This window comes from Eutrigla gurnardus (assembly GCF_963514095.1).
Source record: "Eutrigla gurnardus genome assembly, chromosome: 13".
In the NCBI taxonomy this organism is placed as follows: domain Eukaryota; kingdom Metazoa; phylum Chordata; class Actinopteri; order Perciformes; family Triglidae; genus Eutrigla; species Eutrigla gurnardus.
Window position 1 is genome coordinate 13,203,552 of NC_139936.1, and position 143,551 is coordinate 13,347,102.

The 143,551-nt window shown below is 42.9% G+C and overlaps 7 protein-coding genes and 1 long non-coding RNA gene across 16 annotated transcripts in view; 3 read left to right on the forward strand and 5 right to left on the reverse strand.

The window, feature by feature from the left end:
* Positions 1–5,287: 5,287 nt before the first annotated feature.
* Positions 5,288–10,192, forward strand: LOC311022912 (homeobox protein orthopedia B-like; the record flags this gene model as incomplete). 2 transcript variants are annotated; one of them, XM_084024522.1, is made up of 3 exons in its annotated part: positions 5,288–5,399; positions 5,763–6,157; positions 8,787–10,192. In XM_084024522.1, the coding sequence occupies 3 exons, from the start codon at positions 5,363–5,365 to the stop codon at positions 9,282–9,284; spliced, it is 930 nt and encodes a 309-aa protein (XP_083880648.1). In that variant the 3' UTR covers positions 9,285–10,192. The 2 variants fall into 2 exon arrangements, with proteins under 2 accessions (XP_083880648.1, XP_083880647.1); XM_084024521.1 differs by having other exon boundaries at positions 5,363–5,438.
* Positions 10,193–20,752: 10,560 nt separating this feature from the next.
* On the forward strand, positions 20,753–27,719 carry LOC311023089 (corticotropin-releasing factor-binding protein-like). The gene is made up of 7 exons (XM_084024756.1): positions 20,753–20,861; positions 20,959–21,046; positions 21,617–21,774; positions 22,651–22,861; positions 24,033–24,187; positions 26,621–26,741; positions 27,265–27,719. The coding sequence occupies exons 1-7, from the start codon at positions 20,781–20,783 to the stop codon at positions 27,417–27,419; spliced, it is 969 nt and encodes a 322-aa protein (XP_083880882.1). The 5' UTR covers positions 20,753–20,780; the 3' UTR covers positions 27,420–27,719.
* A 7,760-nt stretch (positions 27,720–35,479) lies between these two features.
* Positions 35,480–40,533, reverse strand: LOC311023360 (creatine kinase S-type, mitochondrial-like). 2 transcript variants are annotated; one of them, XM_084025147.1, is made up of 10 exons: positions 40,395–40,533; positions 38,919–39,094; positions 38,500–38,698; positions 38,319–38,414; positions 37,993–38,214; positions 37,808–37,893; positions 37,079–37,202; positions 36,683–36,817; positions 36,452–36,577; positions 35,481–35,725 (listed from the first exon to the last, which is right to left on the reverse strand). In XM_084025147.1, exons 2-10 carry the CDS (start codon positions 39,068–39,070, stop codon positions 35,609–35,611), a joined length of 1,257 nt encoding a protein of 418 aa, XP_083881273.1. In that variant the 5' UTR covers positions 39,071–39,094; positions 40,395–40,533; the 3' UTR covers positions 35,481–35,608. The 2 variants fall into 2 exon arrangements, with proteins under 2 accessions (XP_083881274.1, XP_083881273.1); XM_084025148.1 differs by lacking the exon at positions 40,395–40,533 and having other exon boundaries at positions 35,480–35,725; positions 38,919–39,091.
* A 1,528-nt stretch (positions 40,534–42,061) lies between these two features.
* LOC311023472 (ras-specific guanine nucleotide-releasing factor 2) lies at positions 42,062–85,955 on the reverse strand. 5 transcript variants are annotated; one of them, XM_084025319.1, is made up of 29 exons: positions 85,442–85,955; positions 67,043–67,149; positions 65,093–65,240; positions 61,810–61,899; positions 61,551–61,687; positions 61,273–61,389; positions 61,054–61,133; positions 59,046–59,239; positions 58,795–58,904; positions 58,536–58,654; positions 57,690–57,850; positions 57,518–57,584; positions 56,928–57,064; positions 56,337–56,419; positions 55,709–55,912; positions 54,244–54,336; positions 52,363–52,811; positions 50,782–50,907; positions 50,042–50,131; positions 48,738–48,844; positions 47,493–47,605; positions 47,073–47,160; positions 46,421–46,524; positions 46,019–46,103; positions 45,711–45,908; positions 45,231–45,310; positions 45,005–45,122; positions 44,844–44,912; positions 42,062–44,181 (listed from the first exon to the last, which is right to left on the reverse strand). In XM_084025319.1, exons 1-29 carry the CDS (start codon positions 85,715–85,717, stop codon positions 44,089–44,091), a joined length of 3,843 nt encoding a protein of 1,280 aa, XP_083881445.1. In that variant the 5' UTR covers positions 85,718–85,955; the 3' UTR covers positions 42,062–44,088. The 5 variants fall into 5 exon arrangements, with proteins under 5 accessions (XP_083881445.1, XP_083881444.1, XP_083881443.1 ...); XM_084025318.1 differs by having other exon boundaries at positions 47,073–47,133; positions 55,709–55,957; positions 85,442–85,951; XM_084025317.1 differs by having other exon boundaries at positions 55,709–55,957; positions 85,442–85,951.
* A 960-nt stretch (positions 85,956–86,915) lies between these two features.
* msh3 (mutS homolog 3 (E. coli)) lies at positions 86,916–120,763 on the reverse strand. Of its 2 annotated transcripts, none has more exons than XM_084025642.1 (24): positions 120,527–120,763; positions 120,312–120,426; positions 119,739–120,025; positions 119,270–119,470; positions 119,023–119,139; positions 118,813–118,930; positions 118,562–118,701; positions 118,232–118,398; positions 114,237–114,346; positions 113,963–114,077; positions 113,693–113,777; positions 111,986–112,095; positions 110,413–110,545; positions 108,542–108,729; positions 107,679–107,847; positions 107,411–107,475; positions 106,593–106,709; positions 106,238–106,345; positions 105,132–105,246; positions 104,708–104,865; positions 96,794–96,980; positions 89,149–89,281; positions 88,638–88,806; positions 86,916–87,218 (listed from the first exon to the last, which is right to left on the reverse strand). In XM_084025642.1, the coding sequence occupies exons 1-24, from the start codon at positions 120,665–120,667 to the stop codon at positions 87,137–87,139; spliced, it is 3,330 nt and encodes a 1,109-aa protein (XP_083881768.1). In that variant the 5' UTR covers positions 120,668–120,763; the 3' UTR covers positions 86,916–87,136. The 2 variants fall into 2 exon arrangements, with proteins under 2 accessions (XP_083881768.1, XP_083881767.1); XM_084025641.1 differs by having other exon boundaries at positions 119,739–120,043.
* Positions 120,764–122,733: 1,970 nt separating this feature from the next.
* Positions 122,734–124,815, forward strand: LOC311023228 (uncharacterized protein). The gene is made up of 3 exons (XM_084024931.1): positions 122,734–122,888; positions 123,446–123,550; positions 123,785–124,815. Exons 1-3 carry the CDS (start codon positions 122,843–122,845, stop codon positions 123,937–123,939), a joined length of 306 nt encoding a protein of 101 aa, XP_083881057.1. The 5' UTR covers positions 122,734–122,842; the 3' UTR covers positions 123,940–124,815.
* A 970-nt stretch (positions 124,816–125,785) lies between these two features.
* LOC311023663 (uncharacterized protein) lies at positions 125,786–132,640 on the reverse strand. Of its 2 annotated transcripts, XM_084025644.1 has the most exons (11): positions 132,396–132,640; positions 132,181–132,295; positions 131,598–131,902; positions 131,130–131,330; positions 130,702–130,818; positions 130,491–130,608; positions 130,234–130,373; positions 129,661–129,827; positions 126,243–126,282; positions 126,015–126,110; positions 125,786–125,925 (listed from the first exon to the last, which is right to left on the reverse strand). In XM_084025644.1, exons 1-10 carry the CDS (start codon positions 132,534–132,536, stop codon positions 126,060–126,062), a joined length of 1,395 nt encoding a protein of 464 aa, XP_083881770.1. In that variant the 5' UTR covers positions 132,537–132,640; the 3' UTR covers positions 125,786–125,925; positions 126,015–126,059. The 2 variants fall into 2 exon arrangements, with proteins under 2 accessions (XP_083881770.1, XP_083881769.1); XM_084025643.1 differs by lacking the exon at positions 126,243–126,282.
* A 10,612-nt stretch (positions 132,641–143,252) lies between these two features.
* The window catches only part of LOC311022923, a 476-nt gene continuing 177 nt past the window's right edge, over positions 143,253–143,551 (reverse strand). Inside the window, exon 2 of the long non-coding RNA XR_014598154.1 lies at positions 143,253–143,537. This is a non-coding gene — a long non-coding RNA (uncharacterized lncRNA). The remainder of the gene's footprint in view (positions 143,538–143,551) is intronic.

Consider the following 143,551-nt stretch of genomic DNA (forward strand, 5'->3'; position numbering starts at 1 on the left):
TTCTTTCTTTCTCTCCACAGTATGTATATCTGCATATATATATATATATACAGTATATGCATGCGTGCCTATATATGTCTAAGAATAAGCGAGTCACCCACTTGAAGTATCAGGTAGATCAAGTTCGGCGAGTAAGACTGAGCAAGGTCAAAGAGACTGATCCCATTTATTCTTTAATTTGCTGAGGCATTAAATTGCATGACGTGGCTTTGCTGCAGTTTGATAATTACCAGCACATGTTTCTAATTTCAAGCTACTCAGAGACACTACTGACCCAAGTCCTCCCCTTTTATTTAGTATTTTAGGAGCACGAGTGTGTGCAGGAGCTCTGTTAGTGTGAGAATATGTGCATGTCTGTTTGCTGCAAGAGTATCACGGCTTATTCTCACCACCTAGAATTATCACATCGCCAATGATGTGATGTTTCACTTAATCCACATTCTCACAAAGCACCGTTGGTTCTCTCATAATGAATTCCACATTACATCAGATCATTGGTTAGGTCTCGTTATGCCGCCATCACCTCCCTCTGACCGTTTTTGTGGTGAAATGAATCAAACGGCGTTGTTTTCAGGACGCAGTGTGGAAAAGGGTCTCGTTCAGTGTGTCTAAGGCTCGCTGGCACCTGTAATGTAAGGCCCTCATTACCTTCAATGATGCATTACAGCTTCCTAATGATGGAGCCACAGTAATGGACCTAACTAATGACCGGACTTAAGAAAGAACATATTCTAATAGCTGGAGCAGAACTGGAGGGAATGTCAAGGTGTCGGGGAGGAGAAGGAATGAGATCTATGGACAGCTATAGGAAGCCTAAATGACTGAGGTCAGACTGTAAATACAATACATTACAGGCTTTACACTTAAATACTCCAACCCTTTTTTTTTTGCTTCTCTTTTAAATGTGAATACGTTAAGATAAGTATTTATTAATGGAAATTAAATTAACAGAAAAGCACACTGAGACAGCACTGCTTTATACTGCTGCTTGTATGAGGAAAAATGAGAAGACACAGCACTCATGATCGGGTGGATTCAAGCTTTTATCAGAATTGTATTGCAAACCTTGGTGGAGACTCTCAGACGATAAGCTGTCAAAACAGATTTCAAAGGAGATATGTTTCACTGTTGGCCTAAAGGCCTGCGTTTCCAAAATGTCCAGTTTGCAGACCGAGAGGAAAACAACTTTGATTTCCAATCGATCACTGCACATTTCAAGGAATTTGGTCATTTTATAGAAATCCTATTAATTAAAAATGTATTAATTTTAAAAATTGGGATTTTGGCATCATCTAATAGGTCCAGCTCCTTTTGAGTTTCAGTGATGCGTTAATTTGCTATCTATGATTTAGGTTTACGTCCTGATTGTACATGCCACCAGCATCGGCAGCTCCACTGGTCTTTTGTTGTTGGGACTTTCAATGGCCGTGTGTGATGTTTAGGGCTGCCACCTTTTAGTCAATTAGCTGACTAATCAGACGTTTAAGTCTCTTAATTTCCACAGAATAGTCAATATTTATGGACTCTTTGTGGAGAACAAGCTATTATTAGTCATTAAATCATCACAACAGCACACATATGGCCCAGGTTTTATTATGTGCTAGGTATTAATAGGCCCATCTGCATTCATCAGCAGAGGGAACCATTGTTCTGGTTAGTTTAGATAAGTGTATTATATGAGGCTGTGTGAGGCAGTGAACTTACAGTTGTGTCTTTTGGGGGCTTAACAAGAACACAAATTTCTAAAATGCTGAGTAGATTTCCACCCGATGCAACATCATTGGAGATGTGATCATGAATGCACATTTCCTTCAGATAATGAGTTGAATCCTTCCACCTTTTTAATGTTTTTGTATACTATATATTTTGACTGGCATGAGGTGCTGCCACTGTTTTACCTTTCCCTTCAACCCGGGATGGTTCACACAGACTGCTTCCCTGAACACCAGCATCGTGCCAGCTATTAACAGCAGAAGTAATGAGACATTTTTAAATCTGCTGCAGACTCTCGACACCACAGTGTTAACGCAAGGCTGCTTAATGACACCGATTGTGAGTTTCATTGCTATTTTAATAACCCCCCAACCACCACCAAGCACACACACACACACGCGCGCACGCACATACACGCGCGCTCACGCACGCACGCCCTCACGCCGCCGCCACCACACCGCGCTCTCCGTGACACACGCCTCTTCTTCCTCATTAAGGAAATCGCCCTTCTTCGCTGATTATTTTATTTGAAGGCGTGATTACCGCGCTGTCCACCAGATCACGCAGTAACGGAGACCAGGCGGAGGGCAGAGGGCCTAATTGGGGCATGAGATGCGCAGGGTGGTGCGGCCGGGCTGGGTGGCCGACGAGGGGAGCCTCTAATGGCTTTGCCTGGCTGTGGCTCCCCGTCCTCGCCTCGCCCCTGCTGCATCCCTCCGGCAAGGATGCGACGCGTTTATTAGCCCGGCTTCTTATTCCTCCGACTGTCACCGAAGCACCTGCACCAAACTACAGTGTGATTTGCTCGAGAGCCATTTCTGCAGATGGGAAATCGATTTTCCTTTAAGATTTCTATAACTGAGTGAATTCAGATGCGTGCGAGGTGATGCGATGTGTTCGAGCATAAGCAGCGAGCGGGCGGCTCGCCTGTTTGGTTGCTGCTGCACTTTGGTTGCGGTGTAAAGGATCTTCTTCCTGCATCACGCCTTCTGCCGCTTGTTTTGGTTTTAACCTGTTCTGCAAAAGGCCCGTGTGAGCAACGGATTTAACGCAGTTTGACTGTTAAAAAAAAAACACACGGTGGAGAGGGTGGACACGGAATTCTTGATCTTTGAAATTGCTCTACAAAATTGCATTTGTTTTTGGTGCGCTTCCATTAAAAGTGTCTCCTCGCGTGTAAACAGCCGTTCCGCACTCAGATGCGCCGCATTAACCCTGGGAGGATTGTATGCGAGTGTGTTTTTACTGGGGGAAGATTGATGCGGTCCAGTTAGGGAGGCTGAGTGAGACATAGACCCATTTCAAGTGGGTTCCTCTTATTACAGCAATAAGTTCCAGTCTGAGGATCGGACAGCTGAGGGGATATCTGCTCTCCGGGTTGTTCTCACTGCAACACACCACAATATCAATATTTATTATCACGTAGGTCTTCGGCCAAGTCGTCAACAATAACTGCAACCGTTTGGCTTTTACGCGTATCTTATGTAAACAGGTCGTCCATAATAATGATCTTGAATTGGGCATTGTCCTTTTAAAGGCGTAAAACGTTAAATATTGTCTAGTAATATTATTGTTGTTAAATTAATTGTTGTATGGTAATTATCTTGTTTTCTATTCTCTGTGTGAATAACAGAAAACAACAAAGAACAATTACTTACGCAACACAATTTGAATAATACTAATAATAGCAATAATATTTTAAATTAGACTCGGATAAATAAATTATAAATTGAATAATTGATCTCAAAATAATCCTGAATTAGAATTTAATGGATGCAGTTATTTTTTTTAACATTCACTTAATTTGTAATCCACATAATGTAACAGTATGCCATTATTTATTATTTTATTGATTACTGCAAGAGCTAGGATTTTAGCAAAATGAAAATTATCTCTGAACATAATGAGTTAATTTCGACAATTGGCATATATATATATATATATATATATATATATATATATATATATATATATATATATATATATATATATATATATATATATATATATATATATATATATACACACACACACACACACACACACACACACACACACACACACACACACACACACACACATTACAGTTGTCTTCTTCATGCTTTACACTAATTGGAAATCAAACGGCTTCCAAAGCATACAGACCGTCTCTCCTGGCTCAAGCCCTTCCCAAACGCAGGGTTGGCCTTACACCTGCCCTCTCTCCTGGTCTACACGTCTGAATCAAACGAATCGAGCCTCTGCTGCTGCTGATTGCTTCTCTTGAACCCTCAGGAGCTGGTCACAGCTTTCCTCGTGTCAGTGGACCATGCACCAGCCCATTTCCTTAAGTTTTCACGCTGTGCCACATCGGCTACTTCCTTGCGTCCTGGCAGATTGCGGTCGAGGAGCATAAAAGATGAGTTGCCTATGTAGTGCAGGAGGAGAGAGGGGAGTACTCGCTCGGACGCCTCTTTTGTGCGGCTGCAAAGAACCCCATTTAGTCCCAGGCGGTGGTCTATTCACAAGGCTCACCCTGACATCTGCCAAAAGCCCTCTCTATACCAGCACTGTCTGGAGAAGTACGAGCCGAGCGCAGATCAATGGCTGTCCTGTTAATTGTATAATAGACCTACTTATGGACCACTGCTAAAGGGGCACAATCGTTTAGGGTCTACCACGTCTGATTTTGTTTGAACCAAACAGGCCTAAATACCTTTAATTGCGCCCGCGTTGATGAAAAGTCGATGCGAGTTAAAGCGGCCGATCACTAACAGAGCTTAAATCCATCTGTACTCGTTTATTTATTTATTTCCTCGATTTGTCTCCACAAATCACCTGCCATGGGGGAATGGGAGCGATATTCGTTTTGTTGTGATCCAAGGACGGGGGGTAGGGGGGGGGGTTAGGGGTCTGAGGTGCTGGAAGGAGGCCTGTTGGCTTTCCATCCCTTACTTCCCCCCTTTTATGAATACACTGATCTGTACAGGAATTGCAATTGTTCCCTGTCAATATAAAACATAATCAGCTTGAAGTTTTTTTTTGTCGGTCCATTTGGGATCTGCCATTCTGGAGTCTGTAAGCAGCTAATTGATACAATCCTGTGATTATTTAATGGCGATACAGTTTCTGGTTCAAATAATCGTAAAATCGCCAAAATAAAACAGGCCCCTGTATGAGCTCCACTCCCGTATTTTAGATGTATAGCCTACACCTCTACAAACAGGAGTCCTGTCATGGCACACACTGTATGAGATTAAACAAACCCATTAAGATGTTTAATGTGGAATAATTTGAGCATGAAAAGATAATAAATCAGACGACGGAATGGCACAGGATTGAATTGAATTGTAGTGTTTCGTGCGCGTCTGGGTCTGTGCGCACGCGCTCTTGCGTGCGTGCGTATGGGTGTTCAAAAAAAGAGGAGGGGGGGGAGTCACGTCGCTGACATTTCCAAGCTCTCGCTCTGATTGGCTCTTATTTGAGGAAGCTCACGGGTTCTTTCAACTAATAAGCGCCTCCCCATCGCTCTAAAGGACATTATAATGCAAGGGACCTCCTTTTTTAAGCACAACCCGAATTTTCGTTCATTTAGACGATATATACTTTTTAAATTGCCCCAAAGTTGTGGGATTTTTTTGGACTGCCTTTCACCCTGGAGCGGTACGCAATGCTCTCTCACGCCGACCTCCTGGATGCTCGGCTCGGTGAGTTATCATCACTAAACTCCGGCCCTAAACTCCAGTGTAAGATTCCAACTTCTTATTTGACCTTATGAAGTGATAGATAGACTGTTTAGTTAATTGTTTTAACAGCTAAGTGGTTTATCGTTGGTTGAAGCAGTTCTTTACTGTAATGTATGGGATGAGGGATGTTCTGACAGCAAAAATTACGGTGCAAAATTACGACCCAAGCTACATTGACTTCATTTTGTTATAGTCTTTGAATGAATAGACATCTGCTGTGTATATTATAGAGAAGCAAAGGTTTTATCATGTTACTCATTTAAAGATTCTGCGCTGCAGATGTGCCATGTTTTACCTAAAAGCCTCTCTCCATCATCCTCTTAGGGATGAAGGATGCTGCGGAGTTACTCGGACACCGAGAGGCTCTCAAGTGTCGGCTGGGTGGTGGGGTGCCCGACCAGGGGCATCCGGGAGACATGGCCCCTGGTTCGGACTCTGTAGAGGGAACCACTCTGCTGCCGGGGGAAGACATCTCCAGCGTGGGATCCAACTCCGCCGGCATGCCTGTGAACGGCAAGGAGCAGGAGAAGCAGCAGCAGCAACCGCAGCAGAGCTCTAGCCAATCCTCCAGCCAGCAGAAACAGAAGCGGCACAGGACGCGCTTCACCCCGGCGCAGCTCAACGAGCTGGAGCGCAGCTTCGCCAAGACCCACTACCCTGACATCTTCATGAGGGAGGAACTGGCGCTGAGGATCGGCCTCACCGAGTCCAGAGTTCAGGTAATGTGGTTCAGCGATGTGGATTTTACAGGATGCAAAACATTGGCGTGATATACAGGGCGCGGCTTTGGTTCGACATTTGATCGTGTAGGGGGGGATTTCCAGCGCGATATTAAAAAAATCGTCCATTTAAATCATGCTGTGAGCAAAATGGGCTAAATTCACGAGAGAGGATTCGGGACCAATGCTCCATCCTTGCGTTTGTAGACGCATAGTTTGGCCACTTCTGGCATTTGTCTTTACCATCATGTATTTTGTTATTTGTCACTGGTTCTAATGTGGCCATTAAGTGGCCATAAAAGCATTACGGGGTGCAAAGGCTTGAAATATCAAAGTGGATTCATGCCAATGGTGTTGACTTAACAGCAACGTCTTCTATTGTCAGAACCACACGTATTTGATTTTCTTATATTAGGTTTATTTCGGCGACAACACCGCGACTACTCACGTGAATAAGCACCGTGTATGTGAAGGGTTCCGATAGTCCAATAACTGTCAAATATATTCTTGTTAGATCATATGATTCCGATATGCTATGTTTTGTTCGGGTTTTAACGTGATGGGAAGCAGTATTTAATTCTAAGAAGTCGCGTCCCATTTAATTTACTCTGTCTGTAATGTGGCTCTGTCCAAGGTGCTGAAACAATACTCACTTGCGGGTAACGAAGAATACGACGATCATAATTTCAAACGTATCCAGGTGGGTTTTAGAAATTGTAGTTCAACGCCACATGTGTTTACTGTCCCCGGAAATGTTTAAACTAGAGGGTGTGTAAAAGTTCTTCATCTTTGCATTTGCTTAATTTTCGTTTCTGTTTCTGTGGACCTGCAAAAGTTGTATAAAATACCATGGTGTTAAAGCTTTGGTAATTGTTTTTCTATCTTTCTATCTTAACATGACAAAATGTTAAGTAAATATTTTAGACATATTGAGTCATTTTTTTCACAAAATATGAAACAAGAATTATTAGGGTGGGGGTGTGTGGCACCTATGTGTTTAATTTGACTGATTTATGATTTATAATTTTAGTCAATACATTTTATTTGGGGGAATTGTACCACGTTTAAAACAATTTAATATGGACATGGCACGCAGTGCTTATTATTTATTTATTTATTTATTTGAACAAGTATGCAGGATCATATCAGGCTCTAATAAACCAAACACATTATCAACCAATTTCAGTCTTATTTATAACAGTCAACGGGTTATTAACCAGCGATGTGAAATTCATGCAAATGATCCCACTGAAAGCAATAAAACCAGTATCATCATTAGTCACCTTAATAATCAATTCCTTATTCTAGGCGGTGCAGCATCCTAACCGCTCGGTGCCGGTCGGCTCCTGCTCGCTGTTGGTAAACATTAGTGCAGGTCTTGCGAGGTGGAGTCTTCGGTGGGCGTGTTGGCCCCGCGTGCCTGCTGCCTCCGCAGCCTCTCCTTTTCTAAAACGCTCTATCAGCGACGTCTTAATAGGACTCAAGAATATATTGTACTTTTTTTTAATGGAATGAGAAATTGCATTTTCTTTCCCCCGAGTGTAATGGGTTTGGGCGACGTTTCACGGATGACTGAGCAGAATGAGAGCGAGATTTCACTTTTAATACGGAGGCATCGACTCACGGCCTCGCGCGCGCATTAATCACAACCCGAAGATGGTGAAATCTTTATAAAGCCCCAACAGGGACGCGCGTGCGTTTTATTTTTTTATTTTTTTATTATTATTTTCCCTTCATACGTGTGTCGGTGTGTTTGTGTTTATTTTCACATGGAATGTGTACATTTATAACGCACATTTGTATTACTCCGTGCCATATTTAGGGTGATTTTCCGTTAATCTGCTTTTAAATAAGATGTTAGAAAGATAAATTGTTCGGCCCACTGCTGCGGAACACCAGTAATAGAAGCCCTTATGACGGCTGCGTTTGTGAGCTATTTCATTTACAATTAAATTCACGACCCTAGCATTTGGAATGTTTAATTTCCGCCAAACGGAGGATATTATGTTGCAGCAGCCGAATTGTTGGTATTTACAATAGCTTAATTTTAAAAAGAATATATAGGCTATACTAGTGCAATTTATCCTACTGAAATTAGACAGATTCCACTGATACTCCTTCAAAGTCCCGTCTATTAGGCATTGGATATTTTTTATTGGAGCTTTAGGCAAATTGCAGAATGTCTCCATGTATGTCTTCATGTTCCCGAGCTCAGTACACGCAGTTAGAGGGTCAGATTCAGACCAGGCCCCACAGATGGTAAAGAATTTGTGTTGTCAAGGATACTAGCAGGGTGGATTTCACCGGGGGATGGAGGACGCTGATCCAACCACATCGGCCGCTCTGTCCCTGCTATGGGATACAATTATATTGGCCTGATCATTTTTGTTGTGTTGATAATATAAATTCCCGCTTGTCCTATTAGAACCCCAAATATAGTCTGTATGTTCGAAAACTACCATTTACACACTGATCTCATGAGATCATCGTGCGTAAATGGTATTTCCTTCCCATGCCTTCACAAACCCGCGGGCTATTGTAAGGGCATGTTTCCAACAGATATAGCTCCAGACATATGCTCCTCACTGTGTCCTTCGGACCACTCACGGTCGTGTCTCTTTGCCCGCAGGTTTGGTTTCAGAATAGACGCGCCAAATGGAAGAAAAGGAAGAAGACCACCAATGTTTTCCGCTCCCCGGGGACGCTGCTCCCAACACCGGGCCTGCCACAGTTCTCTGCCGCGGCCGCCATGGAGAACAGCCTGTGCTCCTTCCACGCCAACGACACTCGCTGGGCTACGGGGATGCCGGGAGTCTCCCAGCTTCAGCTCCCGCCGTCCCTGGGTCGTCAGCCGGGCATGCAGTCCCTGTCACAGTGCAGCCTGGGCCCCGGGCCGCCACAAAACTCCATGGGTCTCTCCAACGGCCTTTCCTCTAACGGCTCCGGTCTGCAGTCCCACCTCTACCAGTCGCACTTCCCGGGAATGTCGGCCTCTCTCTCCGGCCCGAACGTAACGGGCTCCCCGCAGCTGTGTACTTCCCCGGACAGTGACATGTGGAGAGGGACAAGCATCGCATCGCTGCGACGCAAAGCGCTGGAGCACACAGTGTCCATGAGTTTCACTTAGTGACTTTTCAAAAACACCCAACCGCACTCCTCTCCTCTTACCCCCCCTCCCCCTCCCCGCACCCCCTGACCCACCCCTGTGGCTCCTTTTTGTTTGTATTCCCGCTATTAGATCAAAACGAGAGAACGAGCGAGCTAATCAGGCCAGAAATGTGAGAAAATGGAGACTGTATGTGAACTCATCTATAATAGACATAATGTCAAAAAGAGAAGGACAGCACTGATGGACAAATGGAAGGAAAAAAATATCTTGGGTTTGGGTTATTTATCTTAATTCAAAAGGATTTTTATCAACTATCGATGATAAATACTATTGTAATGATCTCTAGACTATAGGCCCTAATTACTGAGAGCCAAACAATCGTCGTATTTGCGTTTTCATTGAGTGTGTCTTTACGCGCACACGTTATTGTGTTCAGGTGAAGTTGTGTTATGTCAAACGGTTATTTATAAGAGTGGGTAAACATTTTGGTAACAGCCTACCACACACGCACCACACTGTAGGTTGGGCCTATTGAACTGGGGGTCTCTGGGCATGCAATGTGCATGTGGATTTAAACGCTTGGATAATTTAAGGAGAAAATGATGCCCACTCAGATTGAAGAGGTTCTTCTTTTAGGCGATCTCGGTCTCGTCTGCATGAGATGAGAGCATACATCTAAAGAGTTTGAAAAAAAAAGAACAATAAAATAAACAAAAAAACGTTGAACTTTCAGTAGGCCTACGCTGTTTTTAGGATGTTTTGTGTAGATAAAACATTCTTGCTATGTACCCGCTGGTCTTTTTTGTGACATGTTTTAACTTATTGTATGTGCTATTACTTGACACATTTCTTAAATGTTTGATCAGATGCACCACATTGACGGGTTTGTACCAATTTAAAATGAACAAACGAATAAAAAATAATTTTCAAGAATGTCAAAACAAGAATGATTCATGTCTCCATTAAGTTTAACCACATATACCGACCACTTTTTACAACTTCCTGTAGGCACTTTATAGCCTATGTGTGATTTCCGTACTGATCTGTCCTTCTGGTAGTTTATTGATGGTTTATTTGGATTATAGCCACAAACAATTGTAGTTTTTACCAAGCTTTTAGTGTATGCTACTGTAAGGACAGCGGGCAAAATATTCCAAGATGTAATTTTGTTGCACAAACTTCTATTGTTCGTGCTCGTTGCTCGGTGACTAGTGTTCGAGGTGACAGGGTTTAAGGCTTTATGAAAGGTGACTGGTCCCAGTGTGGCAGACAGGAGCGGTAAAGATGCTGGGAATGTGACGGTCATTGCTTTTAACCATGACGGTCATCCCCACCGAGCAGCCTGGATGGACTGTAACTAAAGGAACCACAGTCCTGTGTGTGTGTGTGTGTGTGTGTGTGTGTGTGTGTGTGTGTGTGTGTGTGTGTGTGTGTGTGTGTGTGTGTGTGTGTGTGTGTGTGTGTGTCAAGTTTCTATAGCTTTGGAGAAGTTGGCTGCTGTGATCCTCACAAAGTAGATATGACACGATTGATTAGTTGCTGCAAAAACTAAACTTGTTATAATATCCAACTGGAGTTATTATAGAAATGCCAGAAGAGATGAAAATACAAACCTGCACAGTTCTCATGGGAATGTTAGAGAAACATTATGGCGACTGGATTCCACTATATTCCAGCCTATTAATAATCCTATTAATAGGCTACACTTCTCAGGCTGTATGTGGGTCACACTGCAGCCTGATACCTGCAGGTTACTATACATTGCAGTAGGAGCCACAGGGAAGCAACGGTGCCATTTAACATGAAAGACTTTCTAAATCACTACACTTTGGTGTCATTAAAATGGTTTAATAAGGGAACGTTTCACAATTTTATTCCCACGATTTTAAGTGTAGGTAGGCCTATTGACTTCATAGCTATAATAAAAAGGTAGAGCCAGTCCTCCGAATTGTGCAAGACTGTTTGCAGCACAGCTGTTTATAGAGGGAGCCGTCCACCCCTACCAAAGTGATGAGCGCAAATCCAATAAGCAAAATATCAATTACATTCATAACTAATTAAACTTTTTGATCAGAGCCATTTTATAGCAAATAAATTAAATCAAATGCAGAACATATTTTTGCATTTTCACATAACTGGACCTAGCAGCACACTAGGACATAAACATTTACTAAAGTACAAATATCAATTATATGTTCTTAAAGGGATGGGCAAACATAATCCGATACATCCATGAATCTAAAATGACACTGTTATACTGAAGTTTTTAAACTAAGGCGTTTTCCATTCATTCTTAGTAGGCGTAGCTTGTCTAGTCTTTACTATAGATTCATGTCATCACAAAAACACAGATTAAGCAGTTCAGCTTTTACACCTTTTGATCATTTGACATGTATTTAAACTTCGTCATTACTCGCCCATCAGTTGTGTAATAAGAGAAGCTCACCTTGCCGCGTTACTTTGATTTTCAAATCATCCTGATGTGAGACGTAATGTCTACAAACTTAGCTCCGAGAGAAGTAAATAACATTTTTTTCCATTATGAAAGTGAGCAGACCTCACTGTCTGTGTCAAAGATTATAAGTGTCAACTTGAGCCTGAAATCACAGCAGCTCAAATTAATCAGCGTGTTAACCTCATCTCGTTGTCAGCTCTGAGGCCAATTTACGGTCACGGGATGGTAATTGATGAGATATGGCATTACCATAAGCAGTCCCACTGCCTGTAAACTTATAATTGGAGTTTCTGTAACAATGCAGGGGGGGTTAAACAAAGGATTAATCATAATTAACAAAAGTATATTACTTTTCCCATATTAAACAGTTGGTTCCCACCTTTTCTATTAACATAAATTTGTTTGCAGTAATTTACTGAATTATTGAAAATACCAACCCAAGTCAAGACCTTGAGGAAAAGATTTATTCCTTTCTGGGATGCGTTTGTGTGTGTGTGTGTGTGTGTGTGTGTGTGTGTGTGTGTGTGTGTGTGTGTGTTAAATCCTGTTTCAGTTATACGCAACTACCATGAATGAAAGAGACTGACGTTCGCTAACATACAGTAAAAAACAAATTGTACATTATTTCCAAGCTATTTGCGAGTGTATTATGCAGCAGGACCCATGATCACACTGTGATTACATTTACAGACTGATATGATAAACAGGCCACGTGTGTTATTTAAATAGACTGGAAGAAAGACTAATTACTGAAAATGAGGAAGGATCACCTTAATATAGAAATCATATTTTGCTAGGTTTAATTTATAGCAGTGAAAGAGGAAAAAAATGTATACTCCTGGATGTTGAACCCTTTATTTATTTACGGGAAATGATCTTTCAGAAGCATAGAGGAAAAAATATTATTATTATTATTATTATTAATATTATTAAAAATAAAAATATTTTATAAATATAAAATATCTGTATTTTTCCCAGAATTAATGCAGGTGACCAAGCTACCCATATAGGCATGTAATTAAACAACATTGTGTGACAACAGTTGCTCAACCGTTACAACCAAAGCCAACCTCGCTCCAGGCTGGAGCTGCAGCCCGGGTGTGTGTTGTTCTGGTAAATCTAGCTCTATGTGTGGCTCAGCCCACCAGATCCAGCCCTGTGCTGACTACTGTGTCCTGGGCTGCAGTAACAGATGTGAAATCACATTACCCAAACGCTGCAATTAGTCTCACTCGCTCGCGGGTTAATGAGTTTGTGGAAATGTGCGACCCATTCCTCATTAGGTAATTTCTCATGCACTGATGAGAGAGGGAGAGAGATGTGAGTATAGTATAGCGGGTATATGTAAATGGCTCATAGTGTGCTACACCACATAGGCCTACTGTAAAGGAGACTGCAGCCGAGGTGGGTGGGTGGGGGGTGGATGGGGGGGGGACACTGCTTACAAAAAAAATCCACCGTTTACATTGTCGTGTCTTCTGCATTTGCATCCAGCAGTTCAATAACAGGTGCTTTGTTAAGCGGCTTCCTTCGCCTGCTGGGGTTACATGAGTCTGTCTCATTATGGACTGGCTACACTTATTTCCTCGCTGCGAGGCCACAGACTCTGCTGGTGAATAGACAGCCCAGGGCAAAGCTCTGTCAGGACACAATGGATGACAACAAAAGAACTAATTAGCAATCAATTACCGACGTGTTTCTGTCCTGCACCTTTTATCTGGTTAGAGTGTAGAGGAGGTAACCACTCAACATGTCCCGTTCATACACACATCCACCACCTGCTGCCTGCGTGTGTGTGTGTGTGTGTGTGTGTGTGTGTGTGTGTGGTAGCCCAGTGATATGTGGTTGAAGGCAAGAAAATGTCCCTCCTTGTGTGAGATGAAGGGGGAAAAATCTTCAAATTTATCCAATTTCGACCTTTAGAGGAGGTTGCTTTTCACTACATCTGCGTCGAAGAGTGTAGAAGATAGTTGTTCATTAGCCTCATCTGTGACAAATCAGTCTTTTGCAGTTTCTCGCTGCTTCTGCTCTTTGTTGCGATTACTTGTAGCTGATCCGAGTTGAGACACCAGAGGACATTTCTTGCATTAAAATAATTTTCAATCTTTAGCTCTTCATGGAAAATACCAAGATGGATAAAGTAGTTTTAGTGTTAGCGCCTAATTTGGGCATGTGGCCTGATCATTTCAGCTTCTCCCTCTCCGCCGCTGCGTATCACACATACACACACGTGCACGTGCGCGCACGCAGAGTGACATCTGGGGGGAAAGTGTGCTGCGAGGAGGCTGCGAGTGCCTCTCATGATAACAACTCTGCATCTCAACAACCCGCATCCATCATCATCAACACTAACATCTGCTCTGAGCCTCAGCCTTAAATCTCTTTCTACCCCTCCCAAGCCCTTACCTCCCTCTCCTCTTCACCCCCTACTCCCTGCTTTTTCTTCTTCCGCTTCTCTTCTATCCATATTTTTACCCACAGGAAGCCACCGTGGCTGCCTTTTTTTTTTTAACCACTCTGCTCAAATCTGCTCTGACGCTACACATTATATCTGCAATATAATGTGTAGATGTGTTTTTTTTTTTCGTATTTCAAGCACCCTTAAAATCAATATTTAATGATGATGTTATCAGTGCTTTTACGTGTAATTTAGCCAGAGTGTCAGTATGAATGAGACACTGTCAGCTTTATGGCGTCAGGCATTTATTTTCTGTTAATGGGTGCTCCTGGTGGTATACAAACCAAAACCCAGTGGACATCTGATGGATTTGTCTGTTACATTCCTGTTCACGCATGCATTCACAGCCATGCATGCATGTGTGCAATACACACACACACACTCACACAAGGCATAGGAGTTGATCCTCTAAACATTTTTGAAAAGTATAAAATGTTGCAAATGAATGCTACACTTTGAGGTGACATTTCTTCCTTCATTGTACCAGGATAAGACAACCAATGAGCCGCTGAATGTGACTGCGTTGTCTCCCCTTGGTTTGTTCTCATAATGCAATCAATCAAAGCAACTGTTTGTTTTCAAACAGACTGCGGCGCCACAAATTTTTTTTTTGACATTTTCCGAAGCCACGACAATTACTTCACCTCTCCAGCTCTGGGAGCCAACATTGTTGAGAGGCAATAATCATGATAGTTTTCTCAGTCATTTTTCTCCCAATAACAAGCCATTTTTAATCCAATTAGGAGTGCTAACGTGAGAGGCATAATACCACGGCCCCTGGGACAGATGAGAGAATATGCAGGACATTTATCCCGACAGTCAATATTGGATTTCTCACTAAGCAGCTGTGCCTGCTCTCTCTGACATTCTCCACCTCTGCACAGTGATCCGTCCTGATTAAACAGGCTTTTCTACTTTATCAACATTCATTACATGACCTGGTCATGCATGGCCACGGAAACCAGGAGTATAGCGAAGTTAGATGCTTCACGTTGGGGTTTTCCAATTGCACTTCTTCCTTGAATTCAAACTGTTGGGTAAGGCGATACATGACATGGCTCTTTTTTGGACCTTTATATGTTTTTTTTATATCAGCAGATGTGTGGTGGTATTCCCCAAAAAGTTTCCTCACCTAGACTGACAGGCCAGATGTCTTTTTACATGTCGAACCTGAATCTAAAGTTCTGTAACACAAAACCGCTTGGCTACAATATCCAACAGTTGTTTCCTGATTTGAACCCCTTCATTATAACTGAAATTTCTTTTCAAATGTCTTGTTTTATTCAGTTGAATCACCTCTGCTGAGATACAGAAAACCTGATTTAGTGTGCAACAAGACAAGAAACCAACAAAGAGCTGTCAATACATTCGATGCCAGCAGCAGCTAAACACTGCCACCTTGTGGTGGCTGTTGAGACGATCACAATGCTGCTTTTCATTCATTCATACATTTATTTATTTATTTTTTAAAAGACAAGACAGATGGTCAATAGATTTTTATATCGTCTCGGTATCATTTAATGAAAAATGTCTGTTAACTCTACGGAGAATTGTGCAATTATTGCTCCATTAAAACAAAGCTAATAAAATGCAGAAAAATGCATGAAAAAGAAGGTTGCTGTTCATAGCTGATTGCAGTCGATCCATTTATACAGTGCACTGAATCATTGTCATTGAGTGCATTGATTATGTGAACTAATCAATGTGTATTAGGCTGGATAAAACTGGCCAGACCACAGTGGAGGCGGGATGATGAAGGAACACATTTACTGAGTGTCAAAGGCCCACCCACCTGCCCTGAGCAGACATGTTTCAAAGTTTGAATGAACTTCAACCAGGGAACTTCAAACCGCATGTTTATATATCCTAATCGCATGTATAAGATCAATCAGAAACAGATTTGGCTGGCAATCTAGGACGTTTGACCAACCAATCCACTAGGAGAGTACTAACTCATCCACAAGGATGTAGGAGTCAGGGAGCAAAATGCTCAAGGGCTCAGTCAAACTGAGAATTAGCAATTGACTCTTTTTGCAAAAACAAGAAGAGTTTTGTCTAAAAAGTCAACCGTGAATATGTCTCCTACAGTGATTCTCTTTCTTTTGGCACAGGTGCAGCCGTCCTAGCCAGCACATGCTACAGGAAGCTACTGGCATGGATAAAAGCATCAGACAGGAGCCTCCAAATGCAAAGAGGCAATTGATGCTCTGCTGTTTTTGTACCGGTAATTGGAAATGGTCACCGCCTGCAGCTGGAAGAATAATTTCCAAGACATAAGCTGAAAGGCCACTGTCTGACATATAAGGAGCCTCCTGAGACGTTGTACAAGGAAGTGGAAGTGGGCCTAACTCATTAACCCAGCAGGTACCCTATTATACATTTTACCGATGCAGGTTTGTTCTCACTGAAATAATCTCTCTTGTTTTCTCCTGACCCCAGTGCAAAAAAAAAACAACCACAACAACAACAAAACTGTGCCAGTCTGATATGAATTGTTTGCTTGATAGAACAAGTCATCTTACAAGAGAGGATGTTCAATAGCATCGCTTCATAGTTTCAATTAATTTCAACTTTGTCTTGATCAGGCTTGAGTGACTTAGTAATGAGTGAGTTATGAGGACAAAACACATAATGATACATTCTAGTTGGATATACACATATATATGCAATGTGGTGATTTTTTTTTTATTTTTTTTTGTTGGCCAACCAACCGAACAAGATTGGTGTTTGTTTTTCAAAGCAATGATTTTACTCCCTCGGCCCTTTAGTTAAATTAGGGGCCACTACACTCTGATTGTGTCTGATTGTTTTTCCTTGAGTTAAGAGGTCCCTCGCTGCTTCAGAACAAATATCCCACAGTGCAGTGTGTAATTATACCATTATGCAGAATTATTCTCATCGTCTACCTGCACCACCAATCATCACGGTACAATATGTAAGTGTATTTGTTGCGTTAACTTTCCAAAGAGAACAAACAGATGATCCAGTGGCTCTTTTTAGTACGTACTTTACCTATAATCACTATACACTAAGATTATCGATGCATTGTTTTTTATGGTATCATTGTTTGTCCAATGACCTTGCCAATAATTACCTGATGTTGAAAAGTGTTACCAATATAATTTAAATATATGAATAAGTGAATAACCAAGATTATTTTTTACGGAGTTTTATTTTTTTAGATCACTATTAGGTCACCTTGATTTACAGTATCTTAATGACTGACCTGTAAATGCTTCGTTATGATTCATCCAGACTACAACATTCATTCGATAGAAGACTTAGATAGAAGGTTTTAAAGCAAACCAAACAAACAGGCCAGCATCAAGATGGGAGTCGCCAGGCCTCCCCCGAAGAACTCCGTTGGAAGGTAATTAAAAGAAGAGTGTGTTATCCATCGCTCCTCATTAATGCACTCTGAATTAACCACTTTCAGGGGAGAGGAATGGGGAGGAGGAGACAAGGGAGAAAATCCATGCAGGCTTTAAAGTAATCTCTCTCTGTCAGGTCGGTTTAGATGGGGAGGGTCGGCTCATTATGGCCTCCGCAGGAGATGAATGGGTCAGTCAGGCACTAGAGCCGAGCAGGGCCGCTGTGTTGACAGACAGATCCCCCAAGAAGTGTGTGCGTGTGCATGTGTGAGTGTGTAAGGCAGGCAACACACAATGAACAACTAGGCAAAAACACTTAGCCGTATGTGTTATCTTTGCCAGGGAGCAGGTGTGCAGAAGGAGGTGGCATGCTGGGATACGGGGAAGGGGTAAGATGCTAATGTCTGGAGTCAGCGATCATTGTGATTTAACTTTGACCACATGGAGGGTCAACTGTCACATCTGGCCAGACGAGGCAGCCATCACAGACACTCCAAAGGGCGCTCCAAAATCACTTCACTTAAAATGTCACGAGCTGCTTCTGTCCGTCTCAGATGAAGCGAATTAGCTGCATTTTACGGAAATGTGTAGTTTCTTGATCCTCACTTGCAGGTGCAATGAAAGATGTAAACCTTTCCCAACATTTTCCAGCAGATGGTGTTGCAGTCTTTTGTGCCGATGAGCTAGAGGCAGCTGTCACATGAATTTATTTTTATGTTGTGGTCGTGGAGCTTTTTTTTTTAATTAACTATGGTATTATAATAAATCATGTCTGAATTTCATGTTCCATTTTTTAGCAGAATCAGAGCAGGAACTTTGGCCAGCTTTGCTCAAACTAAACGCTGGTTCTAGAAGCTGATTTCATATTGTATGTGTTATTTTGTTGATGATTAAATCTGCCTCTCTTACTTTGTTTAAATCCTGATTTCTGCAATGTGGACATAAATGAGAAAAGTGCTCGGAGAGTTCCTCTCTTGGTAACGCAGCATGATAAAGGGGTTGATTATATTATATTAGATTAGATGATCAACTCTGTGAACAGACTAGCATAATGCGAATTGACATATCTGTTCATCATTCAGAACACTATATAATGGTATAATGAGACTGTGGGGTAACTTGTTCATTAAAATCCATTGATTCATTTAGTAAATTGGATTTAAACAATTGCAGTATGTTTCACAGCACCGCATCACACACATCGCAGCGTTTGTGTGAAATTGCCAAGGGACATGCAACACACACACACACAGATACACACACCGGCTAGCATTTTGCTAACATTTTCCCTTTCCTCTGCTGTCATTCACATTAGCAAAGCACACTTTAGCAGCGAGTCCCTGGCTAATAGGTCTAGACATCTTCTCAACACAAGGACTTTGTCAGACAACTAATTATCATCACTGACCCCTGGCTTTTAAATGAGAGTAATACACCTTGAATAGGTCATCAGCATTGGAAGACAACAGGCGAGGGGACTGTTAGACCAAATGTTATTCATTATCTTCATTATTGTTTGGGGGGGGGTTTTTTCCTGGCATCACAGACCTTCATCATGTCGAGAAAATGTCAGCTATCGTCAGCTTAAGAGTTTCACACAGAGTCTCTCTTTATGTCAGACGCACGAGAGAAAGTGCAGGCTGAAGTAGGAGTGCTGGCGGGGTGATCGTCTTCTCTTACACTGGGCTGCATCCGAGTGTGACCTTTCACAGAAGCAGCGTGGACGCAAAGGATTAGTCTCATCTAAATGAATTTGCTATGTCACCGCAGAAATACATTACATCGCAGCTTCTCTCTCTCCGACTCTGTATGCTCTTGTTGTGTGAGCAGATGTAATTAATGCTGTCCTTTTGAATACAGCTGTTTGTTTGGTTCATTGGGGGGATCTTTTAGCAGTTATGGAATATAATGTCAGTAAGTATGTTTTATCTAGTTTATTGTCAACTGAATATAAGATTTGTGAGCCGTTTATATATTAGAGTGAGTCCTTTTCTCATGGACCGTAGTTTCCGACGCTCTTGGGAGAAGTTTCAGTTGGTTGCAAACTCCAACTTCACAGCTAGATGCCACGACACACTACACCTTTAATGCTTTGGCTGTCTGTTTGGGTCTCACATACAGAAAAGTGGAGCATCACTGGTATTAACTCAATAAGTGGCCATATTGTGACTATCTCTCCATGTGGACATGTATGGCGAGTCTATGGGAGTCTATGGTGGGAAAGAAACACGTGCCTGCCAAAATAATGCATGCCAGAAGTATATCATCAAATGTAAAAGGACTGTCATGGCATTAAGCAAAACTATGATCTAGTCTGATTATATGATTGTTTTCGTTAGTACCCTTATTGAATATAAAGAAAGAAATACTCTCCGAAGTCACTCAAACTAGCCGCTCTCAACTCTTGGTTTCGAAAGAGATCAGAAAAACGTTTCCATGATTCCCCTGTTATAATGATGGAGAGACGAAGAAGGCCACAAGTCATTGATGTTGGAACAGGAAGAGAGATAACAGGCAAAATGAGGAACAGCTCCAGTTGTTTCAATGGAGACAGATTGAGTGGAGTTGAGCAAAACTACACTATGATACATATTGGATATTAATATTGACTGAGGCGATTCAGTCCAGCATCAGTGCTATTAGAGAAGTGTTTCCTCCCAAAGCCCCAACTTCTCTGACCTTTAAAACCACCACTGCACTATGATCCCTCACTGGCTTCCCACTCGCAAAAACACTACGATGTGTCGCAAACATCCATCCCTTACATGATAAGAACAGGGGAAATTCATGTTTTAACAATATTAACATGCGTATGCAAATTAATCATTTAATTACATTGTGTTTTTTTATATCCATTCTTCCACAGAGCTCGTGTAAATGAGCCAATTAGGTTCAAATGTTTAAAATACTTAGCCTAAAAACATATTTATAAGATGTGAAGTATTTTACACTGTATGTTTTAAACTTCATTATTGTGTCGTGTTCGTTTAAAGTGCAATTAAACAGCCATACTAAGCACTCATGCAATTTGACAGGTTTGCATTCTGTCTTTTGATGGATTTCACACATGATTAAAAGGACTCTAAAAGTCCTCCCGACTCAGTGTTTCCCGGTGACCCAGCGGTGTAGGCCTGCCTGTCTGCGCCTGTGCTGCTATAAAAGCCGCCAGCTCTCACACAGCGCCATTATTTCCCCCCCGCGCTTCACTTTACCAACAGACGCACTTCAGCATGTCGGTGGCTCTGCGCGCACAGCTCTTCCTCTTCCTCATCTCCCTCTCAACGAGGACGGGGCTCAGTCGCTACATTGAGGTAATGCTTTTGGTTGTTAATCAATCATTCTTGAAAGTTTCTGCGACAACCTAATCTTTTATATTTCTGTTATGTTTTCCCTTTTTTTTCCATTCAGGACAACGAACCAGCAAATGGATTATATTCTCTGCTCAGTTTGGACCAGAAAAGAGAATCCGAGGATTTTATTTTCCGCCGACCTCTCAGTAAGTGCTGCAATCAACAATGGCTTTATTCAGTAGCTGCTTATGCTTAGCGACTTGGCGAACAACAAGTGAACCCTTTACATAATTAAAAGTATTTTAAGTGACGAATTTAAACGATTTGGAGCAGGTATGCGCAGTTCTGATGTCCAGACAGGGAGACATTTTAATACTCCATCCATCAATCAGTCAATTAATCACTTAATCAATCAACCCCTACATCTGTATTGTACATAATAATACACCTGCTGTAATATAGGGCATCCATTGATGCATATAGCAAAATGTCAGGAATGAACAGAGTGCCAATATTTTATGAAAGTCCAATTATAATTTTGGCACAAACTCCCCAGAGCCACATGAGCTCTGTTTGAGCAGTAAAGGCAACTCCGATAAACATGGGCAAACACTTGGAGACTTGTTGTGTTTGAGCATAGAGCAGATTACCCAATCAAACTGTGAGGTCATGACCCTTTTTGGAAGATCACACTAAATCCTTGATGTTTATGGTGGTCAACAGCCCAGTGAAAGTGTGTGAATCCCCTCTTAGTAATGTGTGTGTGTGGTTTGTAGGATGTTTGGACATGCTGGCCACTGATGGCTATTTCACCTTCGTGGCGTCTCAACCACAGCTGGCCTGTGCCGCTTTCATCATCGCTGAGCCCAGTGAGGTCATCAGCCTGGAGCTGTCTGACGTCAAAATTGACTGCAGCGCCGGGGACTTCATCAAGGTTGGCTCCACCCACCCGAAAAACAACACCCACACATGCCCCGACCCCTTCGTAGGTGGAAGACAGGAAGTTCGGGGCTTTTCAACTCTGAATCCCATTTCATCTTCTCCCGTGTGATTAAGATGGTGGCAAACAGGGTTAAGGCGGCGTTTAAGGGCCAAACACCCCACTGGATCCTCTATGCATTGGTCACATTACTCAGAGCGAAGTGTGGGAAGGCTTTAGTTGTGCAGCCAAGCCTGCCAGTTACATTGCGGTTTCATTTCATGGGCCAAAGTGGTAAAATGCATGACAGGGATACATTTGATCTCACCGACTGGGGTGACAGGCTGGGTGGACACGCACGGATCAGAACTTTTTAGCAGGAGAACGATGCTCAACAACCAAATGGCACACATCTCATCTCACACCGATGGCACAGCTTTCAGGAGCGATCTGGGTTCAGTATTTTGTCCGAGGACTGGAGGAACCGGGTTCAAACTCCCGATCTTCCAATTAGTGGATGACCCGCTCCTTCCTCTGAGCCAGAGTAAAACTGATGTACTCAATTCTCATATTTCAAGCCAACAGCAAAATGTTCAAACTTGAGCTGCACTTTTGCATCTACTTCCCTTATGTCATTCCATTTAGCTTCACACCCGCTACAAATTCCTATTCTAGCTTTTAAGATAATGATTATTCTCAATTATTACTCCCTGCTGTATGCAAAGGGCTAGTGGAGTGGTACTGGAAGAAGTAATCTACATGGATACATCTTTGGCTCCCAAAACATTACTAATGCTTTCCCCTCAAGTAATTTAAAGAATATGTTGCCAAGTGAATACATGGTGAGGGAAATCATGAATTAATAAAGGGAAGAACCTTTTTCCTTCGCAGATGTTTGACGGCTGGGTCCTGAAGGGAGAGAAGTTCCCCAGCAGGCAGGACCACCAACTCCCTCTACACCAGCGATACACCGACTACTGCTCCTCCACAGCACCAGCAGCCACCAGCCGCTCCTCTCAGAACGTCGCCATGATCTTCTTTCGCATTCACAGCCCCGATAGTGGCTTCACCCTCGCTGTCAGAAAGCTACACAACCCCTTCCGTGAGTCCCGCTGCAACATCACTTGAGTGCAAAGAAATTGTCTAAAAGCAAAATAAACAGAAACAACATCCACAAAAGCTAAATTGTAAGAAAATAATAATAAGAAATGTAATAAGCTTCAAGGCTAATCTAAATCAGATTTGCATTGTTTATTTTGTATATGTGTGTGTGTTAAATGGAGGGCTAGACAGGTGACTTGTGTGCATTCATGTGTGCTCTACCTGGACATTTGCGCCTGGTCGAACATTAATCAAGGCCCAGAGCGACAGGAAGAGATTGAATGAGACGCATGCACCTGTTTTCCAGCTGCTTGACAAACACGGTGTTAGCACTGTGTCAAGCAACATAACAATCACACTGTGGCTGTAAGACAAAGGCAGACAACGGGAGAGCACCGACACACGAAAAAAGGACGTTTGAATGAATTATCGGCAGGGAAACAGAAATCTTGTTTTCATATATTGGCCATCAACTGCAGCTGTCCAGAATCCTGGTCCTTAATTGAATCGGATCCCAAGTCTCTGCTGTGTCACAAGCTGTACAGCAAACAATGAGATATTATACATATAATATATAGATTAACCAACAAGTAATCTCCCTTGACACATGTCGAGTAAATAACAAATATTTCACAAAAGCAGATTTTATTTATATTCACTCTGCTCCTTTATGTGTGAGAGACAGTTACAAACCTTAAAATGTAAAAAAAGAAAAGAAAAAAAAAACTCACATACATAACAACTAAGAGAACCACAAATCTCCTCTTCAAATCTTGCAGAACAAATATCACTCAATAATATCCATGTGAACATTCTCCCCTCAGTTTTGATTGGCACGGCTCCTTCACCACAAAAATGTTTCTAAATGAGCAACACCCCTGCAGGAGTAAACTATTCCGACTCCTGCTGGTGTCTGTCTAGTCTACCATACTGCTATCAATTCAAATTTCATTATTTTCTTATCTTTGTCATCAGAACTGTAATTAGATTTCTATGCTCAGCCCTAATTGTGTCCCCTCCCCGCAGTCAGCCTCGATCATGTCCAATTTGTGACATGAGGTGTCAGTAATGAGTTTCTCTCTTTGTGTGTGTGTGTGTGTGTGTGTGTGTGTGTGTGTGTGTGTGTGTGTGTGTGTGTGTGTGTGTGTGTGTGTGTGTGTGTGTGTATAAAGCCTGTAACATCATGTCTCAGAGTCCAGAGGGCAGCTTCACCATGGTGATGCCGCACCAGCGCCGAAACTGCAGCTTCTCCATCATCTACCCTGTGGAGATCCGACTGACAGATCTGAGCCTGGGGCAGGCCAAGAGCAATGAGCTCAGCCCAAAGGTAAGATACACAAGAATGAACACGAACAACACCCCCTCCCCCCCTTTCTATTAAAGAAACCTCTCATTGAAGAAGTACTCTCAATTTATGAAATATATGTTTAATCTGTATACTGGCCACACTAATCATGTGAACTGACATAATCTTCTTTCCATTTAGCAAACTTCACCAACAAAGTAAATCAGGCTCCAGTCAAATTGAATTCCATTTACGAAAAGCTTTGGACACATTACATTTAGCTCCCCGACAAAAGCCCCAGATCAGAGGCAACTCTGCGTTGGCTTGAGACTCGCAAATTGGTGCCAGAGCGATGTGTGAACAATACATCGCAGATGCTTTCCAGATATTTGGCACGCTAAATATCTGGACCTGCTGAGATATGAGATGAGAGCACGAGGGTTGAGGGGAAACCTGGAGGAATGGCCACCTGTAACAATAGGAACTTTACTGTATGTGTTGCCTGTGTAACGCAGACCAAAGCTGACTGATTTCCACATGGGAAATAATAAGTCACTTGTTGCTTTGGTGAACGCAACGACTTACAGACTCCCAATCACTAGATAGCAAGTTGTGTGGTGTGAACAGTAAAGCGATCAGAGGGGAAACACCTGCTCCAGAAGCCTGATTCCAGACCTGCGAATGGCTGCACACATCTCATCTTAGCAGAAATGATTAGAAGTTGGATGTCATCTTCCAATAAATCTGCCTTCCTAATATAATCATGGAAATTGCAATGGAAAAGCAAGCATGTACGACATCAATGAGTTGGTTGCAGGTTTTTGTCAACTGAAATTATACAAAATGGCAGTCTGATTGTTGGGCTCAAGATCCAGGAATATCTGGATCATCACATTATTATCACATTTGTGGAATACTATATTTACTTAATTTATCATTTTAAATACTTTCATGAAAAACCAAAGTAGGGTTAAGTGATGTTAATACATTTTAAATACTGTATTTTTTCTCAAAAGGTTTTGGAATGAATCTCATTTGCTTTTTTGCTGTTTAGTTTAGCCAAAAGACTGGAAAGAGAGGAAAAACAGCGAGCCTGGATCTGTCCAAATGAAACAAAACCTGTCTTCTGGCTCCAGCTATATATTAATACAACCGTACAGACATGAGAGCATGGGTATCATAACTGAAATATTGGCAGAGAACTTCTAAAGTAGACTTCTAAAGGCCAAGTTTCTGGATAGTTTTGATTAAAAATAACCCATATGTTCATTTTGGCAAATAGTGTTTGGCAGTTGTGCTATAACAGGTGAAACAAAGTTTAATTAGACTTACGTGGCAAAAGTTCTAATTCGGCAAAGTGAAAACACCTGTGTGAGTGCACAGTGGCTGATGTAGGAGCTTCAATCAGCTGCTCTCTCGGGCAAAACCGAGGACAGTCTGTAACTGAATGTTCGATAGAGATGTTGGACAGCTACCGTTTATATAATGTAATTTATTTAAATTGCAGAAAAGAAAAATGCTTGAGTCAAACGTTAACGGGGTCACTCGTGCCATGTCTGTAGCTCCCCCCTGCTTTACGCAACTTTATTGTAGCTCTTTTATAAGCTAGAAATATTCACTTCATGGTTCAAATCCGGTTACAGGAACTTTCAATAATAAACACCAAGATGTTACAGCAGGACTGAAACGGTGGAAACCATGTTGATATAAGACTAAACAAAAGGAAGCCTGAAGATGTTGGCAGTTGATCTGACACTGGCTGCCAGACTTTTGACATTAAACTGCAAGTTCTGCATTTTGCTGGGCCAAATACAATAGCCTGACATTTCCATTCCGATGTTGAGGAACATTGTGAGCATCACAATTTCTAAGGTGATTTGTAATAACAGTTTTAAATGCAAACCACATGTATTTTATGTGAAAAAGTTTGTGCTGAATGAGGAGCGGGGATAGAAAGAATGATGGGCCTAGGATAGAAACTTGAGGTACCCCTTTATTGCCTTACAACTGTCCCATGCCATGCTTCAGAAACACCTTGAGGAATTTCTTCAAATTTGGCTCAAATTTCCAGCTGGAATCAAGGATGAACTGATCAGAATTTGGTGGTCAAAGGTCTCTGTGACCTCACAAAACACGTTTTTTGGCCGTAGCTCAAGAATTACTATGCTAATTATGACAATTTCATACAAATGTCAAATAGGATAAAATGATGACATTTTTGGAAAGGCATGTATGTAAACTGCACCTTGATTGGCTGGCCGGTGTACATAAACTACTTTAACTACTAGGATGTGCTCGTAGGCACAAGATACAACCAAAACTGGAATCTGCTCATCACGGCATTGCTCCCTGGCACCACAAGTGGTCAAAACTCCACAGTGTACCTTTAATAAGGCACTTTGATTTGATAAGTGAAAGGCTTGCTTTAGCTGCACCTCAACACTACAACATTTTGTGGTTTATTTCTTTTTACAGAGGCAGATGTGGGCAGGCTGTTCGGGGTCAGGTGACTATGTGGAGCTGCTCGGGGGAAATGGAGTGGACACCTCTATGATGTTCCCCATAGCTGACCTCTGTTTCTCCCTTACTGGGCTCGGTGAGTCCAAGCCCCTTCTGTTTCCCTCCAGTGTGAAGAAATAATACACTGTGCTAAGCTATGCTATGCTATGCTATGCTATGCTATGCTAGGCCTGAACTCACACATTTTTTTAATTTTAAACTAATATCGTTTCTCTGAAAATTACCCCATTTTTTATAAAACACAGTTAGACACATTTTCCATGTGGTTGTACAAAAATATTAAAACTAAATTCCAGCTGCACATTATGATCATTGTAACAGAAGCAGGTTACTCTCATGGTGAGGTCAGTTCATAATGTGCTTCCATTATGGTGAAATATTTGCAGTGCAAATTGTATTTTTATTTTTTCAGAGAAATATACACCAATACTATATTATAATATATTTTTTATTTACTATGATCTGGGTTGAGGTGCACCTCACCCGCCGAACAAAGACACATACTTGTCATAACCAGGCTAAGAAAGGCTGACTAGAGAACAAGAATGATCTGCATGTGGTCCAGTGTCAAGTATCTGTTCTTCTCTCTGGATTTTCAGCCCAGATGAAGATCGGTTGTGATAACTCGGTGGTGAGGCTGGTGTCCAGTGGCAACTATATCAACCGCGTTTCTTTCCAGTACCGACTACTGGAACAACGTGAGCTGCCCAAGACCCGAGAGAATGCTCTGGATAACTTCTGCTCAGTGGAATGAAATCACACTCATACTGTACGCACACACACACACACACACACACACACATAGTTATCCATCTCTCTGTAAATACAACAGCTTGACTAATGCCGTCAATGCATTTTTTTGTATTGTTTTTTGCCAAATATTTTAGTTTGTGTCCTAATTATTTTCGCTTTGATCATAAGAATTGAATCGAATTTATGGAGGATGGTGGATGTCATTGTTTTCTTTCTTGCCGTTTGACATATCAGTTTCTGTATTCTTTGCAAGGTTTTACATCCCACTGTCTCTTATATTTATAATGCCTTGACAATTAAAAAAATAAATATCACTTGCATGATAAAGCAAAGATGTTTAAGGTTCTGCTTTTGTGAGTCACTCTTTTTTTATTGGTCTTCCTGCACTTCATTATAGAACAGCATGCTCACTTGGTGTGTGTTTTACTACAATGCTTCTGCAGGATGCACCCATTTGAGGGAATGTTCTGTGGTCTAAGACTAAATACGATACGTGGTGATGTGCTTGTGTGGCACTAGGTTTTTAACAGATGTATCAAGCAGAAGATTTTTTTTCGAGCAAAAATTTATCAAATTTATGAGTTTGATTGAGAAACAACTGATCCACTGTGTTGTTATGGTCAGGGCAATTGATGAGGGAGCAGGCATTTTCAAGTCAGTCAGGAGATTTTCAATCTTGCCTATTTTTAGCTATGCTGATGACACCACATTGGTCCAGACTGACATTAGTAGTTTTAATTATATATCATAATCTGCTTAGAAATAGTGTTAGGAAGTTAAACAGGTCATAGTTCCCTCTCTAATATCAATTTTATATTGCTGTGAAAACTATCTCCTGCAAATAACTTTATATATTCAAGCTTCCCACCAAAAACAACATTTTAAGTGTTTCCATTAAAACACATCATGATAACGTTGTAATTTGCCTTCGCCCAACACATATTTGTACTGTTTTGAGCTTGGATAAATAACCTCTGTTGATGTAACCCGTTGGCTCCGTTAAAACCAGGACTTTGCTGGGTACAGACCCCATCCTGTCGCCAGTGTATCTTGCTTATATGTGTGTGTGTGTGTGTGTGTGTGTGTGTGTGTGTGTGTGTGTGTGTGTGTGTGTGTGTGTATGTATATATATGTGTGTGTGTATACATATATATATATATATATATATAAATTAATAAAATATTTCCTTGCCAATCCGTATTAAGCAATGACGCATGCATTTCTCTTGGTTTTTGTAATCCAATCTGTTCCCGAGACAAACACTGAAATAGCTCCCATAGTGGTTGATCCTTGCTCAAAATAATTAAGAAGGCTTAATACTGAGAGCACAGAATAATACACCAGAATGTTCTAAAACTGAGTAAACACAGGTTTGCTTGTGACCCCTCTCCATCGAACGCTAATCTCTTACATACTGTACAGCTGTGGATCCTCAGTCAGAATGCGCAGCTCTTAATGGGATTATCCCACAAGCTTCAGCGCTCTCATTCCCCTCGACTTCCTTCTAACTGGCTCACTTTTGATCTTCTCCTTACGTGGAATTAATCTCAAACCTGCTCAACCACGATGATTCAATTAACAGCGGATGTCTCTTTTTTTTTCGCTCGATGTGTTGCAATTTTCAGTCTTCATTACAGAAGTGAACACACATTTTGGATGCCATCGAAACGGATAACGTCTGATTATTTGTTCCTAGCATTTGGTCCAGTGGTGTTGAATATTCAGTAATTTATTTATAGTGGCCTGTCATGGTGGATGGGAAATTAGTTTGTCACTTGCAGGGCCAAAGAGGGTCATAAGTCCTTGTGGACGTGACCCATTACAGCAAGAGACATGTTTGTCTTGAATAACATTGAAGTAACCGGATGAGGAAATTATGTTTATTTAAGATATTATTCACGCTGGACTGGTTAGTGAAAACACGACGAAGAGAATATCTGGAGTCACATAGTCACATATGACATATTTTAAAAAGCTTTTATGCATAATTTGTTCCGCCTTAGTAAATACCCTTCATAAGTGTAAAAACACTACAAGTACATGTTTTGCATTTAATTTTTTTAAATTATCAGCAAAATGTTAAGAATCAAAGTTAGAAAAAATAATCATTAAGCATGATCTATTACTCATGCTTTCACACATGCTTTCTTTTACTTTATTAAATACTCATATTTGCATGCTTGTTTTAGTTAGTTCTAAATATTTTTGGGGACATTTTAAGTCATTCTTATAGACAGAAGCTATGACAGAAAATGAGGTAGAAAGAGTTGCAAGCAAATTGGATTTTGTGGCGTGGATCTTAACCTCAAAGCCACAGGGGCACCAAATATTTTGAATCTGCAGAGTAACTAGTAACTATAGCTGTCAAAAATTGTAGTGGATTAAAACAGTCCAATATTTGTAATTTGTCATGTCATCTTGTGTACTACAAAAAAAACCTGTAGTTTTACTTGTACTTAAGTACTTTAGCTACTTGGCGTTCAAAGATGCTCATGCTCGATCCTCGATCTTCCAGCTGTGACTTCTTTTACTGAGGAACCTGTTCAGTGAGTATTCCTGCTGTTTGTCTCTTATGGGCTGACCAATAGCAAGTCAGCGACTGGCATGACACTCTTGCTTATTCAGCCATCTTTAATCTGTCCCAGTATGTTGGCCCCACCAAAATCATTGCACTTCCCCTGTGTATTATATTCAGCTGGTAGGATTGTAGTTTCCTCGGTGATGCCCTCAACACCCGTTTCTTGAATGTCGACGCCAGCTTGTGATTGATTCCACATTTGATGTGTTTTCTGTATATGAAGTGCTGGAATTTGTGGTGACCAAACTCAATGGCGAGCTATCCTTTTTAATTTAGGGCGTAGCGGACTTGTCCCTTGGTCAGTGCTATCAAAGCATATAAGACTGCGTCACCATTGTGCATCAACTGATGTGTAACTGTCTGCTTGACATTATCACATCTGAGTGATGTTTTTGTCCTATTCACAAGAGTAGCTTTGATGATGGTCACTGCTTCTTCATGCCTTTCGTTCTAGTGCCTGTTAATCCCATGTGACTACAGAGACTCATTCAGTCCAAAGTGTTTGGAAACATTGAGGAGGGCATATCAGGATTTGGGAACACTCAAGCAACAAGAAGTTGAACCTGGAGCAAATTGAAGAGGACTTTGTGTTGCACAAGACTGGTGTTCAGAGAGGTGATTTGGCCCTAAGGGGCCAGTCCTCTAAATGCTGACGTTACACCATCCACTGTTGCCCTTTCCAAATGAACAGACTTGACCACGTTTTCGCTGCATGGTGAAGTCTTTGCCCCCACACTCAATTGAGAAGGATCTATCTGCAGTCTAGAAGAGACCCCCCTGAGAAAACTTCCTGTACCAGGAACCACACCATGAGTAGTTTTTGTGCCAAAACCTTTCTGGTTTCTTCTTGTCGGGTTCCATCGAGGAAGGCGGTTGTATAATTGATAATCAGCCTGATTGAAAACTACTGTTACTTTTCAAAATGAAATACATTTCCACATCTGACTAACGTCTTCACTTTTATAAGTAACTAACTCACCTTTTCTTGAATAAAAATAATTTAAAGTATAAGTACTTTTAATTGAATATAGTTGTAGACTTTCCAAACCCGAGTGGCATAAATAGTGTGACTCCAGATGTTGTTATTGTGTAAACTCTGGATAGTATTTTCATAGTTTTGGGGGGAGCTGATAGTGTTTATGATAACATTTTACACACCAACATAATCTAACAATATAATCAGTCTGTTATGAATGCTGATATTTTAATGTGATGGTACCTTTTAAGGTAACTCATCATCAAATGAAATAATGAAATGAAAATGAAACAGATACACTTTTATTTTCTATAATCCAACATATATTACATAAATTCACCATCAGTCCACTAATAAATATTGTAAGCATTTACAAGCATAAATGAGCATTCATGAGTAAAAACACACTCATGGGTCTATTGCTCATATATTAGCTACCCGTTTCGATGTGACCTCTGTGGCTCTTTATGCCTATTTAGAGAGCATTAACTCAATCTCCTTCACAAGTTCACATCAGCAAATGACCCCAGAGGAAACAAATTACAACAAATTACACACGGTGCATTGTTCAGACACTATACAGTATGTGATTTATGTGACATATCATACTCCGTTATGACTTACAGTCTTTAAAAAATGTGGTTGTACTGTACTGCATGTGTTCAGAGTAATTTGGGGATTTCTTAGCAGTTATATAACAATAATAAACAGTTTGTCATGGTAATCAATTTAATAGTGCTCAGTTCATTGACATGACTCATAGAGCTAAATTTACAGACACTCAGTGCCAAGATCCTAATGAGCCATAGCTCCTTTTATTAAAATGACAGACAGCGCTTTTGACAGACAATATATTCTTAATTAGCAGTACGAAATAATTAGAGGTATGGGAGTTTATTTAAAATGTGTTTTTTTTTAATGTAGGATTATAGATGGATTTTCAAACAGTTATGGATGACAGGAAACAATATCAACCACAAACATCTGTGAATAACTTCCTCTTGTGAACTGTGATGAATGCAGTTTAAACAGAGGAGATATGTGTATTGCATTATGGTTAAACCAAATTTTATATACATTTTTCGTCTTTTGCCTTTTATTTTGCAGACCACATTACCTCAGGAGTGACTGAACAACAGCATGTAAGTTCATTTATTATTTATATATATTATTTGTTTATTATGTGTAATAAACCGCTTTCTATAGAGATCAGAGCTGATAATCAACAGTTTGATTTTGATTTGGTCTTTCAGAAGTGCACACCTGGTAAGTTGGTAAATTTTTTGACAATGACTTCACTTTCAATAGTGTCCTATAATTATATACTTGTAATATAATTACCCCTAAAATTGGTCTGCACCTTTTATTTTTACTTGAGTAATAGCTGTTACAGTTATTACATTTGTCTGATATAATGTAAAATACAATGCATAGGTTCCTAAAAAAAATGTGATCATTAAAACCATTAAAACCAGTAGGGAAGGAAGTATTCTGATCCGTACATGAGCGTACTACTGTGAGTGTAGTCAAATTCCTGCATTGAAAGTGTACTTAAGTAGAAGTATGTAAGTATAATTAGGAAAATGTACTGTAAGGTATGAAAAGTAAAAGTAGAAGAAAAATGGAGATGGAGATTCCCTGAACTGATATTAGACGAAAACATGTGAGAACTGATGCACATCTACATTTTACAAGGTATCACAAGATACACATTTTACTTCAATCAATCCTACAATCTCACCATACAAGTTTTTGTGCCACCCTTTGATTTCTCCTCTACTGCCCTCTACTGCCTGGTTTCATTAACTACACACATGGTGATGTATTTTCCAAACAAAACGTTGTTTCCTCTTAAATGCCGCTATATAGAAATAAACAAACAACTTAGTTGTGCCTCTTGGTTAGTTTTTTATTTTTTTAGAGTTTTTTTTAAAGAGCAAAGTCATAAAAAATAAAATGCAGCAAAGCTGTTCAAAGTTCAAATAAATCAATATTTATTTTGTAAAACCAGTTTATATTCAGTACATTTCGTTCTAAATATACACTGTTTAATGTGGAAGTGGCTAAGAAATAAGAGGAAAATATACCAACATTAAAATTAAAGACAAACAGTGCAAAAAGCAAATTCTTCTCCACCAGGATTCTAAATATCAAAAGCTTCCTTTGGGGCTCCAAATGTTTTTTTGAAAGATCACCAGTGCCTCAAAGCTTGTTGGATTACCAGGATGCTTCTTCCACTATTGAACACCACAGCAGATTTTTAAAGCATGAAAATGTGAAGACATTAAGCTTCAAACGAGGAGTGAAACGATGGCTAGAGGCGCTAGAAGGAGAGGGACAAAGACTCCAACGTGTTTCACTCCATTACACAGGTCTTCAGCACAGCATCTGACACCCACAGAATCTACGTTATTGCATGTGTCCCTTCTCATGCATTCTTTGGTGATCATATTTTCAGCAACTGCGGCAGAGAAAGTACAGTTCCAGTAAATAAAGTTATGTACAGACTATGCAAATTCCACCATATAGAATAACAATATCAAATGTGGTAAATTCAACTTACCAATGGTGGTGCCACAGCGATCATAATGTTGAGGACAGTGCCATACCTGAGTGCAGGTGCCGGGGTTTGCACTCCAGCAGGTAAAACACTTTAACCCGCACGCTGCAGGAATGAAAAATGTTCACAATGGTTAAAAAAACACAGCAACATTTCTGCATTCATTTCTGTGCTTATTGCTCATTCTGCTCTTACCTCCTGTCAGCATTATACAGATGATGGCGAAAGATACCAACAGCCTCATTTTGTGTTGATGAAATAGGAAAGTCCCCAAGATCTAAAACATGTGTCAGAGCTGTGATATCAAATGAACACTATCAGCTTCTTTGCTGTTTTATAGTGTAACAAAAAAATATATAATTATGTTTGGGCATTTCGTGTAAGGGGAGTGTCCGCCAGTCATGCATTAATGTTCATTTATTTGTACATGTTGATGGCTCGCAACAGTCCCAACAATTCATCATGGATTCATTTTTTCAAAAGAATTCCAGTGTTAGTTTCAACACAAGATACGCAAACTCTTACTATTTGTCCCGTATGTGTGCAAAGCATTCAACAGAAACACTTGAGCCATCTGTGGTGAAGCCGAGACTGAAGCTACCACACCTAGGGATGTCAATGTGTAACTAATCAATGTTTACACTAGAAGAATACTCCTAGAATAGCTCGAGAAATAGCCTCAACTTTTACGCTGATGATACATTTGATTGTTCACTATCTCTCTGTTCAGAAAACCCATTTATATCATACATACACACACAGTTTCTGAGCTCTTTAGTGTAGATCTCTAATAGCATTAATAGATCTACGTCATTAATCTGCTGGAAGAGCGAATCAGAAAGTCTCTCTGAGCGAGAGGATTTAAAAGGGCCATACACTCAAATAATTAAAACACTAATATCTGGTGGCAGGATGCCTTTATTTATAAAGTATAAGCCCCCACTTCGTATTGCCTAAGCATGTAAATGAGATGAAATGACTGTAGTGTTAACCAGCCACCTCTGTCTAGCCTGTCTGGTGTCAGTTGGTAATGAGCTTGGGCTTTTACCCACGGATTAAAGGCCTTGTATAGGAGGCAGCTGAGGTCTCGTTGCCAGGTGACACCTCCTGCCGAGGAGTAATCCATCTTTTGGGCAAATTTCAAATTCCTTTTTTTTTTATTTGTATTTATATTTCATAGAAGAATATAAAAAAATACTTGCTGCAGTAACAGTGGCGATAGTCTTAATAGTGAGTCAGGACAAGCAGGACAAGCAGGTGTCGAGCTTGCAAAGGCTGGGACATTATTGTCCAATATAGCAACATCTTATTAAGTTTGGCAGCCGGCCATGTCTTAATAACAAAATCTCCGTCTGAGGGAGAGAAGGATAGCATAGCAGTGGAAGGTGTAGTTTCTGATCGACCAGGAATGAGCTCTGAAATTATGATAGCAGAGACATTCTAATCTAGTAACAGTTTGTTTTCCACTTCTGAGTAAACAAATATGACTTGGCTGGAATTAATAGACATTAAGTGGTTGAAGAAGTATTCAGATCTTCTACCCAAGTAGAAGTAAAACCGTACTTAAGAAGTATGAAAAGTAGCCTACTGGTTCTGCATAAAAAAAGCCCCTGTGTGACAAATATGAGCTTGAAGTAATGGTGTGGTGGTTTCCTTTTACACTGATCTGTAGGCTTTAGCTTCTGTTTTTATCTCCTTAGTTTCCACTGCCATTTTGAGATCCTGGATATATCCATATAAAGCATATTATAGACCCTTCTGTGTTGATATCCCCAGAATTAGATGTGCAGTTATTGACAGTGTGCGCTCCATGGGCAGCTTGACAGAGTAGCAGCGGGGGGCTACTCTGTCAAGCTCCATGGGCAGCTTGACAGAGTAGCAGCGGGGGGCAATTGTAAACCACCTGCCAATAATACAACATATATTTACACAATATTTGTGTACATGTAATTCATTTATTTAGCATGTTAGTCAGTACAGTGCTATACATGCCATGAATATCTTGTAAGACCAACAGTTCGACGACCAGCGGTTGGAGCGCCTGCTCTATTCCAGGATTCCCAGCTGAGGTGAGGTTCACTTCCGGAACTGAGGGAGGGGGGAGGGGATCTTGATGTCCTGCCCCCTCTCCAGCCTCTTCTCACATTCAATTAGATAGTTTACGCCGTCAACCACTAGCTGTACCAGCTCCACCTGTGGATCAATGGTAACTAGTGTCAGAAATGACATGACGATCATGTGTAAAGCTGTAACACAGGTTCAGTTAACATTTGTATTTTTATCAGTGCAAAAATATTTACTATGGTCCTGATATTTAGCTAACTAAGTGGTTCTTCGTTTGTGTCACCGAGGCTGCAGGATTTAGTTTAATTTTGAAGAGAGAAGGACTTCATAAACTGGAATAAAGTGAGTATATTTCACTTATAGTTAACAATATTAGAAACATCCACAAAATACAGCACATTCACGAGGGACACGTCTTGTTTTCTTTGTTGTTTTTCTACATCAAGTCAGGAAAGTCAGGAAAGAACTAGGTTTTTTTTTTTTTTTTTACCCTATTTCATTGCATTGCTGCGCCCCCACGTTTAGCCTTTCAGGCAGGACTTCCTCTGCTTGAATGCAATTGGCAGCGTCTAACCACAGCCATAACCCTGACCTTACCTATCTATACCTTAATAGGCTTTGATTGGTGGTGCTGGTTGGAGGCCGTCAGCACAGCCTGTGAGGAAGTGCAGCAGGAAAGGCTCAGTTCTTTTAACCTCAACTGGCACATCCTTGCCTGGATTACAGATTAAAGAACAGCAGTGGGTACGCTTATTCACAGCCCAACACCTGTTGAGATGTCTGCTGTCCTCTGTCTGACTCTCTCCATGCCTGCTGCTCATTTCTACTTTTACTCCAGCCGCAGCCTTCCTTTACCTCCGACTTGCCCAGACGGTCGAGGTTGGAGATGTCCACGGTGTCTCCCGTAGCGGCTGTGTCGACACCTCCTGTGCCTCTCTTCTGTAGCCTCAGGTTATCCAGGATCTTCTTGAAGCGAGGGTCCTAGATCATAAACATCACACAAGCCAAATGATTGGATTTTCTACTACAATATAAGAGGAAAATACATGTTGTTTAATTTGAACTCGTGTGTGTTTCCTGCATTACCCTGCTTAGGATGGGCAGGCGGATATGAACACCAGCCCTCAGCCCAGTGCCCAGGTTAGAGGGGCAGGTGAGGATGTAGCCCAGACGATCATTCCACATGAACTCCCAGCCTCGTTCCTGAATTAGATGCTCCACCTAAACGTTGAAGAAAAGACTATTAATAGTTTTACTTTTTTTTTTAAATATATTTGCAACAGACTGGAGATTAAATACTCTTCGGACGAAGCAAATAAGGCCCTGCTTCTTGATTTCTTGATTCTAAAATGCAATGCTTTGTTACCGTGCACTAAGATCAACTGTCTGGATCATCTATATTTATTTTGGAAGGAAGGACTGAAACTGAAAGAGTTTTAAAAATCCCCCCTGGGCCATGGTTGCGTAAGAAGACATGCACACCTGTTTAAGACCTCTGCAGAACCTTTCAAACACTCTCTTCATATTCCCTCCTTTCTCCATGGATATGACCCTTGTGTGGTCCTCCTCGTTGATCCAGATTAAGAAGTTCTTCTCGATGTTGTGCCTGAGACAATCAGGAAGACAGAATTAAACTCTATTAGAAACCAGGGTTTTGATACCCCTCCTAGTACTGAAGGCACAGGTGATGAGGTGGGGGTCGGAGCAACACTACTTAATCAAACAGTAAATCATCCTGAAGTTGGAGTTTGGGGGGAGGAAAGAGATTATTTTAATTTGTAGAGGAGAGAGAATTCTGATCAGTGCAGAACGGCTGTTTGAAATGCATGTAAATGATTAATTTGAGTATGAAATAAAATAATGGTTTTGGCGTGGCGGAGCTGTTTTGCAATGTTACTTGATGTAGTAAGCACTACATGAAAAAAACACATTGAGTCATAGCAGAGAGTCAGTCTGAATCTAATAGTTGTTTTCTCACATTAATGGGGGCACAGTGTTTCTACATAATCTGTTCTTACATATTTTGACAGAAAAACAGTGTAGTGTCTAATTCTACTGTTTAATCCACATCTCTCCAGTCAGAATAGTCCTTTACTCTGTTGTATATCTCTTTAGAAACTATGTTTCTAGGCAAAGTATGCATTGAGTACAGCTAAGCTACAAAAACAGCAGCATCCTATTTCTTCTAGACTAAGTTTCTCCTAGTCTTACCAGATCCCACGAGCATCAGGCCAATCTCTGGCCATCCCAGCTGCCATGAGCAGAGGTGACACAGGTTTATCAAACAGTAAGTGATCCTGATTGGCCAGAAAGGGGACAGAGAGGAGATGAGATGGCAATGGTCATCAAAAAGAAAGCACAGAACCTTGTCTCTGTATTTGTGATTGTGCACTAACATCAATAAGCTGTTGCTGCTCTCTGTCAGACATGTCATTCAGGCTGTAGTAGCGACCGTTCAGGTCTCCCTTCAGGCCAGACAGAGCTGTCACGACCACGCGCTCCACCTCGCGGCGCTCAGAGCGCGAGCATGCAGGGGGAAGACTCAGTCCACGGATGCTACGTCCGGTACGGACTCGACTTGAGAGCACGTAGCGCTCATCAAACATGCCAGAGGTGATCTGATCGGGAGAAAGTATTTGATCACTATATGAAGGAATGGAAGCAGGAAATTATGTAACAAGACCGTGTGATGCAGGAAATAAAAGAGGAATGCAGGTGTAACCTTGGAGGCATCCAGGTCGGTGGGGTGCTTCATGGTGCGAGGGTCGTAGCCATTGTGTCTGTCCTTGATGACAGGGTCAAAGAGCTCTGCAAACACCTGATGGGAAAAAGCAAACAGTCAGTTTCCCCCTCATTTTCAGCATTCTAGATACAGCAACTCACTGCAAACACGGAACTCCAACCTCATAGCTCTCCTCATCTCCAGCCACCATGCCCACAGTCTTAATGAAGGGGTGTCCAGGGTTGTCCACCCCGGTCTGGATGCATTGGTCCAGGGTCCAGTCATTGGGGGTTGTCTTGTCCCTCAGGCGCCCATAAATGGTTGGGGTCAGGGCGGCTGCCATGCAGTTGTTGTGCTTCCTCAGGTCAGGGAAATCAGCGCTAGAAAGTTGTGAACAACTAAGTTAGTGTTTGGAAAAAGAAGCTTCACTACTGGTGTAGCTGTTTTCATAGATTAGTCCCTTTGTTGCTTAAATTATCCAATCACGATACACTAATATTAATTATTGAGTTTGCTAATTGAGGTAAAGGGAGGGGAAAAGAGTAAGAGTGTGTGTATATGTATATACTGTATATATATGACGCACACTCAATCATGTACCTGGGTGGATAGAGCCTCCTCTTCTCAGCAGCAGCAGCAGCAGCAGCGTTGTCACTGAGAAGGTATCCAGTTGCTAGTGTGCCAGCTCCCATGCTGGCCAAAATCACTGCCGTGTTACGGCCAGACATCATACGGGTGAAGGAGTTCGCCATGGTTTGTGTGATCTTAGTTATTACCTGGTGAAAGGTCAGAGGTCAAAGCTGACTTTCCGTCCATCAAAAGTTGTCACTTTTGTATTTAAATGACTACTGACAGGTCTGCAGCACTTAAAATGTATTCTACTGTGTGTGTGTGTGTGTGTGTGTGTGTGTGTGTGTGTGTGTGTGTGTGTGTGTGTGTTTGCTCTGTGACCACAGTAAGATGGTACCTATTGATACCTTTCCACTGTCACAGTTCAACAGTCATCTTAAGTTTACGTAAAGATGTATTAACACACATCTTCGCAGGTAACTGCATTAAGCCATCAAAAGCTTAGGTAACAGATACTGCTGCAGTATGCATGACGAGATTATTCTAGAAGTAGACAGAAGCCTTCTGATTGGTCGCCTTGGGTGAGCCACCAGCTCAGGTGATTAAATGATTTCTGATTGGATACTGAGAGAGATACCGCCGTAAAATGTCATGTAACACCTGTCAGTAGATACAGTATCATACACAATCATCACATTTTTATTACAGAACTATGAGACGCTGCTGTATCGTTGCACATGACCCACAATAAAATCCAGTTTGTATCTATGAGTACCTCAGAAATAATACAGACACGTGTAATACAGTAGGAGTTGCAGTATAGGATGTGTCACATTAAGGTCAGGAGGAGGGGTGAACGAGTCAGAAAGAGAGTGGAAAAGGTAGGATTAGAGGGATTCTCATCCGAGACTATAGAAGATTAAATGAAGAGGGAAAGTAATGACGAGAGACACCTGTACCCTTTGACCTTTCTGAACTGGGTAAAGAACTGTTAAATGTAAGATGCACTTTAAGTCATAGACATGGGAGACACTGCTGGAGATTTGAGCAACGGACGAATTAAAGGGAACCAGTTGTTAACAGGAGATTGTCCCTGTTCATATCGGACGGATTAAGAGGCCCCAATGCAAGAGGCTGCTATATAGTCTTTACAGTGTGCTGTAAGTCTTCAAAAGGCAGAGACAGCTGATGAAAATTAGAAGATTAGAGAAGAGCTCTCTTTAAATATGCATTCCTGTTGTTAACCTATATTATAGAGGATTAAAAACATTCAAAATAGGATAAATCATAATGAGCTCTTTCTGCATACTCACACAACAATAGAATATTTTCAGAGGAACACCCTCGTTTGATCAAAAACACGGGGGAATAGTGTCTGAAAGGCAGCCTAACTAGCTGCTGTTAACAATGACTAGCCTTACTTATCTTCAAGGGAAGTATGTCTGCATAAGGAGGCAGGAAACACAGAGAAAGAGCTGTGAGAGAGAGAGAGAATCCATCACTCACCTGAAGTTTCTGGGAATAGTCGAGGCAGCGAGGGGCCCGTGTGTTTCCTGCAGCTCAGCCAGGAGAAGCGTTATCTGCAGAGTGAGAGCAGACTCAAGAACAGAGATGGGATCAGAGAGATGGGGACACTGGCTCAGGATTAGCCTCTCACTGGGCAGCAGACAGAAAATCCTCTTTCTACTGTCAGTCAGCATGTCTGCCTGCCTCTTCACACGTGCACTCGCACCGGCGTGCACACGCACACACACACTCACATTCATGCATGTATTCATACAGCATGAAAACTAACTCAACTATAGGAAATATCATGTACTCTTTCTACAAACGACACTAATTAAAGACCTTAAATTATTTGCTCCTTTACACACAGAACAGAACTGTAAGTCTTAGCTTTAGTGTCACATATAGTTATTCCTACCATGAATCAGTAAACTAGTAGTATAGTAAATGAGGACCATTTACTATACTTGGTGTCTTAAATTGAGCAAGAAGATAACTGTGCGTGTGTTTGTGTGTGTGTGTGTGTGTGTGTGTGTGTGTGTGTGTGTGTGTGTGTGTGTGTGTGTGTGTGTGTGTGTGTGTGTTTGTGTGTGTTCAAGAGCTCTGTGACACTTCAGCTAGAGGTTTAACTTAATGTATTAATGTTTTGTATTACTAAGTTTAAAGTCCACTTTCAGACATGGAGGGTGTGGACAAGGGAAAGGTTTTATTTTTTTATATTCAGCCATCACTTCCTCTTTCTACTACTTTATACATTGACCAAATATTTTCTCCTCATCAGGTCATCCCAGGAATATCCTTGTTTGATTTCCCCCATCAGGCATTTGATGACGTCTTTGACCCTGTTATTGAGGATAGACAATAATCATAAAAACTAATATATAATGTCATGAAAAAACTCACAAATAGGAATCAGCCAAAACCCAAAGTTAAATTCAACTGTCACAGTTTTCATGCAGGGAGAGGTCACAGACGGGAAGGCAGCCAGCAATGCAAAGCTAGTATTCTGTCGACTGACTTTTTTGTGAATTTTAGACATACTATATACTATGACTTTTTTTATTTTATTATTTGATTAAGGGTTTTTATGACTGTTTTGGACTCGCAACACTCAAGACTTTGCTTGACATACGATCCGAGGGATTTTTCTTTCATTTTCGACATACTATACTATGTGCACGTGCTTGTATGTGTGTTTTTGTGTGTGGAAGTAGTCAGACAACTAATGTGGTTGGGTACATTATATTAGTTTGTTTGTTCTATCATGTTGAAAAAAGTCATAAAATAGGTCATAAAAAAAGTCATACTATAGTATGTTGAAAAAGGTTCTAGTAGGCTATAGCATGTCCAAAAATAGATAAAATAGAATGAACACAACTATCTAGATTGTATCATTACAGTAAAAAATAAATAAAAAAGAAGTCATGTTTGAGTCCGGTTTTATGTCTTCTCTCAAATCTCAGCATCAAGAGGTTGGTTTAACTTTGCTTAAAGTATTTATTTGTCCCATATATTTTTTATAATTTAGGCCCATGCCAGAGTTTGTTGAAACCCTTATTACATTGATAAAATGATTAGCATTTAGCAGAGGAAGCAGGAGCAACGTAATATCATTTAAATGATCGCACAGTCCAAAGAAAAAGCACAAACACTTAAGGCATGTTGAATTTATTTCTCCTGCATCTACAAGTGAAAAATGCAAACAATTACACAAACAAAACAATGAAATGATATTACAATACAATCGTAGCATCCTGTATTCCCAAACCTAACAGACGCAGTGCAAAGGACGAGTTTTTCCAAAAGCAAAGCCTTGAAAACCTTTCCTCTAATCAATCTGAAAGAAGGTTAATGTTTAATTAAGTTTTCTTTGAGGCCTGCAGAACTTCCAACACTGCTACACCGTAACAGGCTGTTTTGCAGATGACATAGCCGAAAAGACTTGAGCTAGGGACAAATGTGCCAGATTTGAGGAACAAAATATTGTTTCTTTTAACGGGGCCTTCTGACAGCTATAAAGACAATATTAATATAGAAAAGCAGAGAGAGAACTTACAGGGAACGTCCAGTCAGACATGCACAACATGCAGCGGTTGTGTGCATGCAGGACAACTATGTTCAAATGCTACATTTTCTTTTTTTTTTTTACCTTCAAAATACATTTTTTTGTTGTTTCTTTTAGAATAAAGTTGAACATATTTCTAGCTAGAGCCTCGGATGCAAAACTACAGTTCAACATTAAAGCAAGACAGACAAAAAAACTAAAAAAACAACAAAAAAACCTAACAAGAAATCAATATTCACAGCATTAAATTCCAACTACTTCTTCATCAATCATACGATATGTGTGGAGTCACGTACAAAAATAACATAAATACAGTATCTGATGAAATAAATAGCATGGTAAATAACAATCATACTGACACTCAAGCGAAGCTACATCGCAGAGAGTGCAAAAACTGTCCCAGCCTACATCCAAGGGTTACACACCGGGACCTGACTACACATGTCGGTATCGGACGATTTGTAAAAGCTCAACAAATCAAACGAACACACCAACACTGCGAAAGCTTTGGGTTAGTGGAGGTTATAGCAATGTTTAAACACTAGAGGGAGATATTTGCTGCAATGACATTACTTTGTTTACACTAACATGCTACTGTTTAGTCTACATAACCTATTTTCTGGAGAGGAAATACAATTAACAATAAATGAGTTATTGAATGAGTGAAACTATAACCCCATTTTTAAAGGAAACGTTTCCAAGCAGGATTTATGTAAAACTTTATGCTTGTAAATTAGCAACTGTGGGGAAATGTACCTATACTTGTGGAAGGCACTGATTTTTTTAAAATTTTGTATCATTCATGTGGACATTTTTTTTATATATATATATAGAAATAGCTCTCCATTCTCATGGGAAGTCTTTTCAGCATGAGCTGACTAATGGCAAATATAAAATTCATTGTTTCATCAATGGAAATCATTTAATTTGAAGTCTTGGAGGCATTTTTGACATACCTAGCCCATTGAGGATGCATAGTGGCTTAGAGGGTCACCCCGGTAAGAGCGAAGCATGCTAAGCTGAGGGTCAGGGGTCAGGTTGAAGGCCATTTACAATTACATCCCAAGCAGAAATCATGCAAGTTTAATGCAGATGACCATCATGACAGAAAGCATTTTTTGGGACATGGCACGTAAATGCACAGGCAACAGAACACAGACAACACGCAGAGACACGAGCTCAGACATCTCTCTGTCACACAATCTGTATATGCTACATCTCCATTACATCCAATGTATTTCATCCATTCACTCCATGCTCTAAGCCTTTCTTGCACTGTTAGGCTCTCTGAGAGAGCGTGATGTCATGTGCTCCACGCTCTCGTCATTTCCTCAAAACCCTCACACGATGCCACCGAAACTTGTTCTCCTCAAAAACAATCAATCCAACACCTTAGAAAATCTCAGACTTTCCTCTTGTCATGCTCCCTCAGCCTCTAGCAAAAGCTTGTTCAACTGCCCTCACACTCTAAAGATATCCTTCACTTCAATCAGTATCGCTCTTTGTTTCCACGTCGCTCTCCAAAACTCCCTGATTTCCTCTTGATTGATGAGATTACGTGGGCGTATTGCCCTTGGGGAGGGAGGGTCAAGGTTCGGCAGGCTCCCACTGGCCACAAACTGCTGCAACTCAGGCAGGAAGCCTGGGCTCAATCTTCAGCGAGAGATCATAGAGCGTATCTTCATCCATGATGAGAGTCTTATCCAGAAGGTACTGGGTCACCTGGACAGAAAACATAAACAACAGGGGGGGGGATATTGTAAGTTTCAGCACCAGCAGTGTACAGCAACTGTATTTTATTTTCAATTAAACGCTGAGATGTTTAACATTTTGGCAACTAGATGGTCTTGAGGCTACATAGGCAAGGAAGCCAGATAGCTTTGCAAATGTGCTGCTTAACTCCAATTAAATTTAGATCTCATAGATGGCTTCATCTGAACTACTTTCCACGGTTCTCTGATTGGTCCAGCTAATCGCTGCAAGCGTTACACTGATACTCAGTGGATGTTTGAAAGATGAATATCTTGAAGCAGAAACAGGATCGGTGATTCAAGATGGATTCTGCAGGGCCGTGTTTTAAGGTCAGAAACATGTATTTTCCAGATTACCATATATCAAAGGTATTTTAATAATCCATCACAACAGCTGCTGATACCAGGACTTCCATAAATCATAATTCTTACAATACTTTGTATCATAATTGCTTAAATTTTATTTGAAAGTATTACTGTGTTTGTTGTTGTTTTAAAGCATTTTCTAGCTGTGGTTTCTAACAGTTGTATATAAATACAGTTTATAATCTATTATGTTTTTAATGTACTGTACATTCCATGATGTTCAGTGCTGCTCGTCAGAAATAAAAGGCGTATTCACAGAAAACGTACCTTGGCTTGATGCTCTATTCTGTACGGAGTCTGCTGAAACTGTCGGATCTCTCTGATGATGTGCGATATCTAAAGAAAATGTGGAATGTAGTTGATGATTAAAGTAAAAAATATACATGCCAGGGTGATTTAAATAATTTTGGACATATGTATGTGCCTACCATCCTCATTTTGGAGAAGTTGACAAGACCTTCCTCAGTAAAATTGGGCGTTCCCTCCTCGATAAAGGCCAGATCTGTTAGATACATTCCCAGGTATGGTACACTTGGAGGGTTGCAGCTGGAGGAAGAAAGAGTTAAGGAATAATATGCATTGAAAAATAGATAAAAGCACATTTTAATTGTCTTATTTGTTATATGTATCATGTTATCATCGACAAAGTCTCACTTTTTCAGGGTCTCCCTCAGATTTTTAAACCTTCCCTCAGAGGACACGGTCTTCTGCAGTTTGTCCATGAGGGCTTTAGTCTGCAAGACCACAAATCAGCATTTAAAATCATTACAAAAAGACTATTATGAACAATGTAGGACAAACAACACAGTCGCATTAGCCCAAGGTCCACTTACTCTTAATAAAACATAACCATAATGAAATGGCAAAATCAAATTTGCTTTGGTCCTGTATAGTCAGCATGGCTTAGCTGAGAGACAGACAGGCTGTAATTGATTTAGTGTTCATCAGAAATGGACAGAGAGTAGATACTAAACATTACAGGTAAATGCCTCTCTGCATCGTCTTTGAATTCTCTAATGAAATCAAGTCTACCTACATTTGAAGACATTACAGAGACCAAAGAACATTCTCCTGATCGTCTATGCTTAGGTAAACTTAATATTCACAGAGAGGATTGATGGGCAATTATTCCACCTGTTTGCTGACTTTAGCCCAGGTCTTCTTCAAACGGTAGATGGCACTGCGATTGAGCGCCGATGTGATCTCCAGCACGCCGTTGTAGTTGTTGAGACAGCGGCAGATGTCAGCCACAGCAATCCACTTCTCTATGGAGTTGGCCCTCGAGCCCACATCGGTGTGGGTCATAATCTGTGATGCTACCAGGTTGCTCATCTGGAAAAGGGAAGAAAGAAAAAAAAGAGAATGTGTTAAGGACGTGTTTTGGATATTTACAGAAGGGTAAGGAAAAAAAGAAGTAGTGATAAGATACTGAAAGAGCTTACATCATTGAAGTGTTGAGTAGTTTTCATGATGTATGGTGTCCTCTCTGTCTTATCAACCTTCATCCAGCCCTGCCCCAGGAACTCTCTTAAAGAGTGGGGACAGACACATGAGTCCAAATGCGATGTCACAAACTAACAGGAAGCCCAGTAATATCAATAGATAGAAGTTACATCAGGTAAAGCAGGTGTTACAGATGTGTTGCTGATCTGAGGGGAAACCCTTCCTCATACTAGCAGTTTACCACATTGTGATGTCGATATCTTATCGATCAATGTAAAATCATTTGTCCATATAAAGTTAAACTAAAGTTGCTCTCATAATAAGCAGTATCCGTAAAGGTGATTTTGTTTGGTTTGGCCTGATGGCAGATCACAGTGTGTGAGAACTATGAGAGGACTGACTCATAAGGGATGCTCCTGAAGACGATGTGATCCAGAAGAGTGATCTGCTCGGCCAGCTCCATCGCTGGGAGAGACTCAAAACACTCTGCCTTCGGACAGTCCGCCTAAACACACACACACACACACACACACAGTCAGAAACTAACAAATATTCACACCATAACACAGATAACAAGCAGATATGAATATCTAATAAAGAGACGAGCTATGATGGATGTGCGTTATGACAGTTGACGGTTCCCTGGAGACTGTCACGGTCAGGATCGGGTGTGTGTGTGTGTGTGTGTGTGTGTGTGTGTGTGTGTGATTCCCACTCTTTATTAAGTTTAGATAATTAACCAGGGGCATTCATAACTCCTGATTATTTGGTATTTGGGGGGGGGGGGGGGGGTGCATATTAATGTGTAAGTACTGAAGTTCACTGGCTTCATAGAAGCGGGTCATCCCATAGAGAACCAGATAATATCCAAATTAAAAACTGCATCAATCCGCCAGTCTGCAATTACAAGAGGTTTACATTATGCAGTAGAATTTCTTTTCTCCGCAGTCTGCTGCTGCTTCATTTACCCAACAGAATAATATCATTATATTGTATTATCCTAAAAATCCTAAAAAGATCTTCGCTGTAAAAAAATAAATACGTTTTTCTCACCATCTGTAAGATGTCCTCTATCCTCAGCTGGGCATCGTCCTGCTCGTCTTGAGAAAGGGCACTAGGTGACAGAGTAGAATAAAATAGACTAAAACAGAATAAAGAAAAAAACAGAACAGAATACAACAGAACAAAAAAATAACAGGAACATAACAGAATACAACAGATTAGAATAGAACAAAACAAAATAGACCGAAACAGAACAGAACAAAATAGAAAAAAATAGATTAAATAGAGCAGAATAGAATAAATAAACAAAATAATAGAATAGAATAAGAAGAAGCTTTCATGTTAACCAAATATTAAATGGAAGACACTTTGATGGCAGACAACAAACTCAACTTTTAAGTGTTGCGTTCAAGTGTGTGTGTGTGCATATCTGTGTGTGTGTGTGTGCATATCTGTGTGTGTGTTTGATACCTTAGTATGTTGGCGGTGGCTTTTCTCTCCTGAGGGAGGAGGTCTGGATCTCTGAGCACCTCCTCCAGGAGACAGATCACCGACATCTTCAGTTCCCCGTTCATTTCAAAGTCCTGAACACAAACACAAATTAACCTCTATATTTGAAACCAACTCCACCACTGCATAAGTCGGACCCTAACAGTGACCTAAACCTAATTCTGATTTAAAATCTAAATAAACCATACTTAACTAAAAAAGTGAAGTGTTCTCTCTAAGTGCGAACACTTTCTAAGTGTTCTTCACAAAATCTTCTATCATGGCATTATTTCATTTTAGACCATAATATTGATATTTCTAGTGACAAGAGATTCCTTATGCATCTTACATAATATATGTTAAATGGGGTCTTTACAATGAATTGATGGTGATTATATATATTGTATATCTGTGTTGCATTATGCACATTGCTTTTAGTTTTCATAATAGTTTGGGTTGGCTGACACCAGGCAGTGAAGTGGATGTATAACGTACACTCTGGAAAGCTAATTAACATACCTGATGTTCCAAGGTAAAGTACACTCAGAGGTATTTAAAGCTACCACAACAGTATAAAGAGTGGCATAATATCTGGCGGTTGAAACATGAATGTAGTCTCATATTATATCATCATATGACCAATCATCAATCACTCATGAGCCCCCTTCGTCCTTCCAGCCTTTACATCTCCTTTTCCTCCTCTTTTTCCCTTTTCACTGCCACCTCAATTCAACTCTTGTTCAAAGGTCACTTTTAACAAGCTCTTTGTTCTTTGGCCTCCCAAAGAGAAATGTGAGTGGGTGTACAGTATGTATGTCTTGCTTTGTCTCTACTAATAAGCTGATGAAAGCCGGCCTGTCATCGCAGCAGTTTGTGTTACTGAAGAAAAATACATAAAAGAGATCGATGCAGTTAGACCTCTAAGCGGGCGGTCAGGCAATTACAGTGATATTCACTTCATTAGAGGCAACGCTGGCTGTTTAGCAGAAGAGGAGGTGGACCGTGGCGAGTTGAACTGGTCGTCCAATTGACACGCAGCAAGAGGATTCAGCCAGTGTTTGTGTGTGTGTGTGGCTGTTTACGCACTCAAGTGAAAGCAGAGGAGCAGAGAGAGAACGCATTGGACACCTTTAATGAGACCACAGACTTGATAAGCCCAGCATAAACAGGAAACCACACACACACACACACACACACACACACACGCACACACGCATGCAGACGGACCTGTGAGTGTTTGGAAACCCAGTGGCGCAGCACGTTGAGAACTCGGTTAGTTGCAGCCCGGCGGATGATGAACTCTTTATCACAAGTTCTTTCAGAGTTAGTAAACACTAGATTTAAGAAAAAACAAAAAGACACAGAGAGAATATGTTATTGCTATTTGATCATCAAAAGGTTTTAATGATGACCTGAGGTTTAACAGTATTTACCGACAAATATAAATATATGTCAGCGGTTGGAAAGTATTGAAATTGAAAAGTAAGAGTAATGCTTCATTAAAAGTATTTAAAACTTTTACAGAAGTAATCTTTGTGTGTTGAGCAAGTAAAAGACTGGATGTGCCAAAACTTCCTACAACTAAATGAGGACAAAACTGAGATAATTGTTTTTGGTGCTAAAAAAGAAAGGTTTAAAGTAATTCAACACCTTCACTCTCTGTCCCTGAAAAACCTCAAACAAAGCCAGAAATCTTGGGGTTATTATGGATTCTGATTTACATTTCGACAGTCACGTTAAATCAGTAACAAAATCAGCCTACTATCACCTAAAAAATGTAGCAAGACTTAGAGGGCTCATGTCAGCTCAAGACTTAGAAAAACTTGTACATGCCTTTATTACTAGTAGGCTAGACTACTGTAATGGTCTCCTTGCAAGTCTTCCGAAAAAAACTGTCAGGCAGCTACAGCTTGTTCAGAACGCTGCTGCTAGAGTTCTTACAAAGACCAAAAAATGTGAGCACATTACACCAATTCTTAAATCCTTACATTGGCTCCCTGTATGTCAGAGGATTGATTTCAAAATCCTCCTGCTCACATATAAATCACTACATGGTCTAGGACCGAAGTATATCACTGATATGCTCCCACTACATAAGCCTTCTAGACCACTAAGATCTTCTGAGACCAATCTGTTAGTGATTCCCAGAGTAAACAACAATCACGGGAGAGCATCATTTAGTCACTATGCAACAAATGGCTGGAATAAACTTCCTGAAGATGTAAGACTTGCCCCAACTCTGACCACTTTTAAAACTAGACTGAAAACTGTTATGTTCACCATAGCTTTCTGCTAAATCTTTTGAATGTCTGCACTGTTTTTAATTATTGCAAATATGTTTTTATTCTCCTTTCTTTCTGTAATGCATTTTTAATTTTTTTTATTATTTTCTTTTAATTCTTCTATTTTTTTTCTTCTCACTTTGTTTTATGATGTGAAGCACTTTGAGTCTGCCTTGTGTATGAAATGTGCTATACAAATAAAGTTGCCTTGCCTTGCCTTGCCTTGTGTGTGTGTGTGTGTGTGTGTACCTGGTGGTGAACCATGTCCTGCTGCTGCCGTGGCAATTGCAAAGGCTGAAGCAGGAGAGACTGGGCAGCGTGAGTTTTCCCCTGACTGGACTGCAGACACACAAACTCATCATCAAAGGCAACGATACTGTGATACGTTTTGCTGCTGTCACCATGAGCAGTCGTTTTACTATAAAAAGTAAATTTATTATATATAACCAAATAGATGGTAGTTGCTTGGGAACCTACAGCTGAAAGATTCACACGTACGTATTTATATTCACAATAAATACATACAAGACAAACCATTCAAAGTTTGTCTTACTATTCATAGTGATGACCTTTAAAAAAACAGAATACAGAAAACACAATCTGCACATTACAGTCTCTGTGTCAGCAGTATTACAAGTTAAGTTAGCTAATTTGTTTATACATCATCATCATCATCATCATCATCACTCAGTCACACTGGAACATTAATGCCATGGTCTGACTGAATGTGAACGATGTGTTATGCTGCTGTATTAAAGATGTCAGCCTCCAGGGTTAGGGACCTTTTGCCTTGCTCTGTCAGTGGGCACAGCACTGCCCACTGTGAGGGCCTCTAGCTGTGACACTATGGACTAGTTATGAGTCATAAAACACACACACACACACACACACACACACACACACACACACACACACACACACACACACACACACACACACACACACACACACACACGCACACACACACACACACACACACAGACTGTTACCTCCAGGCTGCCTGTAGCGGAGGTGTCGAGGTGTTGAAGGGGAGCGACTCGGAGATATGTCTCCTGCTTCGCTGCTCTGAGGAGACTCTGGGATGATTTTCTCCAGTGACACCGACTCCAGCACAGCTAGACGGGAGTAAAGGAGAAGGGGACAAGAATAATGATGATGATGATGATTATGATCATAGCGGTGGCCAGAACTTTTTGAGGAGAACTTTATTACACTTTAGTTCACAGCCATGTATAGATTACTCAGTATAGACAGTGGATAACATCAAGACTTGCGTTTGTTCCCCCACACAGTTTGTGTAAGTCAATGCTACGCCGGTGATATTAACTGGTCTTCATGTACATGTATGAACAGTGGGTTTAGATCTGGTGTGAATGCCAAGACAAACTTTCACATCAAACCATCCAGTGACCCCGTGTTCCCTGTCATATATTATGTTTCTACATTCATTTGTACCGGTTTTCCCTGTCACTCTTACCAGGAGTTCTACTCTAGATGTTACTACTGTGCTTATGCATTCTGGTGTTTTGCTTTGGAAATAGCACCGTTTCTTTCGAACAGATGAGCAACACGGAGAGATTGACTGCGACGGGTTTCACCTGATGACTCTTCAACATATGCTCGGATGTGCTGCCAATTCTTCAGCAACAGAAAAAGCACCAAGACAGAGGAGTAAGCTCAGCATACGACAAGAAAGATATGCAAATATCTGCATGTGTATATATATATGCAACAAAATAAAGGTTTAACAGCTAACAAAACTGAGAGACAGTGTGCAGAGGAGGTGAGAATAGCTTGATGGTACGATCGCTCACGGCTGTTTGTCTCCTACTGAGCGGTTAGCAGCTGCCACACACACACACACACACACACACACACACACACACACACACACACACACACACACACACACATGTTGAGGGTCTAACTGCAGCTTGTCCTTGCAGTGCTGCTTCAGATGCAGAGACACTAACTCTCTCTAGCCTGATTGGCCCGTTTGACACCACTGTTAGTGGTCAGCTGACTCAAGACAAATTAAAGGTAATAATGATGTCCAGGCGCCTCTTACAGGGAACCCTTCACACTGTGCAATGACCTCCAGCTCTTTTTCAGTACACCAATAATGCTTTAGTGTAAACTGTTTATCGACATTCAGTCACAGATAACGTACAGCCTAATAAGCCAAGCACAGTGTAGAAGCACAGAATGAGACTTTAAATCATCTGCTCCACAATTCAGCCGTTACAGCTTTTTTATCATCCACTATTATTGTGAGATTAAAAAGAACAATAATCCCCTTTTGACATGATTTATTGCAGGACACCACTAAACCCTCTATCAGAACCACTGTCACTGTGGAAGCATGAAACGTAAAACAGTTAACGGTGCCTCACCTCTAACCATATCCTATCACGTCATTGATGATGGGTGAGGTGAGAGGTCAAACAAACTTCAAAGGATCAACTGCGTATGTATTGGAATTAATATGAATAAATAATAAATACATTCAGCCCTGATGTTCTATATAGAATACGTGTTTGCATTGTATTTGTGTGGAAACTAGAACACACCTCTGCGGATGCTCCGTCTCAGTTTGCCACAGAAAGGGTCGACCTTGGGCACCTCCTCCCCTTCTGCACTCGGGCAGGGACTCTGGTCTGGGGACAAGGGAATGGGAGGGACTTGGTCCTGCGGTGGCTTGGAGTTGCTGGGTGGAGGGGAGGTGGTCGGAGTTGGGGTTGGAGGAGTGTGGGCTGACGTGGGGCTACTGGCAGCAGACCCGGTAGTGTTAAGGTTGACGCTGGAGTTTGACAGAGGACTGGTTAGCTCGAGACCTCCGACCCTGGCAGTGACGGGAGAGTGGAGGGAAAGCTTTCGCGTGCGGACCGGGGAGGAGGTGCGGGACGGGATGGACAGAGGAGGAGGAGAAGAGAACTTGCGGCAGAGACGAGGAGATTTGTCGTTGCTGTGCTCGCCACTTCTGTTGTTCTGGTTGGTGGCAAAGAACAGCTCCAAGGACCTGAAAGGGGGGGAAGAAAAATCGTGAGCAAAATGTTTTGTCTCATTGAAACATTTCAGATTTAAGACACACTGGGGACCTCGAGGTTTGTTACATTTGTGAAATTAGTTATCTAGAGTGACTTATTAAGAATGGGCTTTGCAGTCTGAAGATATAAGTGACACAATTGTTATTGTGTTGTGTCTGTACTCCAGCAGACTGGGTTGGTAAAACAATGTCTTTAATTTAGGGGTGTTTACATCCACATCAGATGAAAGCATTAGGAAACTTGGTATACATGGTTCCCCAGTTTTAATGAACAGGAGGTACCCTGAACAAGTTAACGTGAATTTAAATTTGCTCGTATTGTAATCTTTAATGATTTAACAGATGAACATAGTGGAACATTTAGCAGCTCACAAGATATTACAATAGATTTGAGATTTCCCTCAGTTGGTGGAGACCAACAGAGCTAAAAAGAGAGTGAATATTGCATTTTTATTCATCAAGTGATCATTACAGGACTGCTTATGTTGCTCTATGTCTTCTGGATGTGGAAAACTGTTTGGCATGTTTGCCATATTAACTTTATATGGTGGTTTTACCCTCTATTCTGGTCTTCAGCAGGCGATTGAGTTCAAACTACCCTAAAACTGTTCAGTAAACGTGTATGTGAAAAAACCTTTAAAGGTTAAAACATTATTGATTTAAGTAGTTTGATTATTTTCCTAAAGCAGGAACGTCATAGAATAGAATAACAAAAAAAAATCATCATTGCAGACTACATTTGAAACAATGAAACGTTTTATTCTCCAGGCAATGAAAGTGCAAAAGCTTTAATCAACAAGCATTTCATGATGACATTAACACCACTCAGTCGTGAGTACAGAGCTGCATCAAGGGAGGAGTAATCATGCACGAATAAACACATCCATCATTTATTCACACAAGCCAGTTTTTCAGGAGGAAATCGAGGAAGAAACTGCATCCCAGATCGTAGAGTAGGGGGAGGGAATGGACAGGAGATAAAGGAAGGAACGATTCATGACAAGCGGAGAGGAGCACTACTGAAGGACTTTGAAGCAAGCAGTGGAAGATGCTCACGAGAAGAATATAGAGGAGGAGAGACACAAAAGGGAGTGATGTGAATGCAGAGGAAAGAAACAGCCTTGAGGAAGTGATGCTCCAGTGAGAGAACATGCTCCAGAAAGAATTTCCCTCCTTGCATTCTCGCCTATGTATCATCAACCTAAAATGTTTCAAACTGGTGATATTAAAACTGCTGTGCATCGAACCATTCGCTTAAAGAGAAAGATAGCCGGTAAATAAAGAAATAAAGGGGAAAGTCATGCATCAGTGAAGTGTCAGCCCAAGACCAGAGGAGAGGAAGGACAGGCGGGTAACGTTGGAAAGAGACAGTCAGGTGGAGGACAGAGAGAGGAGAGTCAGTTACTTGGACTGATCCATGGCTATCTTCTTGATCTTCAGACTGTAGTCGGGACAGATGGATGAGATGGACAGACGGTCAAATGAGTGGTACTGCGCCCTGTAGTTAGAAGGGAAATGAAGACACAAGAAGGACAGATGACTAAATGGATGAGGGTGGTGGTTGGACTGAAACATGAAAATGCAAAAAGCACAAGATGTGACAAAGCTTGAAGGTGGTTTGAGGGAAGATGACGGAGGGATCATGGGTGAAAAGGTGTGTTTGAGGAGGATGAGGGGCAGCGGAAAAGTCCATTGAAAACCGATCCAGAGAGCTGTGTTAAAATCTGTGTTCATGCATTAATGTGTTTATGTATGTGTCCAAAACAGGAGGGGCCTCTAGCAGAAAGGGGCGAAAATGAAACGGGGAATAGAGAAAACATTTAAATCAACCAAATGGGGACTTTGACTTGAAAAGCCCCTTTAAAGGTTCATTCTAATCATTTCGGATTCTAATCAAAATTGGAAATTGTAGAGCTCCAATCTTTGCCAACAAATGCTCAAAAGAAAAAGAAAGAATTATTAATGATGAAATGTAAAAGATATAATACACAAAATTTGTAAAAGCCATGAAATGCAACTACATACATATATAAAAGTCTACAGCCATGCTCGCCGCTCTTGAGGCTGTGCTAAGGCAGACAGTATGCATGTTTAGCAGGCATACAGTTTCCTGTTTCTATCTTGGTTCAGTATGTGAACACGTTTGATATTTAGCTTTAAATGCAAATTACAGCTGACGGGAATGCATTTGTTTTTTTGGGTATTTGGTCAACGTAGAGCCAGCATGGCTTAAAAGCACAAAATGAAATTAAAACTGAATATTTAACAACCCATTAGAACACAAAACATCATGTTCATAATCATCCTATTGTACTGGCTCTCTGGTGAATGTAGGAGACAATAAAGTGGAAGGTTTGACTAGAAGACTAGACAGGGACCGCATCCATTACATAGTTAAGCATATCCTGTTGCTGCCATGTTTAACCAATAGCCTTCCTGCACACCTCTGGACTCTGGATGAGTCTTCCTTGTTCTCCTCCAGTGAAGGCAGCCACAGCACACAGTGTGTTAGCCTTTACATTCACACCTGCCCTTGGAGCAGAAGAAGAGAGAGAGAGCCTGTATAAAGTCGGGAGAGGAAGAAGTATATTCCTATGGTCTGTGCCAAAACCTTTGTTGTCTGGTTTGTATTTCAACCAGCAGGTATTCAACCTTTTGGACAAACAGTCCAAACCACATTGACCCACATCTGAATGCATCATGCCAATAAAACACTCTTGTAAGACTTGTGTAATGCAAATCCACATTCTTGCATATTTCACACATTCATACAAACAAAATACAGACAGACACACAAACACAAGTTCTGTCTGAATCAATGCCTCTCCAGTGTTTGCGAAAGCATATTTTGTGTGTTTGCGTTGTATGACCTGATAGGTATGGAGGAGAAGGGCTTCTTGTAGATGTCGGCCAGTTTGTCCATGACCACCGTTGCCGTGGTGAAAATCCTGTACGTGTGCAGGAAAGTGTTGAGGAAGTCTATGGAGAGGAAGCGCAGGTCGGTCAGCCTCTCGAGCAGCCGCTCCACGCTGGCGTAGCGGATCTGGGGGACCTTGCAGGAGTTGAGCGTCTTGCTGAAGCAAATGTCAACATCATCTTTATGGAGACGCACATCGGATCTGATGGATACACACGTACGCACATACACACACACAAGCGTGGGTGACTGCTGGACTGATAAACAAGGAAAAGGTTATGAAAGTAGCTGAGCAAAAACAGCCAAGTAAAAAAGAGAGAAATGAATAAAGAAAATCCAACATATTCCAAAGAGGGAGGCTAGAAATAATAGTGGATACCAAAGAATACTTTTGAGCAGAAATAAATGTAAAAGAAATAATAATAAAAAAAAAAGCATAATACATAACAAACAGCCTAACAATTTACGGTACATCGACACATCAACTGTAACATTTTCACCTATGCCTACATCATATATTTTACAACACTGGCATTAGGAGATGGGATTTCCTCCTCACACACACACATGTACATACTTACTTGATCATATGAGGCACAGTGACTTTAGAGTTCTCCTCAAATACACTGGTCATCAAGCCATTACAGCGGATGTTATCTATACACTACAGAGACAGAGACAACAGGAAGATCAGCAATGAGAGAATAAAGAGAAGGAATGATGGGAAAGTGAGAATACATTCGATGACGGGATGATGGGTGGAGTCTGTAACACCACTAAACATGTCAGAGAGCGAACTGCTGGAGGTTCATTTCAACAAATCTTCCTTGCACTCCTTTGTTTATCTGGGCACTCCCATCGAATTAAAACAAATGCAAGAGAAATGCTTCAAAAGTCTGGCTGACAAGGAATTGAAGAAACCATGAGCCATTTAAAACCGTCAATGTAACTTTTTCTCTGTGTGATAGGAACGAGGTCTGACATGCTTCTGTGGTGCTGCTGTGTACCGAGGCAGTGAGGCGAGCTCGCCCCTGGGGAACTGCACCCGTGTCTGTGTTTACTTCTCACTAAGCCTTCTCAATGCCCAGCGGAGACACGCCGGCGTTATATGGAGGTTCTTGTTGGTGGTTCCTGTGTTTGTCTGGCTGTGTGCTTGTTTCTTGACTTCTTACCTGGCTAATATCGCTGGTCCACGCTGCCTTCTCCTGCCGCGACGGTGACAGTAGCACCACAGTGAAGGAAGGTGCGTCTGACGGCTCAACCACAAGCTTAAAGTCCAGCTGGCCAAACACCTGACCGCCAGCTTTAGCTGTGTGATAGAGGGAAAAGAAAGAGCTTCTCTTAATAATGAGGATAATAAAAAAAAAGCTTGTGCTTGTACACACACACATGAACACACAGAGGGTTAATTGCAGTAAGTCGACCTGCTATCTGCATTGTACGTGCCCCTGAGGCTTTAAGTGTAAAGATGTGTGTGTGTTGAAGTGTGTATATGTGTGTGGGTTTTTCATCAGACTCCCTATTTGCAAAATGAATCCTCAGGCCAAAATAATAATAATAATAATAAAGGACAAAGATCATCAATGTCAAAAGATTAAAGCCCGACATTTAAAGGGGTGATCGTCTGATATTTAAAGGAAGTCATTTCTGGACACTTAGAATCTGACACTGAATTAACCTCCGGGGGCCTAAATGAGGCAATAAGAGCTGCTTGTTTGTCGACTGACGCAGACACAGCACTTCACAGATGTGGTAAACTTACACTCCTCGTCGCTGGCATCTGGTTCCTCTATGAGAGTGCAATCGATGAGGGACAAAACTCCGCCTTGCTGCGGAGTCGAAATCAAGAGTTGAATCGCACAATTTTTTTTTTATTTTGTTAAAAAGTTGCGATCGTTAACAAAATGCATTTCCACCCTGAAATCTACTCTCACCTTAAGAAGGTGCAGTTTCCCCCCTGAGCTGCGTGTACAGACGAGGAAGTGTTTGGTGAAGAGGAAGCACTGCCGTTCCCCTTCCTTCTTCAGAGAGAGGGAGCCCAGGCGGACCTTACTTAGCTTCCCTCGCTCCACAGACGGCAGCTGGATCAGAGAGCCTGGGGAGCAGGAGGGGAGCAGGATTACATTACATTTCATTAAGCTGACACTAAGCTGAGGGTTGTGTTTGCTAAGCAGCTGCGGTGGCACAAATACACATGTGTAAAAAGCAACATTTCTGACCTACTCCTTTCGGTACACATGCATTTCCTGTGTTTTGCTGGAGACGGAAGATGGAAAAACGCAGGAGGAGATCATTAAAAAAGGGTGGATTCGGTGGCATAAACTGCATCTCTGCTTGAAGCAATAACATGGTGTCAGCACACCACGCTTAAGTGACAAGTGAAGAGGTCAGATACGATGGCTTATTAGGGTTTGCACACTGTGGCAATCAGCATACGTCTTACTGCTGCAGATATGGTTCTTTCCCAAGAGCACATCATCATGCAGGTCTCGGACCAGTGCCTTTACTGGAGCGTCTCTCTAACCACTTGTTGCACTGAGGAATGCCTTTGAGACGTTAGAATAGCCAATTTGTAGAATCACATGTTCACTGGGCAAACTGACATAGAGGCAGATCTCCCCCAGTAGAAAGTATTACAGTAGCTTATGCCATGACTTGGCGACTGAGCTCCACTATGCTCTCAGATCACAGGCTGACAAGCAGGAGGTGTCTTACTGTCAGAAAAACCCACAGAGCTTTGCTTGGCTGGTGAGAAGCGCTGAGAGATGATGAAGACTAACCCTGCCTGACGAAGGTCTGGCTGGTATCCAGGAGGATGTCACAGCCCTCCACTATCATCCTCTCTATGGCCAGGTTCTTCCGGATGTTCTCTGTGTCGCTTACCTCGTCATGCATTACTCTGACACACACACACACACACACACACACACACACACACACACACACACACACACACACACACACGCCAGTTAGTTCAGTGTTTAAATATCAAAATGTATCAGGAAGAATGACGATTCTGAAAATTCTCCAGACACATACCTGGACAGTTCCTCTAATTTGGACTTGGCGAATTCAAGACTCTTACGTTCCACGTGCTCATGAGGCGTGTGTGCCAGTAACTCATGCAAGGTTATAATGTAGCGAGGAATCTTGTAGGAGAAAACGGAAATGCGAAAGGGAAAAAAGGTTGTTAAACACATGGATGAATTAACATAATGATCGTCGATGTTTGTATTTACGTTACAATATGTCTGTGAGAAATTGTGCGTGAGCTGGAGGCCAGGATCTACCTGGAACATGGGATACGTGAGGAAGGTCTCGAGCATCCTCCCCTCACAGGCAGCGTTGGACTCGTACTGTTTCAGCAGCTTGTCAAAGTCTCTGTTCTGCTTACAGTTGGCCAAAACCTGCAGGCTGTACTGATGGTTACGCACAAACTCCTGATAGATGTTCAGCATGGGCAGCAGGATGTCAAAAAGGTCAGCTAGAAACAAAAACACACACCTACTGTATATACAGTATACTATGTAAGCCAACGTGACGAAATGCAGTTTTCAAGAATGTGCCACCATCAGTTGGTTCCAGTGTGAACATTCGGTTTCTCTGGCAACCATTACTGGAACAATTCCATCGCAGACATGGTTCATTTGAGCCTTTTGCCAGGTTTTTGTGAACGTGCAAATTGACAAGGGTCTTTATGTATTCAATAAATGGCCTTTTTCTGTTTTATCATAGCTTGTTGTGAGGGAATGGTTGAGTGGATGGGAGTGAATGGTTCTTTCGGAATCCTGTTCACGCACTTGGTATTTCGGTATGGTTTTTCATTATAATTATTATGGGTGTTTGGGAATTGTCCAGCTTTCCAGAGACCCATGATTATGTTTGAGTTTTGTTTGTGTGTGTGTGTGTGTGTGTGTGTGTGTGGGAGGGGGGGTTGCCTCACTCTACCTGGCTTGCCTGATAACATCTTTCTGCCTCTCTCTCTACTGGTCTGCAGGGGGAGTTGTTTGGGGTTAGCTTGGCAGCTAATGGGCTGCTGATTGGAGGAAGAATAAAAGGAGTTCCTCCACTGTGGCTCGGGCTCTCGTCTGCTGCTCGGGCCTTCAGTCATGGAGGGCAGGCTGCAGCTCCTTACTCTCCTCTCCCCGCACCTCGACTTTTACACTGCATTACACTGCTGACCTGCACCACACTTATGATTTGACCTACACATGGCATCTTTTGTTGACGTTTATTTAATAAATTATCAATGCTTAAAACGTAATATCGGTGTGGCCTCCCAATGCCATTAAGCTGTTTAATTTTTCTGCTATCCAAACTAGCTGTCTGTTGCTAACAACATTCTAAGCCCTTAGGGCCTGTGTTCATATTTTTTCCAGTTTTTTGTTCAATTGCTGAGAACAACATATTCTCCACCTATGACACTGACCTTCCTGTCATTAAAGGTCTAAATGGCACACATATAAGTCTTTATCGTATATGACAAATTTCAGACTTATTGTATTCTGTATCACACACTGGAATATACCTCCTTACAGTCATGAAGAAATAGCCATGTTATTCATTTAAAAAACTCTTCTACCTCTTCTCTCATTTAAATCCAGCATTCACCATATGTTGGCAGAATTGGTTTCAGGTTCTCGTGCATTCTCTTTGATGTTAAAGCTTTATTGTCAGACACCTTCTTTTTGTTCTTTTCTCTTGGAAAATAGATATTGATCTCAATCAGACCACCTGATAAGATGTCAAATATATATAAATAATATTTTGGAGGCTAAGAATCTTTTTTGAATATTCTATGAAAAATTGATTTGATGTAAAACAAACTCTTGAAAAAATCCCCCAAATCTATATTTACCATGAGCCTGAACCATGGTCTCAGATAACGGTGTTTGAGCATTCAAACCTATTCTTTTTGAATTTATCACAAGTAATTTGCTGTTGTGTCGTTCAGCAGTCTGTCGCCTAAGTGACGCTTATCTGTCGGAGGAGGCTTCTGTTTTAGGAGGTGACTTTGTGGGATGCCTTCTGGTTTGGGTGGTCATTGTCTGTCAAGACAATGAGTGTGCTTGTTGCAGACCGAGATAGGGGAATGAGCGTGTGTGTGTGTGTGTGTGTGTGTGTGTGTGTGTGTGTGAATGCCTAAATGAATGCGGCAATAAGACGTCAAGGCTGATGTTTGAATGAGATAAAGTGGATAACTGAAAACCTGTCCTTGATGTCACTGACGAGCTGCAGAGTGTTTGCATACAGTGTGTTGTTGTGTGTGTTTGTGTGTGAGGCTAAGTAACAGCTTACCCAGCACCAGAGTTGGCCAGTTGGCTAGCCTCGCTTTCAGGCCTTGATGGAAAATCTCATGTAGGAACATGATGGTCTCACTGAAGACACAGTCAAACAAATTTCTCTTTTTGGTTTTCATTTTTAAATCCTCTGTTACTCTCTCTGCTTGCGCCGCCAGCAAAATTAACACTTTTGTGATACAGTTCACAAACAGAGATGGACAGAAACTCTCCGCACCTATTGAGGAAGATGCTGCTGACATCGTCGTGGCTGATGGGGGGTTTCTTGGAGCTGGCAGCCATCCTCAGGGGCCTGAGGAAACAGTTGACCAGGATGTAGAGCTGGTGGACGTACCTGCCGTCACACACACAGGGACAAACAGAAGAACATATATGTATATGTCATACAGTGTGTATCCTCTAATAATGTCTGGGGTTATATATATATATATTATATATATATATATATATATATATATATATATATATATATATATACACGTAGTATTTCCATACTCTGTTTCTGCCTCCACCATGTTGAAGACGATCTGGTTCCTCTTCCTCATGCTCTCGGCGTGAGGAGAGCAGATGTAGTCCTGAACGATGATCTTCCACTTCCTCCGACAGAGCCAGCCCCGCATGAAACTCTGCACCTGAAGAAGTAAAAACGAGGTAGCTTGGACACAGTTGTACATATGGAGCGTATACAAAATGCACACACAACACTTGCAAGAAAAGAGAAAAATGAAAACCCATGTAGAAAATATGTTTTTACCTTTTTGATCTTTTTGATATCTGGGTCTTCATTTTCATGGTTGACATGGTAAGGCCGCATTCGCTCCTTAGTTTTGTTCAGAGCTATAATCTTTTAAGAAAAATTCAATCATAAACAATATGAGCATGATGTGGGTGTAAATAGATGCACAAAAGATGTATTAAAATACAGTAAAATCACATGAAATTGAAACAATGGCCTTCTGAGGTATAATAGTAAGTGAAAGCATTATATTTCTAAAGGGATTAAGAGAAATTTGGTTGAATGTCGTACATGTGTTAGTCATCAATGGGTGCTTGGTGAACAGTTGGTGTGTTTGCACCAGATAGGCATCACACTTCCTCATCTTTGTCGATTTGGTGTCTCCATTCAGAAAGAGAGACGGAGAACGGGGAGGGCTGCTATCAGCTGGTGACAGCCAGCAAATTAAGGCTTTGATATGCTTGATTATCTGCATTATATTTTCCAGCACAAAACAATGAATGGAAATCCTAATATCAAGGCCTTTTAATAACCTAATGTATCTATTCATGACAGTTTTTTGTATCATAGTTACAGCCATGAAATACTCTTTTCAAACCCAAGTGTCAGATTAGCCTTCAGACATCGCTGCAGGTGAGAAAAGTCAGCTGCCTACCACAAAGTAAATGTCATCCTCAACTATAGAGACTGGGGCCCATTGGTGCATTGGATTTACTATTATAGTACTCTTCTATAATACTATTCCTCATCTGACTTCTAGGTTTGTAAACCTGGAAGTACATGATACAGATCAAAAAGGCGAAAAAGGCAGATGCCAAACTCAAAATGTTATTAAGCTGTGGGTGAAAAAATCTCATTTCACACACAGTAGTAAACCTTAATAGTAGACAGCACCACTTCTCTTTAAATAACAGTGATGACTAACTTCGAACATAGCTGCTAAAAGATTTTTCTCTGCATTGCTGTCTTCTGTGAAGAAGTTAACCCAGCAGACGCCATCTCTGTGCCATCTCTGTGCTATATTCATTCCACCTATTTGTTTTTACCTTCAGGCCTCTTGACAACATCCGTTTATCACAGATGGAGAAACGCATGAAAGATGAAAGCAAAGCCATTTGCAGCCACACACTTTCATCCTCGCGAATGTTCTTATTCACCAGCGCTGTCATGCAAATGGCAGCAGAGAGGAGCCGGTCTGCCAACTGTTGACAGTTACAGTGGCTAGTTGGTTTAATTATTCATGAGCTCAGAGCAACACACACATAAACAAACAAACAGGAGTGTGCTTTAATGAGACGGATCACCAACTGCATACTGGCTCTCAAAGTGTAATCCCTTTTTTCATGAGGAGCCCAATTACACAAGCAGATGTTCCCTAATATAAAATGTGTGTGGTTAGCATTTTCATTATCAACGGGGCTCGCCGTATCACGGCAATGAGATATAATCAGTGTGTAGCGAGGAGAAGCGTCCACACGTGTTGCTCTAAGGGGGGATTACAACTAAAAGCAGCGGAACGAGCGAAACCATTCAAAAACGGTGTTATTTCTTCCCAAAGACAGAGCCTCAAAGAGAAAAACATTTATACGAGCCTTTATTGACACAGATGATCCAAGACAGAATTGGAAATAGCAGTGGAGCTGTGATTAATGGAGATGTTAGCCAATGAGCAAACAGCTTCCCCTGGGGGCCAACTGCTGCTCAGACCAGCATTCAATTTCAATCAAGCACCTGTACATTGAGAATAACTCTGCAGTGCCTTCTGGCCATCTATGTGGCACATTAGAGAAAACATGGACACGGGGATTGCTTCTCATCTGGGACAGAAATGATCTGGCGAATCAAAGCAAAGCAGCTACATGGTTTGAATGATTTCCTAGTTCCGTATAACAAACTATCCATTCAGTTGATACCATGTAATTAGTAGCATAACTTATCATATCAAGTAAAACATACAGTGAAACTGTCAATAAGTCGGTGTTTAAGGCAACATACTGTGTTTCACTGTTTTGCATTAAAACAAACTGAGTGAATGTGCGACAAAGGCATCAAATAACTGACAGTGATGTCAGAGTCCGAAGAAAGCTCCCTTATTGTTTACTTCAGAAACGATTAGAGCTATTGATCTAATTACCGTAAACCAATAATTACCTGCTGTCGTCTGTGTGTGTCAGAGGGAATTGTAATTAGTTCTGATTAACAACGTCGTAGCGGCCAGTTGTTTTGTGTGTGTGTGTGTGTGTGTGTGTGTGTGTGTGTGTGTGTGTGTGTGTGTGTGTGTGTGAGAGCACAAACATTTATCGTGCTGTGACGGCAGAACAAAAAGGTGTTGCGTTCGATAAGCGTAGCAGTTTGGCAGCTGTTTGTGAGGAAGCTGATGGGCTGTCTTTATTGAGCGGTGGGCTTCTCCTCCTACGCTCGGAGGTGAATCAGTACTGTTAACACCCGCCCCTGCTGCCATAAACACAGCTGTGAGAAGAAACACCACACACACACTGCATATATATCACAGTTCAGCCATGACATTATGACCACCTGCCTAATACTGAGTAGGTCCCCTTTTCCCAGGGAATGGTCTCCACTAGACCTCTGAAGGTGTGCTGTGGTATCTGCCAGTAGCCGATCCTGTAAGCGAGGTGAGGTCTATGTGGATCGGACTTGTTTGTCCACCACATCCCACATATGCTCAATTGGATTGAGATCTGGAGAATTTTGAGGTTTTTTGCGGGGTGGCAGGGCCCATTATCCTGCTGAAAGAGGCCACTGCCATCAAGGAATACTGTTTCCATGAAGGGGTGCGGTCAACAACAACGTCCACATGAATGGCAGGACCCAAGCTTTTCTTGCAAAACATTGCCCAAAGCATCACACTGCCTCCGTCGGCTTGCCTTCTTCCCATAGTGCATCCTGGTGGCGGTAGCTGGTAGGTCCTGACCACTGCAGACTGGGAACATCCCACGAGAGCTGCAGTTTTGGAGATGCTCTGACGGAATCATCTAGACATCACAAATTAGCCCTTGTCAAAGTCACTAAAATCCTTACGCTTGGCCATTTCTTCCTGCTTCCAACACATCGTCTTTGAGGACAAAATGTGCACTTGCTGCCTAATATACACCAGCCACTGCTAGGTGCCATTGCAACGAGATAATCAATGTTATTCACTTCAACTGTCAGTGTTCATAATGTAATGGCTGATCGGTATATAAAGTGAATGTTTGTTCTCCACCAGGCACCTTTGACTTTTAATTGATTGCAGTGACATTAATGACATATTATCAATTTTTATGATAGCGTGTTGTACCTCTGCTTTGAGCCTCTCGATTTCCGTGCCCTGATCTTCCAGCTGGGTTCGCAGCTGATTGGCGGCCACCTTCTCCGTCTCCACGATCTGTATGAGGTGGATGTATTTCTGCATCAGCACCTCCCGTTCAATGATGATGTCGGAGTAACTGAAAATAAAGAGAAGACCACAAATGAGGCACAAATAAAATCATTTGTATTTCTTGTTTCTGTCCACCATTGTGTGATTTGGCAATAACAAATACACTTGCTTTTAGATAGTGTGAATGCTGGGGGGAGGCTATAAAAAACATAAAGCCTTGTAAACCTGCTTTCTAAACCAGCTTCTCACTGTGAGCAGTTTGGTTATTTTACAAATATTTCCGTCCTCACCGATTTGCCAGATTGGAAAAGGTGATGTCACATATTTCAGTGCACACATCTGTGTTTATCAATGTTTGAATAAAAATCTGATGCCAGTTGTGGGAATGTTTAGTTATGTTACCAGCACCATAAATCAAATCTAAGTCCTGATGAAGAGAAGATTTGCTCAGTTTTATAATAATAACTAAACTAAGGATGTTTCTCTGATTGTTCATGTTTTGCTTAATTAGACTGTTTATAGTCAAGAAATATTAAATATTTTAAGTTTTCAGAAGCTTTAAATGGACCATAGGGATGTCTTTTGCAGTTTTTGGCTTATTAACAACAATGCAAATTACATCTACTGACAATATTCTACCGGTGCTCATATGTTTTTTGATTAATCTCCTTTTTGGGCTGGAAGTTACATGAGGCCATCACTGTTTAGACGTGGCATTAACATGCACTTACATTAGTTCACACGTGCCTTTAGAAAGCGTCTCCACAGGCGGCCGCTTTATATGCACTTAATCATCTACGTCATTTCCATTTGCAAAGACCAAATGTGTTGTTGTTTTTAACCGGCAGGAGGCAACAATGCACTTGGCTGTCTACTATTCTGGAAATTAAAATGATAATAATACAATAATAAACTGGATTTGTATAGCACCTTTTATAAAATAAATGCAGTTCAAAGTGCTTTACAATAATGATGACAAATGAATAATGAATAATGAAAGGAAAAAAACAGCACAGGCCATTTGAGACTCATTAAATGTCTGGCATCTGAGGCCAAAAAGCAACCACAGACCCTCCGAATTTCCCACTGGACACAAATTCACTACAGCACTTGATTACCCCGGAAAAAAAAGCCTTTTAGAAGGAGATTCTTCACATAAGCATTTCTATGAAGGGTTTCAGAAAAGAAGCATTGATGACCTCAGGAACAACTGATGTGGTTGAGATTGTATGGCACCCATAAAATACAATATCTATCCATCTATCTATCTATCTATCTATCTATCTAGAGATAATGGATGGTTGACAGACAAAATCTTAAAGTGCATTCATGGGGAGGAGGGCGTCAGATTCGGGGACTTCAGAAACCATCATCTGCCCTATCAGACGATGTGGTTCTATTGGTGCCATCAGACCGTGGCATCCAGGTCTGAGGTCATGGTTCTCTGTTAGAAAAGAGATCTCATTTCTGCCCCAAGTGAGGGAGTTCAAGTATCTCTTGTTCAGGAGTAAAGATAGATAGTAAAAATAATAAGGGAACTCCTTTGCCTTGCGTCTGCACCCTTCAACCAAAAATGGGAATTTTCCGGTCTTTGCATACTACATTGAATTAAACTGAATTGAATGGATCCGTGGAAGGAAGGGAAGAAGGTGCAAAAAGTTAAGTACTCTTTGGAACACAATCAGCTTTGCAGTTAGTGACTTATATTTAATGGGCTATAAAATGAAAAAAAAAAAAACACAACTATGGCCATATTAATGCTCCCTAATCATAATGGTCTGACACATCACATCAAACTGTGGTCATGAAGTACGATGTCATATTTCCTCCTGCACAAACCAGAGAGGGGAAATTGGACCAGGTGTTTACCTTGCCTGCTGGATGGCCTCCACCCATTCATCACACTCACTCTCCTCCTCTGTCCGCAGTTCCAGAGGCTTCTGTCCGTCATGACCAAACACGATGAGGAAGTAGTGCTGAAGGGAGAGAGATAAAGAGAAAAGTTTCAAAGTGTGACCCTGACACCTAACACGTCGACACACTCACGCCGCTTCTCACTTGTGCCAGCTGCCTCATTTTACAGAACAAGATACTTTTGGTTGCTCCTTTGAGATGCATGCCACTGCTAATCAGACATATGGCACGTACATATGGAAACATGGCTTTCGACTTTTCACGCTCTTTTCGTGCCCAGATTCATCCCGTACAAAGTCCCACAGACCTAACATGAAACAGGCAGAGCACACAGGCAGTGAGACAGGACTAGGGGGAGGGTTACAGAGTCATTTTCTCACTGAAATAAAGCACCAAGTATCGTCTGTGCTTCCCTTCTCCACCAGCCTACTATCATCACCATCAATTAGCCCCCTTCCTGTCTCTCTCTCCCATTTCCTGTCTGTCTTACTTTATTATTCTGATGAATTTATCTGCCTTCAAAATACTAGTCCGCTCTTTCAGAAAGACACATGCTAACACATGTAAGCACACACACCTACAGATGAGCACGCACACACACACACACACACACACACACCAGGCATTACATGAAGTGATAGAGGCTTTTATTCAAATGGTCACGTCCTGGGGCACTGGGTTACCAGAAGAGCTGCTATTCTTAGTCAGAGAAGACTGAGCTCTGCATGGACTTTCTCTCTCCTCCTCCTCTTCTCTTCTCATCATCCAACCACCACTCTCTTCCTCCTCCTCCTCCTCCTCCTCCTCCTCCTCCTCTCTCTGTCTCTCTTTGCACTTCACCTATCATCCCACTCCTCCTCCTCGCCCTGCTCAACCAGCATCCTCACTTCTCTTGTTGTCGAAACCCACTCCCACTCCTCTTCCATCCCGACATCCCTTCATACCCTCTTTGTGTCTCTCTCAGTAAGGATTCGTTGACCCAAACTGAGTCCAGGGGAGAGACGTTTACCCTGCAGGAGGATGGATGGGCTTTAGCCCCCTGCAGTGGGAGGCTGGGGACAGAGTTCGCCATTGTTATTGGAACACACACACACACACAGACACACACACACACACACACACACACACACACACACACACACACACACACAGACAGACAGACAGACAGACAGACAGACAGACAGACAGACAGACAGACAGACAGACAGACACACACCATCCTCCTATCCCTGCTTTTATGTATCTGTCATTTCGATTCACTGGCTGACTGGATTTTATTGCATCAACAATAATCTTTGCTCTAACGCTCTTTGACAGCGAGAAAGAGAAGGGTCGCGAGAGGGAGCAGTTACATAACATTTCTTAACCGAGTACATACATATTTCTAAATTGTATCACCACCTAACAGGATAACATTTCCATGGCAACTCAATATCGTTTTGCACTTCCGTTTTGCTGTTTTTCAGTGTTGCCGCTATTTATTTCATGCTTTTATTGATGCTTCCTGCTATTTCAGACATGAAGGCAGCAGCATGAAGCAGAAAGCAAAACGATTTGCTCATTTAGAGATGGAAATTCTGAACCTGTTATCCACACATTTAAGATATCAGAAATGATGTTTGTTAATGGTTATTGATTTTCACAGTGCACAATATGTGTGCATTTATAGCCTTATTAAATTGAATAGGGCATTTTTTCATATATTGACTCACATGGCTGCTTTAATCACAGATGTCCCTGTCATTATTATCACATGGTGGTTTTGACTGTAGTGGGTTCTCCTATTTTATGATAAAAAGTGGAAGAAATAGTAAAAATACCACTCTGCAAATATATATATATATATATATATATATATATATATATATTACAAGTAGATCCCCGTTTTGTATATCATTCATGCACACAGGGATAAAAGAGCCATTTAGGCAGTGAAAAAGAAGACAGCAACATAACACATTAATTTCAATAAGTTTAATTTAATTTAAAACATTTAACAATTGAAAAGTTTCAATTTCAAGAGTTTTCAATGCATTTCCTTCCACATTTGCAAACTGTTAGTCCCCAAGGATGCAGACTGAATTCATTTGAAATATAAATATTTGCACTCTTTGAATGTAAAGTCTAGCTTTTCCATTATCCTTCTGCTTAACTTTAAAGTTTTCATTTTGCATGTTTTGATAAGTCAAATCTGCTTCATATTTGTGTCCTACTTTTATATTTCTATTCTATTTTGCCCCTCGTGTATACACACCTACTATGTGTTGTAGCGGTGACCCAATTGCCCCCAGGCAATCATTAAAGTTTAATGGTAGCACATCCTTTATAGGAGATTTGCATCACGCTGGACCTCATGGCATTGAAAACATTAACAATGCAGTGCAATGAAATACATTGTAACACTCTACTCTGTCCTCATTAGTCAAAGAGGACTACAGTAAAAGCAGTAAGAGGCCCAACTATCCCTGAGCTGTGCACACACAGCTTCCCAACGCTACAATACCATTCAGGATTACAAGCGTGCTCTCCGTTCAAATCAGCTCAAACGTACCCTCCATCCCTCAGGGCCTTCACTGTACTGTAAGAGATTTAATTCAAACTAATAGTGACAGAGAGGAAAAACAAAAGAAACAAAGAGACTTCTATTTATGTCACCAACGACCAATTTATCACTCAGCTTTTTCGCCAAATCTGAGGATGATTTATATAGAAAATCTGACTGACTCATATGTTTACCAACAATGAGCAAGACACAGGCACAATAAACTGAAATGTTATTATTCAGAACCAATTCCGGGTCAGCCGTGAAAAAAGTCAGAGGTGAGGAGCGAGACTGCTTCAACTGTCCAACAGACTGAAACGTTGGGAAATTAACATTTACCACACACACTCTCAGGTTCATGGAGCTGAAAGACTTTTTTTTTTTATTAAAGATTACAAAGTCAACGATGAAACTGGACATGGCGGTAATAGATTCATTAAGCAAACGATGGCTGGGGGATCCAGAAATACTCGAGTGTTATAAATATTTAAAAGCAGAGATGACAGAATGTTGGGATCCGCCGATGATTAGAGGACTGGAATAGCAGTTAATGAGGCAACGCTACGGTCTACTTTGGTATCTGCACTGATGAGAGGTTGTACAGTACCACAGATGGAGTTGTTTTTTATTCCCTTCCATTCTCACTCTCAGCCTTTTTTACTGTTTTGATTTTGTTCATGCAATGGGTTGGAAATGGCACGGATGCTGAAAGTGTTAAAAGTTGGATCCCCACTGGGACTGAATGTGTAAAGGCTGAGAATACGGAAAGGCTGAGTGAATAACAATAAAGAACCTGTACAGTCACATGCCTGCATTAAGTATAGGCTACAACAGAACAGAACACTATGATGTAAGCTTTGGTTGACAAATTACCAGTAGTTTTGCAAGTTATACACTTATGGATGTTTGGATGTCATTTCCATGCTGTTCCATTTTTTTCCATTTATTGCCACACAGCATGGAAACCAGTAAGCAGTCTCTGGGATTACTCTGGTCTGATTTGACTCCTGGTCAGGTGGAAATCAGGTGGCACTATTGTTGAGAATCATCTGATGCAGATCATTGATGATGTGAGGATCAAATATGCATGTGGCTAACCAATCCTGAAAAGAGGGCTGTGTTTGAAATTGCATGCTACATTCTCAATCTGTACAGTACTGCATATTAAACTCCTACATAAACAATCAAGTATGATTTCATAGACTAACAGTGGAGTATCCTCAAAGGACGGCTGGGCCAGTTTACAGACACATAAACTGACCATGTATTAGAAATCTATATGGTAATTTCCTCACATGAAAACATATAAGTCAATAAAGTGTAACATCTTTTATGATGTCACACACTGAAGACAGAGTTTGAATTCACTGTTTGTAAATGTTTTCTTTGTGTTAATTGATTTGAAAAGCCAGCACTCCATTACCTCATAATGAAAACTTACAGACTGGTTTGTTGGACTAAAGCAAGTTTCCAATGTCTGCTTTCTTCATGTGACAGGATGGTCGGGTAGTTTCCACCGTTCCCCCTCCTCCTTGCTTGATCCACACCAGGTGTGTGTCAGTGCGCTGCACTGATTGTAGGGCGGAGCCGCCAGCGCTCCTGGCGCAGGTGTCTATTTAATCCAGTCTGTCCTTCACCTCCCTCATGGCTGGTATCTTGGCGTGGCATGGCGCTGTGTGTGGTCTGAGCTGTGTGGCGGTTGGCGTCGCCGATTTTGCCGGACCCTCGATTTTGCTGGACCCTCTCCACCTTGAAATTCGTGGCGGTCAGCTGGCTACTGCTGTGTGGGATTGGAGTTGTCCGTGCTGCGGATTCACTCTCTCCAGGATTTACCTGTGGCTTGTCGCTCTCCCTCTCCTCTGTGTTAGCAGAGCCGCACCTGTGCTTCGGGGTACGCTCTCGGCCTGGCTGTGCGCTGCGGTGCTCCACTTACCGGCGTCTGACGCTTCGGTGCACCGGGACTCTACTGCTGTCTTGTAGTGTTTTAACGTCCAGTCTCACGATCACCGTTTACTTGCTCCCTTTCCCACTTACTATTGGTCCTATTGGACCTTAAGTGCTCCACCGTTGTGTAGCCAACCAGTGAGCTCTGATTTATTATCCTTAGTATGTTTATTGATTGTTTTGCATGAATATTGTTTCCTTTTTAGTTTATTATGACTAATTGATTTGCTTTTGTGTGCTATTAACTGTTTGCTTTTCTTTGTTTTTGTTTAATGGTTATGTTTGTTTTCTTTATTCCAAGGTTTATTTGTTGTATATAATTGATTGTGTCGTTTTGTTTTTGAGCCACTGCTACCTGAGTGAAGAAAAGGTGGTTGAAATATTGCAGCATTTAAAAGAGTAGGATGTCACTGACTATTTAACTTGTATTTTTATATTGAGAATTAATAAAATTAATTATTTTCATAACTCACGTCTTGTCTGGGTGCATTCGGACTTGTGTCCTTTAAAACTAATTTCCTGGGGGCGAAATTCCCCCAGGTGGCGTTGTCGAGCAGCACTTTATCTGCTATTTAAATTGTTAATTTTGCACATACCACCCTCATGCCACACATGGCGTTGTCGGCAGGATTTGCACCCTTAGAGACAGACGTGATTTATTTTTAGTAAAATAATATTTTTAATTGAAAAAAAAATAAAAAAAAATAAAAATTACTCAGTATTGTGTCAGTGGGAGACGTACATTACTGAACCTTGTTTTTTTTTGTGTATTTAGAGACAAGACAGCAGTAGTTGTCCAGATATTTAACCTGCCTGTTATTTCAGGACTCCATTTGGTGTGAAGCTTTGGTGCGGCTTGCCCCCTACAGTCATGGAGGAGGAGATGCAGCAGCTCAGAGATTTGGTCGCCCAGCTAAGGGCAGAAAATGAGCGCTTGCTCCTGGAGGGTGTGGCCCCCCAGGCGGGTCCCAGTGGGGCTGCCTCTGTCCCTCCTGCCGTGGCGAGTGGTGCTCCACCTGCTGGTCCAACGGTGGCTGAGCGGTTGGTGGTCGTGCCCAGGGACCGCAGATGCCCCATGTTTAATGGTAAAACTGGCATTGGCATGACTGAGTGGGTGGAGGAGGTCCAGGCGTGTATGCGTGCACGCCATCTGTCCATGGTTGACCAGGCTTTCTTCATTTTTGACCATCTGGAGGGTGAGGCCAGGGAAGAAATAAAGTATCGCACCAGTGTCGAGAGGACCGACCCAGCTAACGTACTAGCAATATTGAACGAGTTGTATGGTTGTGTTAAGTCATATGTATCCTTGCAGGAGGCTTTCTTTTCCAGGAAGCAGCAGGAGGGAGAGACATTGTTGGAGTTCTCCTTGGCTTTGATGGCTCTTATGGGGCAGGTGAAACAACGTGCACCTGATGGTTTGCTCAATGCAGAGGTCTTACTTCGGGATCAGTTTGTGGAACATGTCTTGGACAGTGCTCTTCGCCGGGAGCTGAAACAGTTTGTTCGCCGCCAACCCACTGCTACCCTGTTGGAGGTGCGGGGGGAAGGTAGGCAGTGGGAGAGAGAGGGATTCCCTGGGGGTGCAAGGGAACGCAGCCACTCCCTTCCCTCCATGTACGGCCTGCAGTATGGTGTGCAGGGCAGTTCTCGGTCAGCTCCTCCTGTCTCTCCACATGGCTCTGAGCTGGGTGAATTAAAAGAACTGTTGAAACGCCAGCAGGAACAACTCGATCAACTCACCCGCACTGTTGCCTCCATGCAGCCTTCCTTTCCACCAGCTAGATCCTCACGTAGTGGTCCTGTGATCTGCCGGCGCTGCCGCCAACCTGGTCACTTTGCTAGGGACTGCGAAGGAGAATGGGTCCGTGCTGGCCCCTCTGCTGGTCTGTCTTCTACTGTGGCCAGGTCCTCCAACTCCTGTCGCCAGCCGGAAAACTAGAGCCCACTGAGCTGCTGAGCCACAGTTCAGATGGGGAGTTAGCAGGCTCACAGGTAGCAGCTGCGGCCGGGTTAATGGCATCCTGTCCAAATATTGACGTTGTCATGAGTGGGGTCACTGTTTCCTGCTTGGTGGACACCGGGTCAATGGTGTCTACAGTCACTGAGAGCTTCTTTCTTGAGCACTTTGCACTTTGGGGGAATGATCGACTCCAGTCATGTCATTGGTTGCAGCTTCGGGCTGCTAATGGTCTCGCTATTCCTTACCTGGGTTACCTAGAACTGGATGTCATTCTTTGTGGGAAGACGATCCCTCGTTGTGGTATTCTGGTGGTGAAGGACCCTGTCAGCACTGGGTCTTCTGTCCCTGGGATTCTGGGGATGAATGTCATTCGTCGCTGCTACCGAGAGCTCTTTGGAGCCCATGGCCTTTCATTTTTTAACCTGCCTGCAGTCACACAGTCTCCTGATCCCGTTATTCAGGCCTTGCAGCAATGTCATCAGGTGGTTAATCAGCACCATGCTCCATTCACTGGTGCTGCTAGAGTTCGAGGCTCCAGAGTGGTGCGTGTCCCTGGTGGGGTAATGCAGATGGTTGCTAGCACTTGCCCTGAACAGTTCTCTGGGCAGTCATTATTTTTCGAGCCCCCAGAGTCTGGTTTGCCTGCTGGGTTGCTGGCTTCCCCCTGTCTCGTTCAGGTTGTGCGAGGTACAACTTACATCCCAGTGGTTAATGTTGGGACCACCGAAATTGTCCTCTACCCACGAACCTGTCTTGGCATCCTGAGTCCAGTTGAAGTGGTCAGTCTTCCCCCAGGTGTCACAGAGGTTAGACCCTCTGCCACTGTTTCTTCTCAGGTGGCAGCTGGTTCAGGGCACAGTGACATTAAAGGTGTTGATTTGTCTAGTTTGGCAGAATCAGAGCAGGTGCAGGTCCAGTCATTGTTGCAGAGGTTTAGTTCAGTCTTCTCTGTCCATGAGGGTGACCTTGGTTGTACCAATCTGGTCTCACATGACATCCCCCTGCTGGATGACATCCCAGTTCGGCAGAGGTACAGACGTGTTCCACCTTCAGAGTATGAGGCAGTCAAGACTCATATAAATCAACTTCTTGAAGCCCAGGTGATAAGGGAAAGCAGCAGTCCTTATGCCTCTCCAATTGTCTTGGTGCGGAAGAAGGACGGCAGTCTACGCATGTGTGTCGACTACCGCCTGCTTAACGCAAAGACGCGAAAGGATGCTTTTCCGTTACCTCGCATTGAGGAGAGTCTAGACGCGCTCTCTGGGGCCCAGTGGTTCTCCACTCTTGACCTAGCGAGCGGTTACCATCAGGTACCAGTCTCAGAGCAGGATAAGCAGAAAACCGCCTTTTGCACACCATTCGGCCTCTTTGAATGGAATCGTATGCCGTTCGGGCTGTGCAATGCACCAAGCACTTTTCAGCGTCTGATGCAGAGGATGTTTGGAGACCAGCAGTGTCAGTCTCTCCTTTTGTATCTGGATGACATCATTGTGTTTTCCTCTTCAGTCTCCCGGCATGTTCAACGACTGGAGGTGGTTCTGGATCGTCTCCAGAGGGAAGGCCTAAAGGTCAAACTGGAAAAATGTTCATTCTTCCGGCGAGAGGTCAGCTACTTAGGTCACATCATCTCTGACCAGGGTGTTGCCACTGATCCTGCGAAGATTGCAGCCGTAGCCAAGTGGCCGCGTCCCAGTCAGGTGTCGGAGCTGCGCTCCTTTTTGGGCTTTGCCAGTTATTACCGGCGTTTTGTTGAAAGCTTTGCTAAGCTAGCTGGCCCGTTGCACATATTGGTGGCCAGGCTGGCTGGTACAAAGTCCAAGAAGGGATCTGGACAAGTGTTCCAGATTGCGTGGACTCCAGAGTGTGAAGAGAGCTTTGAGGCTCTCAAGTTCAAATTGACCTCTGCACCTGTGCTTGCTTTTGCTGATTTTTCACGCCCTTTTATTTTAGAGACGGATGCCAGCCACAGTGGACTTGGTGCTGTACTCTCACAGGAGACCGAAGGTGGTGTTAGGCCAATAGCATACGCAAGTCGGGGCCTTCGACCGACGGAGCAGAACATGGTCAACTACAGCTCCATGAAGTTGGAGTTTCTCGCTTTAAAATGGGCTATGACAGAGAAGTTTCGTGAGTACCTGTTGGGGCACAAGTGCATGGTTTTTACTGATAACAATCCCTTGAGCTATCTGCAATCAGCCAAACTAGGGGCTGCTGAACATCGCTGGGCTGCTCAACTTGCAGCATTCGATTTTGGGATCAAGTATCGATCTGGTCGCAGCAACAAAAATGCTGACGCACTCTCCCGGCTGCCCACATCCAGTGCTAACTTAGCAGAGCAGGTCTTGCCCAGCACCTCTGTCCCTGAAATCCTCCAGTCAGTGCCTCGTTCTGGCCAGGTTTCAGCAACGCAGGCTGTCGTGTCGGTCTTTCCCCTTCAGTCTTTCTCTGACCTCTGTGTTTTGCAGGAGGCTGATCCCCTCCTGAAGGACATCTTGCCATTCTGGCGGAGGCAGATCCAGCCTACATCAGAGGAGAGAAGGCAGCTCCCCAAGCTGGCTCTGACTTTATTAAAACAATGGGCTCGTCTTGTGGAAGAGGAGGACGTGTTGTACCGCCGGGTCCATCGTTCAGATGGGGGGGAAGAAATCCTTCAGATTGTCTTGCCAGCTGTCCTTCAACAGGACATATTGACACAGCTCCATCAAGAACATGGGCATCAGGGTGTGGAGCGCACCACAGAGCTTGTGCGCCAGCGCTGTTATTGGCCGGGGATGACCTCTGACATCAGGCAATGGGTCCAAGGTTGTGAGCGTTGCCAGGTTGCGAAAGACACCAGAGCAGTGTCTGGTAGCTTCATGGGGCACTTATTGGCATCACGGCCAAATGAGATTGTAGCCATAGATTTTACATTGTTGGAGCCCTCGCAGAGTGGTTTTGAAAATGTTCTGGTGATGACAGATGTGTTCAGTAAGTACACTGTGGCTGTCCCAACTCGGGATCAGAGGGCATCCACTGTTGCCCACGTTTTGCTAAATGACTGGTTTTTTAGGTTTGGTGTCCCAGGTCGCATTCATTCTGATCAGGGCAGGAGTTTCGAGAGCTTGTTGATCCAGCAGTTGTGTCACCTGTATGGGGTCAGCAAGTCACGCACTACTCCGTATCACCCTGCTGGAAATGGGCAGTGTGAGCGGTTTAACAGGACGCTCCACAATCTCTTGCGTACCTTGCCAGCCTCACGGAAACGTGACTGGGTCTCTTGTCTTCCCCATGTACTTTTTTGTTACAATACCACCCCTCATCAGGGTACTGGCGAATCACCACATCTTTTAATGTTCGGTCGTGAACCCCAGCTCCCCATTGATTTCCTTCTGGGTCGTGTCCAGGACCCGGCGCCAGGGAGAGTTGAAGACTGGCTGGTCGAGCACCAGGCCAGGCTTCAGGTGGCTTTTGGGAATGCTCGAGGGCGGTTGCTGGTGGCCGCTGAGCGTCGTAAAGAGCGCCATGATCAGGCGGTACGTGATGTTCCGCTTACAGTGGGCCAGTTGGTTTACCTTCGTGATCACAGTACCAGGGGTCGCCATAAGATCCAGGACATCTGGAGCTCAGTTGTTTATCAGGTCCTGAAAGCTCCTTCTGGTGGCGGACCTGTCTACACCATTGCACCAGTGGATGATTTGCAGAAGACCCGGAACGTCCATCGTGACCTGCTTAAGGCCCAGATCGGTCCTGAACCGGTTCCTCTTCTCCATCAGTCTTCCTCTCCAAGGACCTCAGAAACCTCTGATGATTCTCTTGGGGGTGATCTATGGGTTCTGGTTCTCGACACTCCCGCACCACTTGTTTCTGGGGCCTCAAGGCTATCAGGGTCCACAAGGCCCCATCAGGAGGCTTTGGCCAGTCGGCCTGTTCCTGCGACCCCTGCAGCAGTTCCTTCTGCTCAGAGGCATCTAGCACCTGCTGGTCAGCCAGTTCTGCGTCGCACTCCTCGGCCAACAGCTGGGCAACATTCAAACATGAATCATCTTCCTCGGCCGGTGTCAAATGCACAGTCTGCGGTCTTTCGGCCTTGGTGCTAGTGTGTTTTGTGCTTTACCCATCGTCGGGGCGACGATGCAAAATTTGGGGGTAGAATGTGACAGGATGGTCGGGTAGTTTCCACCGTTCCCCCTCCTCCTTGCTTGATCCACACCAGGTGTGTGTCAGTGCGCTGCACTGATTGTAGGGCGGAGCCGCCAGCGCTCCTGGCGCAGGTGTCTATTTAATCCAGTCTGTCCTTCACCTTCCTCATGGCTGGTATCTTGGCGTGGCATGGCGCTGTGTGTGGTCTGAGCTGTGTGGCGGTTGGCGTCGCCGATTTTGCCGGACCCTCGATTTTGCTGGACCCTCTCCACCTTGAAATTGTAAGTCCTTTGCGTTGCGCTATTGGGGTATTTCTGCGGTCTCTGGGCATTACACCTGCTTTATCCTTGTGCCTTGCAGCGTGGCGGTCAGCTGGCTACTGCTGTGTGGGATTGGAGTTGTCCGTGCTGCGGATTCACTCTCTCCAGGATTTACCTGTGGCTTGTCGCTCTCCCTCTCCTCTGTGTTAGCAGAGCCGCACCTGTGCTTCGGGGTATGTGATCTGTACCGGTTACTCCTTTCGGTCAGATAGTGATTAGTATTAAAATTGAAATCTTTTGTGCATGCTTTCCGGGTACGCTCTCGGCCTGGCTGTGCGCTGCGGTGCTCCACTTACCGGCGTCTGACGCTTCGGTGCACCGGGACTCTACTGCTGTCTTGTAGTGTTTTAATGTCCAGTCTCACGATCACCGTTTACTTGCTCCCGTTCCCACTTAATATTGGTCCTATTGGACCTTAAGTGCTCCACCGTTGTGTAGCCAACCAGTGAGCTCTGATTTATTATCCTTAGTATGTTTATTGATTGTTTTGCATGAATATTGTTTCCTTTTTTAGTTTATTATGACTAATTGCTTTGCTTTTGTGTGCTATTAACTGTTTGCTTTTCTTTGTTTTTGTTTAATGGTTATGTTTGTTTTCTTTATTCCAAGGTTTATTTGTTGTATATAATTGATTGTGTCGTTTTGTTTTTGAGCCACTGCTACCTGAGTGAAGAAAAGGTGGTTGAAATATTGCAGCATTTAAAAGAGTAGGATGTCACTGACTATTTAACTTGTATTTTTATATTGAGAATTAATAAAATTAATTATTTTCATAACTCACGTCTTGTCTGGGTGCATTCGGACTTGTGTCCTTTAAAACTAATTTCCTGGGGGCGAAATTCCCCCAGGTGGCGTTGTCGAGCAGCACTTTATCTGCAATTTAAATTGTTAATTTTGCACATACCACCCTCATGCCACATTCATATCACACTTGAAAGAATAGAAGCCAATCTGAATACGACAGTAGAAAAAACACATTTTGAAAACATGGCAGTTTGCAAATGGTTAACTGAGAAGAAATGGAATTCTGTGGTACAGGAAATGGGCTAAAACATGCGAAACCACTGGCATGGTTATTTAACTATAATCATGAAAAAATACTGTTGTTGGTACTAGCAGCTATAGGTCAGAATATTTGATCACCCCGCCACCGCCTTGTCTCACCTCCATTTACCGTACAGTGTTTGTTTGAGGTTGTGTTTCACAACCATGTCAACGCCAAACCACAGAGGCTTGAACCACCAACTTGATTTGCATTAAAGCGAGTATTAGAGAGGGCACGCAAGCAAGCAAAGGTAAAATCACAAACTATTATTTGCATGAAGGTACCGGATAGCAGGTATTTGTCTCATCCTATGATTCGTATGTGGTCATTACAAAGTAGAAAGGAAAATCATTAACAAGCAGTTTTAACACAATGGGCTCCACTGGATGCTGATATATAATGCGTCTCCACCTTTGCACTGCTGTGGTGAAGCAGGGACCGCTCAGTGAGCCCGAGTCCCACAGGGGAACAATTACCATTACAGAGAAATACAACAGAGAGACCGGATTTGTGTGTGTGTGTGTGTGTGTGTGTGTGTGTGACTATACAGGGAACTGATATTATCCAGAAACTAGCTTCCCTGTATGTGTGGGAGTATATACACTATGGTATTTTGATCTTAAGAGAAGAGAAGAAAAGAGAACGTGAGATACTACAAAAGAACTACATGTATATCGAGAGCAAATATTATAACACCTGTTGTCTGGATTCTCATGCAGGAACAATGCCTTAAACGAATGAGCAAGAGACTATTGGCTTCATATGCATGACAAATATCAATTGTTTAGGTATGGAAAGAAACATACACAAAGTATGAAAATGTTGAGCTGTAAACACAATGCACAAGAGGAAACCTGATTACTTTGAATAAAAAAAGGAGGCACAAAACACCAATATGAGTAATTAAATGTACGTACAATAAGTGAGGATATCTACTGCAGATTGAAATTGTGACATAGGCCATACAATATGTTGTTGGCCAATATAAGAGTCAAATCAGTTACTGGAACAACAAAAGTAATTTGTGAGAAGACGATTTAGAGGGATAGAAGTGGCGTGGGTTCACATTTTCCACCCACCAGCCGACTGTATCAGACTCACTATCACTCCCATTGCTCTCATTTCTCAGCTCTCATCGTGCTCCCACTGGGGCAATAATGCCTTTTCTGTGCCGCATGAAGCTTCATAAAATGCTTCTTTTAAAAAAAAAAAGATAAGAACCAAGAAACAAACTGCAAATATCATGAAAACCTTGTGCACGCAGTAATATAATTTTGACCTCATTTACTGTAAGCAGTTGCCTGCACACCCATGAACCTATTTTCATAAGTGGCCAGGGCTCATCCATCATACTTGCCATAATAATGTTAATAAAAAAAAGTATTCACATTCTTGCCCAGATAAAGATGAGATTGATACAGTTAAATGTAAGCAGCCAATTAGCATAACTTAACCACTGAAGGTCTCAATGCCCCAGAATAACAACTGGGAAAAGGTGAAACACCAAGCATGGCTCTGTCCAAAGGGAACCGACCAGCACCTCTAAAGTTCACTATTTAACATGTTATATCTTGTTGGTTTAATCTGTACAAAAGCCAAGACTGGTTTTATGAGACCTTCTGGGAGTGTCCTCTGATTGCCTGGTACACACAGTGATGAGAAGACTGCACCCAGCCAAGAAATAGTCCTACACAGAATATAAGAAGGTCCTACACATCGATAGTTCCCTGTAAACTGGAGACATTTTGGTCAGTCTTCATTTCTATAAATGCCCGTTGGAAGGTTGCATAAATATGTCGATTTGTTTTCCTACAGAGTTAGATGAGAAAATCAATACCATTCTCATGTCAACAATAGCTTAATACACTGTTGCAAGTTGGGATATTTTGCTTTCAGACACAATCCTCTGTTTATTCCTATTTAAATGCATCAGTCATCACTTTTGACCAAGCCCAATGATTACATTATGTGTCCCAATTACCCAGGTGAAATTAGTTCATTCATAACATGTGTTTGTGCCATGAAAGACAAGACATCTGCAAATGATTCCAACTTCATGGGCGCCCCTACAGTTATTTGCTTTGTTTATTAATGAACTAAGACCATGTCTTTGTGTGAAGTGTGGACCTACCGCCAGGAGATGAATAGCATATAGCTAACATAAAGACTGAAAGCAGGGAGAGCAGCAAGGCTGGTTTTCTTCAAAGGAAAAAAAAAAAGTCAGCCCAGCACTTCTGTGCAGCTGGTTGCCATGGCCGCTCCACGGTAACGACAACAGGCTAAGTCACTGCTCTCAGCTGTTACAGCATGTAATTAGCCCGCGTTTTGAACTTTCGCATATTTCCCCAGACGGCAAACTGTTCTTTCCTTTAAAATGCTTTATTTCCTTTTTTTTAGGACAGCCAATACAAATGCACTAAATGAATATGGCAAGACAAAAAATAAATTATGTAAATTTGACATAGTTCCTCTTCTACCTTGAAATTAAATTGCCCTCTTTGGATATTTCTATCCCCAGATAACCAAATCTGTAATCCCAGATTTCCAAACAGTTTGACGTCAGGAACCGAGAACAGATTTTTAATTTCCTGTCAACTTGTGATTGTGAAGAGATACAAAACATTAATCCGACAGCGGTAGTACTTTATGTACCCGCTGAATTCAACTAATGATGTGACAGCTAACGTGACAATCACTGAATCAACATCCCACATCCCGCTGTTCCTTCATTGCCCTCCTTGCTGTTCATTTCCTCCGAAGTTCTTAGACCATATGGGGCCTTCCTTCTCTCTCACACACACACTCACACACACACACACACACACACACACACACACACACACACACACACACACACACACACACACACACACACATAAAACTCTCTCTCTCTCACACACACACACACACACACACACACACACACACACACACACACACACACACACACACACACACACACACACACACACAGTGTACAAGTATACTAATAACGGTTGTGCCTGCCTCAGAACACTCTGATCAGGGATTACCTGTCTGTTTATCTGGAGATTAAACAGATTGCTCCCCTCCTCCACTGTTTATGTTCACTGACATGCAGATAAAATACATATATCGCTATCATCGAGCTCTTTCTGCCATCTTACACATTTGTCACTTTACAGTTAGTCCTCAGGAGGAAGAGTCCGGAAACGTCTTGCCACCGTAATGCAATAGATGCTGGATTGGAGAGTTTGCTCTACGACTCCCACAGTGAAGAAGCAGAGGTGTCGGAAAAAAACACACTGTAAATCTGTTTTACTGTAATCTTGAGAATTGTCAGTGTGCCTAACCCGATCCTGTAAATTACATCGGTCATAAACTCTGCACTGACAACAATACACATGAAACTACTTCACAAACCTATTACCTGAAGTTAAACTTTATTTGAAGCTCGCCTCTGTGTGTGTGTGTGTCTGTGTGTGTGTGTCTGTGTGTGTGTGTCTGTGTGTGTGCGTGTCCTTCTCTCTGTCCACATCGGCACCTACGTATAACAGACGGAAGCAGCTCAAGCAATAACAATAACACCACTGAAGGTCCCAATGCCCCAAGAGTGTTCATCACCCTCGTGTACAGCCAAGCGCCAGTCCAGAAGTGATGTAATACACACTTATACCTGCTGGGATGTTGGTTTTGGATGCAGTATTCTCATTTCTCCTCTGCCTAACCTGTAGCAGAATGGTGACTGACAACTTTGATCAATTTTTTAGCCCAGCACAAATTCACCTCCAATGGACAACTTGAAAAAATAATGTCTCGGTTTCACGGCCGTCTTCAGCCATGGCATGCGGGCGCGGAGGCATAGAAAAACCCTTTGAAGAAATGCCTTTGATCCACAGCTTAATGATTTTAGAGCTGTCATGTTTGTTGGTCATTTAAAAAAAATGTTTTATATTTGTCTGGATCCTGCCTTTGATGATGTTCCCAACCTACAGACAAAGTCCTGCTGAGACTGTTGAAGGAATGGCTCGTTTGTTTCGACAACATGGCAAATAGCAGTGCAAGACATCAACAGGCCTTTGAATCGATCAGCGGTATTTGACATAAGGGTAGTGATCTGGAAACAGCCTGCACTGTATGCATCTCCCCGGGTTCACGGCCTCTGATGAACCCTGCTTCCTTCTGGGGTCTTTGACAGACCAAGTGCTCTCGGATCGGGGGAGGGACAGTTTGATGATTAAACACAGCTAAATCTACTGGCCTTTTATATATATACACACACACACACACACACACACGTTCACATCAACAATACACGTCCACAGCTATGGAAAACATGCAGACCAGTGTGAATGCTCTCCAAATTATTTGAGAGCGTTATTTGTGTGGTTGCATTGTGGCTCACTGTGGGGGTGTGATACTGCAGGTTGCTGGCGGACTCACTCCACTGCACAGAGAAATAGAGAAGAGCAACTGATGGAAAGATGGAAGGCCTTCTCTCACTTTATCCTACCAAACCCCTCGGACAAGGAATGAATGCCAGGATCAGACTGAAATGTTCCTTGATTGAGACTTAATCATCACACACACACACACACACACACACACACACACACACACACACACACACACACACACACACACACACACACACACACACACACACACACACAGCATAAGCCATAAATGGCAGCATTCACATTGGTGTGAACACGGCTATTTAGTTGAAGCGTTACATTGCAGCACACACGGTTTCAGCTGAGGGCAGATTGAAAATAACCCTAATTAAACATCACAGCTGTAGTGTGAGAGTGAGACAGATGGGCAGAGGGTGAGACAGTCAGAAAATTGCCATGCTCGGAAAGATAGGAAGAGAGAGAGAGAGAGAATTCAGGCCTGAATGGAAACAGAAAAGAGAAGATTTGTCCTCTTTCATCATCATAAGTAACAACTCAATTACAGAAAGAAAGACATGCTCTTTTTCTTCCTCTATGTATGACTTGATTTAAACCACATTTCTCCTGGCAAGTCCTTACATCTGGAATGAATGTACTGAGTGATGATGATTGGTGGCTATTTTTGACCTTTCCACACCTCTCTTATGATTAATTGTGCATGCATTTACTGTCTCCTTAACACTTGCTGAAACTGAAAAAAAAAAGTCAATACTCTCCCATGTATCCCCCCCTCCCCCTACATTTTAATGGGCATGATGCCTGTGCATACACATGCACGCATTCCCTGAGGCCAGCTGAACACTCAGGAACAGGAACAAATCATTCTGTTTCCTCTGGCATTACTTGAAGTGGAAGTAAGTTGTTCTTTCTATAACAAAGATTTGTTGATTGCAAGGATTTATGATATACTTGATGATCAATGCATGTTTCTTTTTTTCCCTCACAATGAAATGCACGGACAAATCGTATTTCAAATGTTACCTAGCAACAAGGTCTACCTAACTGTTGGAGCAACAATGCTGAGGCAACTTCCAGGAGCACAATCGGCAACAGATTTGCACAAGATATTTCCTTGCATATCACTGCTTTCAGTCATGAGGCTGACCTTTTTCAGCGCTGCAGGATTCAGCATTCGTTACATATCCAAGAGCACAAAAATGCATTTGTATTCCAAGTTACAGCTATAAAAACATGGCATCCTGGTGATTAATATTTCATTGAATGTAAATATGATGTAGATTTATTGCGGATGAATCAAGTAAATATTAAAAATGCATGCCATACATATGGTGTAGTCCAATTAAAATGTGTTCTCTTATGTTTACAGCCTTCATGAGGTTAAATTCAAGAACCAGTTGCTTCCCGCTGCCAGACTGCATTGACTTTGTACTCAACAGGTTACAAATCAAGTACATTATGTGCCTGCGGTCAGCAAATTACATGAACTCAAAGAGAGAGAGAGAGAAAAAAAAAAAACATCCAAGAGTAAAAGAGGAAATAGATTTATGTGACATGAACAGATTATTTTTAATTGGGAAAAGACATGCTGTGGGAAACCAGCCTGCGCATCTGAGTCGTTGGGCGATGACGCACTTGGGAGCACTTTATTCTGTAGGACTTGTTGAAACTATCGATGCTGAGCTGCTGCAGCCACTTCAGTGTGATGCTGCATGACACTCTTGATCTTTTTTTTTTTTTTTTTTTTACTGCAACATGAGCAGCAGTTTGAGCGCGATGAAACAAACAATGTCAGTGTTCTAAAAAGAAAATCAAAAGTTTTAAGAAACAAACAATGATATAAATCTGTGTGGAAATTATGTTTAATATGAATAACATAACTCTCCCAGGCACCTATTTGGAGAGTCTCCGTTTTTGTTTCATAATGCGCGCCCGTCAGCGGGCTTTGAGCAGCTTTTGTTAGTTGTACCATCAGATAAGAAAAGATGCTGGAAGGTTCGTTCACAGCAGGGCTCTGTTAAAACTCTCACCTGTTTCTCCAGCGCTTCCTTCCCAGTCGCGGACATCTTTGGCGCCGGCGAGCGCTCGCAGGTGCATCCTTCCAACAGGTAAATCCCGGCCGGTCTCGCGCTCTGCTCGTTCTCGGAGTAGAACAGTATATTCTGGTAGAGGGCGAAGAACTTCTCGTGCCATCGGCTGTTCTCCGCGGTCTTCTTGCACAGGTAGCCGCGCTTGGTGCCCTCTTTACGCGCGACCGCCGACAGAAACAGCGCGTGCCCTTCGTTGTAGCGGACGCTCTTCTGCATTTTGTCGCGCGGTTTCTGGGGTGACTGAGAGAAGGAAGTGGGGACGAGCGGCGCTTTCACCGCGCGGAGCCCATGTTCGCCGGGGCTTGCGTGTCAACTTTCCCCACCGAGAGACGCGCGGCTCAGCGGCGCCGCGGCGCACCAAAAAGTTGCCCCGCTGACGGGAGGAGCGCTTCGGAGGAGGAACTCGTAGTAAAGATATCCGTGTGACACAAACACTGCAATAAATCCATGCTGCGCTCAACAAGACCGGGGGGGGGGGGCTTTAGGGGCACGCGCACACACGCTACTATGAACAAACAAGCGGCAGAAAGCGAGAGGCGTGTCGATTATAAACCTCAAGTGAACAGACAGCGACAGAATCACAGACCCGATCAACTGTAATCGGCTTTGACAAAGTCTCTCTCTCTCCCTCTCTCTCACTCTCTCTCCTTCTCTCTCACTCTCTCTCTCTGTCTCCCTCTCTCTCACTCTCTCTCCTTCTCTCTCACTCTCTCTCTCTCTCTCCCTCTCTCTCACTCTCTCTCCTTCTCTCTCACACTCTCTCTCTGTCTCTCTCTCGGGAATTAAAGGCGGAGCGTGAGTTGGTAGGTTGTGCGTGTTTGAGGGTGAGTGATGTATATGTAATGCCGACTTTCTCAGTGGCGTGTTGCCATTTGGTTCTGCATTATTAATAGCGTTGCATCAAAGAGGGCACTCACTAACGAACACATTAATGGATTGAAAAAAAAGAAACAAATCTGATATTTAAAAACCAAACTCACCAATTTAAAGCATCTCTTTCCTTTCGCCTTTATGTAAATGTTACCAGGGTCCATTTACAGTCCTTTTGAAGTATGGGGAGAAAAAAAAAGTTGTGTAACGCCTTTTGAAGCCTCACTCGAGGCAACAGCGGTTGGGGATGAAGACTAGAGGTTTGAAAATGGAAAGAATATTATGGAGAAATAAGCATTTGTTATTGTAGGTGTCACATTGACAAGGAAGAAGGATGCATGGAATAAAAAAAAAAAAGACAAGATCCACAGTCCAATACTTTACAGTGGGCAACAATGTTTGCAGATGGCTAAATGGGAAGTAGCCTACGAAATGTATTATCATCGACTGTATGGACCTGGAAAATCATAATAAAAAATAATTTAAAAAAATCAATATTATAAATTGGCAGAGAAAGAACAGCAAGTGTGACAAGTTTGGGTTTTTTATTAGTTAAATCACCAACACACTGATACCACATTTAGTCTGGTAGGTAGAATCTTGATTGGATGGTATTAATTGATGCCTTGACAATGATGTTACATGATGGTGAGAAAAATCACTTTCACCCACACTAGCAAAGAGAGCACTCGTCCATCAGTTAGCTGATAGCTGGTTTCTCTCCTCTTCTTCGTGTGTGCTGATGCTGTTCTGTTGCAGCAAATGTCAAGAGTTTGACTGCAGCCACTCCGTGAGGGACGATCTGTCCGAGATGCTCAAAACATCGGAGAGGAGCTTCTTCTTCTTCCTATAGACATACGGAGATAAAGACATGGAAATGTTGCTTTAACACACAATGTGTTGCATCCTCCCATACTGTAGCTGCATGAGAGTACAATAAAATCCCTGTTCTTAACCTCCGACCATCCGCTCAACTCCTCTGTGTGCCATTATTATGTACTCAGCATGGCTTCACTCCAACAAAGGACAAACATTTCATATAGGGGGGATTACATTGACTGAGAGGCATTGCTTTGTGTGTGTGCGTGTGCTGACAAGATATTTCATATGGTGAGGATTACTTCGGAAGAGGCTCAGCAGCACTCAACTCTCAGCCGGCTGTCTGCTACATGGCGAGGATGTGGCGTGTACAAATTCACAGAGACGGGAGGCTGCATTTGGAGAATATGCTGAAGCTCTGACAGGACAGGACGAAGACTTTGTCATATTTTCCAACTCCCAACTCAGAATAGAAAAACATACCCGTCATTGATAAGAAATGTATTTCCCGATTAGTGTGCGCTTGTGCAGTGCTATTAATACAGGGGAAATTAAATTAGCCTAATTGGACTCCTTCCAAGAAAATATATGACAAAAAGTGTGACAAAATAGACTTGATTGAATAGATTTGGTTTTAATGAGCAATTTCATCAGATTTATATTAATTTCAAATGGGATAAAACAGATTAGGGACATTCATTTAAAACTATTTTAATATTTTCTGCTAAAGGAAATTTGCACCACAGCTAAATAAAACTTGTCAACCCACACTACTCATGAGCTCTGTTTTGCTCTTTGGTGGTGAAATGACATTCCACCAGTCGAGCCTTCTGTGTATTGAACAATGGACGAGAAACTCGAAAAATCAAAGGAACAGGATATTTTGGATTTATCTCTCTTTTATTTATAAAAAAAAAAGCACAGGGTTGTCTCGCAAAAATGTTGAACCAGGCTCAAACATTTGCCATAGCAGTCATCAACCACACTACTACTACTACTACTACTACTACTACTACTACTTTGAAGTGAGCAGCATAATTTCCACCATTTATCTTACATGACAAAAGATAAAATAATCATGCCTTCATGATACCTTTGTTGTAAAAAGTGTTTTTTGGTTTTCTTTCAAATTCACAGATCTGTTCCTCAAACTGGACTTCCTGGATCTGAATAATATCCCCCAACCAACACAGCCATCTCTGTTGTTTTAACGCAGGGCTCCTTTCAGTCTGAATGCCCACTTAGACCCTCCCCTCCAGATAAAACTCCCACATCTTTCACAACTCTTTCTGCTTTCTGTTATAATTTGTCACGGCTGCAGAGCCACTAAATATTACACAAATGGTTTTCACAAGCTGAGTTTGTACTCCTCATCCCTTGGAAGCTGATATATATATTTTTTTTTATTTGAAGAAATGCTCGGTGTGAATGTGCGTGTTCACTGTACCTCCTGGCATTGACCATGTTTTCCAGCTCTCGGGCCTTGCGAGCAGCAGTGTGTAGTATAGGGTCCGGGATAGCAGCCAATCGGGCCACGTTCAGGCCGTAGCTCCGCCCCGCTGCTCCTTCAGTTAACTGGTAGAGGAAGGTGATGAACTCTGGCTGAACCTCTCCGTCTGTCATCACGCACACATGCACACACGCACACACACGCACGCACACACACGCACACACACACACACACACACACACACACACACACACACACACACACACACACACACACACACACACACACACACACACACACACACACACACACACACACACACACACACACACACACACACACACACACACACACACACACACACACACACACACACACACACCATTAAAATCGATAAAAATTGCAAAATGTAAAATTGTTCTAAATGTATCAGCTAGGCAACAGTAAAACTTTTTAAAATCATTGATAATGTTGTCATATGCGCGCAAGAATGCACAAAGACACATACCGTCGGTGTCAGTGGCGATGTCAGGTTCATTGAGTAGGAAAGCCATGTGGTAGTTAGACACATGTCCAGGATACATCTGCTCCAACTCACACAGAGGAGGATAATGGGTCACAAACAGGGTGAGGGCTTTCACCTGAGAAGAGGTAGGAGAGAGTGAAGTGTTATCACCGGGATGCCAGATCTAAAAGCTGCCAGAGACGGATCAGGGAAACTGCATTTACAGGGCGAGCCGGGTGTAAATGCAACCTGCCCATCGCGTTCACATTGGGCAGAACATTTCCAGTCAATGGGGTAGAAACAAGCACAGCTACAGGGAGGAATGTCATCACTACGGGGGTGGGCCAGCCTGCAGGAGCATCTCGCCACCTCCACTGTTCACAACAGTCGAAGACGTCTCTCCGGTAGCTACAAGGAAGAAAAATAAGTACAGGCAGTACAGTAACGTCATTTTGTGGTGACCCTACTGCTCTGTTTGGTTTTACCGACAATAGAACTGCCTCTTTGCCACCTACTCACCAGCTTGGCAGAGTGCTTGTTAAAAAAAAAAGATTTGATCACAGTGTGCACAAAATGGACAGGAAAATCATATAAAAAGTAAAGTAGACGTTAAGACACCGCTGTCGTATTTGTTATTATCTGCTTGACACGCCTGGATGCAGATTGCATTTGATTAATAGGAGTAAGAGAGGCCTTGTTGACTGAATAATGATCACATATTAAAATCAATGAGCCACGGTCCCATAAAACACAGCAATGAAACAAAAACATTCTCATAAACCAGATGAAGCGATATGACTGCAAAATAAACACGATGAACAGTCTGTAACCATTATAGTGGCTCTGTGAGCATGTGGCTCACGCTCACAATGGCAATGTTGACATTTGGCAAAGGTAATGTTAGCATGTTAATAGGGTGCTGCTGTAGGGCATGATGTATTTTAGGGCCAACTCCAACTCCAGCATCACACTGGTTACCTCAAAAACAACAAATTGTTGTTTGAAATTGGACTTTGGGTTTTTGCAGAAAATAATCTCTGTGGCAAACACAGGTTTATGATACTTCCACGTTTCGTTCAGCAATATGATCTTCACAAATCAACACCACTTTTAGGATTTTTGAAGCGTGAGTGCAGTCGCCAGGAGTTAAGGCATCAAAGAGGGGGGTACATGTCTCTATTAAATTTCACTCAAAACCACAAATGTCAACAAGCCAGCGGTGCCAAAAATAAACGTCAGGGGATCACCAGAGTGAGTAGGAATTAGGACTGTCGGGATCCTAACAAGGGATGAATCTCAGGTGTCAGATAATTACTTGGGCAGGAGATGGTGAAAAACAAAAAATGTTTGCTGCACAAAATGATTGTGTCATGGGCATGCAGTCTGTTACAAGGGATTGTAAACAGATGTCGATTCATATTAATTATGTCAATGGATACATTTGACCTGATAAATTTGGCACTGGAAGAAAAGTCACCCCAGTCAATGGGATACATCCTCTGGGGCCCATGAATGTAAGAACAAATCTCCATGGCAACCCCTCCAATAAGTATTGAGATATCATTAACTTTACCAGCCCTTCTACCGTGGATACTACTTCTGCCTAAAAGCCTATTAAGACAGTTTTTTCTTGCCACTGTTGACTTCTGTTGTGATATGACACTATAAATAAAATGTATTTTAATTCAAATATAAACATTTAAGATACAATCCTCTAAATGTTCTTCTTTATGCTTTACCCTCAGTGGATATTAATCCTAATATTGATTTCCCTTTTTCTTCAGCCTCATACAAGAGAGAGAAGGAGGAAACAAAGAAGAGAAAGGCAAAAGACAATGGAGATAAAGTGATACATATACCAAATGGCATAACAAATGTTGCATTATGTAACTCCGTCTGTTACCAGAACCAAGTAAGAGGTTGTAGCTGAACAAAAACAAAAGAGCAGAACATCTACAGCTACTGTGCTTTGGCCCAGTGTTACTTAATCACCTCTTCACCCTGCAGTGTGCTGAGATAATACACGAATATTATCACCAGTGTCATCGCGTACATACAGTGCGGTGTGAGAAATCGAGCTAAGCGAAGGCCCTCCACCTCATCCCAGCGTTGGTTTATCTCCCGTCAGGTCTGGGAGACACGCAAACCCTTCATGACTGAACTCTGGCATTAAGGTTAAGACGAGGGGATGAACAAACATTTTCCCTCTCAGCGCTGCACTGTCAGGACAGCTGCTGAGAGCTCTTCACTGAAACAAATGCATTTTCCTTTCCTGCATACTTTAACAGCCTACTCACGTGTGAAAGCGACGAGCATTTACAAAAGAAAAACTGTTGAAACACAGTAACTAATGCTGGATTAGATAAACAAATACTTTTAGTATTGTGTTGCTAAAGCTGTAAACTAAATTATGTGACTGTACTGTGATGATACACATCAGTGCTCGAGGTACCAAATTATCAAATTTATAAAGAAATCTGCATTTCATGGTTGAAAAGGGCTTGAAATGCCATTAAATCAGTCCTAATCATGCATCTGTTCAGATTACCCTCCTCGCCTCTCTCCGCAGCGTCTGTCATGTTGACTTTTTCTGTGTGGCATAACGATCTCAACACAAGCTCATTGTCTCTTACCGCTTACGGGAAATGAAGCTATCAGCAGATTACACAATTTGGTGAATCAGTGTTAATGACTGATTAGCCTGTGAGTGCGGAGACGAAGAGTTACATCTTCTCGTTTAGCATCTGGCTAATTAGCTAGCTAACGTTAGCTTGCTACTTCCACCATGCTTTCATGCCGACATTACACCTGTTGTGGCCTGATCAACAGAAAATCCATCAAATTCCGTCCCCCGTGCCATATCTCCTTTTTCCGCCGTAGCCGTCAGTCGTTGACGCTGCATCGAGGCGTTCTTCATACGGAAGTGGGAGTGGGATGTATTTATTTTGCAATTTTCAAAATCATGCAGCGGGTGGACATGAGTCTTCCGTCATCGCAGCAGACAGGCGGCTGCAGAACTCGGCTGGCCCCAGAATCGCCCCGCTAACCGCTTGTTCTTAGAAAGGTCACACGTCACTAGTAATACTTCCCTCTGAAAGAGACCTGTACAGCGACTCCCACACTCCCTCAAACACACAAAGACCCGCGCACTCATGTGGCCGACAGACCCACGTGCACACGGGCGAGCTACTTCAATCAGTCCACCTACACCGAAAGGTTCAGACAAACCGAGCCTGGCAAAGGAAGGCTGCGGCCTTGATAATGGTCCGAGTAGGTGCTAATGGCAGCTCATTACCAGACCACCCCGGGTGAAGTGACAGCTGTGCTCTGCAGAGCTGGACCTGATCTGATGAAATCAGCACTGAAACAATTAGTCAACCAGATCAGATTTAATCACGGGCGATGTAGATGAGCAAATGATCGTTCCAAATTAAGTAACAATCCAAACGATCAGCGAGTTCCAGGATCTATGATCTTGCACATCCATGATCATAGTTGGACCCCAAGAAGACCTTTAAGACGTGTTGTCAAAGATGCGAGTGTGCGTGCACGTGCAAGCGTGCTCCCGCTCGGTAATCAGATCCCGAGGAAATGGCTGGAGGGTTCGACGCCACTGTTGTCGTCTCTCTGTCTTGTTACTGCTCTCTATCCAATTAGACAAAAATCCAATTCTGACTCAAGTCAACACCCTTTGTGTTCTCACCTCACAACTAACAAGGTGTGTGTGTGTGTGTGTGTGTGTGTGTGTGTGTGTGTGTGTGTGTGTGTGTGTGTGTGTGTGTGTGTGTGTGTGTGTGTGTGTGTGTGTGTGTTTGTGTCAATCAAACTGTCTTTTCGTTGGTAGAACTGACTGTTTAAGACATGGACCAGTGCTTTAGGGCGCTTTCAAAAGGTAAAAATATACACTGGCTTTAGAGACTAATGCCATTTGTTCAATTATGTCCTTCCCTTTAAAAAAAAAGCTGCTGGTCTTCCTTGTCAGTATTTGTGCCTTTTCGGACCAGCGAGACTTAATGAGAAACATTCATTTTGCATCCATTAAGCGAGAAACCCGCGGAGTACATAATAGATTCAAAGGTAACCTCATCACAATACCGCATCAGCTCATGTGCAGAAAGTATAGCAGAGGCTTCACGACTACACAGGATGTGCAGCAGCGTAGAGATCCAAAGGTTGTCGGGATCTTCAGCGATAGTTTCAATGCCTGGTCTATTTTCCTGCTGACAAACAACAAATATGGCAGAAAACACAACTATAATCTACTTTAAATGCTATAAATGATACATCATATATGATTTGCTTCTGATAAATCATCAAATATGTAATGCTTTCCAATGCTTTTGATTTTCCTCCCCCCCTTCTGTTCTCCTGGATGTTCCATCCCCACGATCTCCTCAGAGCATATCTGTGATTGAGGAATTGAGGACAAAAGGACAAAGTTGAGAGACAAAAAACTGACTAGCATCTTTTCCACGTGCTGCATATGAGCACAGTGCAGAAACAGAGTGCAGAGTGCAGTGAAGCACACGTGGGTCTTCGTAGCTCTGTGCATCAGCGTGAGCACATCGGACCATTTACGCCCACATGGAGCGATACATTCCACCAAAAATGTACCCATCAGTGTGCAGCCAAAAGTGAGTTTCCAGCGAGTTCTAGTTCTCTCCGGTGATTCCAAGCCCCCCCCCCCCACCCCCCGATTCTGCCTTGTTCTACGGTGCAGTGTCGCGACGTTGGCGCAGTCACATGCAAGCCTGAGTCACGGTACGGAGTGGAGAGCCATGTGTAGCGATGAGCTTAGTGTGAAGCTAAATACAGGACCTGCTGTTGGCGCGAACACAAGCGAGAGTCTCAGTGAGTCTGAGTGAGTAAGAGGACAGCATGAGGTCACAGCTTGAAAGAAACATGCACCAAACTAGCTGTGTGCCGGTCGTGAGATCACCAAAAAACCCAGCCACTTCTGTCAGAAGTTTTAGTGCTCCTCCCTCCTCCGCTTCTTTTTCTCTCCCCGCTTCAAGGCCATCTCTTTTATTGAGTGGTGTTATGAAACTCATCTACATTATTAACTACCTCACAGGTGAGTGCTAGCAGGGCAGGGAAAGGTGCGTTTCTATAACAACCAAGTCGAAGGAGGAGAAGTCCGACTTTTTGACGCCAACGGTGGAGTCCGGTGAGGAGGAGGAAGAGGAGGGGACAGAGGAGGACGAGTAGGAGGAAGAGGAGTGAGCATGAAAAGCTCTGCAGGTCTTCCTGTACCGAGGAGGCCTTTCGCAGTCAAGTACATATTCTTTTGTTCGTCTTTCCTTTAAAGCTTTTCTCACAAATCAATGCTGTTATACAACAGGTAGTTAGAGAGCTCCCTCCTTCTGCCAGCAGCAGCTGCCTGCTGCATTAGCTGCTACTAACACATTATCATTCTACGTTTTCCAGCAGGATTACATAACCCCAAGATTCTGTCCAAAGATTCATGTGGAACTGGCAAGACATTAAAACTGGAAGGAGTTTTTCAAAAGACGAATGTTTATTCCTCCATTTGAACAGTGGTTACTCAGCAATTTGGAGCTTTTTGACTAAGGTCTTGGAAAACTTGGAAATACAAGCTCAAATATTGGATACAGTTTGAAAACTTTGATTGGCCAGAAGGCAGCGGTGGATTAAGTATACTAAAAACTCCAGAAACCCATCAATGGTATCTATCACTCTGGACTGAAGTGAGAGCTGCACTCTGGGCCTCATGCTTTCACAACCACCAGATTTAGAATCAGCGGTTTTTGCAGTTCACTGACCCTCAGCTAAACAGCTGGTGGTGTGCTTTTCCACGAAGTATGAGATTTAACACACTCCTTAAAATCATTGGGGACGATCTGAATTGATAAATGCTTTTCCCCCAGAGAAGCACCGATAGTGTTAGGCCCTTGTAGTTTGTCTTTGAAAAAATACATGCAGAGATGAATTAAACAGTTTGACCGACGTTAGCTCCGGCTAACATTACACTCTCTGCTAGCACCTGCCGGATCGGTCCAGCCACTGGAAGAAAAAGCTAATGTGTGAGCCGTCTCTGCTGAGAGTTGCACATGCGCAGTACCGATTGGGCAAGACGTACAGATCGGGTATAGCGAAGGACACATGTTCTTGGTGCTCCTTTAAAGGAGCAGATAAATTATACAATAAAGTGATATCACATTGGTACATAGACCTGCAACCTTGCCAATACCCAATCCAGCATTTGAGGCCGTATCGGAGGCATTCAAACTCAAGCTGAAAACACTGTTCAGTGCGATTACAAGTTATAGCATAAGGTTCGATTTGGCTACGTGGTTGTAAACAGCTGAGGACATGAACAGCCGTGTGTCCTCATTGACATAAACCCTGAGCACGCTGCCCGTGTCTTCATTGCAATAATGTCTTTTCTGTGCTTACACAATTGATCGGCTCGCTCAACACAAGTACTGCAAGTTCTCCACAGGGGAACAACGATTCCCTTCACTAGTGGTATTGATAACTACCCCTTACTAACACCTCCATCCTCTCTGGTTCTCTCCGGGGCGCCACTCATCAGTTCTGTCCAAATGGAGATACGCAACATTGTGCAACACCCAAAGGGCTCCTGACTGTGCCAGTTCACATAATCCCAGCAGAACACACACACACACACATAATAATAATAATAATAATAATAATAATAATAATGGATTGAATTTGTATGGCGATTTTCAAGACACTCAAAGCGCTCTGAAAGGGTTCCAGGTTCCATTCATTCACACACAGTCATACCGGTGGTAGTAAACTACGATAGTAGCCACAGCTGCCCTGGGGCAGACTGACTGAAGCGTGGCTGCCATTCTGCCCCTCCGACCACCATCTCATACAGCAGTCATACACATTCATACGAGGCAAGCTGGGTGAAGTGTCTTGCCCAAGAACACAACGACCATGACACAGTGACGAGGGCAGGGATCAAACCCTCCGAACATTGGCCAACCCGCTCTATCACCTGAGCCACAGTCGCCCCAACATTGCATTACAAATATTCATTGCCCATACAGCTCTATCAAACGTTTGCACCAGTTCCTCTCGTCCCCTTGGCCTTAATTGCCGGTGAAAAAATAGACACTTCTGCTTTACGTACACATGATTTTAACGACAGCTGACACATAATAAGCAGAAAACATACAATTAACGTACAAGAAACGGCAACAACACACAGACACATATGATCCGCTGAGAGTGCAAAAGTAGCCACTGGATGACCTCATCATCAGCCTTGATTATGTGAGTGTTTCAGGAGAATGAAATGAGGCATGCTGCAGGACAACATGGACCCTTTAAACAGTAGGTACCTAAGGACAGGCTCTCTTTCTCCAGTGCTGCTCCCCAACAAGAATATTAACATTACAGATCAAGCTTGTCCACAATTCTGCTCAGGTATCAAGAGCTTCTCTGCCAGGAGGCCCCTCTTTAAGCCTCTTTATCCTGACTGTCCTTTTAGCTGGATGAATATGTGTGTGTTGGACAACAGATTGTGTGTCAGATTATTTGGTATTTCACACTAACTGTTACTCAAATGTCCCATCAGTGGCTTGCTTGCCATCTGTTTCTTTCCCTTTTTAAATAGTCATATTACCACAGTGTCACAAACACACATTCTTACGTCTCTGATGAAGTACTCCAGGGTGGCATAAGCGATGGCGATGCCATCGTGGGTGCTCGTGCCCCGTCCCAGTTCATCAAGGATGACCAATGAACGTTCAGTTGCGCGGAAAATTATCCCAGAGGCTTCGGTCAGCTCTTCCATGAACGTACTGCGCCCTTTGTAAATGTTGTCGGAAGCCCCCATCCTGAGAATGATTAAGAAGAAAAATGGAGAAAAAAAAATGGAGGTCAAAAAAGGAAAGTTTAAGGCAAGGCAAGGCAAGGCAACTTTATTTGTATAGCACATTTCATACACAAGGCAGACTCAAAGTGCTTCACATCATAAAACAAAATGAGAAGAAAAAAGAAAAAAAAAATAGAAGAATTAAAAGAAAATAATAACAATTTTAAAAATGCATTACAGAAAGAAAATAGAATAAAAACATATTTGCAATAATTAAAAACAGTGCAGACATTAAAAGATTTAGCAGAAAGCTATGGTGAACATAACAGTTTTCAGTCTAGTTTTAAAAGTGGTCAGAGTTGGGGCAAGTCTTACATCTTCAGGAAGTTTATTCCAGCCATTTGTTGCATAGTGACTAAATGATGCTCTCCCGTGATTGTTGTTTACTCTGGGAATCACTAACAGATTGGTCTCAGAAGATCTTAGTGGTCTAGAAGGCTTATGTAGTGGGAGCATATCAGTGATATATTTCGGTCCTAGACCATGTAGTGATTTATATGTGAGCAGGAGGATTTTGAAATCAATCCTCTGACATACAGGGAGCCAATGTAAGGATTTAAGAATTGGTGTAATGTGCTCACATTTTTTGGTCTTTGTAAGAACTCTAGCAGCAGCGTTCTGAACAAGCTGTAGCTGCCTGACAGTTTTTTTCGGAAGACCTGCAAGGAGACCATTACAGTAGTCTAGCCTACTAGTAATAAAGGCATGTACAAGTTTTTCTAAGTCTTGAGCTGACATGAGCCCTCTAAGTCTTGCTACATTTTTTAGGTGATAGTAGGCTGATTTTGTTACTGATTTAACGTGACTGTCGAAATGTAAATCAGAATCCATAATAACCCCAAGGTTTCTGGCTTTGTTTGAGGTTTTCAGGGACAGAGAGTGAAGGTGTTGAATTACTTTAAACCTTTCTTTTTTAGCACCAAAAACAATTATCTCAGTTTTGTCCTCATTTAGTTGTAGGAAGTTTTGGCACATCCAGTCTTTGACTTGCTCAATGCACTGGCACAGAAGATCTATGGGGCGATAGTCGTTTGGTGATAGTGCTACATAGATTTGGGTGTCATCGGCATAGCAATGCTGGTCAATGTTATTATTTTGCATGATTTGTCCTAGTGGGAGCATGTAGATGTTGAATAAAGTTGGCCCCAAGATTGAACCTTGGGGGACTCCACACGTTACATTGGTAGGTTCTGATACAAAGTCGCCAATGGAAACAAAATAGTTCCTATCTTGTAGATATGACTTGAACCAGTTTAAGACTGTGCCTGAGAGCCCCACCCAGTTTTCCAACCTGTCCAAGAGTATTGAGTGGTCGACAGTGTCAAATGCAGCACTGAGGTCTAATAGCATTAATATTGAAGTTTTGCCAGAGTCTGTGTTAAGACGGATGTCATTTACAACTTTAATAAGGGCCGTCTCGGTGCTATGAAAAGGTCGAAATCCTGACTGGAAGTTGTTGTGGCAGCCAGTTGAAGCCAGGAAGTGATTTAGTTGTTGGAGGACAACTTTCTCAATTATTTTACTTATGAAGGGTAGATTTGAAATTGGTCTGTAGCTGTTGATAATAGAGGCATCTAGGCTCCGCTTTTAACTGACAGTTTGTTTGTTATTAAAATATTGTGTCAGATTGATTGTGTCTGTTTTCAGGGTAAGATTGAAAGTCTAAGTCCTTCAAGAAATAAAATATTAATAAAATATTTCCCTAATTCTATATCATCTTGATAGCCATACTTCTGAGATCCATAAAATACATATTTAGCGCTGGCTTTGATACAATCATTATTTGCTGAAAAAGTTAAATTCTCATGTATTTTGGGTCTCGGGAAAGCAAATACTGCGGCATGGATCATTTATATTTTAAACCAACAGTATGACTTGCATGCAATAAAGTAGAAATTAAACTAATGATGAAAAAGTGATATTTATATAAGTTATGGTCATGAAGCAAAAAAACATTATTACCTACAGACAGACAATTGGAGAATTTAAACAGTAAACCTGTTCCTCCTCCTCTTTCAGAGATAAAATAGATAATGAGATGGAAAAGTGAACAGAATAAAAAGACGTATTTCGCCCTAAAATGAATCACAGTCTGAACTCTGGGCCTCAACATGAAGCCATGTTAAATTCTTAACCCAGTTTCCCTGACTTGTGAAACTGGTGACAAATGTAGCTTCTCTTCTGAGGCCATCTCAGGTTCATTTTGTTTAAAATACCTCCAGGCTTATTTTCCAATTATTCAGGATTTATCCTCATTCAGCTTAAAGTATCGCAGATTTATTTATTTAAAACAAAAAAAATGTATAATGTTTCTGCAACACTCACACTGCCCAACACATTGTTCTGTACAAATACTGTGAAAGCAAAACTTTGGTGTGTGGCCGGTTTCCGTCTTATCAATTGAACTGAGAGGGTGCCACAGAAGGGATAGCGAGACTATGTGACCAGAAGTATGTGGACACGATTGTGTGACTATTAAACGTCTCGATCCAGAACCCTAAATCTGCTGCTATAAACTCCCGAAACAAGAACACTCAGATTATTTATTTACTTAAAACATGCACTGAAAAATACTACAGGTGGTTGATTATGTTACACTGTTGATTGAGGAGGCTGAATTTCGGGCTTTAGTGACAGAAAATTTAAAAAAGAATCCAACGGTTGAACGAGACTACCTTGAACACTATTGATGCTGCCATCTGTTGAGTCAATGTAAATAGATATCACTGGTTACAGAGATACAATAACATGTTGAATCCTTTACAAGCCTGTCTGAAAGCTCCTCCAACGCACCGATGCAGACTGAGCTGTGCTGGATCACATCTCATGCCACATTTATCCCCCAGTCAGCTTCTCTCACCTCTAAATCTGTCTTTTCCTGTCATGAATGTCCTTCAACTTAGTACCTTAGTTTCAATGAACCTCCGACTACAGCCTCCAGCACGCGAGTTACCATGGTGACACCACACGCCACATAGGGGAGGGCCGTGGCAGACGTGCTGCTGCATTTTGTTAGCCAATTTATAGTGCGTTTGTGTGCATGTATGCCAAGACATGGGGGCAATTATGACAATCAGATCTATACAGCGTGGCAGCAACGGATGACAGAATGAGATGTTCATGCACTCTCTCTGTCCACCGATGAGCGGAAGCACAGAGAAATCAGACGCTCCACAAGTCAGCTGGGTGTCCTGCTGCTCTGCATCGAGTTTGTCCTTTCCGCCAAACAAACAGATTCTGAAAATAGTCTTTCATCATCACTGGCTCACTCGTCTCCAGAAAATATAATTAGCCACGTTTCAAGTGTTTTTCAACTTGTTGCTCTCAGATTGCTCAGTTATTTAATGTGAATGAATACCTTACGACGTGACAACTGATGTCCTGAAAGGCTTGATGATAAAAATGAAGGAATCTCGCCCCACTTTGCCTGTTGCATTTGTGCAGGACCAGGACAACCAGGGTGTTAACCTAATGGGGATCAAAACACTCACCACAGTTGGTGAGATCTTTCTGGATATTAGCCACATTTCTACATGTCTGACCTCAACATCCCCCCCTCCCCCCCCCCCCCACACACACACATTTTCTGAGTTTGTGAAAAGGCTTTAGTAAAACACGATATAATCACTGCTATGCGTCCATGGTCGATTAAAGGTCCCTTTTCAAAACATAGTTTTACATCCTGCTTCCTTTTGCTGTTTCCATAACAACCATGAAGGGATGGAAGGATGTGCTCTATAACCTTCAGGACTCAATACACGCAGACAGACAGACACACACACACACAGACACACATACTGAAGTATGTAAAAGAGCACAGAATAACGCTCAAACTACCGTATAGCTTATATGTAAAATTGCTGGAGTGGGCAGGAAAATAAAACGAGTCTACGAGGCAGCATGCTGCTTTAAAGCAATCTCCAGATTATTCACTTTATCCTTATTGATAATCAATAATCTGGATCAGTTCAGACAGGATATCCCATTAGACACCTACACAACATCTCATTACTCCAAACCCACAATGTCTGCTTATTCCACTTACAGGCTCACATTCCTCTCTCTCTCTCTCACACACAAGATGAAGCGATGCCCACCGCTGCGTCTACTACGCCTGACACAGCAGTGGGGATTTATCGAGCGTTTATCATCAAAAGAGATTCTCCTCGGGATCTCAGTGATAAAGAAAGGCCGAGCAGTCCAATTAGAAACACATGAGACAATGGAGGTACAGTAACCAAGGAGGTCAAGAGAGGACAGCAGATACTGTGTGGGTGGACATTAATTAGGCCTTTAAAAGGAGCAGTGTGTAGGTTTTTTGAGGATCTACTGGCAGAAATTTAATATAATATTCAAAACTGTTTTCATTAGTGCATAATCCCCTAAAACTAGTATCATTGTGTTTCCCTTTATAGGGAGCGGGTCCTCATCAGTCTGCCATGTTTCTAGCCCAGAATGGTAACATCAAAACCGTCTCTAGAGTGCCTTTCAAGTTTTTTTTTTATTACCTGAAGGTTAATCTCTATTAACAGATTCTGCATTCACATTCACACGGATCACATTCAAGCAGGCAGATCAAAAGAGGCAGAAGAATCTCAGGACCCTGCCATCTTTCAACGTGTTTCATTTACGTGAGAAAATGTATGGTCTGTACTACAATGAATACATCTCCAAGTTTTATGATCTTTTGCTTAATGGTGTCCCCTCAATCCAACCCTTCGTTCTCATAAACCCCAAAACCCTGGACATAAAGTAGACCCTTGCATATGTAAGGACCAGCCAAAATCCCCTTATTACACTAATATGAATCCTAAAACCGCTCCTCTCAAGGATAAAAGTAAGAACGAACACTGACGCATAGACACGCACACACACTTGGGTGTGCTGACAGGTCTCTGGCAACCACTGGGTTAATACATAGAACATGCTTAAACCCACAAAAAAAAGATAATTACATACATCTGCAAGCCATTAGGTCTAATCACACAGTGCAGCGGAGGCAGAATAACAGACCCCATGCACTATATTGGCTTGTGTTCCACACTAATATGTAGTCACGCCTGGAAACTACATGCAGAGCTTACTGCTACTCTCATCATAATGAGAATAATCATCAGCGAGGGGGAAAAAGCTCTTCTCCAACAAAGCCTGATTGTCTGAGGGTTCCTCGGATATAGAGAGCCTCATCGTACAGAACAATAGAGCCGAGCCTCATCAAACAACTCTTGTTCATCCTTTTTTTTTTGTCGCTCACACACACACACATCCCCCGTTTCCTGAGGAACACAACGGGATTAGAAGAGATTAGAAATAAACTCGCCCTTGTCACAGATGATGATAGGGAGGAAAGAAGGTGAATGAGGTGTTTTGGGGAAGTGAGATTTTAGGTTTTTTTGCCCTTTTGTTGCCTCCACCTGTGTCCTTATTTCTAATTACACTGATATGAAATAACAATAAGGTGAAAGTGCATTGTGCCGCGTCGGTGTTGTCATGGTCACTGTCCACGTTTTGTCCCGTCACCAGAAACAAAACCTTGAGTGTGTCATTAATAATAAAAAAGAAAGAAACGCTGTAGCTGGTTGTGTCACGTTTAAATCATAGACTAAGTATAGAAAAGTTTTTGCATTAATGTATTTTTATGAATCTGTTGTGTCATTATTTATGAATGTGTCATCATTCATATAATGTTTGCCTTGAATACAAACATCTATGCATTGGTGGCATCAAGACTACAAGCAAGCTGTGTGCAATTTTTTCTGTGCAGCTGCATCATATGATTGCTTTTATTCAGGTTTCTGCTTGATGAAGCCAATTCCCACGCTACAGGACTCACAGTAAAGAGTCAATGTTTTCATTTAGAGTACTCCTTTAGAAGAAAGTAGTCCGTTCCTGTGTATTAACCAACAAAATCCCTTTCTCGATTGAAAGTTTGCTGTGTAGTGTAGAAGAATTAAAAACAACTGCTGCAGAGGAGATTCTAGTGGAATTATTTTCCAAATTATCTTTATTTAAAGAAACAAAAGTTTGAAAAAACATTTATTATATCCCACCTATCAAAGACCTCCCATGTTCACCTCTACTCCCTCCCCCTCTTTATGTAGTAAAAAGCTGTTTGCTGCTATATTAATGCTGTGAATCCCGTCTGACCTGGAAGGTCCACTTCCCCTGATTCAACACAGGAGTGGATGCCAGATCGAGCTCATCAATAACATCAATACAATATTTACTACACAACTTTAGATATTCATTTCATATCCATCATCGTTTTTTAAGCATATGGGTGCATTTTTTCTCTTGCTCCTGATGTCTCCGTACTATACACTACCTTGAATACTCAAGTCACATGTCAAAGTAGGCTTCCAGCAAGTCATGTGACGATCCCCTGGCTTGTTTACACGTATTTGTATACGTGTTTGTCTCTTTAATGCAGCAGGGGTGTATTCCAGAGAGCAGGTTTTACTTTAACTCTGACTTTGTTAACCCTAAAAAGAGGGATACTCTGTGTTAATCTTTAGGTCAGTTACCATGGTAACTGATTCTGTGAACCTAACCTGCTCGTTGGTAGGTTTTCTTAAAAAAAAACCCTGAGTTTCTTCCTACCTGCTCCTACCATCCTTTCCTCGTCAACCATCGATATGGAAGCAAAAGTGATTCTAACAGCTTTACGTCGGGAGAGGATTTTGATTACTAAGTAGAATATTACAGTTTTCCTCACAAGCGATCACATATCTAAACAATATATTCTATTACATTTTCATACATTTCATATCGGGGACATAATCCCCGACCAGAACAGATTCTTTGCATAGCGCTTCAATTTTTCCCGAATGGGAGTTTTCTGAAATGTTATTTTTTTAAATAGCCACTGATATTTACTATGTGAAATATTATTAAACCATATTCCTTAGTGTACTTATTTGTGCAATATTGTAATGCTTCATTTTCAATTGCATCCACGTTTTTTTTGTGCCTGTGGGATTACATCTATATAAAAATGAATCAATTTACATTGCTACTTCCACTCGAGCGCTACAGGAATTGAACCCCTGCACCGTAGTCAGCGTTGCTAACCGTTACACCTCAGTGTTAGGGTTTCATTCAGTCCTATTCGTATTGATTCAGGCAGTAATAGTCTTGTTCATTTTCTCCATAAACTCAAAGTAATATCTCTAACTCTCTCCCGGTTGCCATGGTGAATCATATTATCGGCGCTCCATTGATGATGGCTTTGTAGAGTCGGCTGGCAAGCACTAACTCAGAGTTTACATACTCAGACTTGATTGAACTAATCCAGAACAGCTGTTATGGAACCAAAAACTCAGAGTTGCCCATCTCAGGTTTGGCTCAGAGTTGAAGTTGGGTTCAGAGTTGGTTGAACCTCTCTGGAATACACCCCAGATAGCTGGAGGTGTTGATTGCCCTGGTTGGAGATACATGGGCTCAGTGCTCTCCAGCCCGAGTTCACTCCAGTGCAGTGTTGTTGTGTTCTCTTGCATGCAACGTCTTCTCCTTACACTCAGAACGCATGCAAACACACACCGACACCACCGACTTCACTGATAATCACATCCTATTGATTCCTTAGTCTTCCATCTATTATCCGTAACGGCTGGCAGATAATGGATGTAAGCAGATTGGGGGGGCTGGAGTCGATCACACAGGTAGATTTCAACGTGCTTGTGTTCATACCTGGTATAAATGCCGTCCAGTGTGCCCAGACGGGCTTCAGAGGCCGGGACGTAGGAGCCCATCTGAGCCATAACGCAGATCAGGGCCACCTGGCGGATGTAGGAGCTCTTACCCCCCATATTAGGACCAGTGATGATCATAGTTCTCTTTCCATCACCCTGTTGCAGAGGACAGGAGGAGAACAGTGAGATAGACAGAAGGCGATGAGAGAGACAGAATAAGATATCTGCATGCTGTCCTGCACAGCTGAGGAGGTGGGTGGATTGAAAGGCTTGGCTTCTCCTCCTATTGGCTGGTGCTTCTGTTGCAAAATTAACCTACACCCACTCCAGCACTGAGCGAGGAAGTGTGTGTGTGTGTGTGTGTGTGTGTGTGTGTGTGTGTGTGTGTGTGTGTGTGTGTGTGTGTGTGTGTGTGTGTCTACCTGTAATTCGGTGAGGTTGGGGACATACTGGTTGTGCTCTCCCATCAGTAGGTCGATGGCAGGATGTCTGCCGTCCCTGATCATGATACGACGCTGACCTTCACACACCTCTGGCCTAAATACAGAGAACACACTCGGTAAGTTGGACTCATACACACCCGATTATATACAGACACACATGTCAAGAGATGGCATTATCATAAACACCGACACCATGAGCCACGGCATGTGTCACATTAACGTTTTCCTTTGCTCTTTATTTACAATTTATTAATGTATTTGTAATTATTATTATTTAGTCACCAAGTCAGCAACACTGACCCGTCCCTTCAGGCCTCCCTCTCAAGCATATCCAGCAATATTATTGGCCTAATGATATACTGGCTTACTATAGGGCTCTACTAAACCATACTAAATGAACACACACAAAATATGTTTATTGATCTTTCTGCTTAGAGTTGGATGAGACAACTGGCACAGTTACTTCCTGGCAAATATGCTGCAAGGCAACAAGGCAGAGACTCCGGGTTTCTACTGCTGGACCAAGAAATAGCCCGGCACTTACTGTAACCCCTCATTAAACTACAACATGTTTTTACACCTCACAGGCTAGCTGCTTCCCCGTTTCCAAGCTTAACGCTGAGCCGACCAGCTGCTGGCTGTAGCTTCATTTTTAACCAACAGCCATGAGTGGTATCAAGTTCTCATCTAGCTCTTGGCAAGAAAGCAAATATCTGTATTTCCCAAAATGTCAAAAAACACATTTAAATGCAGGAAAAGTAGAAAAGTGAATGACTTTAAAAAAAGTGAAGGAAAAACAGAAGAGAGTGGAGAAGGGACTGCAGTACAAAGATGTGCAAGGATGTGAAGCTATAACACTAAAATGGACAATATAAAGGGGTGTATGTGTGTGTGGGTGAGATGTTGGCGTTTTGGCTGAGCACGCTGCTGAGCCTGGTGCACACTCCCACACACAGCCTGTCTGAGACTATAGGACACGACACAGGAAACACACACATACTCACACACGTACTCACACACAACACACACAACACACAACACACACACACACACACCAATATTTACAGTTATCATGAGGACATCACCTGCAATAGTCCCCTTGTTTAGCCACCTCAGCCAATGAGAAGAGACAGTCCACGGTTGCTAGGTGACTAATAGCCCTTTTCATGGTGTGATAGTGTTCCCCAAACTGACTGCAGAGAGACAGAGAGAGGAAAGAGATTTTTGAAGTGTAAATTAAGGTGAGTGCATACTGTGTTCCAAGCAGACAACACTGACGGTCCACTTGACCAAAAACAGAGGGATTCTGGCAGGCAGAGAGCAGTGCAGGCATCTTTCTGAACCAGAGACTGACATGTTTTAGCAGTTTATGATCAGATGTGTGTGTGTGTGTGTGTGTGTGTGTGTGTGTGTGTGTGTGTGTGTGTGTGTGTGTCTTACTCCAGAAAATTGGTCCACTCCCTCTGGCAGTCCAGCAGCAGCTGCTCTCGGAGCTGCAGCAGCTTCCTGTAGCGCTCCGCCAGGAAAGGAGAGTGATACCTGCTGACTGCCTTGGTGCTGCAGAGGAGAGGGGGAAGATCGAGGTGGCGGAGGCCGTACAGAGAATGGAAGTGCTTTGTAAATACGTCACATCAATCTCTTCTTTTACCTGAGCTTGGACGTCAAACTTTTTGTGTCTTGAGCTGCCTTGTAACGAAGCAACTTGTTATTACAGTTTTATTTATTTAATCATTGCCTGAAAATTCACAAGTGGTTCACAGCTTCTCATAAAAACGGCAGCCAGCAGATCCACAGAGATCGTCACTTTATGGAAATGGATGCTGTCTTTTCATTGTCAGCGCATCTCCAGCCAGCTGATAAATGGAAGTCCAATATTCCCTCCAGCTCTGTTCCACAGTAACTCCTGAGGGAAATACCTGGCTCTTTAGCAGCTAAATGCTCCGCTATGTTTGTCAGCTTGCCAGGTAGTGTGCACCGGCTTTATCAGAGTTTTTTGATTGAGTGAAGCATTTTAAATTAATTTTAAATGTTTGCAAATCTTCTGTGTTTTAGAGAAAGTGTAACATCGACTGCCACAGGTGCAAAATCATGGAAATAATTCAAACTTGAGTTCTACAAGGAGGACGTACTTTTGTGTGCCAACCCCGGAAGTTAGAATCACACGGGTTTCCTCGACAGAGAGCCAAAGAGATTTCTCCATTCGATTTTGGATTATGGCAGACTGTGTGTGTGTGTGTGTGTTGCAACTCTGAGCTCACCTGCTGATTTTGACCCAGTCAGGTGGAACAGTGGGCGACAGAGAGTTCTTCACCTCAATCAAAAACTGAGGGCAAAGGAGGAAGAGGAGGAGGAAGACGCTGATAAATAAGACCGGGGCAGACAAACACAATGTGTCACTCCTGATTAAAACTGACACACACACACAGAGAGAGATCATCACTGTGACTCATTCTTCCACCAGAATCAGGCCATCAATCTCCTCCCACCTGTCTTTCACTCTCAGCCTCAAACACACAGAGTCAGTACCTCCTGTCCGGAGACGCTTGTGTAGTCCAGTGCCGGGGCTTTCAGAGTCAGTCGGATTTCTTTGCGGTGGTCTTGAATCTGGCTGACGATGGTCTGGATCTGTTCCCTCCTTTCCAGCAGCACGGGAAAGCCAGACAGATCTGAGAACAGCTCCGTCTTATTCCCCGACCTACAGAAACACAGTCCAAATGTGTCAGCATGTCACATTTTTAGTTCTAATTTCAAGGTAATGTGGTGTATTTGTTTTATTTTCACATAACTTATTCAACCCGTGTCTAGATTTAGCCCTTCTCACCAACAGAGTTTAACAATCAAACTGACTGAAATGAACCATTGAATCCAATTAAATCCATTACAGAAGAGTCAAAGAGATGCCAATTTCTCCATCAACAGATACATGTATACATTTTAAATAACAAGTCAAGCTTTTCAAATGTGCATGAATGTGTATAAGGTCGCTCTCAGATCTATCATGTAAAAATATGCAAATTAAAATCTAGACGAAATGCTGCTGCAAATTCTCCATTTCTTAATTTAGAGATTATAATAATAGAGCACTATCACATAAGTTAGTTAATAAGACAATCTCCCCAAAAACTGTATTATTCCAAGTCCTCCTCCACTGCTGGAAAAATAAGATGATAAATGCTAAACATTGTCTGGTGTCAACTCTTAAAATGTGAGCATTTGCTGCGTTTCTCTTTTTTCATATCGTTGCCAATAGAAAATGTTTGGCTGGCTTCCGAGTGTCAACAATTGTGGAGAGTATTTTCCATTAATTTCTGACATCTAATAGGCTTTAATATCAGTTAATTAAAAGACAGACCTGCAAACACCTCCTTTTCATGCTGCTGGATACTCACTTGGCAGCCTTTTCATTGAGCACTTTAAGGTGGTTGTGGGCTGGAGCCAACAGGTCAGGAGTGTCCAACAAGAGGCCTCGGAGCAACGCAGAGCTGATCTGTGACTGGATAGCTGGGAGCAAGGCCTGCAGTTCATTTCCCAGACGAGATAGGCTGCTGCTAATGAGGTAAAACTCCTGTGTGGAAGACTGGAAAACAAACGCAACATTCGCTGAAGCGTAAATGGTCGAGCAATCGGTGTTTAGGAAGCTGCGAGGGAGCAGAAAGTGTCATTTATAAACCAGGAATATCAACAAAAAATAACACTTTCTCTGTATACTTTTCGTGTTTTTGTATGTTCATGAGTGTGTTGTGTTACTGTGGTATTGTGTAAGAGATTGGATCATTAAATCTCACGGCAGGCTAGCTTCAAGTGCTGCCATCTATTACAGCCAACACTCTGACAGACTCCACTCATTAGTCCTCAGAATATGGCACCAAAAAATACCAGTTGCTTTACACAGGTGACACAATGTCACCAGAATGCACATTAAAGGATTTATTCAGAATGTCGGTCATTGCTATCATCCGTTATTGATTCCAAATACCACGGAGACACATTTATTTACATTTATCAATACGTTTAAGGTAGAGCTGACATGAAAAAAGCCTTTTAAACCCCTTTTGATCACTTCCACGATGAAATTGTGCAGAAATTTAACAATCTTTTGTATTTTTCTATCAAAATCCAATCATCTTTTCTTCCTGTAAAACAAAACATCTAAATCTCTCTTGTAACTTTATATCGCTTACATTCCATTTCGCTGGGGAATAATCACAGTACAGAAACTAAAGATGACTTCATATAAGGTGATGAGCAAAGGCTGTCATTAACTTCTTTAATTTTGCATTCATTCCAGCCCTTTTGGTTATTGCAGACAATCCAGAATATAAGAAACATGCCTGACTTTAGTCTGAAACATAACAGATGCTGTTTTAATCGGCAACGCTGCAGGTTTAAACATGAAACCGGTTATCATTTAATCAATGCTCTGGAGGAAATACCTCGGTGGAGATCCAATATTGTAGATTATATTGACTTTAATTTGCCATTAGTGATGTCACAGTATAGTCACCAAGTCATGAAAGGTTAATGAGAGTCACACTGAAAATGGTTTATGGCATTAATCACATGGTGCCGTTTTAATGGTCCCCCATGACAGCAGCCCCTGTGATGCTCCTTTATGAACCCAAACAGACCATAAGTGTGCCCTTGCTACCATTATGTCAATGGAGCCATGGAGACACAGGCCATTACACACAGGCACATTTATCTACAGACGGGCAAAATGACGATTACGGCCCCTGTGTGTGTGTGTGTGTGTGTGTGTGTGTGTGTGTGTGTGTGTGTGTGTGTGTGTGTTCAGTGACATTTGATTATTTCATTTTAACAATATATGAAGAAGTCAGAACATCTCAACAGCTCAAATCAGAGGGACACACACACACACACACACACACACAGTTCTGACATTTCAAAAGTGGGTCCTATGGGAAATGAGATTCTGTCAGACAATCTCTGTTGTTAATCAAGAAGCCCATCACAAAGAGGACGAGGAAGAAGGGGGGGGGGGGGGGGGGGGGAGAGAGAGAGCGCGAGAGAGAGGAGGAGGAAATTAACTTGATTTTCATTTTTATGCAAAGCAGCAAGAAAAACAAAAGGTCTGCTTTTTTACTGCCTGTCAGATTTGTGGAGTTTTGGTCATTCTTTTCTTTACTGTCAGTACGCCCACAGATCTCAGCTCACAATGGCGAGTAAAGTGTTATCATAACTTACAGGAATGATTACCAGTTCTACAAAATTGTGTGTGCCATTTTCTATTGCTCTTTACCTTTTTGTGGTATATGCTGCAGATGCCCCTCTCCAGGTCGGGCAAATGCAACAGCAGGGATTTGAGGGAATTTAAAGTGAGTGAGTGCGACTCCAGGATCTCCTGTACAGCATCCTGCCTCTCTGAGATCGACCTGTGGGTTTAGGAAAGAGAGGAAGGAAGAAAATCAGATATAGGAATGACAGAAGAAAGGAATAATTCCAAATGTTCAATCCTAGTCATCAGCCAAATAAATTCCTTTTTAGGCAGCTGCATTTGACTTGACTGAAAGACAATGTATTGATCTTAAAGCAAATAACTGCCAAAGTTATAATACATTCTGATGTGCTGAGGTTTGCCAGCAGCCTGAAAACCGTGTGATTACAGCCTTTGCGATATTATATTGAAATTCTTCAGTTTGTGATTTCTTCTCCATACCGCACATACATAAGATGAAATGCTTAACTATAAAGTGTTACTGCTGACTTGTGTCTTAACTGCATTAAACCTGCACGAATGCATTCTATTAAATACAGAGTACAAATGTATTCTGTGAATATACAAATCTGGTTGAATTGACTGAAAAAGGAGATGAAGTCAAGTTTTATGTAAAAAAAAAAAAAAAAAGTCATGAATGTATATTTTGTGTGTGTGTGTGTGTGTGTGTGTGTGCATGAGTGTTTGTGTCATCTGTCCTGGAATGAATGTGCCTGCATGTAATCTGGGTTTTACTTGATGTTGAAATTCTGTAGAGAAGCTATCTGTATAATCTGAGAGTCCCCAATCCACAGCTATAATCCCACACACACACACACACACACACACACACACACACACACACACACACACACACACACACACACACACACACACACACACACACACACACACACACACACACACACACACACACACACACACACACACACACACACACACACACACACACACACACAATATGGATAATAAAATTACACTGCAGACAAGAGAACTGGAACAGAACTGCAAAAATATGACAGAGAGGCTGTTTGTAGCAGAAGTACTGCGAGTCAGTTTCAGCATTTTCATTTAAACCTCTGGATAATGTTTTCACCTTATAGTGTTTCAGGAAAAAGAGGAGCAACTTTTCTGCCGGGTAAAAAATAAGTATTGACATTACGTGCGCCGGCTTACATCATCTCAAACAACACTGACTTATTTAAATACACTGTGGAGAATTTAAGTCAAAATATTCTTTCAAGCGTGAGGAAAAACAAATCCGTTGGTTCAGGTAATTTAACCCAAATAACAGATTTAATGTCATGTTGTCAATAGGCAGTATTTTAAATCTACACACAACTCTGCAATCACATAACCATCTGGAGTTGACACGCAGGCTCGCAAATAATAAATATTGGAATCATTCCCGTCTCCAACAGTCACGCCATATGATGTGAAAGTGTCCTCGCCATGGTCCTGTGATCCCAATAGCATCACGGAGGAATCTGTTATTGTGTGGCGCTATGAAACTGAATGATACGTCTAGAAAGGAACTGAATCCGTTCAGCACCGGCGGCCATGCTTTATCGGCGGCTCGAGGGCATCCCGTACTTACTGTGGGTTAACGAGGGGCTGGCTCACCCACTTCCTCATCAGTCTCCTCCCAAACGGCGTGCAAGTGTGATCCAACACCCACAACAAACTGCCCTTCAGGCCACCATCTGTCTATCCTCGAAAGAACACACACACACACACAAACACACACAAATCACAACTTACGCTTACTTCAATCTGTCTTAAACATTTCAGAAGGAAATAGAAAAGCATCATGATGTAGTAAAGGGTGGGAGATGATGCAGGTGATGGAAGCCACAAGCAGTCAGGTGAAGAGGTTTGAACTGAGCTTGAACTCCGCGTGCAACACACACGCCACGGCCACCGGAGTCGTGCTGAACTCTTGAGCCGGCGCCCACGCAGCCCTGACTAGTCACTGAGCATTTTCTTGTGATCGGAGAAATGACAAATCTACTCACCCATTACATTTTTATGGTCCGTTGTGCAACAATGAGTACAGTTTGATTTTTACAAGTTGCACAGACATAGTCTTGATAATATACTGTCTAGAAAAAAGTATTTGCACTGGATGGCGTCTATTTACCTGGAAAGCCACGTGAAATTTCTAGTTGAAAATGTATGTGCTTAAATGAAAAACTCAATACAAGGAGGTGCGTCTACTTTTTTTTGACAGACACGGACTTCATGTTCAAGCTTCCCGACTACCACACCGCTAAGGCAAATTATCACCGACATGCAACTTGCTCTGGCTGAGCAGACTTGAACCAGACATTTTCAGCCGCAGCAGGATGCCCGTTTGCCGTGAAATAGCTCTAAAGAGCGACTTTACACTACCTGCTCAGCACCAAACAGCAGACGGATGCATTTAACGATGAGCCGGTGAACAGAGTGAAGGATCAGCTTTTTCCCCCTCGAGAGTTGTTTGAGACCAAGAGCATTAACTCCCTACAGACGCTACTTAACAAAGACATTTAAATACAATAAATAAGACTTAGGGTGTAATGCCGTGCAAGCAGTTCTGTCTAAATGTCAGCATGTTCAGCAGGTATAATGTTTCCCATGTCTACAGTTGCTCAATACTTTGAAATGTTGATGGTGCTAGACGGAAAGCTGAGGGATCACCACAGTGATAATTCATTGTAAAAGGGAAGATAATCGCTGCACCAAATTTCACAGCAACCCATCCAATAATTGTTGAGATATTTCACCCAAAACCACAAATATCAACCTCGGGGTGGTTAAAAGTGTTCAAATGCTGTGCGACTTCAATGATCAGGACTGAGAGACCTTAAAGCCACGCGACTGACTGTGGCAGCTTGTGGAGACCTGACCTCGCTTCACCCCCTTGAGACTTGCCATGAAAACAGTCCCGGCTTCAGCAAACGCAATGAAAAAAAAAAAAAGCTGATTTATTCTCACAAGGCCAAACATTCAATGCGGATGTTTCTGTTTAGCAATCAGTATAAACTACAGGCATAGACATAGAATAGGAGAACAAATCAACGTAGCAGGGAGCTCAGAGTGGCAGCCGTATGTATGTGCACCGTTGCCATAGTGACATAGTGATTATATAAATAGACTTATGGCAAGTTGCGGACTCGCTGGGCTGAGGTTTTGCACCATTTTCTTTTGTAGAAGTCAAATGACCAAAGAAAACAATGTCTATTCTATTCGTATTCTGTTCTATGACTAAAGGTTAGTACAGTGTGAACATTCATCATCCAGACATACCCAGATGTGCTTTTACCTGATTGTTGAGGACCTCCAGGTTCCTGAGGGCGGTGGCACCGAGGATCATACCCTCTGAATCACGAGACAGACGGTGGAACGAGCTGCATGAACCACAAATTCATACAGACATACAGCTTTGTGATCAAGTGATCAATATATATCGACTTGGAAGGAGTGTAAAGATGCAACCAATTTCAAGGCTTTTTGCACTCGCTTTGCTTGAGAAATGACTGAATACATTGATGATGATGCTTTTTACAGCCTGTGTTGCCGAGTGTGCGTCTACCTTTCACTCCTGAGAACTCTCTCCAAGCTGAATTCTTGGAGGTACTGGATGAGCGGGCCCAGACAGCAGATCACTGCGCTCTCCAGTGATGCTACACTCGACATGGAGCGAGAACCTGGAGGACACGGACGCACAGTTTCAGTCAAAAACGCAGCAGTGACTCACAGGGCCCAACATCCAGTGCGTCACAGCTGGAGAGCCATCCTGGTTTGACGTGTAACTGAATGTGCAGCGTAAGGAGAAGAGGGGCAGGCGGCGACACAAACGAACACACCTTTCTCCGGGGCGTGGCAGTAGAACTCGGTGGCTGTATTCATTGCGGAGGCGAACTCAAACTGAGCTCCGTCCCTCGTCTCAACTCGCAGTCGGTCATCGGCCTGAGCGCTGGAGGGGAACGACACCACAGCATTGATTCAAGAGGCCGGCGGTGCTTGACAGACAGACAAAACACAACATCCGATAGCTGATCATTTGTCCCGTCTGGGAGAGAAATTAGACGCAGCAACAGCACACGGCATGTTCCAGCCATTCTTTTGTTCACACAGGCTCTATGCATGCACACACACATTCCCTGCATCTCCCTGTTGCTCCATCGCATTTCCCCATCGCTCCATTCACTCGCTCAGCATCGCCGCTTTCAAGGACTCTGTCGCTTTGTCCGCTCTGTTGTTGCCAGGGCAACCAAGGCAAACACGTGGCTCGGAACGCAGTGGTGGAGCGTTTTCGTTCTTCCGTTTTCTAATGCTTATACACCCCCCCAACACACACACACACACACACACAACCACCCACACAAAGAAGAATCATCATCTCTCACTTCAGTCACTGGTCAGACTGAGAGCAAAGACTGTACAAAAAGTGATCAATAGACCACATATCGTGCCAGCAGCGCAACTGCGACCATTAATCATTTAACCAGTCGATTCAGCCATATTATGAGGTTTACAAGAACAGCGACAATTGCTGGTATTGATCCAGGGACAGAGAGCTGCAGTGTAGCATTTCTGCAAAACCCCTGACAAGACCAGCCAGCATGGTGGACCTGGGTTTAGAACATTGCAGTCTGAATTTGAGGTTCACATGAAGCCTGGTTCAGGTTTACAAAAAACCTGTTCTCAGCTCTTGTGGCTCTAGTGTGATAGTTTTGGTTCTGGTTTACAGTATTTCGGTATTTCGGCAGCCGCATTAGCAGCCCCGTGGGGGGGTACTTATGCACAACAGTGTTTTGAGTTGAATGCTAGAGTCAGCAATGCCCACAGAGACGATGCTTACCTGCTGATGATTAGCAGGTCTAATGTTGCATGGTAACGTTCGCTAATTAGCACTAAACTCAAAGGAGGTACAGCCGAGTCTGATGGGATTGGTAGTTTTGTCAGATATCTGGTCAGTTTTGAACAAAATGTATTTTTCATCTGATGATGGAGATTAAAGGTCAGACGATCGCCAACGTGAATAGGATTCATCCTCTGGGGACCATGAATAGCTGCACAACATTGCATGGCAATCCATCTAAACCTTATTTTGAAATTTCAGCCTGGACCAAAGTGGTGAACCCTTCATCTACAGAGCAGCAATGAGACCACTCAAGGTAAGTGAGAAAATATTTTTCCTTTTTCTTTGTTATTTTGGTTTAGTTTGTCACTGCATATGTGAAGGGATGGTGCTTTTTTTCCCGTCATTTTTAACGCTCAGAGCACTGTGATGGTGATAATCAATCATAAGCAGGGATGGTTAAAGGTTAAATCAGAGATGCTGCGACCCAGGATGCAGAGGTTATTGTGGCACTCAATAAGGATCTATCGCTGGAGGGTGAACACCGGCCGTTTAAATCTACACCCACTGATACACAGTCTTTTGGTATGTGTGTGTGTGTGTGTGTGTGTGTGTGTGTGTGTGTGTGTGTGTGTGTGTGTGTGTGTGTGTGTGTGTGTGTGTGTGTGTGTCCATCTTGATATAAGACTACTGTCTTACTATGAACCCAGGAAGTAATATAAACTTCCAAGAGTGTCATCGACTGAGTGTGGATCGGAGTGTCTCCGATCTTAACTCCTGACTCCAGGCTGTGGTTGAGTAAAGCGACCTTGCTGCTACCAACCTCCAAGGGACTCATTACCTCCCGCTCCAGAGACACGCATGCATCCCGTTGCCACGGGGCCCCATCTCGTCATTCCACCCCAGAGAAACAGAGGCTGTCATGCTAACGTCAGCCACCACAAAAAGCCCCTGATTTAAATGCTCACCTGGGTGGCTCTTGCTTGAGTATTTCTTTTTCGATGGGGTGGAGTGATACCACTGTTAAATATCAATGCAGCTTACCGTTAAAACATCTTTTTCAGAATAATTTATGCATTTTAAGACTCATTTTTTACAGTCTGTTGAATGATTGAGAAATATAATGAATCACCTAGAAGAATACCTTGGGAGGTGTGCTGTAGTAGTGATCTGGAACGGCCCCGTGTGAATATAAATGGGAGGAATTTTCCTTCAGAGCTGAACAGGCAACGCATCGCTGTATTTGTATGATACTGGCTGCAAATTGAGAAGAGCCTCGTCTCTGATGAGCACAACGCTAGAGAGCAGTGCTGTTCAAACACAATAATTGGACTGGCCTTTACAGGCCCATCTCCGCTATAATCACTCAAGACGGAAAGCTGGGAAAAGGAGGAGGGGGACAGAAAGAAACAGAGGAAATAATACAAAACCAAAGGGTGTAAAAAGAGGTGAATAATAAAATGAAAAGGTGAATATTAAGAAATATGCACCAATCGAAGAGGCAAAGACAAAAAGAGGGAGGGAAATAGTAGCGGACCTACATCCCATTTATCCAACCATTCCCTTCTAATCCTCTCCCTCCCACTGCCTCCCTCGTTTCATTTTCAAAACATAATGCAATCACAGGCAGCCCCCAGAGAAACCAGTCCCCACTGGTGTGAACATGCTGGGTGCAGACTGTCGACATCAATGAGACGAATGGCGGCACGATGGGAGGCAACAGGTTTCTGGGACACATCAGTTCAACAATCACTGCTGCTGACTGTGTTAGTCAGCCAGTGAACAAGGGACAAGCTGCTCAGCTCTTTTTGATCTCGTGGTTCTGACTGCAGCCCGCCCCCATTAAACAGGAAGCCACGCTTTGTATCAGAGTCTCGGTTGAAGCTCGCCAGGCCAACATAACAGCTGATGGAGCGTGTGCTTGTGCTGAGCCAATCACTGGGTGACTTTCTGTAATCATCATATGAACGGATGGTGTTACATTGACTGTGAATAGTCAGCTATGTACTTAAAGGAGAGGTTCAAAATTGTATTATTATTTTATTATTATTATAATTATTTAAATAATAATAATAGATATTAAAGCCATTAAATAATATATAAAAGCTCGTATGAATGGGAGGAATTACTAGAGCAAGCACACTGCTTTTTTATGTTTGTTTAAAGACAGGCTTGAGACGGTGTGTACTGTCCTTTAATTACATGCACTTTTAACGCCTAACATATCTGCTTTATCCAAAAATATTTACACCATGATGGTGGTGATTATATTTGTCTGACAACTTTTTCCACCACCTCTCTGCGTCAGGGCACTTTCATCTGAAAAGTGATGCCAATGAAGACTCTTCCTAAATTCACATTTTTTTATAATAACCAGCAGGGGGCGACTCCTCCGGTTGCAATCAATAGACCGACTGATTAGAAGTCTATGAGAAAATTACCCTCCATTGCTAGTTTAAAGTCATCTTGAATACAACTTGACGTTCATATAGAAAAGTACGGCCCTATTAAGAGTCAAATAGATGGTAAGCTTCAGGACGTGGCTACCTTGTGATTGACAAGTCGCTGCCAGGGCGTTGTCCAGTCTGGGAGTTGCCTTCAGGGCCACCAGCCAACTTATTACCTTATTACTTACCTTTATTCACTTTTTTTCAACATGTATGAACGCTTTAAGCATTTTACCAATGACAGTAACTCAATACAATACAAATATCTTTCTTACATATTAAACATCAGTCTAGGAACCTGGTTGGACCCTGTTTGGCCCTGCAGAGAGACATCATCACATAACCTCTCAGTGAGCTCACATTCATTCCTTCATCCAGGAGCCCAGAGAGCTCCAGACAAAACAACTGACTACCTGCCGGGGGGGATCTAAACACAATCCCTCCAAATAAACTAGACTAAACTAACAATCACACACTTTTGTAAACACACAGTTCAGTTTAATCAGGAAGTGGGTACATACCGCCCCCTAGTGCCTTGACAGTACATTACCTGGCATTGGCGATGCTCTGTAGAAGTCTGTGGGTTTGTTCTGAGAGGTTAGAGGGCACCAGGATCTCCACAGGCTTGATCTTCAGGACACGACCCTCCAGCTCAGAGCGAGACTGATCATCGGGGAAACAGTCCATCAACACGTCTCCTGTGCTGGGCTGCACCGCCTGCATATACAAACATGATTTACTAGCAACCGGTCATTAACAACCAATTTAATCAAAAATACCCAAAAGCATACAACACAATGTGTATTGACACACTAGCTGACAACAACCTGCTCAACACATTGCCTAAATGCATGAGTAGTTGTTTTGAATTATAACTCACCACCAAGCCCAGAGTGAGCTGCTTCTTCAGCTTGTCCCAGTTCTCACTGATACACAGCAGGAAGCTGTCAGGAGGGTCCAACACCACGTCACCACAGCTCCCTTCCTCCACATCCCCCAGTCTGCAGACCGGGTTCACATCTCAGAAAAGCCGTCAAGGACACTGACGTACAGAGGCATACAGACGTACAGAGGTGCTGTTTTAAACTGGACACACACACACACATACAGATGTCTGGTCCATAAGGATACCCTCTCCCACCAAAGTGGACTTGGTGTACAGAGCACTCAGCTGACGGGCGAACAGAGCGTTCTTGGTGGCCCCCGAGGCCTTGATCGCAGACGTCTCCGTCTGCTTGACCACACCGACCTATAAGATTAGGGACAGTAGCGCTGAGATCGGAAAAAAAACAAATCTAAACACCTTCTAAATATGAATAACGTGCAAGATATATTTCACACCTTGTGTCCGTGGGACACCAACCGTCTGACGTGAACAAACAAACGGTGTGTGGGGATGCTGCACGTCATGAAGTTGTGATCCAGGTGACAGAAGATATTCAGCTCCTTCGCAGCAATCTGTGCAGGGAAATTTCTCAACATGACATCTCTCCCTTCAGATTATTCCAGTGACTTTCTCTAGTGCTCTCTAAAATGTTTTACTGAAGGCACAAAAGTTGGATTATTTGATCCGAACATTCATAACCACCTCTGCATCCTCTCCAAAGAACCTGTACTTGTATCCACACTCCACAGCCAGCAATGCATCTTTATGCTGCTGTTTCAGCTGGATGACCTGCTGTTCCAGGGGAGTGTATGTGCCCTTTGGGTGCCCGGAGAGGGTGCTCGAGTTTGAAGGAGGACTCAGGTGTGCACCCCTTCCTCCCCGTCGTCCTCCTGACCTGGCAAACTGAGACGAGACAAATAAGACACACTTCAGCAGCAACAGTTGCCATCAGGGTCTTAATTCCCACTATTGTTGGTTTTATTATAGTACTTGCTGCTTACTTGATGCAATTTACTCAAACTCACATGTTTAACACATCATACGTGGGGAAACTGATTTTTTTGTGTGTACAAAGTCCAGAGATGAGAGCCTCACCCATGGACACATTAGCAGGGCAAACATGCTCTTATGACAGTGACGTAAGAGGCTTAAGGTTTATATATTGGGTTACCTCTTTTGTAGCAGCCAGCCCTGAACTCTTCTTTTCTTTGACCTCCTCTTCACCCTCATGCTCTTCTTCTGGCTGTGGAAGTTCGTTCTTATTGCTGCGTTGATCGGTAACGTCCTGAGGAGGCCGAACGCCACTTCCTCTGTCACAGGTTATACCGCCAGCACCGCATGTCTCCCTGTCCTCCCTACGAGGGACACCAAACTCAGCCGAGCAGGTGAAGCCTTTCAGCTTCTCCAAGGTGGAGGAACAGAGGCCGGCCTCTCCTCGGCTCGATGTAGGCGTCGTCTCTGGGGTGAGAGGAACAGCTGAGTATAAAAAAAGGCATGTAAAAAGAGAAAATCCAAATGTAAATATTTGACTCGTGTAGGTATCACCTGGATGCACTTGGGAAGATGTGCTTTGTCAACAGTTTGTGGGACATCACCATGTCAGATCAGTCAAAACTCCACTTTTTTAAAAAAGTTGTAAACTCAAAAGGCATCAAGGATTGGACATCAGAAGAAATGTGTGCTTTTAGCAGCTGGGAATGACATGAGTGGGGGTTGATGAGGAAGAACAGATGGATTTTCTCACCTTCAGTGCTCTGACAGGTTGCCGGCTCACAGCTCAAATCCTCCACCTGCTCCTGGGCGGAAAACTTGGCTCGTTTTGTTGACAATCCAAAATCGTGATCAGGGGAGAGTTTCTTCTGCAAGGCCGAAGCAGGTGGGGTTGAGTCGTTAGCATGAAGCTGCTAAAGCATATACCGTACCTGCTGTTGTGTGTGTATTCGGTGCAGCACAGCTCACCTTGCCCCGTGGACGCTTGTGCTGAGCAGGACTTTGGGTGGTCCCGCCCTGAGTGTTGGGGGCGCAGCCGCCGCTCAGTCCTCCGAAGTACCTGCTGATGGAGAGCTGAGTGCTGCGGGACTTCTTCACACACTTCGGCATGTTTTCATGTCACTTTAGTTCACATACATCATGAAAGAAATCTGCGCACACACGGAGCTAAGGAGCAGCAGGGTTCGGCTGCCCGGCTTTTCTTCTTCTTCGTTTTCTTCGTCTTCTTCGCCTTCTTCTTCTTGTGTTTTATATGGCGGCTTGCAAACTATGTTATGACGCATTACCGCCACCAACTGGTATGTTCATTCAATAACACACAGACATAAGATTCAAATTCAAGAATTTTATTTTCACACACACAGTAGAAACAGTTCACACCGAGCAATGAAATCATTGTTATGCAGTTTCCCTTCACACAGTGAACTCAAAAGGGAAAATACAATAGAAAATAATAAAACATTAAAAACGAAAGGTAAAAATGTATAAAAATATGTGCAAAAGAACAAGAAGTATTGACAGGCTGTGCAGTTTAGCAGTAATTGTTGTATAGGCTCACACACAGCCTCTAACCTATCATTTTATACTGAATGAAAACATAATCCATGTCCTTTGTTTTACTTTAAATAGTATCACCTGACATATCTGCGTCCAATAAAATGATAGATCAATGTCGGAGTGGCCTTTTTTTGGGGGGGGGGGGGGGGGGGGGCAGTCCTTTCAGGAAGCAGCGACACAGTTGACACAGGCTACCAATCATTATTTTACAAGAAAGAAGAAGTGCTGTATAAGTCACAAGAACACAAGAATACTCAAAACAAAGCAAAACTTATTTATTTTGTTGACAATATACAAAGAGCAGGAATACTTTGCAAGAGAGATAAGATACATTTCACATTTTAACAAAGTTGAAATTACTTTATATATAATATGTCAGTGTTTTTACTTTACTGATGACTGATGCTTACAGGACATGAACACAGGGACATTTTATGGAAAGAAGGAACATGATCATGCGGTTAGGGCCATTCTGGCCATTCAGCAAGTGGCAACATTGACCTCTGCCTGGCCCAGCCTATATCAAACGCACGAGAACTACAAGCTCTTCTTTGACAACTGGTTGTGCTCCCAGTGGCTCAGCAGAGAATTCACTGCACTGCTACTGTTCTTGGCAACAGACTACCAGGTGTCAACTTGAAGTGCGATGCTGAGCCGAAGAGTGCAGGACGTGGATCTTTTGAAGAGAAGACGACCATAGTTGGAGAAACCAACTTGCACATTGTGACGTGGCCCTCGGTGACCCTTCTGAGTAACCCGTCTCCCGATGTTGACTGGTGGGATCGAAAGTGAAAGAAGTCTCATTTGCCTGCTGCTCGTGCGAAAGAGTACAATCAGAATCTGGGATCTGCGACGCACTGATGTCACTATGCCGGAACAAAAGCAGATCAGACTGGTTGTTCTACGTCAAGGATACATTTCACAGTCAAATTATAGTGATTGTTTATTATCATATGCACAGAAAAGAAACTTATTTCCCTGTACGATGAAATTATTCGCTTGCTGTCCACAGAATGCCAAATAATGTAACATCTAGGTAGAGCGAGTCGTCCTCCAAGTTCAGTCGTCCTCCAAGATCAGAAGATCGGCGGTTCGAATCCCAGCTCCTCCAGTCTGCATGCTGAAGATACTGAACCCCCAATTGCTGCGGCATCAGCGTGTGAATGTGTATGAATGAGTTAGATAATATTAGATCCTGATGTGCAGGCGGCTACTCTGCCATCAGTGTATGAATGTGTGTGGGTAAAAGCCACTGAATGTATGAAGCGCCTTGAGTAGTCATTTAAAAGGTGTAAATGTAAACATGTGCAAACTGTGCAGTTATAAAAATGTTGTCCTGATTGTACTCATACGGTCTGTTTTGGTGTCTGATGGCATTGGGGAATAAAGTGTTCTTTAGTCTAGTGGTCCTTCATTTCACACTTGTATCTCCGGCCTGAGGGCAGAAGTGGGACGCCCCAAAAACGTTTGCCAGTTTCTCTGCTCTAAAAGACGATCTCATATCTAACAGCGTAAAATGATTGTCTTCTTTTTCAAAAAAAGGATGCATGTCTGTCTCATGGATAATGAGGTCACTTTAGGGTAACATTATTCAGGTCACTTGGGAGGAGGCTTTGTGAAGAAATGCAAATCCAAATGCAAAGAAGAAGTTAGGCTGAAAGAGGAAGGCTTCTCTCGACTACTCCTCTCACTTGGCTGTTGAACAATCTGCTTTTCTCTCTGTCCACGATGCAACTTTTTGGGGCTCTGATCCTGTTTCTCACTCTGTCTGCAGGTAATGACAGCGTTCCAGTTGGACTGTTGTGCATTGAATTAACATTGTAACTCTTTTTTTTTTTTTTTTAAATGATGGTAATGTTTAAAGCTAAAAAATGAAGTGGTGTCTGAAAGTAAAAGATAATGGTCTGATATGGTGGTAAACCTGCTTGTTCACTATGAGATGATGATACCACTGTTATCTTTGTCCATTGAGCTACAACCAGCAGTTGAGAAGAAGAAATGACAGGAATGATTACATCATATCTCCCTTCCTCCGTTCAATCTTGCAACATGTAAATGTTTGTGATTTTACGGCGGTTGGGTGTCAAAGTGTTTCTTGCTCTGAAGCATTGATTTGCTTTCGTCTGTCACAAACAGATGTCAGGAAAAGCAGTGGGTATATTCCCTGGTAAGAGTGCATGGCCGGTAGATCAACAGGGCGCTCTGGCTGGGTCTGTCACTTATTGCAAAACACCCACAACTCAACATGATCTCTGTGGAACTGGTTGAATAATAATAGCTATAATAAGAAGTCATGTGTACAATGTGCCACGATTTGTTGTCTCCATGCAGCATGTGGATTAAGATGCTACACATGCACAGCCGCTGAGTCGAAGTCCTGCACAGACACAAAATCCTGTCCAGTCATCTTCAACCGCTGTTTCTCTCTCAGAATGGGTAAGTTGTTCTTCCACTTCCGACTCTTCTTCAGCTAATATCGCACCAAACACCAAACAGCACAATGCATGCATTATGTCAGATAAAGACTAGAGATAAAACCTTACACTTTCTAAATAGACACAATAAAGCAGCAATCGAAAAACTGCACTCTCATCCCATTCATATTCACATTCATACCCATCATATTCTTTGTTAATTGGTTTCTGAGAGTTTCCCCATTGTGTTTTGCAGGTTATAACATAGTAACCAAGGGCTGCCAAACCAGCTTAGCATGTGGAGGTGCCGTGGCTTGCTGTGAAGGGAACTTGTGTAACAACGCCATACCAACTGGTGCCATTCCCATCCTCCTGCTGGTATCCTCAGCCATGATCGCATTCTCCCTCTGAGGTCATGGGATTTAAAAAAAAATAAAATGATATGCTGTGCTCCATTTTTTTTCTCTTTACAATTGCAAACTACAAACAGAGAGAGTGAGATGCCCTTAGATTCAGATTTTAAAACTAAAATCTAACTTGTTTTGAATTTGGAGTATACCATTTATTGTATATTGCCACCAGATGTTTTTTGGGGGCTTTGAAATGAAAGTGTGTTCATTGGTTGCAAAATAAATAAAAAGTCAGATGTTGATGGAGAAATCAATGGAATGGTTTGAGGTGAACCACTGCAACATTTACAGCATTTTATCTGCTACTACACATGATATCTGTGTCACTTTTAGTTGGTGTTGTTGTTGAACAGTTGAATTGAAATGTGAGTGTGAATGGTTGTCTGTCTCTATGTGTCGTGCCGTGATGGACTGGAAACCTGTCCTGTGCCGCATAATTTGAATAACATGCAAAGCCACCAACCCTATCCCACACAGATCTGTCTTTCTTCCACATTAAAGTTTCTTTTGTACACATTGAATTACATTCCAAGAGTTTTTCCATCATCTTGTGCATGTTAAAACACCATTACAGCAGGCTTCCAAACCAGTTTAGGAATGAAGGTGAAATGCCAGAGCCAACTGGTCCCAGTGCCATCATCCACTTACCCGGGAATCGAACCCACGACACTCTTGCTGTGAGGCGAGACTGCTACCCACCACCGTGCAGTGGAAGGGATCATTCTGCCAAAAACAATACTTTTACTTTTAAACTTTACTTGTATTTTCCTGTTTGTTTCTTTCTTTTATTTATTTTTACTTAGGTGAAACCTTGAATGTCGCACTATTGCTTTCTGACAGACTCAACGAATGAGGAAATAAATAAATGTGAGATGTTGTTGCTGCAGAAATCAGTGGAATACTTGAGAGTGAATTACTGCAACATTTACAGCCTGAGTCCTGAGATGACTTCTGTTGTGATTTGACGTTATAAATAAAATTGAATTGAATTTGTATCATCCAAAAGAAATGTTATCTCCTACTGAAGCTGATTTACGGGTCATTTTCAGTTTTTGTATTTATTAGTTAAACTGTCTCTCTGGGCTTATGTGGTCAGGCTAAAGGGCGGAGGCTTATATGTGGGAAACAACCTCCAGCATTTGAAACAAGGGTTGGACTATAAAGGTAGAGCTTTGAGAGATAAAATCTTGTGTCGACTTCTCCTCTCACACAGGTTTTTTTCTTTCACAATGCAGTTTTATGGAGCTCTGGTCCTGTTTGTGACTCTATCTACAGGAAAGTTTATGACTACTTTCCTCTTTCACAAATATGGTAATGATAGTCAAAAATACCATTAAAATGCATAATTGTATGTAAAATAGCATCAAAAAATTTCGCCGCTTTAAAGATTCTTTTCATGGGGCCCAAAATCCCTAGCGGCACCCGTGTCTGACATGATATATGCATTGTGCTGGTTGGTGTTTGGTGTGTGTGATATTAGCTGATAAAAGTCTAACATGGAGATAGGTGATGTGTGTAAAAAATAAGGTCCTTGATCTGCCTCGTTAATCCTCAGGATCAACAACTAACCATGACATTTATTGATTTGCTCATATTTCATGTGCTGTTCTGGCACTCGTCTTCTAATAAGGGCTTCATAATAATGCAGTTCTTGTTGTCAATAATGATGTGAAGTGAAGAACTTAAGAATCAAACAATTAAGTTGTTGATCATATTGTGTTTTTATTGAACAAATATTGATCTGCAGTCGGCATTTACATGTTCAAACGTGTTTATTCTTCTAGAGTTGTCCAAATTGAGGAAGATAGAAGTGAAGAAGCTGCAGTTTCTCCGGTGGCTCAGTGAAAGAGCGTGAGGATGGCTGAGGATACCAGCAGGAGGAGGACACTGGAACCAGTGGGTATGGTACCGTTACACAGGTCTGTGTTACAGCATTTGAAGGGGCCGACACAGGTGGCATTGTTCAGGCAGGTCATGGTGACAACATCTGATGGAAAGAAACTCAGTTTCAACAACAATAAAAGTCATCATGCATTCAGCACAGCTGTACATATCAGCTGTGGAAGAACAACTCACCATTCACAGTGGCTGTGGCACAGCGATCCAAGTTGGCGGGACAAATTAGCACTGTGCATGTTCCAAGATAACATACGATGCATTGCAATCCAATTGCTGTACAGAAACACAGAAAATTGTCACTTTTTTTTAAGATTCACACATTAAAATGTTACTGGAAACAATGACAGTAAAAGAAACTTGAAACAAGCTGCAAAAATATGAATCGTAAAGTAGTCATAAACTTTCCTGTAGACAGAGTCGCAAACAGGACCAGCGCTCCATAAAACTGCATTGTGAAAGAAAAAAACCTCAGTGTAGTTAACTGTGTGAGAGGAGAAGTCGACACAAGATTTTATCTCTCAAAGCTCTACCTTTATAGTCCAACCCTTGTTTCAAATGCTGGAGGTTGTTTTCCCACATATGAGCCTCCGCCCTTTAGCCTGACCACATAAGCCCAGAGAGACAGTTTAACTAATAAATACAAAAACTGAAAATGACCCGTAAATCGGCTTCAGTAGCAGATAACATTTCTTTTGGATGATACAAATTCAATTCAATTCAATTCAATTTTATTTATAGTGTCAAATCACAACAAAAGTCATCTCAGGGCTCAGGCTGTAAATGTTGCAGTAATTCACTCTCAAGTATTCTACTGATTTCTGCAGCAACAACATCCATCCATTTTCTACCGCTTATCCTGTATTTAGGGTCACGGGGGGGCTGGAGCCGATCCCAGCTGTCAGTGGGCGAAGGCAAGGTACACCCTGGACAGGACGCCAGTCCATCACAGGGCCAACATGTAGAGACAAACAACCATTCACGCTCACATTCACACCTACGGACAATTTAGAGTCATCAATTAACCTATCCCCATCCTGCATGTCTTTGGACTGTGGGAGGAAGCCAGAGAACCCGGAGAGAACCCACGCTTACACGGGGAGAACATGCAAACTCCACACAGAAGGACCCCAGGCCGACCCGGGAATCAAACCCAGGACCCTCTTGCTGTGAGGCGAGAGTGCTACCCACTACACCACCGTGCAGCCCGCAGCAAACAACATCTCACATTTATTTATTTCCTCATTCGTTGAGTCTGTCAGAAAGCAATAGTGCGACATTCAAGGTTTCACCTAAGTAAAAATAAATAAAAGAAAGAAAAAAACAGGAAAATACAAGTAAAGTTTAAAAGTAAAAATATTGTTTTTGGCAGAATGATCCCTTCTAGAAAGCTCTATTACAGTAAGGAAGTGAATTCTCTCTGTTGCTATCATTTTGTACCTAATTTAAAATTACTGTTACTCATTTTACAGTTTTGTCCTGTAAATGAAAAATAAGGGGGGGTAAAGGAGACGGATTCTAGACGGAAACTTTAATGTGGAAGAAAGACAGATCTTTAATATAAACTTCCAAGAGTGTCATCGACCGAGTTAAGATCGGAGTGTCTCCGATCTTAACTCCTGACTCCAGGCTGTGGTTGAGTAAAGCGACCTTGCTGCTACCAACCTCCAAGGGACTCATTACCTCCCGCTCCAGAGACACGCATGCATCCCGTTGCCACGGGGCCCCATCTCGTCATTCCACCCCAGAGAAACAGAGGCTGTCATGCTAACGTCAGCCACCACAAAAAGCCCCTGATTTAAATGCTCACCTGGGTGGCTCTTGCATGAGTATAACAGATACCACTGTTAAATGTCAATGCAGCTTACCGTTAAAACATCTTTTTCAGAATAATTTATGCATTTTAAGACTCATTTTTTACAGTCTGTTGAATGATTGAGAAATATAATGAATCACCTAGAAGAATACCTTGGGAGGTGTGCTGTAGTAGTGATCTGGAACGGCCCCGTGTGAATATAAATGGGAGGAATTTTCCTTCAGAGCTGAACAGGCAACGCATCGCTGTATTTGTATGATACTGGCTGCAAATTGAGAAGAGCCTCGTCTCTGATGAGCACAACGCTAGAGAGCAGTGCTGTTCAAACACAATAATTGGACTGGCCTTTACAGGCCCATCTCCGCTATAATCACTCAAGACGGAAAGCTGGGAAAAGGAGGAGGGGGACAGAAAGAAAGACAGGAAATAATACAAAAGGGAGTAAAAAAAAGGTGAATAATAGAATGAAAAGGTGAATATTAAGAAATATGCACCAATCGAAGAGGCAAAGACAAAAAGAGGGAGGGAAATAGTAGCGGACCTACATCCCATTTATCCAACCATTCCCTTCTAATCCTCTCCCTCCCACTGCCTCCCTCGTTTCATTTTCAAAACATAATGCAATCACAGGCAGCCCCCAGAGAAACCAGTCCCCACTGGTGTGAACATGCTGGGTGCAGACTGTCGACATCAATGAGACGAATGGCGGCACGATGGGAGGCAACAGGTTTCTGGGACACATCAGTTCAACAATCACTGCTGCTGACTGTGTTAGTCAGCCAGTGAACAAGGGACAAGCTGCTCAGCTCTTTTTGATCTCGTGGTTCTGACTGCAGCCCGCCCCCATTAAACAGGAAGCCGCGCTTTGTATCAGAGTCTCGGTTGAAGCTCGCCAGGCCAACATAACAGCTGATGGAGCGTGTGCTTGTGCTGAGCCAATCACTGGGTGACTTTCTGTAATCATCATATGAACGGACGGTGTTACATTGACTGTGAATAGTCAGCTATGTACTTAAAGGAGATGTTCAAAATTGTATTATTATTTTATTATTATTATAATTATTTAAATAATAATAATAGATATTAAAGCCATTAAATAATATATAAAAGCTCGTATGAATGGGAGGAATTACTAGAGCAAGCACACTGCTTTTTTATGTTTGTTTAAAGACAGGCTTGAGACGGTGTGTACTGTCCTTTAATTACATGCACTTTTAACGCCTAACATATCTGCTTTATCCAAAAATATTTACACCATGATGGTGGTGATAATATTTGTCTGACAACTTTTTCCACCACCTCTCTGCGTCAGGGCATTTTCATCTGAAAAGTGATGCCAATGAAGACTCTTCCTAAATTCACATTCTTTATAATTACCAGCAGGGGGCGACTCCTACAGTTGCAATCAATAGACCGACTGATTAGAAGTCTATGAGAAAATGACCCTCCATTGCTAGTTTAAAGTCATCTTGAATACAACTTGACGTTCATATAGAAAAGTACGGCCCTATTAAGAGTCAAATAGATGGTAAGCTTCAGGACGTGGCTACCTTGTGATTGACAAGTCGCTGCCAGGGCGTTGTCCAGTCTGGGAGTTGACCGTGGTTGCCTTCAGGGCCACCAGCCAACTTATTACCTTATTACTTACCTTTATTCACTTTTTTTCAACATGAATGAACGCTTTAAGCATTTTACCAATGACAGTCACTCAATACAATACAAATATCTTTCTTACATATTAAACATCAGTCTAGGAACCTGGTTGGACCCTGTTTGGCCCTGCAGAGAGACATCATCACATAACCTCTCAGTGAGCTCACATTCATTCCTTCATCCAGACAGAGCCCAGAGAGCAGACAAAACAACTGACTACCTGCCGGGGGGAATCTAAACACAATCCCTCCAAATAAACTAGACTAAACCAACAATCACACACTTTTGTAAACACACAGTTCAGTTTAATCAGGAAGTGGGTACATACCGCCCCCTAGTGCCTTGACAGTACATTACCTGGCATTGGCGATGCTCTGTAGGAGTCTGTGGGTTTGTTCTGAGAGGTTAGAGGGCACCAGGATCTCCACAGGCTTGATCTTCAGGACACGACCCTCCAGCTCAGAGCGAGACTGATCATCGGGGAAACAGTCCATCAACACGTCTCCTGTGCTGGGCTGCACCGCCTGCATATACAAACACAACCGTCTAATTACGTACGCATTGTAATATATTAAATAAAATCATTATGTTGCTTAGTCCAACTGTGACCAACATTAACTCGTATTCAACTCTGGATATAATCCTTAATATTTAGTCAATTTTGGGATGTCATGATACCCTGTCTGGAAGTTAAACTGAGGAAGTTGGAATATCTTTAAACTAATCCAGTTGATTCAAGGGGAAAAAATGTCATCACATTCATATAAACAGTACAAACATTTTGATTTACTAGCAACCGGTCATTAACAACCAATTTAATCAAAAATACCCAAAAGCATACAACACAATGTGTATTGACACACTAGCTGACAACAACCTGCTCAACACATTGCCTAAATGCATGAGTAGTTGTTTTGAATTATAACTCACCACCAAGCCCAGAGTGAGCTGCTTCTTCAGTTTGTCCCAGTTCTCACTGATACACAGCAGGAAGCTGTCAGGAGGGTCCAACACCACGTCACCACAGCTCCCTTCCTCCACATCCCCCAGTCTGCAGACCGGGTTCACATCTCAGAAAAGCCATCAAGGACACTGACGTACAGAGGCGTACAGACGTACAGAGGTGCTGTTTTAAACTGGACACACACACACACACACACACACATATGTCTGGTCCATAAGGATACCCTCTCCCACCAAAGTGGACTTGGTGTACAGAGCACTCAGCTGACGGGAGAACAGAGCGTTCTTGGTGGCCCCCGAGGCCTTGATCGCAGACGTCTCCGTCTGCTTGACCACACCGACCTATAAGATTAAGGACAGTAGCGCTGAGATCGGGGAAAAAAACAAATCTAAACACCTTCTAAATATGAATAACGTGCAAGATATATTTCACACCTTGTGTCCGTGGGACACCAACCGTCTGACGTGAACAAACAAGCGGTGTGTGGGGATGCTGCACGTCATGAAGTTGTGATCCAGGTGACAGAAGATATTCAGCTCCTTCGCAGCAATCTGTGCAGGGAAATTTCTCAACATGACATCTCTCCCTTCAGATTATTCCAGTGACTTTCTCTAGTGCTCTCTAAAATGTTTTACTGAAGGCACAAAAGTTGGATTATTTGATCCGAACATTCATAACAATTTAGTGATCAGATAATAAATAGTTGTTTCCTTTCCACTTTTTGTATGCATATAGAGAATATATGTAGGACATATGTGAAACCCTCTTACACTGGCCGTCTAAACACCATCTGAAACATGACTCTTACACAGTAACATGTGTCTTGGCTTAATATACTGTTAATTGCGTTTCCAGTGATCACCTCTGCATCCTCTCCAAAGAACCTGTACTTGTATCCACACTCCACAGCCAGCAATGCATCTTTATGCTGCTGTTTCAGCTGGATGACCTGCTGTTCCAGGGGAGTGTATGTGCCCTTTGGGTGCCCGGAGAGGGTGCTCGAGTTTGAAGGAGGACTCAGGTGTGCACCCCTTCCTCCCCGTCGTCCTCCTGACCTGGCAAACTGAGACGAGACAAATAAACACACTTGAGCAGCAACAGTTGCCATCAGGGTCTTAATTCCCACTATTGTTGGTTTTATTATAGTACTTACTGCTTACTTGATACAATTTACTCAAACTCACAAGTTTAACACATCATACGTGGGGAAACTGATTTTTTTGTGTGTACAAAGTCCAGAGCTGAGAGCCTCACCCATGGACACATTAGCAGGGCAAACATGCTCTTATGACAGTGACGTAAGAGGCTTAAGGTTTATATATTGGGTTACCTCTTTTGTAGCAGCCAGCCCTGAACTCTTCTTTTCTTTGACCTCCTCTTCACCCTCATGCTCTTCTTCTGGCTGTGGAAGTTCGTTCTTATTGCTGCGTTGATCGGTAACGTCCTGAGGAGGCCGAACGCCACTTCCTCTGTCACAGGTTATACCGCCAGCACCGCATGTCTCCTTGTCCTCCCTACGAGGGACACCAAACTCAGCCGAGCAGGTGAAGCCTTTCAGCTTCTCCAAGGTGGAGGAACAGAGGCCGGCCTCTCCTCGGCTCGATGTAGGCGTCGTCTCTGGGGTGAGAGGAACAGCTGAGTACAAAAAAAGGCATGTTAACCCGAAGAAGAAAATACAAATATAAATATTTGACTCGTGTAGGTATCACCTGGATGCACTTGGGAAGATGTGCTGCCCTTTGTCAACAGTTTGTGGGACATCACCATGTCAGATCAGTCAAAACTCCACTTTTTTTTAAAAGTTGTAAACCCAGAATGCATCAAGGATTGGACATCAGAAGAAATGTGTGCTTTTAGCAGCTGGGAATGACATGAGTGGGGGTTGATGAGGAAGAACAGATGGATTTTCTCACCTTCGGTGCTCTGACAGGTTGCCGGCTCACAGCTCAAATCCTCCACCTGCTCCTGGGCGGAAAACTTGGCTCGTTTTGTTGACAATCCAAAATCGTGATCAGGGGAGAGTTTCTTCTGCAAGGCCGAAGCAGGTGGGGTTGAGTCGTTAGCATGAAGCTGCTAAAGCATATACCGTACCTGCTGTTGTGTGTGTATTCGGTGCAGCACAGCTCACCTTGCCCCGTGGACGCTTGTGCTGAGCAGGACTTTGGGTGGTCCCGCCCTGAGTGTTGGGGGCGCAGCCGCCGCTCAGTCCTCCGAAGTACCTGCTGATGGAGAGCTGAGTGCTGCGGGACTTCTTCACACACTTCGGCATGTTTTCATGTCACTTTAGTTCACATACATCATGAAAGAAATCTGCGCACACACGGAGCTAAGGAGCAGCAGGCTTTGGCTGCCCGGCTTTTCTTCTTCTTCGTTTTCTTCGTCTTCTTCACCTTCTTCTTCTTGTGTTTTATATGGCGGGTTGCAAACTATGTTATGACGCATTACCGCCACCAACTGGTATGTTCATTCAATAACACACAGACATAAGATTCAAATTCAAGAATTTTATTTTCACACACACAGTAGAAACAGTTCACACCGAGCAATGACATTCTTGTTATGCAGTTTCCCTTCACACAGTGAACTCAAAAGGAAAATACGATATAAAAGAATAAAACATTAAAAACGAAAAGTAAAAGTGTATAAAATATGTGCAAAAGAACAAGAAGTATTGACAGGCTGTGCAGTTTAGCAGTAATTGTTGTATAGGCTCACACACAGCCTCTAACCTATCATTTTATACTGAATTAAAACATAATCCATGTACTTTGTTTTACTTTAAATAGTATCACCTGACATATCTGCATCCAATAAAATGATAGATCAATGTCGGAGTGGCCTTTTTTTTTGGGGGGGGGGCAGTCCTTTCAGGAAGCAGCGCCACAGTTGACACAGGCTACCAATCATTATTTTACAAGAAAGAAGAAGTGCTGTATAAGTCACAAGAACACAAGAATACTCAAAACAAAGCAAAACTTATTTATTTTGTTGACAATATACAAAGAGCAGGAATACTTTGCAAGAGAGATAAGATACATTTCACATTTTAACAAAGTTGAAATTACTTTATATATAATATGTCAGTGTTTTTACTTTACTGATGACTGATGCTTACAGGACATGAACACAGGGACATTTTATGGAAAGAAGGAACATGATCATGCGGTTAGGGCCATTCTGGCCATTCAGCAAGTGGCAACATTGACCTCTGCCTGGCCCAGCCTATATCAAACGCACGAGAACTACAAGCTCTTCTTTGACAACTGGTTGTGCTCCCAGTGGCTCAGCAGAGAATTCACTGCACTGCTACTGTTCTTGGCAACAGACTACCAGGTGTCAACTTGAAGTGTGATGCTGAGCCGAAGAGTGCAGGACGTGGATCTTTTGAAGAGAAGACGACCATAGTTGGAGAAACCAACTTGCACATTGTGACGTGGCCCTCGGTGACCCTTCTGAGTCACCCGTCTCCGATGTTGACTGGTGGGATCGAAAGTGAAAGAAGTCTCATTTGCCTGCTGCTCGTGCGAAAGAGTACAATCAGAATCTGGGATCTGCGACGCACTGATGTCACTATACCAGAACAAAAGCAGATCAGACTGGTTGTTCTACGTCAAGGATACATTTCACAGTCAAATTATAGTGATTGTTTATTATCATATGCACAGAAAAGAAACTTATTTCCCTGTACGATGAAATTATTCGCTTGCTGTCCACAGAATGCCAAATAATGTAACATCTAGGTAGAGCGAGTCGTCCTCCAAGTTCAGTCGTCCTCCAAGATCAGAAGATCGGCGGTTCGAATCCCAGCTCCTCCAGTCTGCATGCTGAAGATACTGAACCCCCAATTGCTGCGGCATCAGCGTGTGAATGTGTATGAATGAGTTAGATAATATTAGATCCTGATGTGCAGGCGGCTACTCTGCCATCAGTGTATGAATGTGTGTGGGTAAAAGCCACTGAATGTATGAAGCGCCTTGAGTAGTCATTTAAAAGGTGTAAATGTAAACATGTGCAAACTGTGCAGTTATAAAAATGTTGTCCTGATTGTACTCATACGGTCTGTTTTGGTGTCTGATGGCATTGGGGAATAAAGTGTTCTTTAGTCTAGTGGTCCTTCATTTCACACTTGTATCTCCGGCCTGAGGGCAGAAGTGGGACGCCCCATCAGTCCATATGTGGGGGGTTGTGGTCCTTGATGATGGAGGCGGCTCTGCGTTGGTAGATGCTCCGCAGACAGTACAAATTGCACACAGAAGACACTGCTTTTTATCTCACTCACTAGTGGCGGCCCATGTTATCACTCCTTATTCAAACCAGATCTTTGGCACCATGCCAGATGGGTGCTACTCTCTGGTAGACGTCAGAAGTTGAGTCATGACTCAGCTGGTAAGGTCACTTCCTTATTTCAGCACCACATGCCCACTCTATTTCTGATAAGCAATTTATTTAGCGCTTTTTTTGTGGTTGGTTAGACAGCACCTGGAGTAGGCCTATGTGTGTTAGGCTCTAAAGTTTTAGTAGCCAAATGTGCCAGGTACCCCAGAGACAAAGACACCGAAACAGATCTTACAGGTGAACAACTTTATTTAGTGACTTCACGTGGGTGATGGGCTTGGCCGAGGAGACACTGGGTTTTACGGAGGGAGCCTGGAACAAAGAGAGAGGAGAACAGGATTAGCAGGTTATCAGACATATAATTCAGTCTATTGAGCATGCTGCTAGTTTCACAACCGGCAATCCTGACCACAATAGTCGACGTTCAAGCAACGGGCGCCCCCTCTCAGCCTCCTCTTATACTCTGGTAGAGTAGACGCCGATGTGGAGCAGCTGGGCTGCTCGTCGTCACCCTCATTGCCAGCACCTGTGCTGGGCTGACTGGCTGCTGGGTGCTGAGCAGCCCCAACAGTACCCCTCCCCTGAGGGGAGGCACCGGACGACCGCCCGGGGGCGCCAGGGTTGTCCCTGTAGAAGGCATCCAACAAGGAGGGGTCAGCGAGGTAAGACGGGTGCACCCAGCATCGTTCTTCGGGACCATAGCCTTCCCAGTCTACTAAATACTGGAACCCCCGACCACGGCGACGGACGGCAAGCAGCTTGTGAACTGTCCACACAGGGTCACCATCAGCCAGGACTCGGGGAGGCGGAGGAGCTGAAACAGGGGACAAGGCGCTGGCGGCCACAGGCTTAAGCTGAGAGACGTGGAAAACTGGGTGAACCTTGAGAGCAGGAGGGAGGATCAGACGTACCGCCACAGGGCTAATGACGTGGTCCACAGAGTAGGGGCCAACATACCGGGGATTCAGCTTGCGGGTTGAGGTCTGGGAGGTCTGGAGGGGCAGGTCCCGGGCCAACAGCCAAACTTTCTGGCCAGGTTGGTAGACAGGAGCACATACCCTCCTCCGGTTGGCCCCACGCTGGGCTTGTGCGGTGGCACGAAGTAGCGCAGCCCGGGCGGCCTTCCAGACCCGTCTACACCGGCGGAGGTGGACCCTGGTGGACGGGACTGCCACCTCCAGCTCCTGTTGGGGAAACAGAGGGGGTTGATAACCCAGTGAGCATTTGAAAGGGGACATACCAGTTGCCGCGCTCTCCATGGTGTTGAGAGAGTACTCCACCCAGGGCAAGTATCTGGACCAGGTCATAGGGTTGCTGGTGGTGACACAGCGAAGGGCCGTCTCAAGTGTCTGGTTGGCACGCTCTGTTTGCCCATTGGTCTGCGGATGGTGGCCAGAGGAGAGGCTGACTGTGGCCCCGATTCCTTTACAGAAGGCCTGCCACACCTTCGAGACGAATTGGGGACCACGGTCAGACACAATGTCCGAGGGAATTCCATGCAGGCGAACAACATGGAGAGTGAGGAGGTCTGCAGTCTCTGCAGCGGAAGGAAGCTTGTGTAGTGGAATAAAGTGGACAGCCTTAGAGAACCGGTCAACCACAGTCAGGATGGTATTCTTGCCCTGGGATACCGGGAGTCCTGTGACAAAGTCCATACCTATGTGGGACCACGGCCGAGTGGGGACGGGGAGAGGTTGAAGCAGGCCCGCTGGAGGACGATGGGAAGCCTTGCTCCGGGCGCAGATGGTGCAGGCAGCTACAAACTCCTTAACATCCTTGTTGAGGGAGGGCCACCAGAATCTGCGGCTGATGAATTCTGCTGTTCGGCGTTCTCCTGGGTGGCAGGCAATGTTACTGGAGTGACCCCATTCCAACACTTGTGGGCGGACAGAGGTGGGAACGAACAGTCTGTTTCGGGGTCCATTGCCTGGATCTGGCTGGGTTTGCTGGGCCCGCTTTACCATGGAGTCGATAGGCCAGGTGACTACACCCACGACTCGGGTGGGGGAAAGGATGGTGTTCGGCACCTCCTGGACCTCCGGTAGTTCACCAGTGACTTGACGGGAGAGAGCATCAGCCCTGATGTTCTTGGAACCCGGGCGGTAACTGAGGGTAAAATCAAACCGGCTGAAAAATAGGGCCCAGCGGGCCTGTCTGGAGTTAAGCCTCTTTGCTGTCCTTAAGTAGGTCAAATTCTTATGGTCCGACCACACTATGAATGGCAGCTTCGCTCCCTCCAACCAGTGTCTCCACTCCTTCAGTGCATCATGGACCGCCAGTAGCTCCTTATTACCCACGTCGTAGTTCCTCTCAGCAGGGTTGTAACTCCTTGAGAAGTAGGCACAAGGATGCACTCTCTGGTCCCCCTCAGACTGCTGAGAGAGAACTGCCCCGATGCCCGTATCCGAGGCATCTACCTCGACGATAAACTGCCTCGTTGGGTCGGGGTAGACCAGCACAGGAGCTGAAACGAACAGGCTCTTAAGCTTACAGAAGGCTGCCTCCGCCTCCGTTGTCCAGGAGAAAGGGCGACAGGGGGAGGTGAGGGAATTGAGAGGGGCTGCTATTTGACTGAAACCCTTGATGAACCTGCGGACGAAGCCAGCAAACCCCAGGAAACGCCTTAGCTGAGTTCGGTCGTTGGGACGCGGCCATTCCTCTACTGCCTTGACCTTGGCAGGATCCACACGGGTCTGTCCATTCTCCAGTACATTGCCCAGGTACGTGACAGAGTCAGAGTGGAACACACATTTTTCAGCCTTGACGTACAGGCGGTTCTCCAACAGCCGCTGAAGAACCAGGCGGACGTGCTGGTGGTGTTCTTCCAAAGACGTGGAGAAGATGAGGATGTCGTCCAGGTACACCACCGCAAAGACGTTAAGCATGTCTCTCAGCACATCGTTCACAAGGGCTTGGAAAACGGCCGGGGCGTTGGACAGGCCAAACGGCATAACCAGATACTCAAAGTGGCCAAGGTGGGTGTTGAAGGCCGTTTTCCATTCGTCGCCTTCCCTTATCCGGACTAAGTGGTAGGCGTTTCGGAGGTCCAGCTTCGTGAATACCTTTGCATGAGTAAGTGGCTCGAGGGTGGAGCTGATAAGGGGGAGAGGATATTTATTCTTCACAGTGAGTTTGTTTAGCCCACGGTAATCAATGCATGGTCTCAGGCTGCCATCTTTTTTAGCCACAAAGAAAAAGCCTGCTGCAAGGGGGGAAGACGAAGGTCTGATGATGCCGGAATGCAGGGATTCTGCAATGTAGTTGCGCATTGCTTCCTTCTCTGGAAGAGAGATGTTGTAAAGCCGTCCCTTAGGGAAGGGGGTCCCAGGTAGGAGATCGATGGCACAATCATACGGCCGGTGAGGGGGAAGCGACATAGCTCTGTCCTTACTAAACACTGGGGCAAGATCATGATACTCGGGGGGAACACCTGTGAGGTCTGGGGGAGAGGACACTGCTTTGAAAACGCAGGGCGGGGAGAGTGCAGAACGCAGGCAGGTTGCATGGCAGGTAGTGCTCCATCCTAGGATCCGGCCGGAGGCCCAGGAAATGTGGGGCTCATGCTTCTCCAACCAAGGTCGACCCAACACCAAGGGCGCAGTCGGGGCATGTAGAACAAGGAAACATATTGACTCGGTGTGGTTACCAGAAAGGGTGAGCATGAGGGGCCTGGTAGAATAGGAGATAGCGCCTAATGGACGTCCGTCTATGGCCTGGGGAAACAACGAGTGGTCCAAGGGAACCAAGGGGACACCTGCTTGGTGAGCAAAGGAAACGTCCATGAGGCACTCATCCGCACCAGAGTCAATGAGGGCGCTGACAGAAAGTGTCTCTGTGCCCCAGGCCAGCGTAGCAGGGAAGAGGCGGTTGGGATTCTTCTTGGGCTGGGGGAAAATAGTCTTGCTCACCAGTATAGCCCCTACCAGCGAGCAGGATCTTTTGGGCGAGTGGGGCAAGAGCGAATGAAATGACCTGATTCACCACAGTAGAGACACAGCCTGTTGTTCAGTCTCTGTTCTCTCTCCTCTGGTGTGAGTCGTGATCGGCCAATCTCCATGGGTTCCCCTGGGCCAAGTGTAGAAGGAGCTGGGGAACGCAGTGGTGAAGGAGAGGGCTGAGCTCGGCTAGCAGAGAACAGAGTTGGAAACTCCGTAGCTGGGTGGTGGGAGGGTTGGCGAGGAGAGCTTCGATGGGCTCTGTCTACGCGACGTTCCTGGAGCCGGGAGTCCATTAGGAGGGCCAGAGAAATTAAGTCGTTGAGGGTTTCAGGGCAGTCACGGACAATGAGATCCTTGATGGCGTCACTCAGCCCCTTGCGATAGACACTGAGAAGGGCATTGGTGTCCCATCGGCTCTCCGCTGCCAGGATCCGGAACTCCAGGGTGTACTGAGCCACAGAGCGTGACCCCTGCCGGATTACCAGCAAACGACCGGCGGCATCCTTCCCGTCTACAGGGTGATCGAACACTGCCTGAAACTCCCTCCTAAACTGTGTGTAGTCAGTAGAAAGAGAAAGGTTGCCTTCAACTGCAGCTATGGCCCAACTGAGAGCCTCATCAACAAGAAGAGACATTACCAAGGCAATCCTAGACCCATCGGAAGAATATCTGGACGGCTGATGAGTGAAAAGTAACTCACATTGAGCGAGGAAACCCCGACAGTGGTTGAAGTCTCCATTGAACGGCCTAGGGCTGACCAAGTTGGGCTCCACTTGGGGGTGCAACTGGGCTGGGGAGGCCGCTGAACCCGCCGCTGCAGTGGGAGGGCTGGGGCTGGTGTGTGCGACTGGAGCTGAAAGTCCGCTGACCGGTGTTCGGGCTGTGAGGGTATCCAGGGATTTCTGAATGTCGGCCAATGCTCCAGAGATGGCGCTCACTTGGGTGGAAAGGGACGCCACAGTTCCCACTGTGGAACGGGAGGCACTTTCAAGCTCTGCAATCTGACTTTGCACAGTGGGAAAGGCCTTCTTCAACTCCTGCTGCAGCTCGGCAAGGTCATGGGCCTGTTTGGCTATCAAACCTCCTAATTCTGCAGGAGTCTGGTTCCCTGCCCCCGGGGACCCGGCTTGGCTCATTGTGGCTTGAACGTTCTGTTAGGCTCTAAAGTTTTAGTAGCCAAATGTGCCAGGTACCCCAGAGACAAAGACACCGAAACAGATCTTACAGGTGAACAACTTTATTTAGTGACTTCACGTGGGTGATGGGCTTGGCCGAGGAGACACTGGGTTTTACGGAGGGAGCCTGGAACAAAGAGAGAGGAGAACAGGATTAGCAGGTTATCAGACATATAATTCAGTCTATTGAGCATGCTGCTAGTTTCACAACCGGCAATCCTGACCACAATAGTCGACGTTCAAGCAACGGGCGCCCCCTCTCAGCCTCCTCTTATACTCTGGTAGAGTAGACGCCGATGTGGAGCAGCTGGGCTGCTCGTCGTCACCCTCATTGCCAGCACCTGTGCTGGGCTGACTGGCTGCTGGGTGCTGAGCAGCCCCAACAATGTGCTTTTTAAAATGTATTTTGAGAGCCAAAAGAAGGAAGTGAAGTGGTGAGAAATAAAGTTAACGCCAAAAAACGTTTGCCAGTTTCTCTGCTCTAAAAGACGATCTCATATCTAACAGCGTAAAATGATTGTCTTCTTTTTCAAAAAAAGGATGCATGTCTGTCTCATGGATAATGAGGTCACTTTAGGGTAACATTATTCAGGTCACTTGGGAGGAGGCTTTGTGAAGAAATGCAAATCCAAATGCAAAGAAGAAGTTAGGCTGAAAGAGGAAGGCTTCTCTCGACTACTCCTCTCACTTGGCTGTTGAACAATCTGCTTTTCTCTCTGTCCACGATGCAACTTTTTGGGGCTCTGATCCTGTTTCTCACTCTGTCTGCACTCTGTCTAATGACAGCGTTCCAGTTGGACTGTTGTGCATTGAATTAACATTGTAACTCTTTTTTTTTTTTTTTTTAAATGATGGTAATGTTTAAAGCTAAAAAATGAAGTGGTGTCTGAAAGTAAAAGATAATGGTCTGATATGGTGGTAAACCTGCTTGTTCACTATGAGATGATGATACCACTGTTATCTTTGTCCATTGAGCTACAGCCAGCAGTTGAGAAGAAGAAATGACAGGAATGATTACATCATATCTCCCTTCCTCCGTTCAATCTTGCAACATGTAAATGTTTGTGATTTTACGGCGGTTGGGTGTCAAAGTGTTTCTTGCTCTGAAGCATTGATTTGCTTTCGTCTGTCACAAACAGATGTCAGGAAAAGCAGTGGGTATATTCCCTGGTAAGAGTGCACGGCCGGTAGATCAACAGGGCGCTCTGGCTGGGTCTGTCACTTATTGCAAAACACCCACAACTCAACATGATCTCTGTGGAACTGGTTGAATAATAATAGCTATAATAAGAAGTCATGTGTACAATGTGCCACGATTTGTTGTCTCCATGCAGCATGTGGATTAAGATGCTACACATGCACAGCCGCTGAGTCGAAGTCCTGCACAGACACAAAATCCTGTCCAGTCATCTTCAACCGCTGTTTCTCTCTCAGAATGGGTAAGTTGTTCTTCCACTTTAGACTCTTCTTCAGCTAATATCGCACCAAACACCAAACACCAAACGGCACAATGCATGCATTATGTCAGATAAAGACTAGAGATAAAACCTTACACTTTCTAAATAGACACAATAAAGCATCAATAAAAAAAACCTGCACTCTCATCCCATTCATATTCACATTCATACCCATCATATTCTTTGTTAATTGGTTTCTGAGAGTTTCCCCATTGTGTTTTGCAGGTTATAACATAGTAACCAAGGGCTGCCAAAACAGCTTATTATGTGGAGATGCTGTGGCTTGCTGTGAAGGGAACTTGTGTAACAACGCCATACCAACTGGTGCCATTCCCATCCTCCTGCTGGTATCCTCAGCCATGATCGCATTCTCCCTCTGAGGTCATGGGATTTAAAAATAATAAAATGATATGCTGTGCTCCATTTTTTTTCTCTTTACAATTGCAAACTACAAACAGAGAGAGTGAGATGTCCTTAGATTCAGATTTTAAAACTAAAATCTAACTTGTTTTGAATTTGGAGTATACCATTTATTGTATATTGCCACCAGATGTTTTTTGGGGGCTTTGAAATGAAAGTGTGTTCATTGGTTGCAAAATAAATAAAAAGTCAGATGTTGATGGAGAAATCAATGGAATGGTTTGAGGTGAACCACTGCAACATTTACAGCATTTTATCTGCTACTACACATGATATCTGTGTCACTTTTAGTTGGTGTTGTTGTTGAACAGTTGAATTGAAATGTGAGTGTGAATGGTTGTCTGTCTCTATGTGTCGTGCCGTGATGGACTGGAAACCTGTCCTGTGCCGCATAATTTGAATAACATGCAAAGCCACCAACCCTATCCCACACAGATCTGTCTTTCTTCCACATTAAAGTTTCTTTTGTACACATTGAATTACATTCCAAGAGTTTTTCCATCATCTTGTGCATGTTAAAACACCATTACAGCAGGCTTCCAAACCAGTTTAGGAATGAAGGTGAAATGCCAGAGCCAACTGGTCCCAGTGCCATCATCCACTTACCCGGGAATTGAACCCACGACACTCTTGCTGTGAGGCGAGACTGCTACCCACCACCGTGCAGTGGAAGGGATCATTCTGCCAAAAACAATACTTTTACTTTTAAACTTTACTTGTATTTTCCTGTTTGTTTCTTTCTTTTATTTATTTTTACCTAGGTGAAACCTTGAATGTCGCACTATTGCTTTCTGACAGACTCAACGAATGAGGAAATAAATAAATGTGAGATGTTGTTGCTGCAGAAATCAGTGGAATACTTGAGAGTGAATTACTGCAACATTTACAGCCTGAGTCCTGAGATGACTTCTGTTGTGATTTGACATTATAAATAAAATTGAATTGAATTTGTATCATCCAAAAGAAATGTTATCTCCTACTGAAGCTGATTTACGGGTCATTTTCAGTTTTTGTATTTATTAGTTAAACTGTCTCTCTGGGCTTATGTGGTCAGGCTAAAGGGCGGAGGCTTATATGTGGGAAACAACCTCCAGCATTTGAAACAAGGGTTGGACTATAAAGGTAGAGCTTTGAGAGATAAAATCTTGTGTCGACTTCTCCTCTCACACAGGTTTTTTTCTTTCACAATGCAGTTTTATGGAGCTCTGGTCCTGTTTGTGACTCTATCTACAGGAAAGTTTATGACTACTTTCCTCTTTCACAAATATGGTAATGATAGTCAAAAATACCATTAAAATGCATAATTGTATGTAAAATAGAATCAAAATATTTCGCCGCTGTAAAGATTCTTTTCATGGGGCCTAAAATCCCTAGCGGCACCCGTGTCTGACATGATATATGCATTGTGCTGGTTGGTGTTTGGTGTGTGTGATATTAGCTGATAAAAGTCTAACATGGAGATACGTGATGCGTTTAAAAAGTAGGGTCTGTGATCTGCCTCGTTTATCCTCAGGATCAACAACTAACCATGACATTTATTGATTTGCTCATATTTCATGTGCTGTTCTGGCACTCATCTTCTAATAAGGGCTTCATAATAATGCAGTTCTTGTTGTCAATAATGATGTGAAGTGAAGAACTTAAGAATCAAACAATTAAGTGGTTGATCATATTGTGTTTTTATTGAACAAATATTGATCTGCAGTCGGCATTTACATGTTCAAACGTGTTTATTCTTCTAGAGTTGTCCAAATTGAGGAAGATAGAAGTGAAGAAGCTGCAGTTTCTCCGGTGGCTCAGTGAAAGAGCGTGAGGATGGCTGAGGATACCAGCAGGAGGAGGACACTGGAACCAGTGGGTATGGTACCGTTACACAGGTCTGTGTTACAGCATTTGAAGGGGCCGACACAGGTGGCATTGTTCAGGCAGGTCATGGTGACAACATCTGATGGAAAGAAA

What these genes read in the sequence shown, in the direction of transcription:
- LOC311023472 (XM_084025317.1), bottom strand. Translation starts at nt 85,717, where the DNA reads ATGCAGAAGAGCGTCCGCTACAACGAAGGGCACGCGCTGTTTCTGTCG. An exon ending in AGATGCCAGCGACGAGGAGT is followed by an intron (nt 57,065 to 57,517) that starts GTAAGTTTACCA and finishes TCTATCACACAG; the next exon opens with CTAAAGCTGGCGGTCAGGTG. An exon ending in ACTGTGCCTCATATGATCAA is followed by an intron (nt 55,958 to 56,336) that starts GTAAGTATGTAC and finishes TGTATCCATCAG; the next exon opens with ATCCGATGTGCGTCTCCATA.
- msh3 (XM_084025641.1), bottom strand. Translation starts at nt 120,667, where the DNA reads ATGCCGAAGTGTGTGAAGAAGTCCCGCAGCACTCAGCTCTCCATCAGC. An exon ending in AACCTGTCAGAGCACTGAAG is followed by an intron (nt 120,044 to 120,311) that starts GTGAGAAAATCC and finishes TTTTATACTCAG; the next exon opens with CTGTTCCTCTCACCCCAGAG. An exon ending in CCAACCTCACCGAATTACAG is followed by an intron (nt 104,866 to 105,131) that starts GTAGACACACAC and finishes CCTCTGCAACAG; the next exon opens with GGTGATGGAAAGAGAACTAT.
- LOC311023228 (XM_084024931.1), top strand. Translation starts at nt 122,843, where the DNA reads ATGCAACTTTTTGGGGCTCTGATCCTGTTTCTCACTCTGTCTGCAG. An exon ending in GTTTCTCACTCTGTCTGCAG is followed by an intron (nt 122,889 to 123,445) that starts GTAATGACAGCG and finishes GTCTCCATGCAG; the next exon opens with CATGTGGATTAAGATGCTAC. An exon ending in CTGTTTCTCTCTCAGAATGG is followed by an intron (nt 123,551 to 123,784) that starts GTAAGTTGTTCT and finishes TGTGTTTTGCAG; the next exon opens with GTTATAACATAGTAACCAAG.
- LOC311023089 (XM_084024756.1), top strand. Translation starts at nt 20,781, where the DNA reads ATGTCGGTGGCTCTGCGCGCACAGCTCTTCCTCTTCCTCATCTCCCTC. An exon ending in GCGCCGGGGACTTCATCAAG is followed by an intron (nt 21,775 to 22,650) that starts GTTGGCTCCACC and finishes TTTCCTTCGCAG; the next exon opens with ATGTTTGACGGCTGGGTCCT. An exon ending in TTTCTCCCTTACTGGGCTCG is followed by an intron (nt 26,742 to 27,264) that starts GTGAGTCCAAGC and finishes CTGGATTTTCAG; the next exon opens with CCCAGATGAAGATCGGTTGT.
- LOC311023360 (XM_084025148.1), bottom strand. Translation starts at nt 39,070, where the DNA reads ATGGCGAACTCCTTCACCCGTATGATGTCTGGCCGTAACACGGCAGTG. An exon ending in GAGATGAGGAGAGCTATGAG is followed by an intron (nt 38,415 to 38,499) that starts GTTGGAGTTCCG and finishes TTTTCCCATCAG; the next exon opens with GTGTTTGCAGAGCTCTTTGA. An exon ending in AGCAGCAACAGCTTATTGAT is followed by an intron (nt 37,894 to 37,992) that starts GTTAGTGCACAA and finishes CTGGCCAATCAG; the next exon opens with GATCACTTACTGTTTGATAA.
- LOC311023663 (XM_084025643.1), bottom strand. Translation starts at nt 132,536, where the DNA reads ATGCCGAAGTGTGTGAAGAAGTCCCGCAGCACTCAGCTCTCCATCAGC. An exon ending in AACCTGTCAGAGCACCGAAG is followed by an intron (nt 131,903 to 132,180) that starts GTGAGAAAATCC and finishes TTTTGTACTCAG; the next exon opens with CTGTTCCTCTCACCCCAGAG. An exon ending in CAGAGCATCGCCAATGCCAG is followed by an intron (nt 126,111 to 129,660) that starts GTAATGTACTGT and finishes GTTTCTGTACAG; the next exon opens with CAATTGGATTGCAATGCATC.